The 121,106-nt window shown below is 42.0% G+C and overlaps 1 protein-coding gene and 1 pseudogene across 4 annotated transcripts; one reads left to right on the top strand and one right to left on the bottom strand.

The window, feature by feature from the left end:
* Positions 1-35,210: 35,210 nt before the first annotated feature.
* CACUL1 (CDK2 associated cullin domain 1) lies at positions 35,211-100,690 on the bottom strand. Of its 3 annotated transcripts, XM_082424806.1 has the most exons (9): positions 98,348-99,171; positions 77,287-77,413; positions 76,295-76,397; positions 56,046-56,141; positions 53,574-53,676; positions 51,482-51,571; positions 47,656-47,794; positions 40,608-40,651; positions 35,211-40,195 (listed from the first exon to the last, which is right to left on the bottom strand). In XM_082424806.1, the coding sequence occupies exons 1-9, from the start codon at positions 98,712-98,714 to the stop codon at positions 40,155-40,157; spliced, it is 1,110 nt and encodes a 369-aa protein (XP_082280932.1). In that variant the 5' UTR covers positions 98,715-99,171; the 3' UTR covers positions 35,211-40,154. The 3 variants fall into 3 exon arrangements, with proteins under 3 accessions (XP_082280932.1, XP_082280933.1, XP_082280934.1); XM_082424807.1 differs by lacking the exons at positions 35,211-40,195; positions 40,608-40,651; positions 47,656-47,794 and adding an exon at positions 49,927-50,883 and having other exon boundaries at positions 98,348-100,690; XM_082424808.1 differs by lacking the exons at positions 35,211-40,195; positions 40,608-40,651; positions 47,656-47,794 and adding an exon at positions 49,927-50,792 and having other exon boundaries at positions 98,348-99,332.
* Positions 100,691-107,164: 6,474 nt separating this feature from the next.
* On the top strand, positions 107,165-115,304 carry LOC309642890 (N-alpha-acetyltransferase 50 pseudogene; annotated as a pseudogene). The gene is made up of 2 exons: positions 107,165-107,251; positions 107,460-115,304. The product of its transcript is annotated as an N-alpha-acetyltransferase 50 pseudogene (transcript).
* The last annotated feature ends 5,802 nt before the right edge of the window (positions 115,305-121,106 follow it).

Below are 121,106 nucleotides of genomic sequence, written 5' to 3'. Positions count from 1 at the left end.
AGGGTCAGATGTACAGAAAAGGCAGGCTGGGGAGGCAGGGCCAGATCCGGAAGGAACCTGTAAGCCAGGCTAAGGAGTTGGAGCTTTATTCTCTAGGCACTAGGACCCAATGACAGGTCTTAAGTAGGGGCATGAAGCTCGTTCCAGTGGGAGTACGGAGGGAAAATAGAAGGGGGATAGGTAGGAGCTGGGGTGCCCATTGGGAGGCTGCTGCAGAGGTACAGGTGAGAGGGGAGGAGAACCCAAGCAGGGCGGGAGAGCCACTAACTCCCAGTACCAGCCCTTCAGCCCTTCCCACAACTGAGTGTGGCTGGGGCTGAGGGGAGAGGGGAATCAAAGGGACGGGGACTATGTAGCAGCCTTCTGGATTGTTCCACATGTTACCCCGGGGCATCTAGAGCACACATGCTCACCCTTTGCCCATCTTGGGTTCCTCAAATGCTAGGTTTCCTTCCAAACACACACAAGGTAGCAGGTGGGGCTCCATGACCTGATATTTATTCCATGGCCTCTATCGGGGTCCACAGGGGAAACAGCAGCTCCCAGGAAGGTGCTCCCTCTCTCTCCTGGACACATGGGCTCCTAACCTATTAATCACCTTCATGATTCCCTCTTTTGTCTACTCCACAAACCATTCCAAATTCCTGTGCCCAGGCAGTCCTCCCAAATTGGAGACACTCACCCACGTGGGGCCCTGCCCCTAAATACAGCTCACTTCCCTGACTGTTTATCCTCACTTGATGCCAGGTGATAACATGGGGACCTGTTGCCAGGACGATGGAGCACGGCATCGGGATCCATTAACTCTGGGACTTGCTCTGATTTGTGCCATGTCCTTGGCCACCGGCAGGATGCAAACCACTGCCGCCATCCCACCAGGACCGTCTCCTCTCATTTCACCTCCTCTTCCTCCAGGTTCCCTCTCTCCTTCCCCTCAAGATCTGATGGACCAGTGCATTCCTCCTGAGTTTGCTAACTCACCTCCTGTATCTACTGGCAAACTTGACTCCTCACAAACCAGAGCTGCCCCCTGTCACCCATACGTTGTACACAGCACTCCCTCCCTTTTGACGAAAGGCATTCTAAACTTACCTGTCAAAAAAGGGAGCTCAGAGGTAATTATTTCTCCCATCTGCCCTTCCTGTTTCATTTTTCCCTCATGTTGCTCTGCATGAAAACGTAACACCAATAAAATAATGCCATCCCCATTACTGTAATTCCCCTTATTATGCTATTGGTTATAACCAATTCCTAGGCCCCTTCTTCTGCAGAGGGACACTCCCCTATCCAGCCCGATTGCCGCATCCAGGAGCCCCTTCTCCCCCACTGCAGGTGGAGGGCTTTGACTTGCTTCTTTCTCCCTTTGTTCTGTGTAGCTGGTAACCCACCCACGTGGGGCCACTTTTTGCAATGGTTTTTTAAGTGCTGTGTTGCTCATTGTAAAGGTAAGCTTCTTTCAGGACAAAAACGCAAATTCCCTTTTTGACACAGCAATTCAGGGCCTTCTCCGATGTCAAGAGGTATATCCTTAAAAGCACCTGTCGCTCAGGACGGGAAGAGATACAGCCGATTGTAGGGGCGCTGACTCTGTGTCAGCTCCTCTACAAAGAACTCGTCCTCATCCCTGAAGTCCTTCCACTGGGGCCCCTTCAGGATCCCCCCAGGCGGAGTGTCGGTGGGTGTGGCGCAAAAGAACCACGGCAAACTGACCTTCGGAACAAGGGGCTTCGGTGCAGCATCGAGGAGACTCGACTGTCTGCCCTCCCAAAGGGATCTGAGCTCTCTCTCCAGAGGACGCTGTTTCAGCTCCCCGTCGAAAAGCAAGATGGGCTTCCAGTTCTCCAGCAGGGACGTGGGACACAGCTTTCCCTACAGCACGCTCAGAGCTGGGCAGGACTCGGCCCCACAGCTGCTTCTGGCCCAGCTCCCCAAGAATGGTCCCAGACGATTAGTGGGGACCCTGCAGCACTGCCCGCTTCAGGGCTGGGCACCAGCTCCGCGCAAGAGGCTCACTGCAAGCGCCGGACAGGTTACTCAGCGACCCTCCTCCTTTTCATGTGTCCTTCTACATTTGCACCACCCTGTTAAAAATAATCCACGGGCCTTCCCTGGTGGCACAGTGGTTAGGAATCCGCCTGCCAATGCAGGGGACACGGGTTCGTGCCCCGGTCCGGGAATATCCCACATGCCGCGGGGCGGCTGGGCCCGTGAGTCACAACTACTGAGCCTGCGCGTCTGGAGCCTGTGCTCCGCAACGAGAGGCCGCGACAGTGAGAGGCCCGCGCACCGCGATGAAGAGTGGCCCCCGCTCGCCGCAACTAGAGAAAGCCCTCGCACAGAAACGAAGACCCAACGCAGCCAAAAATACATAAGTAAATAAATAAATTTATTTTTTAAAAAAATCCACCTTCCCCATAAGTACTGTGTTTCTTTGTTTTTGTTTTAATTTATTTATTTAATTTATTTATTTTTGGCTGCATTGGGTCTTTGTTGCTGCTCGCAGGCTTCCTCTAGTGGCGGTGAGCAGGGGCTACTCTTCGTTCCGGTGCGCGGGCTTCTCATTGCGGTGGCTTCTCTTGTTGCGGAGCACGCGCTCTAGGCGCTTGGCCTCCAGTAGTTGTGGCTCGCGGGCTCAGTAGTTTTGGCGCACGGGCTTAGTTGCCCTGCGGCATGTGGGATCTTCGCAGACCAGGGCTCGAACCCGTGGCCGCTACACTGGCAGGAGGATTCCTAACCACTGCGCCACCAGGGAAGCCCCCCATATGTATTGTTAATCTCCTAGCTAAATAAACAGAATTTGTGCTTAAATAACTGTGTTTCCTGCAGGGTTTGCAAATTTCTGTTTTTGACTCTTGGCTGAGCTTCCTGGAATTGACTGCAAAGTGTGTAGGTGTGGCCCTGCCCTGCCCTAGGGCATCACTTGAGATCCAACTGAGAATCTGAATAGAGAAACTCAAGCCTCTCCCCAGGGAAATACCAAACAGCCCTAAGGTACAGAGCACCCAGTGTCATTTTTTTTTAATGTTTTTATACACTTAAAAAAATGATAAAAACGAAAGGGAGAGAACAACAGAAAATATTAGCTCCTGAGTGTTGTTTTTAAAGCCTCCTCTAATTTTCTCCACTGGAGTTTCATATATGAATTTGTTTTTGAATAGGAAAAAAATTCTGTTTCTCCTTTACTCTCATATGCTGCTTCTGCCATGCTCACACTTCCGTGACCAGACGCGTGGGTATTTGCCCACTCCAAGCAATTCTGTGACTCCAGCTACTCGTCCTACAATTTAACTCCATTCTGACACTGTCTACCTGAAGTTAGCCTCAGATCCCACAGGTTAAAGGCTCAGCCCCACAAGACCGTCCCCACGCTTCAGACGCCATTCACAAGTCCACGTTATCACCTGTGCTTCGGACTGACTGGCTATAAGTCAGAGGTTCCCACCATCCCCACCTTGGGTTTGATAATTTGCTAGAGCAGCTCACAGAACTCAGAGAAACAGTTCACTTACTAGATTACAGGTCTGTTATGAAAGGAACATTATACACGTCTATTATAACTCAGGAACAGCCAGATGGGAGACATGAATATGGCAAGGCATGGGGGCGAAGGCTTCGTGCTTCCATGCCCTCTCCAGGGACACCCCCAGCCCACCCCCCAGCACCTCCACATATCCACCAACCGGGGATTTTTACAGAGACTTCATTATCAAGGTGTGGTTGATTAAATCATTGACTACTGGTGATTAAGTTGATCTCCAGCCCCTTTTTCCTCCCAGGAGGTGGGGCTGAAAGTTTCAGCCCTCTAATCACATAGTTGATTCCCCTGGCAACCAGCCCTCATCTTTAGGGCTTTTCCAAAAGTCATCTCATTAATATGAACTTAAGTGTGATTGAAAGAGAATTGTTATGAATAATAAAAGACACCCATTTTACCTTCATTGCCCCGGAGCTATTTCCGGAACTGGGAACAAAAGTGAAACATTGTAACAAAAGATGCCCCTATAGCTCTTATCACTTAGGAAATTACAAGGGTTCTAGGGGTTATGTACCAGGAACCCTGGAGGAGGACCAAAATAAATATACTAAGTGCTGGCCAATGGAATGCGGGAAGATTTGTTGAACACCACTTCCAGGTCTGAGCTCTAAAAATCCTCCTTCATGAGCTTTCATTTCGTTTCTGCCAGCTGAATGTAAAGAGGACAAGACCTTAGAAGATTTAAGATCCACATCATGGAAGAAACCTGGGTCCCTAAATAACAGAATAGAACAGATTAAGCCCAGCTGCCCACTTCCCAGTAACCAGTATGAGACCTCATTGGACTGTGACATGAGCAAGAAGTGAAATTTTACTGTATTAAGCCATTGAGATTGAGGGGGGTTTGGTATCAGTCTACCCCATTTGCCTAGTAAAATAATTTTAAAACTTCCACCCAGAAAGTTTACAAAACAACCTCCATATCTGATATGCCTTCCACCATATTGACTTATACTGTGCAAATCAAGAATCAACCCGTAAAAGGCAAAGACACAATTTGATTATTATGTTTCAGTTTCAAGGCCATAGTGACCTTACATTTAGATATTTCCCAGTATCATTACAAATAATTACCATATTTTTTCTCCCATCCCCAGGAGTTTGGGGAGCCATACTAAAAAATAAAATTAAACAAAATTCAACAAGTCACAACCACAGGAAGTTTTGGTGCAAATACCTAAATTTTAGCATGAATTAATACACGTTATGCACATACTCATAATGTACCTCCATTCAGAGGCCTCCTTATTGGGAGGGGAGGGCTTTCAGCTGACACATTCTCTCCATCCAGCTCCCCTGGTCCTTTTGTTCAAGGCTGCTCAGTGGTAAGACGTCTCCCTCACCCCCCAGTCTGCACTCACCCAGCACCTTTCTGGCTTGTGCTCTCATCACAGTTAGTGAATGAACGTTGATTGGTACTCTCAGTTTGGTTCATTTTTCTAATTGACCATCTTGACACCTGGCAGCTCAACAGTTTGTTCTTAACTGCCGGACTTTGTCTCAGCTCCCACCCAAACATTCCAAGAAACTCAAATGTGTTAGATTCGAATGCATCTTGGGACTGAGGCCCAGCCTGCTTTTTTCTTGCCGACTCCGCCCTCCCCACCCCACTGCCCAACACACACCCTCTCTCTTTTCTTTCTCCTCCAAATCCTACTCTCCTCAAGATCTGGCTGGACCACGGAGTTTCTCCTGAATTTATCAATTGAGCTCCTATTTCTACTCGGTAATGTTGATGCCTTTCGATCATGCTATATAATGGATATCTTCCTGATCAACAGTTATGTCACAATATCACAATCGTGGACTAGATACGTACCCAATACACATCACATACATGATATGTGCTCAATCCTATTGCGAAAATAGATGATGGCCGAGGGGAGGGGAAGGATAGCAGGCAGATTCCAGGGGATCTGGCTTGCGTGATGGAAAGAGAAGTGCACTTAGGGGAAGATGATTGTTTCACTTTGGGACATGCTGTGTTTGAGGTGGTGTCACCCAACCAGGTGAAGATTCGCATGGGTTTATGAATAGGTTTGCTGGGCCCTCTCCTGTGCAGATGCAAGATAAAGCCGTGGGTGTGGACCCTCTGCCAGCCATGCTGTTATAGGGGCTTCTGTACCCTGGGAGCAATTAGAGCATCTGAGTCGTGGGGATCAGCCAATTCTGGGCAAAAGAGGAAAAGAAGAAGCATTTTGCCATCCAGCAAAGCATGAAGGCGGTCAGCACATTTTTACCAGGGAAACAAGCTCTGCATCTCACCCTGCTACTCTTTCAGGGAGGAAATACAAGCAGAAAATCGCAGGCCCCAGCTCCCCCTTGCTGAGTCAGAGTGGCCTCACTCAGGCTCTTTTTTCCCCTCCACGGTAAGGATGGAAACATAATTGCCTTCACACGGCCAGCATGGAAACTCTGTGACAAGCCTCGGATGGGAGGAAACAGGGAGGTCACAACGGAGCCAGCTGCAGGTCAGTGGGGTCTGTGCCTTCTGCCCTCCTATAGCGAGAAGGAAGCTCTGAGCAATAGGGCCATTGCTCAGAGGGGAGCGGGGAGCTCAGAGCTGGCTTACAAATCAGCTGCACTGAATCGGGGAGCAGAAAAGAATCTGCTGTGGCGACAGCAACTCCCAGGACCAGTGCACTCCCTCTCACTCCTGAGAACCCCCAGGCTTGGGCTGGGTGTGGCAGAAAGGGCGGCCCAAAGAGACAGTCATTTCTGAACATGCAGCAGGAGAAGATCAGAAAGGGATGGGGCCCACACAAGGGCTTCGGGAACCTGCACGGCCCCCTCAGCCCTCTGCTTTTCTTTTTTTTTTTTTTTTTTTTAAACATCTTTATTGAAGTATAATTGCCTTACAATGGTGTGTTAGCTTCTGCTTTATAACAAAGTGAATCAGTTATACACATACAATATGTTCCCGTATCTCTTCCCTCTTGCATCTCCCTCCCTCCCACCCTCCCCATCCCACCCCTCTAGGTGGTCACAAAGCACTGAGCTGATCTCCCTGTGCTATGCGGCTGCTTCCCACTAGCTATCTATTTTACATTTGGTAGTGTATATATGTCCATGACACTCTCTCACCCTGTCACCTCTCACCCCACCCCCTCCCCATATCCTCAAGTCCATTCTCTAGTAGGTCTGTGTCTTTATTCCCGTCTTGCCACTAGGTTCTTCATGGCCTTTTTTTTTTTTTCCTTAGATTCCATATATATGTGTTAGCATACTGTATTTGTTTTTCTCTTTCTGACTTACTTCACTCTGTATGACAGACTCTAACTCCATCCACCTCATTACAAATACCTCCATTTCATTTCTTTTTATGGCTGAGTAATATTCCATTGTATATATGTGCCACATCTTCTTTATCCATTCATCTGTCGATGGACATTTAGGTTGCTTCCATGTCCTGGCTATTGTAAATAGAGCTGCAATGAACATTTTGGTACATGACTCTTTTTGAACTATGGTTTTCTCAGGGTATATGCCCAGTTGTGGGATTGCTGGGTCGTATGATAGTTCTATTTGTAGTTTTTTAAGGAACCTCCATACTGTTCTCCATAGTGGCTGTATCAATTTACATTCCCACCAACAGTGCAAGAGTGTTCCCTTTCCTCCACACCCTCTCCAGCATTTACTGTTTCTAGATTTTTTGATGATGGCCATTCTGACCGGTGTGAGATGATATCTTATTGTAGTTTTGATTTGCATTTCTCTAATGATTAATGATGTTGAACATTCTTTCATGTGTCTGTTGGCCATCTGAGCCCTCTGCTTTCTGATGCTCCCCAAAGTTAGGAGACCCTCCAAGATAGTGTAGATAGATTCCCTGCACTAAAGAAACTGGGGAGCTGACACCACATCTACTTCTGACTTGCTGTGTGACCATGGGAAATCACTGCCCTTCTCTGGGACTTACTTTCCTCACAAGACACATAAAAGGCAATTAGCACAGTGAGAGGCTCGTAGCAAATGCTCCATGAATATTAGCTATTTTGATGATGATGATGATGATGATAATGTCAAATGGGGCATTTGGACGAATGACTCATCTCTAAGGCCCCTTCCTGCCTTATAGCCAAACAAGCAAGACATCTGTATTTAGGAAGCTGATGTAATAGTAATCATAGACACTGTTTACTAAACTCCTGTGTGCTGGGCACTGGAGTCACATTATTTCATTTACTTCTCAAAAACACCTTGCAAAGTAGGTAATATTAGCCACTATTTGGAAGATGACAAAATTGAGGGCCAGTGAGGTGAAGTAATTTGCCCAAGGTTACACAGTTAATAAATGGGAGAGCTTGGATTGGAAACCAAATCTTTTCATTATACCACTGAAGCCACCTCTGTAAAAAGAGAGAAGACTTATCAAAACGGTGTGGTACTGGCGAAAGACACATAGACTAATGGAACAGAATAGAAAGCTCAGAAATAAATCGAGGCATCTGTAGTCAACAGATCTTCAACAAGGGTGCCAAGAATACACAATGGGGAAAAGATTACCTCTTCAATAAATGGTGTTGGGAAAACTGGATGTCCACATGCAAAAGAATGAAATTGGACCCTTATCTCACACCATATACAAAAATCAACTCAAAATGGATTAAAGCCTTAAACATAAGACCTGAAATTATAAAATTACTAAAAGAAAGCATAGAGGAAAAGCTTCTTGATACTGGTCTGTGCAATGATTTTTTTGGATATGACACCAAAAGAAGAGGTAACAAAAGCAAAAATAGACCAATGGGATTGTGTCAAGCCAAAAAGTTTCTGCACAACAAAGAAAATATTCGATAGAATAACAGGCATCCTGTGGAATGGGAGGAGATACTAGCAAACCATATATCTAATAAGAGGTTAATATCCAAAATATATACGGAATCCATACAATTCCATAGCAAAACATTTTAAAAAATAATCCAAATAAAAAATAGGCAAAAGATATGAATACACATTTCTCAAAAGAAGTCATACAAACGGCCAAATGGCCAACAGGTATATGAAAAGGTGCTCAGCATAACTAATCATCAAGGAAATGCAAATCAAAATCACAGTGAGATAGGGACTTCCCTGGTGGTCCAGTGGTAAAGAATCTACCTTACAGTGCAGGGGAGGCTGGTTTGATCCCGGGTCAGGGAACTAAGATCCTACATGCCGCAGGTCAGCTAAGCCCGCACACCACAACTACTGAGCTCTCGCGCCTCAACTAGAGAGACTGCATGCGGCAAACTACAGAGCCCACGCGCTCTGGAGCCTGCATGTCACAACTAGAGAGAAGCCTGTGCCGCAAGGAAGAGCCTGCACGCCGCAACGAAAGATCCCGCATGTTTCAACCAAGATCCTGCGTGCCGCAACTAAGACCCGATGCAGCCAAAAATAAAATTTAAAAATAAATAAATCTTAAAAAAAAAATCACAGTGAGATATCACTCTATACCTGTTAGAATGCCTATTATCAAAAAGGCAAAAGATAAGTGTTGGGGAGGATGAGGAGAAAAGGGAATCCTTGTGCACTGTTGGCAGGAATTAAATTGGTACAGCCATTATGTAAAACAGTACGGAGGTTGCTCGAAAAATTGAAAATAGAACTGCCTTATGATCTAGCAATCCCACTTCTGGGTAAATAGCCAAAGGAAATGAAATCAGGATCTCAAAGAGATTCTGCACTCCCATATTCATTGCAGCATTATTCATGATAGCCAAGATATGGAAATAACCTCAATGTTCACCAGCAGATGAATGGATGAAGAAAATGGGAGAGAGATATAGAGTATGGAATATTATATATTATATGGACTATTATTTAGCCTAAAAAAAAGAAGGAAATCTTGCCATTTGTGACAACATGGATAAACCTGGAAGACATTATGCTAATTGAAATAAGCCAGATGCAGAAATGCAAACGCTGTGTGCCTTCACTTATATGTAGAATATAAAAGAGTCAGAGTCATAGAAGCTGAGAGTAGAATGATGGTTGCCAAGGGTTGGGGGTGGGAGTAGAAGAAACGGGCAGATGTTGGTCAAAGAATACCAGCTTTCAGTTATAAGATGAATAAGTCCGGCTATCTAATGTACAGCAATGTGACTATAGGTAACAATACTGTATTGTATACCTAAAATTTGCTGAGAGAGAAATCTTGAATTCTCACCACCCCTCCGAAAGAGGTAACTAGGTAAGGCGATGGGTATGTTAATTAGCTTGATCGTGGTAACTATTTCACACTGTATACATTATCAAAGCATCAACTCATACACCTTAAATATATAAAATTTTTATTTGCCAATTATACCTCAATAATGCTGAGAAAAAAAGACAGAGAGAGAAAAGCCCTGTATCTAAGGTGACACATAACTTATAGTCTGAACCCAAACATTTCAGTGGATGACCAACTGTCTTGGTTTGCCTGGGACTAGGAGTTTCTCAGGACACAGGACAGTTGGTCATTCTACTTTTGAAAATGAAAAGGAATGTGACCATTCATTCAATTTGTGATACTTTCTGGTTTTCCTTATGATTTCTTCTTTGATCAATGGATTTTTTTAAAGATGTGTCGCTTCATTTCCCAGTATTTGGAGATTTTCTAGATACCTTGTTTTTTTATTTCGAGTGTAATTTCATTTTGGTTAGGTAGCATTCTTTATATGATTTTATCCTTTTAAAATTTATTGAGACTTGTTTTGTAGTCCAGTATATGGTCTAACTTGGTGAATGTTCCATTTGCAGGAGAAAAGAATGTATGTTCTGCTTGTTGGGTAGGGAGTTCTACAAATACCGATTAGGTCAAGTTGGTTGATAGGTTTGTTCAGATCTTCCATATCCTTTGTCTATTTGCTCTATCAGTTACTGAGAAGGGGGTAATAAAATTTCCAACTAGAATAGTAGATTCATTTGTTTCTCCTTTTAGTTCTGTCAGGTTTGCTTCTTGTATTTTGAAGCTCTGTTATTGGGTACATTTAGGACTATGTCTTCTCAGAATTGATCTTTGCATCATTATGAAGGGCCCCTCTTTATCTCTGGCAATACTCTTTATCTTGAAGTCTAGGTTAAATAACTCATACGCTCCCTTCCAACCCAGAAAAGGAAAAAGACAAGAAAGCGTGTATGACTCTGCAGCAGCCCTGACTTATTTAAAGTCAAAGGTAGTCTGTGTTTTTTCTGCTCCCTCTCTCGGAGCCTGACAGATCTCAACATTTAGAGCGTCCATTTATACAAAAAGAAATGGTCTGTTTGATTTAAACCTTCCCAGATGTAATTCCAATTCAGCTGCGGGGGAAGCAGCTGTTTATGTCAGATGGGCTGATAAGGCCCTTTGTCTTGGGAAAAAGCAGCAATTTATCATCTCTCTTGGACTTAAATCCCTGGGCTTTGGGGGGGGGCAGATGCTAATTCTGCTCTTTGAAAACCTCAGGAACATAGGTGACCTTCTCAGCTAACAAACTCCTTCTCGGTGGCTTGTCTATCATTTCATCTGCACAGGGATATGCCTGGATGGGGTAGGGCCTCGGGTCATGTGGAATAAAATCAACGGTTTAAGGAAGGGCACCACAAAGCCAGATTTTACAGAGGGACCACAGGGATATGAGGGGAGTAAAAAGAGAAGTCACCGCTATATGCATAGTTTCTAGTTTAAAAGACAGGGGAATGGTGTTCCCAAAGGCTGGAACAGGTGCTGGTTGGTACCGTACTATTTCAGTTTTGTGTCTTCCATGTTCAGCACAGTGATAAGTACCTAGTAGATGCTTAATACATCTTTTTGGGTGATTCAATAAATAAATGAATGAAACTGAAGTCAGAATGTGCTCTCAGGGAAAGTAAAGGATAAGTCAGGGGTCAAACCCCCGCTTCTTTAGGGTTCTATTAGTCAGGGTTCAGTTGCAGATAACAGTAAGCATTATAGCTAGTTGAAGCAGCAATGAATTTAATGCCAGGAATCGAGTGCTTACAGAGTCATCGGAACGGATGAAAGAAACAATGATCTCTAGTCTGAGAAGAGATTCCCCAAAATGCACAGAACTGGTCCACCAAGGGAAGGGAATTGCTACTTCTGCTACAGTCAGGAAGCTGCAGCTGCAAGAAGCAGTTGCTGGCTGGAGGTCTACACCACCAGTGGTCAGGGGCCAGAAGCGGCCCCCAGCACTGCTGGCCGCAGAGCTACACCGTGCCTGCTGGAATCTGCTAAAGCAAACAGATGCTTAATGCAGTTCTGAATCCAAGTGTCAGCAAGTGCATCTGATAGTCAATGGGAATCACTTCTAGAGCCATACCCGCAGGGAGTTTGGGAAATTCAGATCTTAGCTTTCCAGTCTCTGCCGTGGAGGAAGTTATGCTAGATGGAGGTTGGAACAGAAGTCTGGGGGTTCAGATTCTAAACTTTTCAAGAAAATCATGCTGGCCAGACAAGACACATCTCAGCCACACCTGCCTCTCTCTGCAAGCATGAGAGTCCTGGCAGAAACAAAGATTGGAGAGGCTGGGCAGAGCCTGGGACAGGGAGAGGGGGAAGGAGAAGCCAGCCAAGGAAGCAGGAAAAGCAAGAGTGGGCGTGAGGGGGAGAGAAGCCAGGAAGGTGGGCGTGGTCGGTGGTCATCAGAGAAGGGGAGGCTGGTCAGTGGCCCTTGGATTTGACCCCAAGAAGCTCCTGTGAGGTTGGAGGAGGGAGCAGCAAGGGAGAGCTGGGAGGGAGGGAATAAAACAACGGTGGCCATTTGGCAGGATCTCATAAAGCTGGAGAAGCACACCCTGAACGCTTCTGGGGGAAACTCACACACACGCTCAGAGGGACAAGTACAGGCACGGGGACACAGAATTAGGGGAAATCACAGCGTGAGGGCTGCACAAAGCACTCTATCTATACAGTGACTACTTTACAGAAATGAAAAGGAACCATGTGTGTTACCTGTCACACACACCAGTACAGATTTCAAAAACAAAACGTTGGGTGAGAGAAGCAAGAAGACAAACGACATGTACAGAACCATACCACTTATTTCATTTTTTAAAATGCACACACGAAAAGCACTGACCCTGCTTATGGACACACAAGTGTATGCTCACTGCAGTGCAGAAGCGTCCACAGCAATCTCGCTCGACATAACCGGGCCGTGGAGGAGTGAAAAATGGCAGAGTTGGGACCCGACAAGATGGCGTCACTGCTAACGTTCGCTATGTTTTAAAAAAGCGTAGAAGAAAATAGGATAAGATGTTGACAGCTATTAAAGTGGTGACAATATGGTCGTTGGTATATTCTTTTTGTACTTACTTTTCTGTGCAATTTAAACTTCTCACGAAATAGATTTTTTTTTTTTTAAGAAAAGGAGGTGGGTGATGCTGAAGTGGTTTTGCACATTTAATGCAACTCAATGAACATTTGTTTCTCGCTGACATGTCTGGATCCGGTGATTGCTGTCCAGTGGGGCCCAGCAAATCCTGCTTCTCCGAGGTTTAGGCAAATTGATGGGGCTTCAGGCAACTCATCTCCGCATATGAAGATGCAGTTTAAAATCATCACATCTTCCTCTCCTGGCGGTGCGTCTCTCCCCACCCCGCGTAGGCTCAGCAGCCTGGGGGGAGGCGGACGGGAACCCCAGCCCCTGGAGCCCACTGCCCCCTCCAGAGCAGGAGGGAGGGACATCTCAGGATCCGTGGTCCCTCTTCAAACCCTCCCCTGAGCTTTCCCCTCACCTTAAGGAGTCAGAAAAGGATCTAAGGAAAGCAGGAGACTCGAGGCAGGGAAACAGCCTCGCAGCAGACGAAGCCTCACCCGTGGGGTGCCCCCCACCTCACGTCTCAGGCTGTCTCCTCCACTTCCAGAAACTCTGCTCTCCTGGGCAGAGACTGAGTGTCCCCTGGCTGAGTACCCACCAACACCCGGCTCTGAGGCAGGCACTTAGTTATGTGAGAGACCGGCTCTCTCATCTCCCAACAAGCCTGTGGGTGACAAGTTTCTCTGGTTACAAGCAAGAGAAATTAACCCTGAAGAATGAAAGCAAAAAGGAGTCTATTGGAAGGAGATTGGTTAGCTCATGGAAGTGACAAGAAGGCTGGAGACATGGGATCAAAAGAAGACCTGGAACCCAGGCAGATCCAGGGGTCTAGGAAGCAGCTCTCGCAGGGATCTTGTCAGGGCTTGGCTGCCAGGATGAGGAGCACCAGTCATCCTGAGGGTGTCCCCATCTGGAGTCACTTTGGCCCGGTTTGGTCACGTGATCACCGTGGCCGGGGGAGTGCAGGACACCTTGACTTATGTCCCTCGGAGATTTCACATGGTGGGGAGGTAATTCCCCAAAAGTAAATCAAGGGGCTGTTACCAAAGAAGGGGAAAGAGATGTTGAGCAGCCAATAAACAGCTCATTTTTAGGACTGTTTTAACCACATGCATTTCACAGATGAATAGAGGTAATTCCCCAAAAGTAAATCAAGGGGCTGTTACCAAAGAAGGGGAAAGAGATGTTGAGCAGCCAATAAACAGCTCATTTTTAAGACTGTTATAACCACATGCATTTCACAGATGAGTAGACGGAGGCCCAGGGAGGTTAAATCACTTTCCCAGGGGCACGTGCTTAGTGCAGACTATGATTCCAGCTCCATTCTGCGGGCTCCAAAGGCCATGGCTCCCCACACTGTTCCCGTGACTCCAGAGACCACAGCAAGTCGAAGGGAACAAGCATCGCCCCCAAAGTCAAGGCCCTGCCTGTATTTCACCGCCATACACCGGTCGTCTGAAAGCTACAGCTTCTCAGAATGTCCGTGCATTCTCACCCCAGAAGGGAATTAAGGCCATGACCAAGCTCAGGACTTATTGCTGTGATGCAGCACGTTGCTGGAATAATTGTCTTATTATAGCAGGCCCAGGGATGTAATTTCTCAAACCATCTGGCTGGAGTACGTGACTGGGAAGGACAAATTAAGATGCCCTTGGAGAGACTAATCAAATAATAAATGGCAGACACGCTCCAAGAGCTCAGGTTCATGGAGAAGTAGCCCTGGAAGCTGTTAGGGACTCAGAGCCCAAGACAGCTGAGCCAGCCGGGCCTGTGCGCCTGCACTTCTGCCCGCCCCTCTCTCAATGAGGAGGCACCACCCTCCTGGCGGGGAGCGGGGAGGGGAAGGAAACTGGGTTCCGAATGGGAAGCTTCAGGCATAAATGAAATGAGCTTGTTTCTCTCTTGAAGAGCCCAGTTGATCATACCCGGGGTAAAACATTTCAGATACAATCTTGTCAACATGAGAATAACCAGTATTTAGGCTGTGCTCTTCTCCCAGAGACCCTGGGAAAAAGCAGGGATGGCTACACTTATACAAACATCTTCCATCAGAGAACTGCCTTCTGAACACGGAGCGGGCAGCTTGGAACTGGCCTGAATGTGTTTCAGATGAAGAGGTGGCATCAGGCTAAATGTGAAGAGATAGTCCTCTTCTGCCTGGCTCCCTAACTCGTGTGTGCGTGCCTGCGTGCGTGTGTGTGTGTGTGTGTGTGTGTGTGTGTGTGTGTATGTCCTACAACGCACAGGACAGCCCCGAACAAGAATCATCCAGCCCAATACACAACGGGGTTTCTCCACCTTGGCACTATGACATTTGGGACTGGTTAATTCTTTGCTGTGCGTGGCCAGGGGCTGTTCTGTGCGTTGGAGGATGTCTGGCTACATCTTGGGCCTCTACCCACTAGATACAAGTAGCTCCCCACCCCTGCCTCTCTCCAGCTCCCTTATCCTTCCCAAGCCCAGTCCCACCAGCAACTCTGATAACCTAGGTCAGAAATTGCTGAATTGTGGGCCAAATTGGGCCTGTTTTGTTCAGTTTGCTAGTGTTTAATGCTTTTAATCAGCTACCTACTGGCAGAGCAAGTCAAATTTCCATCTCATCCTGAGAATTCAAAAAGCGAGAAAAAAAGCCAACTTTCCAGGCTGGAGCAGGGTGGGGAGCAGGGGCTCCAGGTGCCTTGTCACCATGGCAACCCTCCCTCCTGCCCACACTCACTTCCACTCCCCTGAGTGACGGCACCAGGTCAGCCTACACGCATTTGCGGATGTGCTCCTGGTCGGTGCAGGTGCTGCAGCTGAGACCTGGAGCTCTGGGTATCTCTGGAAATCACCTCCTCCCCACCTGAGGTGGTCCTGAGCGTTAGGGGTTCCCTAATACCACTCCCAGCTCTCCTTACCTCTCATTCCAAGGCACCTCACCATTCCCAAGGCTCTCTCACAGTCTCGAGGTCATCTTCTTCATCTTTGTAACAGTCCCAGAAAGTGAGAGGCAAAGGTACAATCTCCCTCAGAGTACAGGAGGGGAAACTCAGGACCTCAAAGAGCTCACGTCACTACACCCAAGTGACCCCACGTGCCACCAGAGGAGCTGGTTGGGGCCCAGGGTTTGCTCCTTGTTATGCGCTGGATGTTTGGATCTCCCCACCTGCCAAGTTCGCATGCTGCAACCCTAGCCCCCAGTGCGGCTGTGTTTGGAGGTGAAGCCTCTAAAGCCCTAATTAAGGTTAAATGAGGTCATGGAGGGGAGCCTGCTCTGATAGGATTAGTGCCCTTATAGGAAGAGACACCAGAGAGGACCGTCTCTCTCTCTCCCCCCCTCCCCTCAGCCCCAAACTGTGAGGATCATGTGACAAGACAGCCAACTGCAAGCCAGGAAGAGAGTCCTCAAAGCTACCAAATCTGCCAGCACCTTGATCTTGGACTTCCAGCCTCCAGAACTGTGAGAACATAACTATCTGTTGTATAAGCCACCCAGCCTGTGGCTCCTGAGCAGACTAAGATATACCACACACCATTTTATAAACTGCTTCTTTCACTTAATAGTGTAGAGTGGACATCTGGTGGGGTCCTTCCCCGTAAGGGCTACCTTGTCATTTTTTTTTTTTTTTAAATTTTATTTATTTATTTATTTATTTTTGGCTGTGTTGGGTCTTCGTTTGTGTGCGAGGGCTTTCTCTAGTTGCGGCGAGCGGGGGCCACTCTTCATCAAGGTGCGCAGGTCTCTCACTATCGCGGCCTCTCTTGATGAGGAGCACAGGCTCCAGACGCGCAGGCTCAGCAGTTGTGGCTCACGGGCCCAGTTGCTCCGCGGCATGTGGGATCTTCCCAGACCAGGGTTCGATCCCGTGTCCCCTGCATTAGCAGGCAGATTCTCAACCACTGCGCCACCAGGGAAGCCCTACCTTGTCATTATTAATGCCTACGTTCAGCTTCTACTAAGTGTTTCTGAAATTGAGGCTATTGATGTGTCAAAGCAACGCCTTCTTTCTGTCTTGGGGCAGGGGCTCCCTGAGGTCAGGATTCTGAGCCTGGCTGAAGTGAGACCCAGGAAGGGCCAAGACCAGCCTCGGGCAGAGAAGTGAAGGCACCACCTGGATAAGAGCCCCGTCACAGCGCCTCCTTCCAGCGGCCAGGGAGGGGCTCCCTGTCCAGTTGCCCTGCGGGTTCCCTTCTCCCCTCCCTCAACACGCCCGTCACTCTCAAGTTACTGCCTTGGGAACTCGCCAGGCAGAGGTTGGTGCCTGTTCAGCGTGATAGGGATAATGGTGCTGAGTCACACAAGAGGTCTGACTCTTTTTCAGCTCAATTTTTCAAATCAGGGCTGGGAGAGCGTTCTCACCACCACCCAGGCTGGCTGCTTGCAGCACCCACCCCTCCCCTCCTCCTCCAGGCACAAGTCCCCCCTCCAGTCAGAGGGCATGAGAGGCCCAATCTGCCCGATGCCGAGGCAGGTCTGCCGAGCTCCCAGGCCACCTGCTCTCTAAGCCCTGGTGCCTATGCCTGGCCCAGCTGGGAACAGGGACCCTGCAGCCTCCAGAGGGCATGCCCGGTGTGGGGAAGGTGGGGGGAAGAAGAGCAGGCCAGGAAACATGGCATGCAGGCGTCCCTCTAGCTGAGTCCCTCAGTCCTTGGGATGTAGCTGAGCCGGCAGCCTTACTCCCTTCCCTCCCCCGGGGCTGCCTCTAAGATCTCCCCTTCCTCCCGGTTCCCAAAGACGGCGCGAGGACAAAGAACCACTCCCTGCACAGCTGCTGTGCCCACGCATCATCCTGAGCCTTTCTCACTTAATGCTCAGCTTATCTCTGTGCGGCAGGTCCTAACGCTGTCCTCCTCCTCAATGAGGGAAAGGAGATGCAGAGAGCTTGGGGAAATTGCCCAGCGAGGAGGTGGTGGCATTGGTGGCTTTGAGCCCAGCGTACCCGCTCTCAAGCATGGTGCAGTAGAGCCTGGCCGGGTGGGTGCGGTGGAGGAGGTCCTGAGGGTGGGCGAGGGCATCTCCCTGGGGTGGGAATGAGCAGCCACTGTCACCACGCCCCAACGCTGCTCTACGTAACCATGTCTGACACTTTGATCAGGCCGTGGTGGCCTGAGGGGGGTCCCCACGCTCCTTGTCAGCTCTCGGAGGGCACAGGGCATCGGGCAGACTTGCCTGGTGTGGGTCTTTATACACCCCTTTGAGTTCTCGTGCCCAGATGGAGCATCCGCCGGAGAGGTCCCCAGCCTGATCTTCACTCTGCTATCCAGTGGCAACCAGGGAGGGGGAAGGGATGACGAGATGTGAAAGACACCAGGAGACACTAGTCCAGCCCCAGCCCTCCATCCCCGAATCAGAGGGCAGGAGACCAGGTTTGGGTCTGTCTCCCTCCAATCCTGATCAGCTCTGGGGTTCAGCTGCCTCATCTATGCGATGGACATGAAAGTTACTGACCCACCCGGAGGCAGAGGCCTGGACCACAGGAACTCCCGAAGGTATGTCCTGCTCCCCAACTGTCTGATGGGCTGATCCAGGGGCCTGGTACCCTCCCTCCCAGGTCACAAGTAGCACTGGGGATCTTCAGGTGCACAGAGAAGGCTGCAGGATCTAGTCCTTCTCCTGATTTCCAGGGCGGGGCTTGTCTGGCCAGTCTGTGACGCTAGCCCTGGGGTGGAGTTTCAGCAGCCCCTCCCCAGCCAAGGAGGCTCCCGCATGATGAGGTGGGGCAGCCCAGCCCCACGGGAGGGAGTGCTTCTCCTCCAGGTGAGAGGCTCACCCTTGGGCTCCGGGGCGCTGCCTTCACTGCTGCTTTGACGTGCCCTTGCCGCCTTCAGTCCAGCACATGGTCCTTCATCACTGCAGGAGGATCTTCTCCTTTAGGGAACAGGCAGCAGAAGAGCAGCGGACGCAGGCCTCTGTTCTCTGACCTCCAAAGGCCATGATGTGTTCAAGTTTAAGAAAAGCCTTTGATCCCCCTTTCTTGCCACTGCCGCGGAGGGAGATGGAGAAGGAAACCCTCAGAGGCAGACAGTCAATGCCACTAGGGGAGTAGGGGGAGTGAGGGTGCTGCGTCCAAACTCCTCCCAGGCCCCACCCTCGGTCTGGGCAGTCTGCCTGCTTAGCCACGGGCCAGGCTTTGCCCCGGAGTTGATAATGTAGGGCCTGCAGCATCTCTCTGGTCTGATGGCCTGGCTGTGCAACCTTGGGCAAGTTGCTTAACTTCTCTGAGCCTCATGCTTCTCAACTGTCAAATGCAGCATTTAGATTAAAAAGATTCTGTTTTCAAACACTTAGCAGCAGAGCCCTCCAACGTATAAGAAGTGAAGGCAGAGGCTGATAAATCTGGGGGGTTTTAGAGCAATCGGGGGCTCAGCCAAAGACCTATTTTTGTGGTTCCTCTCCCCAAGGCTGGCTGAGAGACTCTTCCATGGACACTAAAAGCAGCCCATTCACCACGAATCATTTTGCCAAATACCAAATCATTCGAAGGAATTGAAAATATCTTACATGAAAAATAAGCATGAATGCTAAAAATCTCAAACGCAATGTTGGTGATAGTCTTTCTGCTGATGAAATATCTTAAGCAAAAGCAAACTCTCCTATAATAAGCTACTAAATATTGCCTTTACCAAATCAAACAGGAAATCTGATGATGTAGACAAATCGGTCATTTGGCAAATTGATTGGTGGGTTTTCTTAGAGTACAGATTCTTGGGCCCCACTCCAGACTCACTGAATCAGGGTCTGCATTTTTAAACAAGGTCTCTGCGATAGTCCGACTTGTCTTCAAGTTTGAGAAATGCTAATTTAGAGCAATGATTTTCAGCCTTGGTTACACATTAGAATCATGAAATCATGATCTTGAAGAGGTATCTGCACCCCCATGTTCACTGCAGCATTAATCACAATAGCCAAGACATGGAAACAACCTAAGTATCCATCAATGACAGATGAATGGATAAAGAAAATGTGAGATATATATGTATATCTATATACTATACTATGCTATATAATATATATAATATATTCAGCCATAAAAAAAGCAGGACATTCTGCCATTTGCGACAACATTGATGGGCCTTGAGGGCATTATGCTAAGTGAAGTAAGTCAGATAAGTCAGCCAGAGAATGAAAAATACTGTATGATACTTATATGTGGAATCTAAAAAACCTGAACTCGTAGAAACTGACTATAGATTGGTGGATGCCAGGGGCCGAGAGATGGGGGAAAGGAGATGTCGGTCAAAGGGTACAAACTTCCAGTTATAAGATGGATACGTTCCGGGAATCTAGTGTACAGCATGGTGGCTATAGTTAACAATACTGTATTGTACACTTGAAGGTTGCTGAGAGAGTAGGTCTTAAATGTTCTCGCCACCACGACAAAAAATAGCATGTGAAGTGATGGACTCGTTAACTACCCTTATTGTGGTACTCACTTTGTAATATGTACATGCATCAGACCATCACACTGCACACCTTAAACTTACACAATGTTGTGTGTCAATTATATCTAGATAAAGCTAAGGGGGAAAAAAAGCAATCATCTGAGGAGGTTTTAAAAACCGTCAGGGCCCAGGTGCCAGCTCCAGAGGGTCTGATTTCATTGGCTGGGGGTGAGGTCTGGGTTCCCTGTTTTCCAGCTCCACAGCTGTCTGGGGCCTATATTTCTCCATCTTCTCCCTCCCCTCTTGTCCTCCTGGGGACCTGGGCGCTCCAAGCCGTGGTAGATGCTCTCACGGGGACCTGATTTCTATCATCTGAAGCTGACAGTCAGTCACAACAAGCCGTCAACCAGGGAGATGCGCCCCTTTCAAAACAACCCACGAGTTGCATGCCTGTCCACACCACTTTCCATGGGACTAATTACTGGCAGGATAACAGTCCAAGAAGCAACCCCTGCAGATTGCAGATCAATGAGACCCAACCAGGAGCTGCGCCAGCAGCAGCGGGGACAGAGGCAGGGCCAGCACTCCCTGACCACTTACTTCCTGGCCTGCTCTCAGGCCCATGAGTAGGTCTGGAAAGGACATAGATCAGGGAGCAGCCAGGGCCAGAGGGAGGCTGCCGGGCTGGGAGAGGGAGTCACGTGGGACCAGGGGAGAGAGCCAGAGCTGCGAGCTCCGGCAGAGTTCAAAGCCGGGGTTTTGAAGGCCCCTCGAGAGTGTCTACTTTTTTCAAGCTCTAGTACCCCAGCCTCACCTGGAGGGCTTCTTAAAATGCCAGTTGCTGGCCACACCCCCAGACGACCCCCAGGTCGTCTGTCTCCTGACACAGGTCCGACTCTGTTGCTCTAGGGTAAAGCCCACGAGTTTGCATTGGAAACACATTCTGAACTGATGCTGCAGCTGCTACTCCAGGGAGCACGCTCAGAGAACCACCGCCCCTGAGGATCTACTTTGAAGCAGCCCCTCCATCACAGACTGCTTGGCGTAACGGTTAGTGGAGCAGTCTCAGGGGTCAACCAAACCCGGGCTGGAAGCCCAGCTCCACCACTTCCCAGCTGTGTGACCTCGGACAAGTTACTTAACCTCTCTGTGCCTATTGTTCTTTGTGCCTATCTGCCAAGTGGAGCCAAAGACAGTAGCTATGCCTTAGGGCTGTGGGGCGGAGTAAGAGGAGGAATACCTGCAAGGTACCTGGAGCACTGAGTGTCCTCTTAGCACTCCTTGCCTGAGCTGTGGCCAGGACGACTCTGGAGAAGTATGTCTACACCTCCTGTGAGCCTGGCCCCTTCCAGTGTTCAAGTGTACTTTTCCAAATTATTTCTTTTAATTTTCAAAACAACACTTAGGAACAGATGCTAGTAATACCTGCCCCCACCCCCATCCTGAATTTACAGATGAGGAAATCTGCTCAGAGAGGCAAAGTAATAAGTCCAAGTTCACACAGCTAGGAAGTAGTGGGGCCTGTGTTTGAACCCTGGCTACTGACTGCCTTGCCCTCCTACCATCTGTTCAAAGGCACTAAACTGATGTGACCTCAGCCTGTGAAGCCTTACTGGGTACAAACAAGTTGTGTCCAACAGGGTCTTAAAATACTGAGAATGGCTCAGAATCTCCTAGAACATGGGGCCATCCAGTTTTCAGTACTTTCCTTGCTTCTAGAGCCGTGCTGCACAATACAGTAGCCACCAGCCACATTTGGCTACTGACGTTTGACTTTCAATTCACTAAAATTCACTAAAATTAAAAATTCAGTTCTTCATTTGCACTAACCGCATTTCAAAGGCTCAATAGCTACACATGACCAGTGGCTACCATACTGGATAGTGCAAACCTAGAATCTTCCCACCTTCACATAAAGTTCTATTGGACAGCACTGCTCTAGAACCTTGATCTAATTATTCTCTGTACTTTCCTGTATTTTTTTTTCTAAATAAAAAGAGAAAAAGGAGGGGTGGGGGGGGAGGAAGGGACAGAGGGAGGGAGGCGCACGAGTTGTGCAGTCTGCTCTGGGGGTCGTCCGTCTCCTGACACAGATCAGGCATTGCTGTGTCTCTTCCTGAGCTAGGCGAGTGGGAGGCTGTTCTGGGCAGGGTTAAGCAAGAGTCAGGCTAAGACAATGAGAGTCCTTAACAGCCCCACAAGCAAGAGCCCAAATACTGCCTGGGGGAGACTTAGAATCTCCACCAGAACAGATGAGAAGCCCATCCACCGGCCTCTGCAGGGACCAGACCTGCCTCTGCTGGTTTTCTGCCTGTCTGGCGGCCTGGCTCAGAGGGCAGCTGGGGGTGGCAATTAGGTCTTCCGTAGCAATTTCCCCGTCTGAGCCTGACAGGAGGCCTTTGAAGACCATTCATCTGCCGTGTTCCATAAACCGCAGTAGGGCCATTTACCTCTCTGTGTGGCACATGAGTGATGCTGGCAGAGGGACACTGCCAACCTCTCCAGGGAATGGGATGAGAGGGGTGGGGTGGGACTGACGCTAGAGTCCCAGACGTACGCTCAGAGGCTCTGGGACTCCCATGGGTTTCGAGGACAGTACCTGGCAAAACATAAGACACTCAACAAAGAATTGCTGAATGAACAGCTACCTTGATGGGTGCAGATTCTGGAGCCAGGCCACCTGAGATTGTACCATGCTTGCTGGCTGTGCCTCCTTGGACCAGTGCCTAACCTCTCTGAGCCTCACAGAGCTACGGCAAGGATGAGCCAAGAACACGCAGGCAAAGAGAGAGCGTGTGTAACATGGTGCTCAAGAAACGGCGGCAGCTGCGATAAGGGTGAAAGTCCACCTGCCCCTGGAAGATGGTTTCCACCTGACGGGCCTTTGACTTCGGCCTGGTCTTATCATCCATGCTGGGTCAGCAGTGTGTCTACAGGGAGAATTCTAGCAGCTGGTGCGGTGGCTTGACACCTACCTGGGCTCTGCTTGCCAAAGGTCCCCTTCCCAGTGCTTCCAGGGTCCTGCCTGGCTGGTGCGTAGATGCCGTCCACACTCCCCAGCTCCTGCTCTACGTGCCTCTCAAGCACGTAGCCTCACTACAGGGAGCCCCCAGGGTGGGGTAGCACAGAGGGAGACTCTGCCCAGGCATCCTGACTCCTGGCCAGGGCCCTTCCCTCTGCCAGGTGGCCTCAAATCCTCTCGGGGTCAGTGCTCCAGAGACAATCCCCCTGTTGTCTTCAAATGTCAGAACAACTGCTACTGGTATTCAAGGGCCCTAGCCCACTGGTCCAGAACTCGGAGGTCATCGAGTCCACACCAGACCTGCCTTATTTCTCCTCATACCAAGAGGCCAATGGACCCCCTTGAATAACAACCCTCCTCTCGCCATCCCAGAATTTATTCACCAAGGCCGCGTGAGTAACATCCAGGGATGAGAGTTTAAACATCTCTTGGTTAATGGCTTTGGGTCTGCCATATGCAAGAGGTAAGTTCTTTGCCTCCGGTGGGGAAGGAAGCAGTCTCCTTGCTGTTTCAGGCATTGCGTAGAGAATGCATTGACCTTAACAAATTTAGTGGTTGCAAGATTCTGTATTACCTCATCCAGGCTGGACTGAATGCTCTGCCCACCCCAGACTCACAGATTGCAAAATACAAGGGCAAGAACAGAGATCCTACCAAGCTCACTCCTTCCCCTGGATAACGAATGCAGCCAGGCCTGGTTGCCAGAGCAACCATTCAAAATCCATTTATTTGAGGAAATCAAGAATCCTGTTTATGCCCATTAATCTATATTAATAAAGTCTTTGACGGCAGAGGGCTCTGGAGGAAGGGGTCCAAACCAAAGCTTCCTCCCGTCCTGTCCCATCCATCCCAGCTATCTGGGGTAATCACTCCACCCTAACTGGGCCAGCAGACAACGGGCCCCCCGGGGCTGAGCAGCAGCAGAGCTCACAGGGCTTGCTGGAGAGGGGCACCCCAATCCGGGGAGGCTGAGAACGCTCAGGGAGAAAACCATCACGAATTCCAGAAAATGTACCCTGCATGCTGAGCCCTCGCTGAAATGCTCAGCTCCTCCCAGCTGCCACCAAGGGCTCTGTGTGTAAACCTACAACACGAGGTGCCCCATCAGTCCCCCACCCCGGGTCCTGGCACCAGCGTGGGTGCCCAGGGCACAGTGACAGAACTGAATAAAAAGATCAACTAAATCTGGGATTCTAATTTTAGCCCTAGATGAGAAACGTTGAAAGATGACTTAAGAATTAGTCTTCAATTAGAAGACTTCACAGAAGTCAGAACCTTAGACTTGGTCTAGCCTGTGTCCCCACGTGGGCTGGGCCCCACGTGCATCCGAGTCACCTGGAGCGTGAGGCTGAAACACAGGTTTCTGGGCCCTGCTCCAGACCTACAGAATCAGAACCTCTGGGGTGGCGGGTAGCGGGTAACAATCCCCCTGGGCGATAGCTCTGCTCGCCGAAGTTCAGCAATGCCCTCTTCTCACCAGTGAGAAGAAGAGGGGCAGCCAGTTGGCCAGGGGCCCCCAGTAAAGTAACGTCAGGAGGAGGCCTGGGGAACAGCTCTGAGAAACGCTGCCATTGCTGAGTGGGGAGAGGGGTGGTGGCCAGGCCTTGATTCTTCGGGAGGCAGGTAGATGGAAGGTTCTGGACCTCGGGGACTCGAGCTCTGGCAGCTCTTTCAGCCTGGCAGGTGGAGTCTCAGCCCAGGGGGTCTTCGGGAAGGAGCACATCCACTGGCTGGGCTCTGCTGCCGTGGGGCGGCCACCGGGCAGCGGAGTTGACAGTGCAGGGAGTGGCTCAGGTGGGGCTCTGCTTTGGGTCTGGCCACCTTGGCTCTGCCACCCAACAGCTGTGTGACCCTGGGTACTTCTCTGACTCTCAGCTCCTCATCCAAAAATTGGGACTAGCGGGGTTCCTGCTCCCTGGGGAAGCTGAGGGCGGGGGTGGGGAGGGGCGAGAGATAATGCAGCTGTTCAATTGCATTTGCCCTCAGGTCCTTGCTGGTTCCCCGATGCCCACCCTCATCGCTCCCTGTTTCTGAGCAGACAAAGGGGAGGAGGGGCAGACGGGAGCTCCAACTCTGCTCCCAGCCCTAAGCCTCCCAAACCTCCCGCCTGGGGGCAGAGCCCCATCGCTTCCTTCCCGGTTCCTGGCCCCCACCAGACTCCTTGCTTGGGAAGAGGCTCCCCACCCTGCAGTTAAGTGCTAACTCATGCGCTGTTTTATTAATCACATCTTTAACTGCCCATCAGGATCAGTTAGACCACAGTGAGACTGCCAAGATGGCCACTGCAGTTAATAGCGTCCCAGCTGACAAATGAGCCAATCTGGGCAGCATTTTGGGGGTAAATCATTGGTTTCTAGTGAGGGTCCTAAAATGCTGAGGTGGCTCAGAGCCTCGTTCCTAAACTGGGGTCTGCAGTGTGGCCCAGGACGGGGAGCACAGCCTTTGGGGACAGGTTGGACCATAGCTCTGTCCCCTAGTAGCTGAATTTCTCTGAACCCCATTTACCCCATCTGTAAAATGGGGCTGAAAATGTTCGTAGCTCCCTCCTGGACCGCCTTGGGGATTAAATGCCGCAGTGTATGTAATGTGCTTCACCCACTGCCTGACGACAATCAAGCTCAATAACTGAAAGCTACTGTTTCTACCCAAGGCCTTCCTTCCGGCTCCCGAAGCCTTCGATGCCTAGGTATGTAGGTACTAAGATGGAGCCACTTCGGATTACCATGGAGATCGTCTAATCTAATCTGTAGAGGCTGCTCAGTGGCTGTTTACTGAGTTAAAAGAGTTTACTGAGTTAAAAGAAAACAGGGATCTAATTTTAGCCCAAAGAAGAGAAAGTTAAATGGCAACTTGAGTAATGGGCTCTGGCCAGACAGCATGATAGTAACTGTGGCCATTTCCAGCACTCACTATGTAATAACTGCTTTCCCTTAAAGAAAAAAAGTCACTTACATTCACTATAATTGTAGCTACTTCCATTTTCCCCAGGACAATTACTAGCCCCACTTCTAGTACAAGCCCAGTGTATCTACAGGTGGGGAAACGCGGAGCAGGGTCACAGCTCTAAGTGGCAGAGCTGAAATGTATCTGCCTTCCTGGAACCATGCTCCTTCCTAACAAGCACTGTGCACTGAACGTCAGGAGGAAAACCCAACGGCAGCACCAGTTCTCACACCTCTGTGTCTCCCCTGGGGAAGGGGACAGAGGGATGCAGCCCAAAGCAGCCCTCCAACATCACTTGCTAAGTGAGCGGACACCATGATACCACCACAGCAGGCGCCGGCAGTGTCCAGGTGCGTGGATGCGGCAGCGTCGGCAGGTGATGGCCCTGTGGAAAAGTGCGGGCACTTGGGTTTATCGCCAGCTGGCTCCCCAGGGCCACCACCTGATGGAAGCCACTGCGGAGCCAGACAGCCCTGATCGGGACCCAGGTCTGAGCCTCAGGTGGACAACAGGGGTAGTAATGGTAGCAGAGTGAGGACAGGTGACACAAAGTGTGCAAAGCGCCTGGCACAGTGCTTGGCACAAGGCAAGGGCTCGCTAAAGGGGGCTTTATTCCTCAGTTGGCCTCATTTTGAGAACAGACACCGAGGCCTTCAATTCAGCGTCCTGCTCAGGACACACTGAGGCCCGGGGCCAGTGGGGTCTCCTTCCAGATCTTGCCTGGCAGAGAATGAGAGCGCCATTAGAGCCCGCTGTGTATGGGGACAACGGTCAACAAACGGTGCCTGTCACCAGCCCTCTCCATCCCCCGCCGACCTGGCTCCCACTCTCCCAGAACATCACCTGTACTCTGAAGCCCAGGGGACCCAGTGCCCAGGACCCAGCCCAGGATGTCAGGTAGTCCCTGTGAGCTCAGAAATGCTGTCATAGAAATACATGCACTAATATGTATAAAATAGATAACTAATAAGAACCTGCTATATAAAAATAAATAAATAAAATAGAATTCAGAAAAAAAAAAGAAAAAGAAAAAGAAATACACCTACCGCTGCCTGGAGATTGAAAATGCATTTTTCACTGTCAGGCACCAGGGCAAAAGCAATTTACAAACGGTCAGCCGGAGGAGAGCGCGGGCTGGAAGTGTTTTGCAGTTTATTAAACAGTGCTGACCAGGGCTATGAGACATGCAGTGAGTGTCTGGGCGAGCCTACACCGGGGTTTCTCTGCGGGTGGGTGACCAAGGATGAGGTCTCTTAGGGACTGTGTGCCTGGTTACTCCACCCCGGGAACCTTGGATTTGGGATCAACTGAGACATCTCCCATTTCCCTCCAGAGAGGAAATGCAGAGGAGGAAGAAATCATCTCCATCTTTTAAATGTATTAATTTATTTGTTCTCCACTTTGTTTCAGAAAAACTCCTAAGTGGGTAACAAAGACCCCATTTACAGGAAAGTGATCACACAGAAGCAAGAGCTCCCGAGAGATCTTCTGGAGGCCTTAGGGCACTTGGGCTGCAAGCAGCAAACACTGACCTTCACCGCTTACGGTGAAGGAAGGGTGGTTACCCAGTGGAAGGCAGGGCCAGCCTTCGGGAGGACAAGAGCCCAGCAGCTCCAGGAACTCACCAGCCGGACGCCAGCCTGGTCCCTGGGGTCTCCCTTGGGAAGGGCCAGTTCCTGCCCCTTCAGGCCTCAAATGGCTCTATTCACAATTCCATCTTCAGGGGAGAAAGCTGATTGGCTCAGGCAACATGCCCATCCAAAGGCCGAGGAAGGCGGGACACCTTCAAGTGCCCTGTCCAAACACTGCTGAATGGGGAGGAGCAATTCTCTGAAGTAAATTACACCAGAAGGGGAATGGAGGCCGAGCAAACCCAAACAACGGTGGCCCACTGTGAGCCAATTGCTTTGTTTTACAGATGAGCCTGGAGGTCAGAGTGGTTCAGTGACTTGCCTGGTGAATGAATGGTGGAGCCAAACTTCCCAGCTGGATCCAGATTCTGGGAAGAGGTTTCCCTACACCAGGGTTCAGCCTCCCTGAGTACCTTTGACCTTGGCCTACATCTCTCTCCCTCCAAACAGCAATGATTAGCCACTCAATCGTGTTTTCTGGTTGTGCTGGCAGGACAGTCGTTTTAGCTAGGGGAGTGTCTCTGGCCCTGCTGAGAGCGCCCACTCTTGACACACCTGTCGGGCATCTTTCACTCCATGTGCCCCAAATGTCCCCCCTTCCCAAATGCTGGGGCACTAGGCCGGGGCTCTGTCTGCAGGCCCAGAGGCCACTCGGAGCTTAGGGGCAGAGAATGCTGCTGACACGGAGACGGGCTGCAGGCTGAGGTCTCAGCACCCATGACGACGATGCTGTCCGGTCTCGAGGTGGCTGAGTTCACACCCCTTGGACACCCCTGCCATCTAGGCAGCTCCCACAGGAGGAGAGGAGCACCTGCCGGGCGCCCACTCTGTACCAGGCCCTGTGTTAGGGTTCCCTCTTGAAGCCCTTACATCAACTCCTGCCGGTGTGTGATCATTAAGGACCAGCTGCTTTGTGACAGCTAGCTGGCCTTGGACAGGTCACTTCACGCCTGTGAGGTCCAGCTTTCTCACTGGAAAACGGAGCTGTCACAGGTGTCAATTGAGACAGAGGAATAGAGTGCTTTCCACAGTGCCAGGCATGTAGTGATGACTGGGTCAGTGTAACAGTGGAAGCAGTAACAGTAGTGGAAGTTGTTATTCTGAGACCTGAGGATGAAAAACATCAAAGCCATGGAAAAAGTGAAGGTGAGAGCACTTTGGTTTTACAGTAGAGGAAACTGAGGCTCAGAGAGCTGAAGTGACCTGCATGGGGACACACAACACGAAGGACAGGGAGCTACTGACCCCAAACACATCTGAGTCCAGAGCTTATGTCGTCTCTACTGCACCACAAGGCCTCTCAGAAGTCCTGGTCCATGTCTGCACTCGCCCTGTAGCCAGTCTGTGTCTCCAGGTCCCCCATGTCTCTTGCCCACGAGAGCTCACCCTGGGCCCGGGCCCGAGATGGCCTAATGCGACTGGCAGTCTTGGGCCCTAAAAACGCTTTTACATCAACCCTCCCCAGGGCACCTGCCTTGCACCTGAATTTTCCCATTTCTCTTTCCAAGGCCCCCGCGCACCCCCGATAAGATGGCACCCCATAGTGGAAAGCCCTTTCAACGCCTGCTTTCTTCTTTGATCTCCTTTCCTATATTAGCAGATGGGTCTGGTGCCTTTAACCTTCTTGCTGTACTTGTAGTTCTGAAGCAATTCCCCACTTCACACTTGATTTAGCATGATTTTCGGTAGACTCGAGAACTCCAGGTCTGTGGGAACTTGGGAGGGTCTGACTCTAACCAGGTTACCCCTGGAAAGCCTGAGAGCGGAGAGTGTGAGGAACCCAGAAGAGAGGGGGCCCCTTTAGTGTCCGGGGACGACCTCCAGCTCGGAGACCGGGCGCCCAGGATGCCAACTGCCCCTCCATCAAAACTTCCTCTGATGGGTTGCAATGACATTTTCTCCAAAGTCGAGCCAGTGATACCAATGTCAATCCAATTCTCTAACCCTGATTGGAAGCCAACATTTACCATCAACGACAGCAAGAGGATGCTATGAACAAAACACAAGTGATACACACGACAGCTTGTGAAGCTCAGACCTTTCAATTTGAAGATGAACACTTTAACTCATCTCAGAACAGACTTTTGATGACAGAGCTTAGAAATGAGCCACCAGCCCCAGTAGCCACGTGCTCATTGAAATTACTGTGGCTCCCTGTACAGCTTCTAAAAGAGGAATCAGAAGCTCAGATCCTGCAAGAACTATTATTTCATGCCCCCTTATAATTCTGAGAAACCCATGGGATTAAAAAAAAAAAACCAAAAACAACTCTCCTGGGGAAAGTTTTAGATTTACATATGCAAGAGTTGCAAAGACAGTACAGCGTTTCTATAAATCCTTCCCCCAGCTTCCCCTAGGGTTAAAACCTCACATAACCAAGGTACACTTATCAAAACTGAGAAATCATCGGTCCAATGCCATTAACCAAGCCACAGATTTTATCTGAATTTCTCCAGTTTCTCCACTCACATCCTTCTTTGACCCTAGGATCCCACATGGTGTTTAGTCACTATGACTCTGTAGTTACCTTCACCTGTGACAGCTTTTTGGTCTTCCCTGGTTTTTCATGACCTCGACACCTTTGAAGAGGAGCAGTCAGGTGTCCTGGAGAAAGTCCCCCATTTGGATTTGTCTGACTTTTCTCATGTGTAGACTGAGGTTACGGATTTGGGAGAAAATACCACAGAGGTGAAGTGTCCTTCTCAGGGCATCATATCAGGGGGTAGGATACCAACATGACTCATTGCCGGGATGTGAACCGTGACCACTTGGTTAAGGGGCTGCCCCCAGGTGTCTCTGTGATGATGTTAGTATTTTCTCTTTTCCATACTCAGAAGTCAGTCACTGAGTCCAGCCCACCCCAGGGGAAGGGTAATTAAGCTCCATCTCCTGAAGGCAGGAATATCAAAGAATTTGTATACATGTGTTAAAATGTAACTAATAAATATTTGGGGGATGGGATAACTTTGAACTTATTCAACTATCCTATTTCTCCTTAAAGAACGTCCATCCACTAATTTAGCATCCATCAGCAGATCTTATCTATAGCAATTATTACTGCAGTTCTCTAAAGGATTTTCTATTTCCCCCATTCTGTTCTATTCCCCCATTTCCCCATGGTTGGTTTAAAAAAAAAAAAAAAAAAAAAGCAAGGTATCCTGAAAGGAGCGGTCGGACTCCACAATGCGGAGGACTGACAATGACGTCATTCTCTTCCAGAAAATTGTAGTCTGTGTGCTCCCACAAGGCAACTGGACTTAGATTTTATTATCTCACATAAAAGTGTCTTTACAACATTTTATGAGATGGAGAAATTTAAATCCCAAAAGAGGTTTGTTGGTTATAGCAACATTTTTAAAAGTATTGTCAATATTAAATATGTTATATTTTTTAATTGATAAAAACACAAACGTCTGCAATTTGGCAACCTTTCTTGCGGTGACAAGTCCCTGTCAGTAATATGCAATCAAGAAGGTATTTAAAAAACAAACAAAAGGGCTTCCCTGGTGGCGCAGTCGTTAAGAATCCGCCTGCCAACGCAGGGGACACGGGTTCCATCCCTGGTCTGGGAAGATCCCACATGCCGCGGAGCAACTAAGCCTGTGCGCCACAACTACTGAGCCTGCGCTCTAGAGCCCGCGAGCCACAACTACTAAGCCCGCGCGCCTAGAGCCCGTGCTCTGCAACAAGAGAAGCCACCGCTCCGCAACTAGAGAAAGCCTGTGCACAACAACGAAGACCCAACACGGCCAAAAATAAATAAATAAAATAAATTTATGAAAAAAAAAAACAGACTTTAAAAAACAAACAAAAAAAGACTATCCGACCCTTCAAGGTAAAGATGATATACTAACTATGAGTAAGAAAGCAGCTATTTTTCCTAAAGAAATTCATGTTAAGGGCATCTTGAAAATGGCTAGACATATTTCCAGCTTTATGAAAATGTGTTGCCAAAAACTGTCACCTATAAAAACTCTCGTAAGTGCACACATGAACTTGGGAACTAAAATTCAAAAGTGATGTTTCAGTAGGTTTTGAACCCATTTGTTAACAATAAAAATACCACACACGCAATTATTGAGCCAGAACAAGTTAGTGACAGTGAGAAAGATGGAAATTTATTATAAAGATTTCAACAAACACTTTTTTTAAGACTAGTAGATGGAACTGAAAACTGAGTACTGCTTTTCAGAAAGCAGAGTCATCTGGATCCACAGATCTTAATGAAGTGGCTTTTTCAGCTACAATAGCCATTAAAAACTAGCATTAAAATAAACTTACCTTAGAATCAGACATTAAGTTGTTTTTATCATTAAGGGTTAAAACTAGGAGTTTCAAAAATAATGAAGCATTTTTAATCATATGGCTCTCACTAAACTTTTCAAAAAAAGTAAAAGGTTTTTTTACCACAATACACACAAAAAATATTTTAAAACATTTTCACCTCATCTTTTTTCTTTTCTATTTTTTGTCTTACACGTATTAGTATAGTGCACAGACATTAATTTAAAAATATATATGTATATACAAATACTGGGGGTGGTGCTCTACCTAGTGCAGTCAGGTGACTGGTTTACACAGGGTTCTGTTTTCAGACCATTGCTTACATTCTTAGAACAAACTTCTCCCACCTCAAGAAAATATAAACTGCATCATCTTCTGGTTTTTATAACTTATTTTTCCATTTTTAGTCCATCTGGAATTTCTTTTTGGCAAATGGTGTGACTGAATTTTCTCCAGTTATATCAGCACCTTTTACTGAATAATCCATCATGATCAGAATCATTTCAAAAAGCCACCTTTAATGTACTAAAAATTCTTAAAAGCATTTGAGTCTTTCTATTTTAAACGATCTTCTATTAATTTGTCTATTTTTATACCAGTGTAAAAATTTAATTGTAATTAAAAAAATGTTTTCTTGGTACAGCAAGTTCCTCTTCTTTCCCCCCCCTTTCGATGAAGACTTTATTTTCTCATCAGCTTATACTTCCATATGAATTTTAAATTTATATGTAAAATACTTTTGGCATTTGGATTGGCTTTGTGCTGAATTTAGATATTAACTCAAGAACTGACATGTTTACAATGGTCAAAATGTTCCTATTCTCAAATGTTTATAAGCCCATGTTTCTCTCCATTCTCATTCCCTTCTACCGCACCCCCAAGGAAACCATGATCTTGAATGTTAATAATTCTTTCTTTTCTCTACAGTTTTACTACTTATGAATCCCTAAACAATATAGGCTGACTGGACTCTTCCGACTTGCTTCTTTTTAACTCAACATGATTTCTGAGACTCACCCACGTTGATGCACAAAGCTCTACACTGCACTTAGGGTTCCACAGAATCCCACTGCACACATATACTTCATCTATTCATTTTACTGTAGATGGACAGCTGGCTCTCTCTTTCCCTCCTTTTTGGTTATTGCAAATAATGCTGTTGTGACCATTCCTGGGCATGTTTCCTGGGTATATACACCTGACATGAGTTTCTCTAAAAGCAGAAATCCTGGGCTATAAGATACACCTGTTCAACTTCATTAGCTAATGCTGTTTTCCAAAGTGGTAGTACTGACTGACACCAAGAGTAGCAGATGAAAGCTCCTGTTGTCATAATCTCTCCAATTTTTGGTATTTTCTGACTTTTTCCCCCCGTTTATTTTTTTATTGTAGTTAATTTTCAATGCTGCATTACTTCTGATGTACAGCAAAGTGATTCAGATATATATATATAATATATATATATTATATATATATATATATATATACTTGTTCATGTTCCTTTCCATTATGGTTTATTATAGGATAATGAATATAGTTCCCTGTGCTACACAGCAGGACCTTGCTGTTTATCTATTTTATATATAGTAGTTTGTATCTGCTAATCCCAAACTCCTAGTTTATCCCTCCCTACTTTTCTGACTTTTTAACTGTTGCCAATTTGGTGACTAGGAAATGGTATTATATTTATGGTTTCAATGTGCGTTTCCTGTTCACTAATAAGGTTGGACATCTTTTCATGTTTATGGGCCATTTCTGTTTTTTCTTCTGTGATATGCCTACTTGTTTTTTTTTTTTTGCCTATTTCTCTCCTGAGTTCTTGCTTTGTTACTGATTTGCATTCTGGTGCTTTTTAACAGTTATGTATACATCGTGATTATCTGTATCTTATTCCAGTTTGGGCTTATTTTTTCACTCTGTGGCATGTTTGGTAAACAAAAGTACTTACTATCAATGCAGCTAAATTATTTATCTTTTAACTCATGGTTTGCACTTTCTATCCTCCCTTCCCCAAAGTCATAAAAATATTCTTCTGTATCATCTTCTAAGTTTTATAGTTTTAACTTTAATCCAGTAAATCTTTAATCCACTTGGGACTGACTTCTGTACCTGGTGCAAGGCTGAAGTCCAATTCATTTCTTTCCTTTGTGAAGAATTACTGAAGCCCCATTTATTAAATAATCCATCCTCCTCCCCACTGCTCTGCAATGACTACCTTTAAAAAAATTAGGTTCTTGCACGTGAGTACGTCAGTTTCCGAGCTCTTTATTCCTGTCCATTCATCTACTTATAACCTCTGTGCCAACTGCACAGTGTTTTAATCACTCACAGTGTTTTACAGTAAGTTTTATACTCTGGTAGTGCTAGCTCCCCTCACGCTTCACCTTTTTTAGGAGTATCTTGGATATCCTTGGTCCTTTGCGCTTCCATTTATATGTTAGGATCAACTTGTCAAGTACCATTGGGATTTTTGGCTGGAATTCCTTTCATCTATTAACAAATTTGGAGAAAGAGTTGAGACCTAGATGATCTTCTTACCCATCTCTCCATTTATTTAGGTCAACAAAGGTGCTTTTTTAAAATTATCATTTTCTCATTTAAAGGCTTATATACATTTTATTAAGATTTTTAGGTACTTTTATGACTTTTTCATTCCTACTGTAAATTCTATTTAATAACATTAAAAAAATTTAAAGCCATTACTGCCTGTGGCTGCTGCATGAAAATGTAATTAACATTTGGATATTGATTTTGTTCCAGCAACCTTGATAAACTCATAAGTCTTCTAATTTGCCTTGTAGATATTTTGGATTTTCACAGATAATCTGATCATACAACATCAATCTGTTAGTAGATGAGTCACAATAATTGATTTCCTAACATTAACAAATCTGCATTCCTGAGATAAATCCAATTTGGTCATCATTGATCATCATCATCACACACACACACACACACACACACACACACACACACACACACGAGTTTTCTTTAATTCCTGGTACAGAGGTGAAGACGGACACTCATCCTGAGGGCTAACTGACCGTGGTAGAATACTGAGTGTCGTTATCATTTATGAGGCATCATGAATGTACTGTAAGCAAAACCATATATTCTATATTAAAACAAAGTTCTAATAAACCAGGTATCAACATAACAAGGCCAAGGACATCTGTACAAGATTTATTTAATTAACCACAATGTTTTAGAGTGATGGTATGCACCCTAATACAGAAGGAGTGATTCAAAATCCATCAAGAGTTAAAGGTCAGAGCCAAAGTCAGTGGCTTTGAATCCCCGGTCAATAAGAGTTTCATCCACCATTTTGTTTTTCTTGGATTAATAAAACAGTTGACGTACAGAACACCCTGTTCTAAGCTCCACTATGCTTTCCAACAAACAAGGACCACCAGGGACTAGACTTCATTGCTTCATCCTTGCTCTGGCTACGCTGGTGGGTGGCAGAAGCCTCTTGTCTGCATTTGGCCTCCCGTTTATTCTTAAGCATTCCTGTCTCCAGCCACAGCTCCCCACAACATCACGTCTGAATTGCATGGCTGTGACACTGACAAACAGGACTAATGAGAGCAATTCAATTGCCGTCTGTTTAACAAAACATACCCTTCTAAGAGAATATCCAGTCTTACTGCATTTAGTACATAGTCACAACATTGAAATGACATGGGAGAATCAATACAAAACATTTATTTATTTTTCAAACCACAGAATTCACCCCAGAGCCACACCATAAATTCCCCAGAATTGTAAGCCATTAACATTGCATTTCTAAACAATGCAATCCAACCAGAAATGAAGATAACTTCCAATCAGCAGGGGTACAACATATACTAGGGTCCTAGAAGAATGTACCTCTGATTAGCATTTTCTTTAATTCTCCCACAACCACTCCACCAACATAAGTAGAAACAGTATATGTACTTGTGCCACTTGGCTCTGGAAAGAGGTTCAAAATAGGGTCTTGGCCAGTGGAGGTGGCAAAGTGTCAATGACTTAGTTAATAAACAGTGGGGACAGAAGAGGAATCATTTCCTTTGGAAAGAACAAGGGTCCTTTCATATATCTTGGTGGCCAGAAACTGGGGCAAATTTCAACAAGGTAATGAAAATAATAGGAAAGCCATTTCTCCACAAACTCCTATGACCTCTATTTTAACTTCTGATAAACATGAACTTCAACTTATGCAATCTTATTGAAAACAGTAATCACAACCAAAAAGGTCCTTATAAACCTCTTCTAGGTGTCAGTCAAGGGATTCATACTCCGATCTTAAATTTTCAAGTCCCCTTAAGAGGCCTAAACCTGGTTTAAAGTAAACATAATACTCTGAAGCTCAAAGAGACACCATAAAAAAAAAAGAAAAAGAAAAAGAAACCCAAAACATCGAAACAATGACTGGATAGCTCATGTAGGGGTTCTGTTTTGCTTTTTAATTGTAAAGTTTTTTTAATATCTCAGATTAGTGTATATTCATAAAACAATGTTATCTAATAATAGCTGCTTTATTAGACAATTGAATTTTAGCTCAAGGGCAATGCCTCTTGCATAATAATCATGGAAATAATAAACTGCAATAAAACAGAAGAAACATAGAAGAAAATAGAGCTAGTCTCAATGAGAAGATGACAAAATCTGGAAGGGTTACCTTGGGAGATTAAACAGGCTTATTTAAATACTATGATACAAGTGCTCCTGTTCACTTTTTAACTCCAGAAACCAATCGTGTTTGTCAGATCACCGTTACCTTTGCTAGTACATGGGCACAGACCACCACTCTGAAGTTCTCCTTTTGTGCTGAAAAACTTTCAAATCCCTTGTTCGGTCAGTACAGAATATTGCGAGGTGATGCATGTGCAAACTCTTCCTGAGGAATTCTTTATGTGTGCAAATTTGCAACCTGACAGAAAGCATGGCATGTAGCACGGGGAGTGACAGCTTTACGGGGCTGTAGTGCTGGAGACGCACGTGCGGTGTTCACAACCACTGGGCATCCAGTCTTCCGCAATCTCACTTACTCACAAATTGCCTTTCATCCCATGCCCCCAAAGAAAGGGAGGGGAACCTCCTCAAACTTGCAAAAGGGACAGGAAAAAAAGTAACTTTTCCACAAAATTTAATAATGCACAACTCATGCACCCAGGTTGTTGTTTCTTCTCACTAACTCTACCTAAGAACTAGCAGATTAAGAATCACAACACCAAGTTTTGCTCTCTGCCCCACAGAAAACAAAGCAGTCGGGTTAGGGTACAGCTGTGACAACAGAGGCTATGAGATGACACTGTTACTGAAGCTTAAGGCCAACCTTGAAAATAAGCACCGTCTCTCAAAACGACAATCATCTACTGACGTTACGTGTCATCATTCCAAGGTGAGTGAACTGGCTTTCTTTGGAGGGTCTGGTTTCAGGCTGCACACACACACCGGTCAGTATGGCCAAACCAACTGCATGTGCTGACTCATGAGACAATCAATCTGCTTTACAGTGTTCTGCCTTCGATGATTTGGACCCCACAAAAAGCCAGTGTTTAACTGGAGTGCAGAAACTATATACTGTACTGGCAGGAAGAATACAAGTAAACACGAGAAGAAAATACTTTTAGGCAAACAGTGCTTAGTCAATACAAAATGGAGGCAAATCTTATTCCCCTCATGTTGCAAACCAAGAATTTTGTTAAGAATCCCAATTTAATAAGCAAGGTCAACAATGACTTAAAGGAATAGTTTCTTCATACTGCAATGTACCTCAAGGGGCCAAAATGAGTAAGAAGCAGGTCGAATGCACTGGGAGGACGTGTATATTCTTTCTACAGTGCCTTCCAATCACAGCTTTGTGCCACTAAGCCCTCACCCACAGCAAGCTGCAGCCACTGTGCAAAAATGTACAGAGAAACTAACTTCTGCAAACTTTACTCTGCCCACTTTGTTAACACATACATAATAATAAAAAGAAGACAATATAAAATATCTCTCCATTAACTTAATAATGCAAAAAGCATCCAAAGATTTTAATGCCTATCCACATCCTAATACAATGCTTTTAGAGGGAAAGTTCCGTTGTTGGCCAAAGAATACTCCCTTCCCAGAAAAAGCATTTGGGTATATTACTAGGATACTGAAGAATTCACCCACATTTAAAGAAACATTCCAATTTCATTCCTTTCAGAAACATTATTAAAACTGCTCAAGAGTTCAGTTGCAGGTGTTATTTATAAGACTGCAGCAAGCATTCCATTAAGTAAAATTGAACTTCTTGATAAAATTGAATTCTTCCTTGATATCAGAATGTTACTGGTGTAGCAAGTCAAACTGTACAGGGCACAGTGAGAGCCTGTATTTATTCTTACAGTAATTCAGTGTTTCTCAATATAACCCAAGATGCTCACAGAGTGAAATGAGCCCAATTCAAAGTCCTCCTCAAAATCCACCAACCCTGGTTGATAAGTACTTAAAAAAATAAATCTGATGACCTTACTTTTACTTCTCTGAATACTCATGTTACAAAGGACTTCTTCTATAATATGACTGACTTGCTCCTAACACTTCAAACTCGCCCCCCAGCCTGCTCCCCCAAAAAAGGACCAAGTGAATTGGCAGAGACAACTCTATGAACAACCTGCAGATCAGAAGCGTGATGGTCGGCACCCCTGATGTGTCTTCTTTTTTTGCCCCTAGTCCTCTGAAGAGGTAAATATTAGTCTAACATAGCTGACACAGCCAAAGAGGGTCAAGCACATGCTCAATTTAGATTTACGCAAAACTGAGAAGAAAAACGTTTTTCCCTTGCCACATCTTTCTATTTTACTCTGCCTTTCAAAAACAACTTAGAATAAGCTTCAGAGTCTTTTACAAGGAACTAAGTAGCACTGTGGGTGTATGGAAACAGAAAATATAGCTTGGCCACAGGGGAAGGGGGCCTTAAAACAGCAGTGCTACTTTTTCTCTATTATACTCGAATATGATGTTTTAAAAGATGCAGACTGCAAACTTTAAGTACTTATCTCACCCATAAAAATGAAATCAATCAGGAATCCCACACCATTGACTATGTTTGAATTTAATTACCATATCTGCTTCCTAGAGCATCACAGGAATCAGCTTTTACCACTGGGTAATTCTCAACAATATTAAAAAGGGAGCGTTAGTGCTAAAGTACCGGCCAGCCCTAAACTAGCGTAATGCCAACACTCCAGCAGCCGCTGAGAGCGTGTTAAGTGACGGAGGGAATGGAAATGGTCTACGAGAGTTGGTCCCCAACATGAACATGAACAAGCCACGGTGAGGCAGGAGGAAATCTGACCAACGTGCAACATGTTTCTATTTTCCCACTTATTGAGCATCCTGCTATGAAGTCACACCTGACATCTTGGCAAGTTAGTCTGTGATACCATCAACTTTTTCAGGAAGCATTTGTGAGTTTGACAACATGGTCACAGAGCTGCAAAGTGCACAAAGCTCAAGGCACAGAGTAGAAAAGGATTGTGAACTGATGGTGCGGGCGGGGATGGGGGGAGAAGTTACACTGGAAGCAGAGTTAGCGTCTTCCTGTAAGAAGACTTTCTAATGCGAAACAAAGACCAACTCTTTTAAAGGGGTTTGTTTTGGTTAGGGGTGAAAAATACTGTATTGTAATGATCTGCTTGATTTTAAAGCAAAAGATATCTTGCTGTGTGAAACCAATATGCCAAAGTGCCAAGTCCGCAAATGAACAAAACAAGTGCTTTAAAAAAAAAATAAAAAAGATTCTTCTGCTCTTATATTTTTGGAGGAAGCTGCTGACTTTGGCTGCTGGATCTCACTTAGCAAGGGTCACTCTTCATGACGCTTGTTCCTCACGGAATCTGTAGATAAAGTCATTAGAAGATTGTCCCATTTCAAAATCATCCCCAAGTCTAGCAGCAACTGTTTTGTTTTTGTTTGTTAGTTTTTTGTTTTTTAAAATTACAAACCAAAGTAAGAACTCCAACATCCTCTTCCAAGAACAGCTTGGTGACAGAGCTCCTGAGTGTCTGCAGGACCCCGCTGTGCTCTGAATACAGTCTCTGCAGCTCCAGTGTGTCCTCTTTTCAGGAAGGAAAGTACATTCAATACATTCACTATCTGTACCCTCTGGAACTTGCACATGCTGATGAGCTGTCTGAAAAAAACATCGTTAAAGTATCAACAGCAGACAGCATTTGATAATGGTAGGAATCTGTTTATTTGACACATATTTCTCACCCCTCTCCCAATCCCCCAAAAGGAGATCAGAGAAAACCTCAAAACCATGTGGTTTTGAATGAAGTGAAAGGGGACCAAATCATCAGGAGCTGAGTCTGGGCCCTTATCTCATTCTAGTGGAGACTAAAGAACTGGCAGCCTCTTGACAACTGCCTGAAAATTGCCACCAGCAACTGGGCTTCAGAGCTGCCACAGCTTACAGAACAGTCTGACCCTGACCGCACACGGTGCCCTTGGAGACCACAACCAAGAACACTGGATATCATTACAGCCAGTGGCTGCCTTACATCACAAACCCATCAAGGATGGTAAGGAACATCATTACTTACTATAAGCCAACTCATCCCCAGCTCTCTTCCGGGACTGGTCACCTCTGGGGATTAAAAAAAAGAAGAGGGAGTCAACAGAACTGACTGACTGACAGCTTCACACAACAAAGTAGGAGAAATGAATTGGCATAATTGACAATGGAAGTAGAGCAGGTATTTCAATTCTAACAACTTATTTTAAAACAGACATTAAACTTAAGCAGTAGCTGAGTCATTTATAATGACTGTTATTAGCTAAAAGGTGCTATCTTTTAAATATAGAAAGCTATTAAATGAAGGAAAGACTATCTATAAAGATGGTTTACCCTGGGTCCTAGAAATCGATTGACTAAAACATCTTTGAAGACACATCTGGCTCTACTATCGACATCCCTGGTGACCTGCATATAACAGGGCAAATTTCAAATATGGAATAGAAAAATTCAAAATCTTCCGCTAAAAGCCGTATTACGGGACCAAAAGCTGCTTAAAGCTTTTGAAAAATCTCAGAATCTTAATGGACATGAATACCCTTCTTGCAGACAGAAGAACGTGAACCTTTACAGAGAATAACCAGTTCTTCTTAAACACCCACAGAAGTTCTAGTTCTACTTTAGAGATAATAAAATAGAGGTCTGATTAAGTCCTATGCTGTCTGTAAATCCTATTTTTGTCTCTCCAGGTTCTCAGACAAATGACTAAAATGCTTAAGTAATGAGTAATAATAACCAATCCACTAGCTTTTTCTTCCCTGGTCTCTTAGCAACATTTACACAGTTGACCTCTTCCTTCCTGAAACACGCCAAGCTCTGCCCAACACTCTGTCCTTGGCCACTTTTTCTTCTCCATGTAAAATTCTCCTTCATCTAGGACAGCAGTCATACCAGTCCTGTGACTTGAAATACGATCCATATGCCAATGGCTCCCAGATTTCTATCTCCAGCTCTGACTTCCTCCTGACACTTCGGACCTGTAGGTCCAACTGCCTCACAGCCACTGTCACTTGGATGACTTGCATGTACTGCAAGTTTACCATGGCCAGAATGCACTCCATCCCCACTCCTTCCTCAGACTTCCTCAATAAATCACACCACCACCCGTCCAATTACTCAGGCCAAAATCCTAGCTCATCCTTGATTCCTCTCTTTCCCTCACTCTGGAGCATTCTGTCCCAGCACATAATCCAAAACCAACCACTCCTCAGCCCCACGGCTACAATCCCAATCCAAACCACTATCATCTCACCCCTACACCACTGCAAGAGTCTTAGTATTAGTCCAGACAAGAGCCAGAGCAATCTTATGTAAAAGCATACATAAGATTATTTCATGCCTCTGATTAAAGCCCTTCAGTGGCTTTCCATCATAGTTAAAAAAATCAATTCAAATTCATTTTCCCAGGGCTTCCCTGGTGGTGCAGTGGTTTAGAATCCGCCTGCCAATGCAGGGGACATGAGTTCGAGCCCTGGTCCGGGAAGATCCCACGTGCCGCGGAGCAACTAAGCCTGTGTGCCACAACTACTGAAGCCTGCGTACCTAGAGCCCATGCTCCGCAACAAGAGAAGCCACTGCAATGAGAAGCCCGCGCACCTCAGCGAAGAGTAGCCCCCGCTCGCCGGAACTAGAGAAAGCCCACGTGCAGCAACGAAGACCCAATGCAGACAAAAATAAATAAATAAAATAAATAAATTTATATATATACAAAAAATTCCTTTTCCCAGTCCTGTGAGATATGGCTCCTGCCTACCTCTCCAAGTTCATTTTCTACCCCTGTTCATTATACTTCTGCCACTCTGGCTCTCTTTCTGTCCCTTGGACATGTTAGCACTTCTGCACTTACTACTTTCTCTGCCTGCAACACTCTTCCCCCGAGTTAGCCACATGGCTATCGCCTTACTGTTTAGCTGGAATTCTCCTCCTCAGGGGCATTACATCACCAAGTTAGCTGGGACAGCCCCTCGTGCATGCCTTGGTCACTCACTCTCTATCCCATACTCTGTTTCATTTTCTGCCTAGAATTTACTATTACTTGAAATAATCTGTTTACATGTTTGTTACTTATCTCCCAACAGCAGAGCATAAGCTCCATAAAAACAGGAACTCTGCCTGTCTTGTTCACCCAGTACCTAGAGCAGCGTCTAGCACATAGTAGAAAATACAAAATATTTGCTGAATTGACAAATAAGTAAATAATTCATAAATAGCCTCTACAGATGGATTAAAATGCAGCCCAAGTAATTATTTCATGCTTTTGTGTAATCCTCCAGATTATCAAAGTTTCCCACTTTCTTTCTCTGGTTACACTCAAGACCAGGACAGAAACCTCTTGCTGAGCTGGGTGAGGAGTCTTAAGGACCGGCAGGAAGAGAACACACCAAAGGGTCTCTGCAGGGTTCTTCTCTAGGCTGAGCATTTAGAGAAAAACTTAGCACAAACTAGCTTTAGACAGCCTAAAGAGCCCTAAACAGATCCACCTTAATACCGCTTTTAAACACCTCTATTGTTAACACAGTATCTGGCCAAAGCCCGCTGAGAGTCTTACACTAGTATCATCACAGTAGCATTCACCAAATATCCTGAAACAAGTAAGTTAATGCTGAGCGAAAAAGGAAGATACAGGATGGATCTTGTATCTGGAACCTCAACTTCTACAGACAGCCTTCATTCCCACCCCCCAAAAATTTTTTTAAAATGGAACATGCAAAATTAACAGGAGAAAAATGCAGATGTGAAAACAACAGGAGGCACAAAGAATGTAAATGTGGTGTATGCATGCGAGAGACTGCCAGAGATATTACCTAATAATGCCACAAGTCTAGAAAGCTATAAGCTGCTCTCAAAACCAGACCCCTGCTACCAAATGAAAAAGCCCCAATCCTGGAGTGACCCTCTCAGCTAAAAGACCAATAACACTCCTAACAACGTTCTATTTTGTTCCAGAAATCCAGGCAACAATCACTCAGCAAGAACATCTTACTTGCCTTTAAAAGCTATTTGGCATATCCTCTGAAGAGGCCCATAGGCTGGTTTGAATGAGGATGCTGCATCTGAGGGCCTGCACACTAGAAGTTCCCAAATGAGCTCATCGTCCACAATGCAATCTCTGACAACAAACACCGACCTGCCCTTCCCCCAATAAGCAATTCAATTATGCAGGTAACACATAAAAAGAAAATATTGCTCTTAGCTTGTATGTTACTTTTAGCTTTGAAATAACCCCACACTATATTTCCATGAACCTAAAGATGTTTCACATAAACTCCAGCCCAAACAAGAATCTGTCCATTAACTGCAAAAGAGGATATATTTGACAATATTCACATATTATTTCAAAACATTACAAAGACTTTCTCTGTGCCATCCACATTAAAGCTGTGTGCTGCCTACTCCCTACATCACATAAACAGAACACAGCCTTAAATAAAAAAATAGTTCGCAAAGCTGAACAGGAATCACGTGATAGGCTAGACACAAACCATAAAATGACTGCTCGTATCAGGACAGCCAGTGACAGAATTTTGGTTAGATAGCTTAGACTATATTTTTGCATCAGTGGACATCATTTCTTCCAAAACAATCCTAGCCAAATAATGATCAAAGGCAGCATCAAGTTTGGCAGGGCAGAATATGGAAGGTCCATACACAAGTGCTGGAAGCACAGGCAAAATGTCTTCAGCTGCTAAGTATATGGTGCGGGCACACCCTTTCTGACCCGTCTGAGCTAGTCCAGCATGAGTCCAGAATGTCAGGTAAAGCGGGGCCTACTCTCTGCAAAGCACCCATCAGAATAAGTCATGAGGCAGCCTTTAATCCTCACAGTAAATGTATAATAATTTGTTAGCTTAATTCTAGAAATGGTTCAATTCAGTTTGTAAAATAAAACATTTTAATTTTACCAAGTTTTGGAATACTAGCATTTAAATTTCATATGAAAGAATTCCACTAAGAGAAACAAAAATTCACATTTACACCAAAAATCCAAGGCATTTCCCTGAATATGACCAACTTGGCCTTGTCAGAACAGTGCTAGGCTAGTCCTTCAAAGGCAATGTTAAATGAGACTATTTATGGAGTCAGTCATCCCAAGCAACTACACACCAAACAGTCCTGCACCCTGTTCTCTTATTCCAGTTCCAAAATTAGGATTACAAAAATATCTCTGGATATGTTTAAATAGTTCCACACACTCTTCTGGAAGGTGAATTCAAGGTGTTCAGAGAAGTCTACAGGAGCTATCTTCCTACACTGCTTCACAGAAATAAGTTTTCAGAAGGCTGTTTATTTGTTAAAGGCATCAGTAAGCTCATCTCTAAAATTAAAAGCAAACATTCAAATAAAACATGAAAAAAAGCATAAAAGACTTCAAAATTATGGTGAGCCTAGGAAAAAACATAAGAGGTATCCTCAGTTTATTCTGCATTTATTTAAAAACATTTAAGGAAAAACTTTTAACTATAATTCAAAATACATAAGCCATACAGAAAAAAACCTGATAAAGTTAGCTACATAAAGTAAAAAACTTCTGCATGACTTCAAATAAAACAAAAAACCACCATAAGCGAAGTCAAAAGAAACTGAGAAGAATAACTCTTATCTTGGGCAAACAATCAATCTCCTCACTATAGAAAGAGCTCCTAGAAACCAAGAAAAGAAGACTAACAATCAAATAGAAAAATGAGAAAACCAGAACAGTTTACAGGAAAAGAAATACAAACATATGAAAATATGCTCAGCCTCACTCATATAAATAAGAGAAATGCAAACGAAACCAACTCTGACTAATTATTTTTCACCTGCCAGATTGGCAAAAATTCAAAGTGTAACAACATACTCCATAGGCAAGGCCATGAAGAACAGGCACTTTTAAACTTTGCTAGTGGATATGCAAAATGGCACAATCCCCTATGGAGGGCAATTTGGCAATTTAATCAAAATTACCGCTGCATTTACTCTTGACCCAGCAATCTAACTTAAGGGAGTTACTCTCCAACCATGCTGACAACAGGTACAAAGTTACGCACGCAGCGCTCTCTGTAACAGCAGAAGACTGGAAATAATTCAGGTTGCCGTCTACGGGGGACGGGTTAAATAAGTTATAGTACATCTACACAATGGAATGTGTAAGAAAGGAATACAAATAAGAATATATACTGCATTCGCTTATATCTGTATATAAAATAAGCACTGGAGGGAATCATAAGACACTAATAAAAACAGTTGCCTAAAGGCTGGGAGCAGACAAGGAGACAGGTGGGAATAAAACTACTCAGTATGTACTTTTTATACCTTTTTAAAAAAAACCTATAAATAAATATATCAGCTCTTCAAAAATGAACGAGTAAAATTACTATAACATTAAATGGCCTCATTCGGTGTATGAAAATAATTGTTAGAAATACTACAATTGATGTCAGGAGACCCCTGACCACCGGACATTGGGGAGAGAAGTCAGCTGTTTACATGCAGAATCTCCCACTGGCCTTTCCTTGCCATAGGAAAGGCACGGTTAGCAGGCCTGTCTACACAGCTTCCCTGTGATGGCTGACTGAGCCTTTCCAGTGTGAGCTGCCAGTGAGGGGGGTAATGAACCATGGATTACTCAGTGCCCCCTCTACCACATGAATAAAGATGCCACCAGGACAAAAGGGGAATAAATGCCAATCCATGGGCCAACAGAGAACAAATTATCTGCTTTCTTTCCTAACCTGTGCTGAAATTAGAAACTTAGGAACAGTGATCTTGATCAAGGCTGGTATTCTGAGATTGAGCATGGCCTCAGAGTCTACTATGAAAGAGAGTGTCCATCCTCTGCCCCAGCCAGATAAGTGAATCAATACCCAACCCACTCCTTGTGGTCACAACTATGCCTCAGTGAGGAACCCAGGTGTCTTCCTTTCCACAACTTTCTTCCTTTAATGCGAGGGATTCAAATAAGAGAAGATAAGTAAAAGTGCTAAGTAGAGGGCCAGGATTATGAAAATATAAAGTACTAGTTATTCCAATAAAGATATTAAAAAAACAAAAACAAACAAAAAAAGTACTACTGTACCCTTTAATGATCTGGTGACAGAACAGGGTGCTTTCCCATAGGGAATCACAAAATTTTTACATAATTTTGGTTGAAAATATGCACTTTGAAAGATTTTCTAGGATAAAGCCATGATAATGAATTGCAAATTTTAGAAAAATCAGCGAAGTGTTTATATCAAAATCAAGGGAGGGTGGACTTCCCTGGTGGCAAAGTGGTTAAGAATCCGCCTGCCAATGCAGGGGACATGGGTTCGATCCCTGGTCCGGGAAGATCCCACATGCCGCGGAGCAACTAAGTCCGTGCGCCACAACTACTGAGCACACGTGCTGCAACTACTGAAGCCTGCGTGCCTAGAGCCCGTGCTCCACAACAAGAGAAGCCACTGCAATGAGAAGCCTGCACTCTGCAACAAAGAGTAGTCCCCGCTTGCTAAAACTAGAGAAAGCCCGCACGCAGCAACGAAGACCCAACGCAGCCAAAAATAAAAAATGAACAGGAGAAAACAAACAAACAAACAAAAAAATCAAGGGAGGCAAATTCTGTGGACACATGTAAGTGATAACCTACTTTTTAAGAAGAAACAGCTAGAATTTAGGGGAAAAATGGAAATATGAAAAACAGAATCTGAAGGCTCTTTACCAGTTTAGTTACAATATCATTTGTTAGTTTAGTCAAAAATCATTTGCTAGTTTAGTCATAAATGTACATCATAACCGATCATAAAATTTCTACAAGGTTTTTCCAAATATTCAAAACTACTATAAGCGGATCAAAGTTGGACGAGCTCTTTGGAGGCTGCCCAGCCTAACTGCCCACCCAATGAGAAATCCCTTCTTCAAACTCCACTTAAGTGAAGAGCAGCTCCCATAAAGTCAAAACCCAGCTTCAGCACTTCCACAGAAGGGAGCTCACCACCTCTCCCAGCAGCACCACCTTGACTCTCACACAGCTGTCTCCCATTCTAAGAATGCTGGCATCCCTCCCCTGCCAAGTCAAAGGAAATGGACATATTTTGTCACAAAAGGAAAAGAAAACTTGCCTTGCAAAACCATTCTGTATAAGTTCTCTTTGAAGTTTCTGATCTTGAGCAGCATATTCAGAAAGTTCAGACTCCACCGCACGAGGGAGAATGTTTGGAATAAATTTAGAAAATAGAGTCGGAGCCATCTGAACCCACTCTGTGAGGGAAGGAAAAGATTCATTAAGGAGACCGTATAGACAAATTAAATTAAATAGGAAAGGGAAAGTTTTCTTCCCAAAGAACAAGATTATGTATTAAACCAAACTTAAAATGGGGATAAAAACTAGTACAACCCCTTCTGATAAAGAGGTTAAGTTTCCTTTCTAAATAGAATTTACAGAAAGTGGATATTTTTATATTTTTTATGATTTAACAACATTAACAAAAATCCCTAGAGAATTTTTGAAGGAACCTTATCGAAAATTCTAAATATGGAAGAAAACATGAATGAAATAACCAAAGAATTCTGAGCAGGAGGGGGCTTGGAGGGAAGGGATTTGGTGGAAATACTTAGCCCTATAAAGCATTAATTAAAACAATACACTAGCCTAAGAATAGAATAGTACATGTGGTAGTAAGCAGACATATAAAAAAAGTACCACAAAAATGCGGAGGGAGATGGGAGAGATAACTGGTAAGTACCTTAAAAATATAAACCTACTTTGACTCATATTAAATTATAGCAAATTAAACATATATAACAGTGAAAGAAAACAGAATTAAATGGTTATCAAATTATTAAGGAAAAGATAAAAGATCAACAGAATAATCTACAGAAAAATAAACATTCATTCATCAAAATAAAAAGACAAAGAGAAGTCTAAGGAAAATATCTGCATCAGACATGACAAAGATAAATTAGTATCTTTATTATAAAGCGTTTTAACAGATCAGATACTCTTCCCCTAGTCAGTGAACACTAAATATAAATACTGCCCATCTCTATGCCCTCTGGATTCTTTTAATCGAGCCCTTTCAAGTTTTCCCTTTTGGAAAACATCTTGGCTGTGTGTGTGTGTGTGTGTGTGTGTATATATATATATATACGTGTATATATATATATATATACATATATATATATATATATATATATATGTATATATATATATATCTCAAAACCCATAAAATGTCAATGCTCTATGTAATCCAGCATGCTCATTTTAAAAACTGTAATCTAAGTAAATAATTCTAAATCTGAAAAAAACACATTTAATGCTATGCAATGCTGGGTCACTGGCAAGTTAAAAAAAAAAAAAAATGCCCAAAAGAATAGCTAAATTAAAGATGGGGAAAGAAAAAAACAAAAAAAACCCCAATACCACAAACACCACCAAGGCCAATCCACTCACCCTCTGTACAAACTCATGTCAAAATGTTCTCAATAGTGTCCCTCCTTCAAGCTCAGTTCAAATATGGCTTTAGAAAGAGTCTCAATTCAGCGCCCTGGGGAACCACTAACCCAGCAGTCAGAGTTGGCAAGGAGTCAAACCAGTCTGACATTTTGTGGAACTCCAGGCAATCATTAAAATAAAGATAAAGAAACAATGAAAAGTGTGTGTATTAAATGAAGAAGTGCAGGATGGGATGATGGGAACTATTCCTAGACTGAGCTTCTAAAGACTAGGCAGAAACACATCTAAATAGGAGATGTTATCAGAATCTCCAAGGATTAGGGCCCAGGAATCTACAGTTTAACAAACTTTTTTGGGTGATTCAGATGCATTCATTATATAAAAATCAGCACTTAAGAACTATTGCAATGAAAGATACTTTTACATTTAAAATTCAACTTTTAAAATATTTTAACCTTAATCCGTCAGGTGAATAAATCTGCTTTAACAAACTAGGAACACAATGGGTACGGGCAAGGCAAGTAAACGTCAAAATATGTTTAATAGTATCTCAGAAAATAGCTAGCACAGCAAAAGGTTAGTCTGTGATAAAATTCACCTTTTCAAAAGGACAGTTCTCAAATACAGATTTCTCCTCACAAGTAGTATGAAACCTATTACAAGAGCTAAAACCTGGATAAAAATAGCATTTAGATAAAGAAGTATCTACAAGTTTTTCTACCCTTAGTGACTGGTTTTATTCTGCAATTTTGTTACTTATGATAAAAGCCAGAGCTGATAAAGCTGCCCACTTGGGAGGGAGAATTTAGAAATCTGTCATATTGTATTTGGATGTCTTCCAAAAGAAAAAGAAAAAAATCATTCATAACCCAGCACTAAAAGAAATACTCATGAGCTATTTTCATCACATTTAGTAAAATGAAGTTCAAAATTCTAAGAAACTGGAAAAAGAAATATATCAGTTTATTGGACACATGCAATATTTTTGCTACTTTATATAATTACTTTATAGGAATAATTTCTCTAAAAATTATGAAGAATAGAGCAAGAACTGATCCAAATTTAAGCAACATTACATTTGACTCCTCTAGAAGTCACTAACTGCTGAAAGTAGCCTGAGAAAGATGGTACTTCTGGGCATCACAGACTACCCCTAGTATCAGTTTTTAATTGGTTTCCATTTTAGCAAGCTAAATTCTGATATATCTTTTAAATTAAGTAAGTAAACTATCCAGACATCAATTAATTAAAATAAAATAACCACTGGACCCAAATGAATAGCAGTAACAACAGTTAATATTAGCATGCTCATTACATTATCAGGTACTATGTTAAGCTCTTTAGATCACGTTTTATTTCATTCAATCCCCAAATGACAAAAGAATTTCATAAAAAGATAATTGCTGTCAAAAAAGCAAACCTTAAGTTTCTACACTGAAAAATGATTTTCTACCCTGAACTTCTGCAATCTCTCTCCTATGGACATTTTTTAATTGGCTAGACAACTGTATGATAAGTTTGAGGGTCTGGGTTAAAAACAGAAAGAAACATACAAAAGCATCTTGAGAGTCCTTTAAATTCACAATGTTTTTAAAAAATTTATTTATTTATTTATTTTTGGTTGTGTTGGGTCTTCACTGCTGTGCGCGGGCTTTTCTCTAGTTGCGTTGAGCGGGGGCTACTCTTCATTGCGGTGCGCGGGCTTCTCATTGTGGTGGCCTCTCTTGTTGCGGAGCACAGGCTCTAGGCGCGTGGGCTTCAGTAGTTGTGGCATGAGGGCTCAGCAGTTGTGGCTCGCGGGCTCTAGAACACAGGCTCAGTAGTTGTGGCACAAGGGCCCAGTTGCTCTGCAGCATGTGGAATCTTCCCGGACCAGGGCTTGAACCCGTGTCCCCTGCGTTGGCAGGCGGATTCCCAACCATTGCGTCACCAGGGAAGTCCCACAATGTTTTTATTATAAGACAGATACATTAAGATAATTTACAAACCATGCCTTTGAACACAGTGATCTTTGATTTTTGGTTCTGCTATTCTGACTATCTTTCTCCTCAAACTATCGTTATGAAATGACTGTAACTTTACCAACACTTCTAGATTCCTTGTAAGTTATATAATAGGCCTAACAAGATGGAGTTGTGAATGTGTATGCCCGTGCATATTTGCAATATGGGGTAGAAGTGAATAAGAACCTCACAACAAAAAAAGAGATTAAAGCCAGACATAAGATTCTACTTTATCTAAAGTGTCTCCTACAAACTATTTCTTGTATTCCCCAAACTAGTTGGTTTTCACTAGCATAGAAAGATTTCCAAGTGAGGTCCTGAGTTTACATTTCACAATGATGAGTATCTACTCAATTTTTTTGCTATAACAAATCCAAATACCATTAGGCCTCAGAAAACACAAAGAAACACTATCCTCTCGCAGATAGGGCTGGAAGTGCCATAAACAAACAAACAAGTCCAACCCCTAAAGAAATGATGAATGTTTACCTGGTCTGAGAGTGTACAGGCCTTTCACAATATTTGCCATAGTTGAAGGTGTGACCTGAAATGGTGTTGACTGGGCTTCTAAAAGTAAAGCTGAAATAGAGAGAAAATGGGTTATAAAAATGATACAACACTTTATTGATTGTCAAGGTTTCACTTTCTATCACTATTTCTCCCAAAGACTGAAGGGTAAACAAGGGCAAGAAAAGAACAACCCAAGAGGGCAAACCAAGTATTCGTACAGTAAAGATTTTTTTTTTTAATCCAGTGCAGTAGAGCTCAATCTAACAAGTAGATATGTGCGTATCTGTTGAAACACTAACGGAAATGATTCAATTGATGGAGGTTCTGAAAATAAGTAAAGCTTTCTAAAAGCAACAGTATTCATGGTACTTAGTGAGTGAGCTATAAATACTTCCCATTAAGTTCACGATTCAAAAGATTTACATTTGGGGAATGAAACATTCTCTAACTCCCTCCATCATTTATTTCCCTTTCCCCCAAATCACCCATATATGAGGCTCTTGGAATTTTTCTGAAAGACATGTTATTAGTAATTCTAGTAACTGAGATCAGAGTCAGAAACTCACTTTCCCAAATGCTACAACTGCAGGTACTTTTCCTTACTAAAGGTAAAGGCAAGACATCACACTGTCTAACCATGTGACCCTGACTAAACATGACAACAGAGTCAGTTTTCTTTTAGGTTATCTATGGTCACACAAAAAATCTTATTAAAATATGTTAAATGGATACAAATACTTCCTCTAGACAAAACATATACAAACGAACTCCATCATTTAGTGAATAGGACAGATACTACTGACTCAAAACGGCTCATTTTTAATTCATCTCTCACAGACCTGTAATTTACTAACCAAATACCCATGAAACTTGGCATAATTTTCATCTAAGCCAGCTTGTAAAATTATATAAGTTGTTTTCTTCTATCCCCACCTTTTTAAAAATGGAAACACCATCTCACTTGGCCAACAATGATTTCTGCACTTTCAAACATGCAATGTGAGTTACATTTGCAATGCTAGGCATTGCAGAAAAATTTTAAATGTCATGTTTAAAAATTGAAATTCTAAATTTTAGGTTCTTAGAGGCTCTTCTACTCAAGGTTCTCTCTAATTTCAACATGTACCCCAAACCCAGGGTCTATCTCTATTAATCCATCTTCCTCCTACTTTTTGACCGATCGTTTGGTTTTCAGTAAGTGTTGTTTCCACCAACTCTTCATGTTCAATCACACATTCATTATGTGGTCAAATATATACATTTGCAAACAACTTCTACATAAGTATAACCACCTATGTCAAATTTGATAGCTATAAGGAAATGATAAATTCACAGGTTAAGTTATACATAAAATGTATATAAATTAATTTGGGATGAATTAACTGAAAAATAATCACATTCAGCAACAAAAGGTAAGGTTAAGAAGGTATAACATTTCACTAAAATCCTCTCCACTTAAAATTCGTTGTAGGAAAAGTCTTTTAAAAGTAAAATTTTCTAGATGAACTCCCCTTTTACGGAAAAGAAAATGAGAATTTGAGGGAGAAGTAGCTTGAGAGAGGGAAGAAAATACTTATTGAGCATTTAACAGGTGCTAGGTACTTTACATATGTTTAATTCTCATACGCTTTATTTAATTTAGGATTTACTTTCTCACAAGCTTAATGGTCATCTATCTTTTTTTAGTACAAATAAGGAATCTGAGAGGATACTGTGCTACCATTTCAAAGATATTAACATTACACTCCTAGAATTACCAGTAACTAAGTTATGGGTGAACTTCTTAATATTTCCCCCAATGTCAGAGAAAAAAAAAAAAGGCAGCAAGTATCATGCCAGATACGAAGGCACTGTCCAATGACCTGGCTGCTCCCAGCTCACTGGGTGATCTTCAAGTCACATTTTCAATTCCTCAGTGTCTCTCTCTATAGAATTGGGCTTTATGATCGCTGTAAGATTCAGAAGACATCAACATTGGGGTTTAGATGCCAATGCTCTTTGATTCAAAAAAAAAAAAAACACCCCAAAACACCGCTAGTGTTATGCCATCCCTGTAAGTTTAATTACTTACGCATTAGGCTGTAAATGTGCTTTTCTGCAACATGTTCCGTAAACAGCTTAATAAGGTCATCTTTTAAGTCTCTGTTAAGCTTGGTTTCGATGTAAAACTTATTCTGAAAAAGAAAATGTTATTTTTCAGTGCATCAATTAGAGAGAAATGATTAGTCTAATGAACTGAAGCACTAAAAAATAAATAATTTTAGGAAACAATTCATAAAGGCATCAATTAAAACATAAAAACCCAACACCAGAAAACAAAAGCCCTGCCACTATTAGTTATAGTCTTCCTAGCATGGGGTTAAAAGCACATCAAGATAAAATGCTATAAATCATACAAAAGAACATGGGAAGATACTCAACATTAACTAGACAGGGATGCAATGGACCATATTGTATGACAGGCACTTAATATGCCCTTTTAAATGATTACATCATCATCTAAAGGCAACACCAGGAAACACTAGTGAAAGGTACCCTATTTATCAATGATCTAGGCTGAAAGCATGCAGTGGGCATGCACTGGTTGACTCCCCTACATTTCACTTTAATGATTAGTCTAAGTCATTCAGCTTATGGCATTCCTTAGGGATGGATGGTCTTTGGTTCAAAGGTAGACAAGTGATCCAAGGTAACCCAATCAGACTAAGGGAAACCTAGGCTTGAGTAAAAATCATCTCACAACCATGAGGAGAACAAGATGAAACAGATGTATAAAGCAAAGAGACAAAAAAAACCTGAGACTTTGGTAACATTGTTGAACCACGGATTCAACCAACCCGGAAACTGCCGTATTTCTGGAGTTTTATTACAAGAGATAATACCTTTCTCATTTACAAATCACTTTGAATCAGGTTTTCTGTTTCTTGCAGCCAAAAGCATCCTAATTAGAATGATTGGCAAATCAAAAAGATTGAATTTGTTCATGTTTAAATGTTAACTCAATGTACAGGAGTGGAAAATACAAAGAGGAATGAATGTCAATAAGTTGCTCACTGATTCTCTCAATTCTTAACATGTTTTTTTCTCTCTAAAACAAATCATAAGGGACTTCCCTGGTGGTGCAGTGGTTAAGAATCCGCCTGCCAATGCAGGGGACACAGGTTCATTTCCTGGTCTGCGAAGATCCCACATGCCGTAGAGCAACTAAGCCCGTGAACCACAACTACTGAGCTCACGTGCTGCAAATACTGAAGCCCGCGCGCCTAGAGCCCATGCTCCACAACAAGAGAAGCCACTGCAATGAGAAGCCCACGCACCACAATGAAGAGTAGCCCCCTCTCGCCGCAACTAGAGAAAGCCCACGCGCAGCAATGAAGACCCAATGCAGCCAAAAAAAAAAAAAATTATAAAACTAACATGCACATAATTACAAAATAAAACCATGCAAAAGGGTATGCAATAAAAAGGAGTCTCCCACAGAAGACTTTCTGTCCCATTCCCAAAGGTCCCATTCTACACTGCAAAAACTTTTGTATACTCTTTCTAAAATGTTCTTACATTTTTTTGGATATGCTTTTTTTCCCTCTAAAATGAAGAAGAAAACACTTGCTAATGAAGAAATATAACACACACCACTTTACATCTTGCTTTTTCACCTAACATTGTATGTTGAAAAGATTCTCTCCAAAATAACATACAGATATGTCATTATTTTTAACTGTGTATTTTTCTACCGTAAATATCCTCCATAAATTATTTAAATAGTAGTCTCCCACTGATAACACAGATTCCTCCCAATGTTCTGTTTTTTTCAGTAAAGCATATCTTATGGAGAATAAATCATTTTGAAGATTGGTATTATACACATAGTTTATCTCTAGGCTACAGAATGTAGGATCAACCTAAACAACCCATTCCCTAATCTAATCAACAAAGAGAAAGTGGGACACTGGTTTCTAAGGGCTCTTCTGTTCAATAGGAACACTAACATTAAGATCCTATAGCTTTATATATTTAAAAGGCGGGGGTGGGGGACAGGGCGGGGACACCTCAACAAAGTCAACAGACTACAAGATGTACTCATGGCATAATTCTCCAAGTGAAAAAGATTATCACAATGAAAGCAAACTTTACTGTTCTACTTTTTATGGAGTTACTTCCTTGGCATTTATTATACATCATGTTTTTAGATACATGTCTTAACTCTCTACTTTCTGAAGGTAAGAAATCTTTCTGATATATCTTTATTTTCCAAGCACAGCATCTTCCATATGGCAGAAACAAAATAAATGTTAATTGGGTGACTGCTGATTATTAATGCCTAATTGTCTGTTTCAGCAATGGTATTTATGAAATTTTAAAACAGTGAAAGGCTAAATAAGTCTTCTATGCCAACACTATCAACACTGCTGAAATAGATTAATTTCCATTTCTAACATAAAACATAGTAAAAGAAAAATAGAATATGCTTAACTTTCTGCATCTATCTGCACTTAGACCAATAAACCGAGGTATTTGGAAAGGGGAAACAGCTCTAACTTACCATATATATGAAAAGAGGCACAATGCTCTGCAATGCTCCCATATACTGTCCAAGAGCTATATTAAATCTTTCAATATAGAGATCTGGAGGGCTGGCCTGTGAAAAAGAACATAAATGTGATCATTCCAGGAAACCAGAAGATCTTCCGGCACAATCTAAAATGCAGACTTAGAACTCAATCAAAGTTCACACTGAAATTCACAATAAAGAAAAAGAGGAGGCTTATATCCTGAAGTTTAGTTAAGATTTCTAGCTCTATTCCAATATCTGCTATGCAAAACTGAGGTTTGATTTAGCTGCCTTTAAAATGTGTGTAACCTTACCATGTCAGTTAAAAGGCTTGCTCTGTTAACAAGTAAAAAGGTAAATTTACACTTAAGATAAATGATATGATTTTTTAAATCACCACTAAACTACAGACATTTACTATGGGAATCAAACTATATTTGGGCTTGCAATAGGGGGGGAAATTCAAGGAAGTGATATAGGCTTAATATACTATGAGAATGGCTGTTGATATGTTAGAATTACCTTAGGCACAGTAATATTCTAAGTTGATACTAACTTGGTTGTCCCACTCCTGTAGCTAACCAGTTATAAACCTATTGGCTAGCAGGCAGGACTCAAATGGCCCATATACATCTGCAGCTCTGGAGAGCAGTTAGAATAAATACAATACATGACTGGCATTTAACTCATTGTTACCAAATACCATGTCATAAAGCCATCAAAAGAGAACACTTCCAATTTAACTGCACATCGTGGAATGAATGTGAATGTGTGTATCCCCACACACAAATCCATATGTTAAAACCCTAACCAGTGCAGCTCTATTTAGGGTAAGGAAGTAATTAAGGCTAAATGAGGTCATAGGAGTAGAGCCCTTATCCTACAGGATTAGTGTCTTATGAGAAAAGACACCAAGGGGCTCATTCTTTTCCCCTTCCTCTCCCTCCCCTCCCCCAAAGCACACTCAGAGGAAAGGCCATGTGAGCACACTGCAAGAGGATGGCTGTCGACAAGCCAGGAAGAGAGCTCTCATCAGGAACCAAATCAGCTGGCACCTTAATCTTGGACTTCCCAGCCTCCAGAATGGTGAGAAATAAATTTCCGTTGTTTAAACCACTCAGTCTGTAGTATTTTGTTATGGCAGCCCAAGCAGACTAAGACACTGTGGTTTACAAAAACGTATCATGTACTATTTCATTTTATTCTCTAAAGCTAAATTAATTAAGTACCATTTTAATGTTGAAGAAACACACAAATGGGCAAGGATTTGCCTAAAATTAGAATGACAGATCCAAGTCTTCCAGCTATGAACTCATTCCTGGGCCAGGGAGTTGGGGGAATGGCATGGCACAAAACATCACACAAACTAAACTGATTCCACACGAGGGCTAACGCAGGAACAGTCTCCTCATCTGACAACCACATCATATACACAAAGTCCGGCTTTCAAACAAGTATACAAAGAAACACCACGTTGAAAGACTCCTAAATATTAAATTTAAACATTGAAATTATAAAACCATTTCAGCTAAGCTGTTTTAGAAATGTCCAAATAGTCCAATAATATTTTAAAATAAAATTTAATTCATTTTTTTCGGGTCTACTTAGAAGCTTAGGTATGTGCAGCAAGCTGTCCTTACTTCTAATTCATCTTTCATTACTGAGTTCTTACATACAGGTTTGGTGCACATTTGGTGCTTTTTTTTTTTAACATTTATTTTTCTTAGTCCTCCTACTGCAATAAATTGAATGTTATTTCCATTTAACATCTGAGGCAACTGGGGCTCAGAAATATTTAGTCAACTGATTACAGTCCTACAGCTAATAAGCCCAAGAATTAAGATTCTAACCTTGTTCAAACTCAGTCCTTCCAACTATTTATAATCAATTTTTAGCACCCTGAAACTTTCAGAAAAAAGTTCAGACTTCCAATTTAGGCCACTATCTACCTCTCTGCTATCACATCCTGCTCCTTCTCCCATGTAGCCCAGCACAGTCATCACATGGAACTACTAACAGTTCCCAAACAATGTCCGTGTGCTGCTTAGGCCTCCTTGACTGTATCTTCCACCTGATGCCTTTTATCACCACCCCCAACCAGACTCACCCTGGCTAACTTCTACTCATCCTTCAAGATCTGTGTCACTTCCTCGAAACTGAGATATATGGCCCTTCAACAGGGCACCACCACACTTATTCACTTCTCCACTGGGTAGTCTCTGTCACTAAACTTTCAGCCCCTAGAGGGCAAGATCTGTGTCTTATCTTTATATCTCTAGTGCAGACCACAGAACCCGAACATAGTAGGTATAGATAAATGCTTTTTTTTTTTTTGCACTTAGGACAGTTTTGCTTAAATCTAAACTTGTTTAAATCTAAATCTAATCTAGCCTTGCTTAAATCTAAATTGCTATTTGATCATTTAACAAGGCTATACGACAATTCATTTAGCCCTCTGAATTTCAATTTCCATACATATAAAAAATAAGAAAAACACTAATTGTGCCATTTCCAAGATGTGCTGAGAATCAAAGAAAATAATGTGTGCTTAGAAAAATGTCAACTATTACACATGCACATGCAAGTAGCAAGAGTAAACTCCTTTATGAATTAACTACCTATTTGTTTAATACTTCAGAAAAACCTATTAACATTATTAAAGGCATTCTTTGTTAACTAAAAAAATTGGGGAAAATAGTTCCACATTATGGGCAAACTTTTCACTATAACTAATGAACAGAATCATATGTAATATCTTTCTCTAAACTGCTTCGAAGAACTCTGGAAATGATATTTCAATATTCAAAGAAATAAATTTTATAAGTATGATATGAAAAAAGAAAATCTGAAGAGTTTTTGCATTAAAATAATTTTCCTTTTTCATAAAAGGATACTGTATCTATCCAAAAGTTAAAAGTATGAACATTGATCAAAAGCCACACTTAAATTTAATAGCAGACAGAATAAATAAAATTGAAGTCCTTAGTTATTCTTTTCAAGACTTCCCAAAGCCGCAAAGGTTATGAGTATTAAAAAGTACTTTTTGTACTGAATCAAATGTCAGAACATTTACTTAGCTTTTTTACTTCCACATTACATGTAGCACTTATTCAAAACCTCTTAAATGACAGACTACAAATTATAATAGTCTTCTAAAATAAATCCATTCTCTTTACTAGAAACCTAGAAATACCTGTTAGTAAAAAAGCTAATCGAATTGTTCCTCCTTAAAACTTAAGTTCAGTATACTTTGGGTCCCATTGGGGAAATTGCTACCTATTTGATTTACATAATTTCACCATGAATGTATTTGGATTGGACATTAAATGAAATTTTTTACCCCTAAAATAAGCTTCATTTTCTTCTCAAATAAAGTAAGAAAAAGCAATTGGCCAGAAAAATAACCATTACTCCAAACATGCTCCAACTTCTCATAACAGACTTAGATTCCCTGAAATTTGTAATATAGCTGGTAGGAATGTTTTAATTTCTTCTTCTTCTTCTTTTTTAAATCAGTAATTCATTCATCTGGTTTAAAATTCAAATTAGTTCAAAAGGGTTTAGAGTAAAGAATTTACCTTTCATTCCTTCCGCACTGAACAAACCAACACTTAATTCCTTTATAACCTTCCAGAAGAATTTTACATATATACAAAAAAATAAGAATCCCATTTATATCCTTTTTCACACAAATGCTAACTTACAATCATACTAATCTGCACTTTTCCCAACAATGTATCTTGGAGACTGTTTTATTCTAGTGTTTCTCAAACATTTTGATATCAGCAACCCTTTATACTCTTAAAAATAATTGGAAATTCCAAAAAGCTTTTATTTATAATGTAGGTTGTATCTATTAATATCTATCATATTAGAAACTAAAACTGGGTTTTAAAAATATGTATTAATATATTCTAAATTGACAATAATAAGCTCATTTAACAATTTGAATGTTAAAATACAGTTAAATATTTTATATTATAAACTAAGTTATATGTAAATAACTATATTTCCCCCCAAAAAAATTAGTAAGAAGAGTGGTATTGTTTTTACAGTTTTGTAAGTCTCTTGAGAGTGGCTTAATAGAAGACAGCTGGATTCTCATATCTGCTTCTGTAATGAATCAGTTGTGATGTGATGTTTTGGTTAAAGTAAATGAAGAAAATCCACCTTCACACAGATATGTAGTCAGAAAAGGAAGGCATATTTTAATAGCCTTTTCAAATAATTGTAGATATTCTTCTCTGAAACTTGACAAGTGGTAGTTTCTTAAAGGTTAGCTGGGATATGAAATCTGAAACTATCAATGAATTCTTGATACTCTATTACATTAAAACCCATTGTTCTATCTTCTACTTTGAATGGGTCTTTTACAGATACATTTTATAGCATTACAAACCGGTCATTTGAAAAATACTGACTCACTGAGTTATGTAGATCTAAATGATGACACATTTCACTATACAACATCAAAAAAAAATTATCACCATCTATCTCATCAGAAAAGTCTTTTTAAGTATTGGGATGTTATCAAGATCATCGTTGTAGATACAGGTTTTCCAAAATTCTAATTTTCACTTCAAAGCTCAAATTTTATCATTGGCAACAAATACCATCAGTTGTTTTCCTTGAAGTGACACACTTCTTTCATTTTTCAGAAAATGTCTATTAAACACCAGTCTAAATAACCATAGTTTGTCAGTCATTCTTTCAAATAAAAGGAGTGTTTCATAGGGGAAAACACTAGCTTAATAGCTAGTTTAGCTCAAAACTCATATAACCACAGAAGTGCTATTTCTCAAAACAATCATTGTTACTTTAGTATACAGCTTCCCATTTCTTCACAAAGAATATTTTTCTAAGTATACGCAAAGTCACAATTCAATAAAATTAATATTTTTCACTGCTTCATCTAGGACATTCTTAAGTGAAATGCTTTTGTTTTCTGCTGTGAGTTTGTAGAAGTGAAGATTCGTGCTAAGGCACCAAGCAGTTTTACCCACCATTGCTTTTGCACCATCAGACCAAATATCCACATAGTGAAAAGGGAAAATAAGATCTTAGTAGTATTAGAAAAACAGTTTTGATTTTACAGACCCCCTGAAAAGATTTCAGGGACCCTTAGAGGTCCTCAAACCACTTTTTAAAGAAATCTATTCTTTTAAGTACAATGTTTGAATGTACTATTTATTTAACCAGTCCCCCATTTGATAGCTTGTTGCTAATCTTTTATTACCACAAGATGTTGCAATGGATTACTTCATACAGGTGCTATTTTGTAGAGAGTAATTTTAAAGAAAAATTAAGTTTAAAAAAAGTAGAATTAGATGATAATCATGTATCATCATATAAAAACAAAATAATTCTGGTACTTAAGAGTTTTATAGAACCAACCTGCTAAATATCCCTTAAAAATATATATACATATACACATATATATATATTTGCTTACTAAGTATATTCCTTAATTATCTCTAATTTTGAAAGCTAGATAAGGAAGCTTGGTCAGTTACTCTAATTAGACATATATTAATTTTTAGAACAGCATGACTTGTTTAAATAATTTTACTAGCCAACAGACAAATATACTATGGTCTAGGTCAGTACTGCCCAACAGAACTTCCTGTGATGATGGAAATGTCCTATATCTGCACTGTCTGATAAGGCAGCCGCTAGTCATGTGTGACTACTGAGCACTTGAAATGTATCTAATAAAACTAAGAAAGTGAATTTTTATGTCATTTTAATTTTAAAGTCACATGTGACTAGTGGTAACCAAACTGGACACTGCAGATGTAAAATACAAATAAGTTCCACAATTTCATAATTATATCCCTCCTCTTCTATCTACGCCCTATCCCCATCCCACCAAAATGAAACATGAAAAAAATTTAAGAATACATGCTTTTATGTTCACAAAAACGTTGTAGTTGTCTTTAAATAAAGAGATGACTTTCATATGTTATAATGAAATAGGGAGGAAGAAAAGACGGGAAGGAAGGATCTAATAAACATAACAAGGCCACTAACATATATCTTTGTGGAAGTAATACATGTTCACTGAAATTTTTAAAATTAACAATGCAATTATAGGAAAACAACCACTACCAAGAATGGTAGATAACTACCATCAACATTTTCTTCTGTTCTTCTGTGTGTATGTTTTATAACAAATATGGAATTATTTTGTAATCTGCTATTATCACTCAGCTATATAGATCATCGACACCTCACAGACCAAATGTATTTCAACAACGTGATTATAATGACTGTCGGGCCCCACCACTGTCTACTTCATCAGTCCCTCTTCATTAGATACTTAAAACCAAGCTCTGCTGTCTGCATTATCCAGGTTTGCGTGGTACTTCTACTCCAGATTAGCACTTCAGTGGTGCAAATGTGTTGCGTGTCTTCAGCAACAATACAATCTTATGTTTAAACAAAAAATGACACCACTCGTTGCTTGAGAGAGACCAGGTTCGGGAACTATGGTACATTTGCCTAGGCCAGTGAATTTCAAAGAATGCTGCTCTCCAAGTCACCTGAAGGGCTTGTTAATGATGCAGATTCCTTTGCCACAAAGTCCAGACTCAGAAACTTTCCAGAAGTGTATATTTTTAAAGAGAACTTCAGGGGATTTTTTTAAACAGCTGGCCCAGCAGCTGTTAAGCATTTAGAAGCCTGTACCTTAGACCACTTCAAAGGAAAGAGAGGTGCTCTATGGGAAGGAAGTCTAGAGGATCCAAGAGAGGGCAGAGCAGTAATTACCCACCCTATACAAGGCATTTATTGCATGACAACAGTGACACTGCAGCTGCAAACTATACTGAAATCAATAAAAATATGATACACTAACATTTTAATATTAGTGTTAAGACTATAGGTGAATTGTTCTTTTTAATTTAACAGCTTCTTGATTATTATCAACTTCAGTGATTATGAAGTTATTAAAGTGCAACGGTGAAGTTCTAACTCCATTTAGAATGCAGAAAGCCACCAGAGAACATCAGTCCTGCCCCGATGATAAGAAAAAGCTAGTTAACCTACATAATCAATTTTCTGAGCTCATCAGAGACCTGAGGTCACTACATTTTACAACTGCCATGTCCAACCAAGTGAACTGAATTCCAAAGAGTGACAAGCTCTTCTAAGGAAAGAAAGGACACGTGAACTATTTCTCTCTGGTGATGGCAGCCATAAAAGCTGGCACAAGAACAACAGAAGCTGAAATAAACCATTAAAGGCCAAGTGTGAACTAGCAGTATAGAATCCCTGGGAGCCTCGACACAAGGGCAGTCCACACCTACTCCCCAGCTCTTTTCCATGGGTTTCCACTGGGCCTTTGAGACGAATAATTGAGGGCAGTGAAAGAGATCAGAAAGCCACCTTCTATGGCACAGATGTGCTAGGCCTGTCAAGGTTTGAGGGTGGGGCAGGAGTCCCTAAGGAAACCCATGCACACTGCGGGCCGTCAAGAGTAAACAGCTGCTGATTAGCTGCCAATGGAAGACATGAATGAAAACTGCCTGTGCGCTGGACCCTACTCGCCTACAAAGCAAAAGCCATTTGTTGAAGGGAAGGAGTAAGAGATCCACCTGCACCCTGGTGACCCTTCTTTTACCTGAGGCAAAAACTGTCTACTATGGGGGGATGGACAGGGAATCCTCTAGCCCTCCTGTCACAGGCAAAGGTCAGCAATCAGCGGGGAGGGAGCAGAAAATCCATTCACGCCCAGGTTTCTGCACTACTACAAAACAGAAGCATCCTGCTGCTGAGGGAAGTGCAGGAAACCTGCTCACTCCCAAAGCCCCCCACGGATGCAAGGCGAAATTTGGCTGCCACAGGGTGTGGGGGACAAGAGGTGCAGGGGTAGGGAGAAAGCAAGAAGCCCTCCGGAGCTCTAGACCAGGGGTCAGCAAACCAGAGCCTGTAGGCCAAATCCGGCCCACCACCTGCTTTTATAAATAAAGTCTGACCGGAACCCAGTCATGTCCATTCACGTACGGATGGTCCACAGCTGCTTCCACGCTGCAACAGCAGAGTTAAAGATGCTGCGATAGAGACCACAAGGCCCGTGAGGGTAACTACTACCTGGCCCTTGGCAGCAAAAGTTTACCAACCCCAGTTCTAGACCTTGAACTGAGAAGGACAAGGCTATCTGCAAATGGGGTGAGGAAGAGGGAGACGAGACCACTGAGAAAGCCCCACTTCCGAGGGTTCAGGTGCACGGGGACTACCTATGACTGAGGCAGGAGCAAGAGACCCAGGAAAAAAACCCAAACGCCAAATCCTGCTCCCCACCCCGAAGCCCTGCACCAAGTAACAGGCAACGGCCATCCACTCACTGCTGGGAGAGGGCAATAGTGCAAAGAAAGGCCCCCGCCACAAAGGAGGGCCTGCTAAGGGCTGAGGCTAGAGCAGGAGCACTGGAAAAAACCCTCCTGATTCACACTAAGAACAGAGCAGTCACCGTCCACTGCTAGAGAATCTAGGCCTTACTGTTTACTGAAACGATAAAACGCAAACCCACGTCAACCGCTAATACGACTGACTCAACTCCTCACACCAACAGCCCGACAGAAGAGGGGCAGGCCCATTACTAAGCATAATTATTTATGTCAGTCTCTACTGATGTTTTTATACAATGTCCAGCATTCAATTAAAAACGCCAAAACGTAAGAAAACACACCCACTGTCAAGAGTTAAACAGTCAACAGGCCCAGACACAGAGATGCCCACAAGCTGGAACTATCATACAGAGACTTTAAAATAACTATGACTAATGTATGTTATGACCCAGTAGAAGAGGTGGGCAACATGCATAAAAAGATGTGGAATTACAGCAGACAAATGAAAAGGTTTTTTTTAAAGTCAAACGGAAATGCTAAAAGTTTTCAAATAGTTCCTTCATAATCTTTTAACATTTTAACATTTATTCCTATATTACCAAGTATGACTTCCGCATTTTGGATACGATACAAATGGACCTGAATGCTCTCTTAATATTATTTTCTATATCAAACTGGAAATTACTTTTTTAAAAAAATTTGCCTCTACATGACTAACGTTAGCAAAAATGAATAGCATGTAATATACTTTTAGTCTAACCAACTTATTCCATGACTTTCCAGAGCAATACCACTCTGCCAACAGACAGATTTATCAAGGCTCCAGAAGCAATACTAATTACACCTAAGGCTGACGGAGATGCTACATAAAACTGGAATTTCTTTCCAAACAGACACATATATCTGGCATTATATTCTTATCCATTCCCATTCCTGCTGTGCAGATATTGTTTCCACAGTAAAGTATCCAAAAAACGTAAGTTACGTAGAAGGTAAATGAATCTCGGGAGCTGGTAAGAACTATAATGTACACATTAGATGCTCCTAATATAAGTTGTAAGGATGATTTTCTAATTAAAAGCAACAATAAAAAAGTCAAAGTGAGTCTAAAAGACAGCAGAAGACATTTCTCTCTTAGGTCTCTTAACTTTCAAAGTTAACTGCTACTATCATTACTATTACGCTTATTTCTAAGATAAGACTTGCCTCCTTTTCCAAATACTATTTGGACTTGAACACTAAACATAATTAAAGCCAAGCCTCAGTGATCCTGGATTCCTTTAGCTTATCCACATAACAATGAGATAAACCTAGGTTCTAATCTCAGCTTTTTAACAGACAAGCTAGGTAACAAAGAACAGTTACAGAAGGTTCAAGATTACTTCATAAGAGAAAATATCCAAAGTCAGATGAACTAGGATGACTTCTCAATTTCCTATACGCCTCATCTCTTTTACCACTGAGCAAAACTTCCAATTTAAGTACATAACTCTGTCTCAAAATAAAAAGTTTATTTTAAAAAGAATACAACTCCTAAATGTACTCTTTACACTCTGATTAATAAACAACTGCAAATAATTATTCATTATTTGAGTGATTTGACTCTCCTGCTCATCATAAATTCCATTTCCTGAGTTAAGGATGCTGTTTTAACTGGAATAAGTAGATGGTTCTAATAATCTCAGCTGTAAGGCAAGCATATGGTTTTTATTTTTGTCAACTAGTAAGTACTTTTACAGGATCTCTTTGGGGCCTGGCACTATGTTAAGTTCTATAAGGACACATGAAAAGAAAACACAGACACTGCCTTCAAAGGATGGTAGTAAACTTATTAGAATTATGGTCTGAATGGAAGCCTATAGACTGATAGAGGGTTAAGGTGTCTCACTGGCAAATTCTCTAAGAACAACTCTGCTATAACAACTACTTTAAGTTCTAGTTTGGACTTAAAAATAGATCTCCAAATAACTTATTCAGAAGGACTTTCTGGGGACTTCCCTGGTGGCACAGTGGTTAAGAACCCACCTGCCAATGCAGGGGACACGGGTTTGAGCCCTGGTCCAGGAAGATCCCACATGCCGCGGAGCAACTAAGCCCATGCGCCCCAACTACTGAGCCTGCGCTCTAGAGCCCGCGAGCCACAACTACTGAGCCCGCGTGACACAACTACTGAAGCCCGCGCACCTAGAGCCCGTGCTCCGCAACAAGAGAAGTCACCGCAGTGACAAGCCCACGCACTGCAATGAAGAGTAGCCCCTGCTCGCCGCAACTAGAGAAAGACCGCACGCAGCAACAAAGATCCAACGCAGCCAAAAATAAGTAAATAAAATAAATAAATTTATTAAAAAAAAAAAAAAAGAAAGACTTTCTGTGAAGAGATAGTTACCAGTTGGCAATGATATTTACCTTACTTGAAATCTATGTAAAAAGGATAACAGACAATCTTCTCACTATCTAAAAATCTTCCTCACTATAGCACGAAGTAAACAGCATTATTTTGGGAGAATGAAAGATTTTTAAACACACTTTGTAGCTCAACAGACATAGAAATTGTAGCCTTTAAAAAATATACAAGCTTTCAAATGACTGCATACAACTAGTTGAATTATGCTGCCACCCACTGGACAAAACACAAATAGCAAAGCAATCCATGGCTCATTTTAAACACCAAGATAACCTGGTTTCATTTGTTGGCAGTTTGGCAATAAAGCTTTTACAGGTAATCTGGGGTCTACGAAGACTGAATCAAAATTAAGTCATGTTGTCTGATTATGATTTAGTTTCTATTAATTTCCATTATTAATTGGTTTGAGAGTCAAATTATATTTAACTCAACCAAGATACATTTAGCTTAAAAGACATTAAAATTACTCTAAATTCATTTAAATGAATGGTTTAAATGCAATTAGTTAACTTCCTTTAAAAGAGTTGACAAATACTCATTTAAACTATTCTAAATTCTGCCTTATTTGAGAATAAAAATCGCACCATTTTCCTTTTCTGCTTCTGTCTTTGTGGTCTCTCCTCCTTAGGACCCTGCACTCAGGTTAGTATTATCAGTGCTGTTCCGAATAACATTTCAATGTTATTGTCCTGGCCTGGGAGCCAAAATCTCTGTTTAAACACTGTTTCTTGGTGGTAACGTACAGTGTAAGTTCCAAACCACTGACAAAGAAACTGTTGGAAGAAACACACTTGCTAGTGGGTTCCCGACTATAAAGCTACTAGATCAAAATATCAGAATATTTTATTTGGCCAAAGTGAAAATATACTCTCAATTTAATAAAGTATATTAACATATACAATAAATGTATCAACATTATGTGGGGAGAAAATGCCTCCCAACTGCTCTAGTGGATTCCAGATTCAGATGTACACAAAAATAATCAAATTGTCTAAGTGTCATTTAAAACAGTTTTAGGGCTTCCCTGGTGGCGCAGTGGTTGAGAGTCTGCCTGCCAATGCAGGGGACACGGGTTCGAGCCCTGGTCTGGGAGGATCCCACGTGCCGCGGAGCAGCTGGGCCCGTGAGCCACAATTACTGAGCCTGCGCGTCTGGAGCCTGTGCTCCTAAGCAAGAGAGGCCGCGATAGTGAGAGGCCCGTGCACCGCGATGAAGAGTGGTCCCCACTTGCCACAACTGGAGAAAGCCCTCGCACAGAAACGAAGACCCAACACAGCCAAAAGTAAATAAATAAATACTTAAAAAAAAAAAAGAAAGAAAAAAGAAAAACAGTTTTAAGAGTAAAGGATGTTATATCCATGAAGTTCAATTATCCAAATGGTAGTGGGATAAAACAGAATCTTCTAAGTATTATCAAGTCAAATACTGATTTTAACAGTCAACGTCCCCCCAAAATCTCAGTGACTTAACAAAACTGAGCTTACATAAACAAAATGTGGTATAACCAAACAATGGAATGTTTTTCAGCCAAAAAGAAGACTAAAGTATCATACTATAAACATGAATGAACCTTGAAAACATGCTAATAAGTTAATTAAGCCAGATACAAAAGGTCATATATTGACTAATTCCATTTCTATGAAGTGTCCAGAATAGGCAAATCCACAAAGTAGATTCGTTACTGCCAGTGGCTGAGAGGAGGGGAGATTAGTGAGTGGCTGCTAATAAGTGCTGGCTTCTTTCTGGGGTGACTGAAATGTTCTGAAATTAGTGATGATGGCTGCACAACTTCATGACTGTACTAAAAACCACTGAGTTGTACACTTTAAAAAGGTGAATGTTAGGGTATGTGAATTGTATCGCAATAAAAAAATAACAAAATTTTTTAATGTGTTTAAAAAGAAAAAAATATATAGCAAAGTTTTCTTTCTCCCATGTTACATGCCCATCTTGAGGGTCTGCTTCATGTTATAAGCACTCAGGGACGCAGGTTAAGGGAGCCTCTACCACCTAGAACACTTGGCAGAGAAAGGGAAACATGGAAAATTGCACTGCCGATCTTAAAGGCTTCAGATCTTTGGGTATATACCTCACCAAACACACTTCACTTTCTCTTAAAATTCACAGGCCAAAGCACTTGACCAAGTCTAACTTCAATGGGATAGAGAAGTACACTCCTGACTGGAAACATTTGGTTAATAGCATTAAGACCAGCATATTTACCTAACGAGCACTTAGTTCAATACCACACAGGCCAAGAGAAACAAGTAAGTCAGGATTCATGCCCTTAAGAAGCTCCCATGGGCTTCCCTGGTGGGGCAGTGGTTAGGAATCCACCTGCCAATGCAGGGGACACGGGTTCGAGCCCTGGTCCGGGAAGATCTCACATGCCGCAGAGCAACTAAGCCCGTGCGCCACAACTACTGAGCCTGCGCTTTAGAGCCCGTGAGCCACAACTACCGAGGCTGTGTGCTACAATTACTGAAGCCTGCGTGCCTAGAGCCCCTGCTCCGCAACAAGAGACCCGCGCACCGCAACGATGAGTAGCCCCCGCTCACCGCAACTAGAGAAAGCCCGTGCACAGCAACAAAGACCCAACGCAGCCAAAAATAAATAATGTGTTATTTGTGTCAGTTTATAATAAATAATTAGTGTCAGTTTATTATAAATAATGTGTCAGTTTATAATAAAATAATAAAATAAAATAAAATAATAAAATAAAATAAAATAATGTGTTTATTATAAATCATGTGTCAGTTTATTATAAATAATGTGTCAGTTTATTATCTTACTATTTTTCTATTTGTCCCATCTGTTCTCTGTACCTTTCTCTATCCTTTCTTGACTCCTTTATTTTCAAATTATTCCATTTTCTCTACTATCTTGTTAATTACACTTTTTACTATTTTTTTTAGTGATTACCCTAAGGTTATAGACTGCATCCTTGTCTTACCATAGTCTGAAATAAATGAGTACTTTTACCTCTTCCTCAACAATGCAAGGGCCTTAGAACATTTTAAATCCTTTTACCTTCTTCCATCTTCCATGCAACTGTCATGTGTTTGAGTTATTTATATTATACCCTATAAGATATTATCACTATTATTATTCTACACTTGCATATTTATGTTTGTTTTCCTTCATTCCTACTGATTCTCCAAATTTTCCTCTAGGGACATATTCTTTCTATCTGAAGAACATTCCAGTATTTCTTTAAAGTTAGAGACTACTGGTGATGAATTCTCCCAATTCTTGTCTAAAAAATGTATTTCTCCATTTCTCTTGGTTTTATGATCACCTCACCTCCTAATATAACTACATATTTCTGACTGAAAGTCAGACACTGTTTATGAAAAATTATGGAAACAATTTGATGTCTAGGATAATGTTCTTTCTCCAGGAAGAATTTACTTTCGCTTCTGGTAAGCAACTAGAGGAGCTAGCAAATCCAGACCATCTTAATCCAATCAGGAATCAAGTGCCAGCTACAACAAGCTAGTCTGTAACTTATTATTCTTACTACACCTGGGATGTGATCCTTTAGGTTTGGTGGGACCCGAACTCCAATTTTTATTACCCTATCCCCATAAACCCATCAAAGCTCTATTAAATTTCTCAGCCTATTAGCCTCCTCTTCCAGAATAAATAGGTGCCTCTAGTAGAGAAATGGGTCAAGTGCTAGTCTCCCGTCTCTGGATTTCCTCCTTTTCCCAGGTCTTGGTCCTACAATTCTTCATTTTTTTATTAGCTCCCTGGCCCATTTAAAAAATTGTTCTCAGCAGGAGGGTTGGTCTAAAATTATCTAGCCTTATCAATCATATGTCTATGGCTGTACCTAACAGAGTACCTTGCATAGTTATATAGGAAAGAGCTAGCTATATTAGGTTCCCCACTAGGAAGCCCTGTAACCAATCAACCAGCTCAGTTGTTTTTATACTGTCCAAGAAATCAACTGTGATTGAGAAAAGCAACAGGGAGTCCTTAAGATTTTGGAACAAGAAAGTATGCCCATCAAAAATTAGCATTTTTAGAGGATTAGTCAGTCAAAAGAACAGACTGCAGAAAGGCAGACCAGTAAGGAGAGTACTGCTCTAGTGCAGGCATGAGCCAATAATAAGGAAAAAGGTGACAGCAATGGGAATGAAAGGGGACAGAAGCAAATGAAGTTACCGTATTCTATCAACCTTGACTATCACCTGGAAATAACAGGTAAGGGAGAAAAAAGGAGTCAAAGGTGAATATAAAAATCTCAAGTCTGAGAGTAAAACTGATTTGAGAGAAGAGGAATTTAGATTCAGACATGAATATGAAGTATCTGTAAGAAGAAATCCAAGTTGAAATGTCCAATAGGCATTTGGAAAAGCTGGTTTGAGCCCTCACCAAAAGTATAGTGATTGCTAAAAGTTTCAACAGAATTTGCCAAAACTAACCAGAATATTGTTCACTGAACTAATAAACCAATGTTGGTATATCAAAAAATCAGAACTGGAAATTCACATTTTGAGGCTTTGGAGACATGGAAAAAGGAAAATAAAATAGAGATGTTCATTACCACATTTAAAGAACAGAGGAGTGAAGCACAAGCGGAGAGAACGGTTTAAAAAAAAAACTAAGGCAAAACATATGTCACAGTTCAAACAATCTAGTAGTAAGTAAAAAGTATAGATATACACGTAATAAAATACAAGAGTAAGCAGAATACTAAGTAGGTTTAGCTATATAAGTAGTTTAATAAATTTAACAAAAAAAATTTTAAAGTTACCGAAGTGGTTGAAAAGTCATTGTTTCCAAAATGAAAACAATATTTATTTTTTTAAAAGAGGAAGCAAGTTAGATTACGTTGTTATATTAAAGCATTTAGGTTCAACAAATTAAAATAATCTTTTACAATCTCTAAAAACCAGTATTCTCTAGCTTTTAAATCAATAACTGGGGAATAGGAAACATTATTTCATACACTCTTCAGTCCCTCCAACACTGATATGGCTTTTGATAGAGATAAGTAAGTCACTCTGGGCCATGTAAACTATACACACACCAGTAGCTATTTTAAGATGCCCTTGAGAGATAAGAGGCTGATGCCCTAAAGGTTCAACTCATTGATTTTATCAACCCCAACACTAAATTTCTGATTATCTGCCAAATTCAACTAATCCCACACTCCTGTTTTAGCTCATAATAACAATATTTCATTACTAAAATCAGAGCTGCAACTGCAAACAAAACACTCCACCCAAATAAAACTTTTCTGGCTCATGGGGCCTGGCATACACTCTTGTTCTGTCCCCAGTGAAAACTGCCCTTAAGGTCTCTATAAGGTAGAGATTACACCAAGATTATGCCACATACTTGCAACACTGAATAAATTAATGTACTGGATTAACTGAACAATGAATAAATTCATTGCCTAAGCATCTAGAGACACAAAGATTAGTGGTCATACGAGGCTAATTATGCTACTCTGCCCACTGGTCAAATTTGATGCTGAGCATTCATTCAACTTCTGCTGAGCTGTAACTGTGCCAGGCACTAAGGATAAAAACACAAACAAGCCCTCAAAGGAGGACAGGGCTGTGAGGTGGCCACACGTGGACGCAAAAACAATACAGAGTTGTTACTGCCAAGACGCTACGAACGCACACAAGAAAAAGTTCCAATGGCCTTTTTGTTTGTTTGTTTGTTTGAGGGGAGTGCGAGGGTTCTAGGAAGATTTTACACAGGTGGACACAAATGAGTTTAAGCCTGAGAAAAGAATGAAGAAGCATTTGCCAAGCAGGAAGCAAAGAAAAAATATCTTAGAACTGAGCTTAAAGCAACCAGATGTTTCAGTAAAGCCACTTCATTTCAACGTTGAGATAATTCACAAGATGGTATTAGCATGTTTAATCAAGAGGCACACAGTTGCTGAGTGGCAGAGTTGAGACCAGAGCCCAGGTCCCCATGTTTTTATCCACTTTACCCTGCTATTTAATAATGGTTCGAGTTTACACTCTTTCACAAAAAAGATCATTTCAAAGTAAGATTTTTTTATAGTCCCATATTGCTGAACTCAAAGTAGGACATCTATTGAGTCTAAAAACAAGCTAAATTCCCTGGTTTTACATCGTATATTACCTTCACATTTATCAATATGGTTTTTTAAATACTAGCATCAAAAGAGCTATCACCCTTGTCTATGTTATTTTTATAAAAATTATTCCTATTATTAGTATAAAGCAAAAATTCTTTGGTTACCTAATACGCTGTATTAGTAATGGTAGAGAAAACAGGCACTCTGAAACATACAGAACCAGTGGGAGCATATAACTTGGTACAACTTTTGTGAACCACAAAATATGGACATAGTAAATGACATGACAGGCAGACCTCGGAGATACTGCAGGTTCAACTGCAGACCACTGCAATAAAGCAAATATCAATAAATCGAGTCACATGAATTTTTTGTTTCCCAGTGCATACAGACGTTATATTTACACTATAGTCTATTAAGTGTGCAATAGCATTATGTCTAAAAAAAACAATGTACATACCTTAATTTTAAAATACTTTATTGCTAAAAAATGCTAACCGTCATCTGAACCTTCAGCAAGTCACAGCAGTAATACCAAAGATCACTGATCACAAATCACAATAACAAATACAGAAATAATGAAAAAGTTTGAAATATTGCGAGAATTACCAAAATGTGACACAGAGACAAGAAGCAAGCAAATGCCATTGGAAAAATGATGCCGAAAGACTTGCTCAGCACATGGTTGCCTCAAACCTTCAATTTGTAAAAAATGCAGTATCTGTGAAGTACAATAAAGCGAAGCACAATAAAACTTACAAGATTGATTATTCACTGTAGCACTGTTAGCAACAGCAAAAGACTGGAAGCAACCTAAATATTCATTGATTAAAATGTGGTTAAATAAATTGAGGTACATCAATAAAGCAAGGTACAATGAACTATTATGCATTCCTGATAAAGAATAAAGGAGCTCTACACACGCTGACAGGGATCACTCTCTAAAACCTCAGAAACTTACTCTCTGAACCTCAGTGACTCTCAAGTGTTAGTACCCTGTGCAGCCCATCTTGGCCAAGTAACAGGTTACCTTTGTATTACTGACAATTGATCAAGCAAATTTATGCCAGAGAATGTAGCCAAGTGGCCTTCCAAAACTGCCAATTAGATTGAGCTTGATAACACAGTACTATAGTCCCCTCTAACTTTAAAAAATATCTTACAGTAATATCCTAATTGTAAGAATGAGATGTAGTCGCATAGTGCTTACAAAATTAAGTACAAGAAAAAATTCTACTCAAGCAGAAACTGCAATATAAAAAATAACTAGCAAATCACAATTCTATCAGTCAAATTAATGACTCAAGTGTGACGGCAAAGCATACGTGTAAAACATATTATAAAATTTCCAATTCACATTGCATAGATAACTTTTATAAGCAGGACAAGTAATTATTTTATCCTTATAACTTGAATTGAAATGGTTCCCTTTCTGTTTTAGAATATTTAATATTATTTCAATAATAGCAAAACAGTATTCATAAAACAATCCTTTTTGAGATGAGTTCTTTGTTGATCTAATGAAATCTCTGGTACACTCTGCACCCCAAAGACCACCTAGACTTCAGGTTAAAAAACGAGATCAAACTCGGATTTCTACTAGAAAAGCTTTCACTATCCAACAGAGAGTAAATATTTATAAACATTCATTTGCTATACATTTCATTCAGCAAGTGATGCTTAGTATGTATGAGATACTGGGCAAGTTACTAACAGCACAATAATGAAAACAGACATGCTCCTCTGCCCTCTGAGGACACAATACTGGGGTGGGGAATGTGGGGAAGGGGAAGAGCTAAACCAGAAATTACACAATAAACTACCATGATGTACTGGGTGTTACAGAAGCACAGATGAGGGGCTCCCAAACCTGACTTGGGGAACAAGGTATCAGAGAATGTTTCCCAAAACAAATGATGTCTAAGCGGCAGCCTAAATGGTAAGTTCACACTGACTGCAAAAAATAAGAGGGCAGAGGAAAAGGAAGAATGTTTCAGGCAGTAAAGTTAACATGGCAAAAGCCAAGATGTGAGATAGTACCCAAAATGTTCAAGGAACTGAAATAAGTTCAGTATGCAGGAGCAGAAAGATAAGACATCAGGCGCAGAAATAAGCAGGAGTCAGAAAGTGAAAGGCTTCCTAAATCATATTAAGAAATTTAGACTTTATTCTAATAGGAATATGATAATCAGAGCTGTACTTCAGAAACAGTCACTCTGATTGAAATGCAAGATTCTAGTTAGACGTGTTAAGACTAGAGGCAGAGCACCAACTAAGATGAGCATTTTAGTAAAACACTTGAGATGATGTAGCCTGGGCTGGGTGGTGGCCAAGTGGACAGGAGCCAAGAGAGAAACAGAACATAAATAGGATTCAGCAGTACATGGAACGTGGGGATTCAGAGAGAGGGTAGAGTCAAGAATTAGTAAGCAAATCATTCAAAGCTACAATGCGCAGATCTCAGGTTTCATCTACGGTTTACATACAATGCCTAGCACTAAATATATTTGTTAAATGAATAAAGATTTTGTATTTAATGGCAAAAAGATGAATAAACAATTTACACTAACAACAGGAAAAAGATATATTTGGCTATGATAAACACAGCTCTGGCTATACTTAAAAAAAAAAAAAAACAACACAAGGTAAGTGAGGAGAATATCCAAATATTCTCCAAAATAGCAACCCAGCACTTGCTAGAAACTGTGGATATTTTAGAATTGCTGGAGCACTTCCTAACTGTGGTGTGGACCCTGGTGATCTACTGCTGAGTGACTTTTCTGCACATCTTGTAACTTCTACACCACAACTAAAATGTGATCTGGTCCTGGAATAAAGATAGTACCTGACCTTCAAGCACTGGAAACTTTACTGAGGCAGGGAGGGGCAGAGCAGGATCAAGAAGCCAAGTGCTTCCTTAAATAAAATATTTCCTGCAACTTGCCCCAGATTTTACAGCTGGGATGATGTTCATCTGTAGAGGGTTTATCAACAAAATGCTGACTTCAGTTGTTTATATTAGCAAGTATTAGAAACTGGTAGGCAAATAACACTTTAAAGATAATAATTTTTTAAAAAGTTCCAGAAAAAAATTAAATTATACACGTTTATAATATAAAAGCCACTAAATACTGAAGTTAACAGAACAAATAAGGTTTTACATAAAAGAAATATTGCATGGTAATAAACAGAATTAAAATCAGAAATACATTTAATCCAAAAATGTCCACAGTTTATGTCAAAGTTTCAAATTAATCTATTCCAAAGATAAGACAATTTGATCAATATTCATCTATAAAATATTTATAAATTTATATCATAATCAAATGAACAAGCCTCCAAAGGTATACTATACAAGCTAATTCCAACCAGTCAGAAAATCCCAAAGAAGCTAAAATCAATACCATAAGTTCTTTACCTGCAGCTCCTTTGAGACTCTTTCTAAGTGATTAGTTATCTTTTTAATCAGATCACTATACATCTGTTCCGAGTGCTGCTGGCATACACATTTATACACACAACTGTGGGGAGGAGGGGAGACAGAAAAACCAAGTTAATGATTTTAAGGTTGAAGCACTTAATTCAACTTAAGGTTAAGGCATCCCCTCAATATGTAACCACTGGTCAAACAATTAATTCAGGCCTCAAAAAGTGACCAATTGCAACTCTTAAAACAAAAATTTATCCTGCCCCAATCAGTGTTCATATGGCAGAGACATTATCACCAGCTACAAATAATCTTTTTGAGTATTCTATTAAATTTTTTATCAGTATTAGATAATCTAATATTGGGTGATAATCTGAGAGTCTGACTATGATAACTACTTATAAGCCAGTTTCTCTCTCGTTTTAATGAATGTCAAAATAAGGAAGAGAGAGTGACAATCAGCAGAAGGTTTCTAACTAACAAAAACGTTTGCCGTGTAACCTCTTTGTGCATCACTTGTGTAGAACAGCACAGTTGTCACTTCCTCCTCTCGTGACTGGGCTGATCTCACAACCCACCCCAGTCCTCACTAATTTGCTACTTCCATTTACCAGGAGCTGGGAAACAAAATAACCAAAGATAGTTAAACTTGTGTGCCACAAACATCAGCAGATTAAGCTAACATCTCCCTGTGATACTAAAACTGCATATTTTTTGCCTTTTTCATTGACCTCTATAATTTCTGCATTATGTATGGCAGGTGTGGCAGGCTGAGGTAGGATTAACACTATCTTCATTTGAAAACCAACTCTGAAGCAAAAAGTATAAATCAAACCCCCAATCCACAAGTATGGAACATATAAATAACTTACAGAGCCTTAATGTAGGTATCATATATTATATGCATACATACTGTCATAATTCAAGTTGCTATGAACTTCAATATACCCCCTAAAACCCAAGCAAATTAAATCTTGACTTACCTGTATATCTGTTCATAGGATATGGGGATATAGTCACCAGGACTCTGAGTTAAAAGCTGATCTATGGCACCATCCAATTTTGGCCAGTATGTGCTCTTATAATCTTCAATAGTTATAACATTCATTACTAAAAGTAAAAAGTAAAATTAATATTACTATGTGCCACATTTAAAATAAACACAAATCAATTTTGCATTCTCAAATTCCTCTCACTTACTCTCTGATTTTACATTGACACTCTGTCACCTAAATACAACTCAATTATTATCCCATTTCCAATTTCAAAAAACCCAACCTGCCAAGGGATTTTAAGCAGCCATTAATTATGATTTAAAAAAGAATTACTATGAATCTGTTCATCTTTAAAAATAAAAACAAAACAAGCAATTATCTCTGGTTCCCTTTCCCGGTTTCCATTATCAGTGGAGAGTTCTTAACATGCACTGACCCTCAAATACACATTGCCAATGATGTGACAAGACGGCCTATTCATGAACCATGATAAAGTGCTGGGAAACTATGACCTCCAATCAATCTTTACAGACAGCTCTGGGGAATCAACCTAGGGAAAGGACTATGGAAATTAAATTCCAAACGCTACGGTGCTAAAAACTCACAGAGATTTATGGCACCACCAGTACCTCCTGGACATGACTACAGCTCTTGACTCAGGCTCTCCCTAGCCTACCCTTTAGATAAGCCCAACAGAAAAAAAACGTGGATGAACTGGAGCCTTACATTGAAAAGCGTACCTCATTCCTAATGGCTGGCTCTTATTCCTCCATGATAGGTTTAATAAAGCATTTGTAACAGGTTGTCCTAACAACTGTGAAATCCAGGGGTGATGGGTGCTTCAGAACAATGAAATGCTAATGTTAAAAAGAGCTACCCAAAGCACCTAAGATACCCTGTGTCTTTTTTTTTTTAAAGTCAGTATTTTTTTTTTCTTCTTAAATAATTTTTTTTATATTTATTTATTTAATTTTGGCTGTGTTGGGTCTTCGTTTCTGTGCGAGGGCTTTCTCTAGTTGCGGCGAGCGGGGGCCACTCCTCATCGCGGTGTGCGGGCCTCTCACTATCGCGGCCTCTCTTGTTGAGGAGCACAGGCTCCAGACGCGCAGGCTCAGTAGTTGTGGCTCACGGGCCCAGTTGCTCCGCGGCATGTGGGATCTTCCCAGACCAGGGCTCGAACCCGTGTCCCCTGCATTGGCAGGCAGACTCTCAACCACTGTGCCACCAGGGAAGCCCGATACCCTGTGTCTTATGAACCATGGTAGGAGCTAACAACTACTAGATCAGCCATTTTACTGTTTATTTTTATCAGAAACTCAAGAGCAGAAGGTTGGCTTCCCCGAGAGCACACGCTAACCACTGGCAGGGGTACCAGGCAAAGCAGAGCCTTGACTTCGCATCTTTCTATCACACTACTCATTTCCAAATTTTAGTCATTCAGGTTCAAGACATTTCTCATATCTATGTGCCACCTATATCATGTTTGTTCAATATTTTCTTTAAATCAGTTCACTTGTTTTTTTTTTTTTTTTGCTTAAATATACTTAAAGGACACTTGAGGAGTGAACTATTGATTTACACAACACAGAATAATCTTAAATGTATTCTGCTAAATCAAAGAATCAGACCAAAAAGGCTACATATGGTAAGACTCTCACTTATTTATAAAGGCATAACTATAGGGAGGAAGACAGATCAGTGGTTGCCAGGGACTGGAAGGTGGAAAGAAGGACTGTCTGCAAAGGGGAAGCAGGAAGGAATTTTTAAGACAATGGACTCTTTTGTATGGAACCGCGGTAGCGGATACACCACTCCATGCTTTTGTCAAAACCAACAGAACTATACACTATAAAAAGTACATTCACTGTATGAAAAAAAAAAGTTTTTTCACCCAGGATGTCGTGGTAAAGATAGAATGGCAAACTGTGGCAAATGAATCTAATTTACAAATGAATCACATAAACCACACTTAAAAAAAAAAAAATAGAGAAGTGGAGAAAAAAGGAATGTTTTGACTACATATAAGGCTAAAAACAAAAAGAACTGTACATGCATGTGCACACACAGGCACATACACAAAAAGTAGAAGGAGGCCAGATGCTGGAGGGCCTTGTGGGCAATGGAAAGCCTTCGCCTTTCACTCTAAGATGAGGACATGTGGAAGGTTTTGAGCAGACAGCGATGTAATCTGACTTTGATTTTCTATGGATCATTCCAGCTTCTGTACTAGCAATAAACTAAGTTAGAAGGCTGTGAGATGATGGGGGATTGGAGCAGGTGGTAGCAGTGAGGGCAAGACGAGAGGTCAGATTTTAAATATATTTTAAGGTAGAGCCAACAAGATTTGCTGATGGTTTGGATGTGAGATGTGAGAGAAGAGTCAAGGATGACTCCGAAGTTTTTAGCCTTCAGCACCGAAGGATGAGGTTGCCGTTGACTAAGATGAGGAGGATGTAGGAGAAGCTTAGCACGTCTGGGAGTGAAGCTGAAACTGTTGGTACCCCACCCATTTACAGTGATCCACAAAGGCCACTGTCAATACCTACCATTATTTGCCAGTGTTCTCTCTGGCTGCCAGGGTTGCTCTGCCTGAAGGAGAGGCAGGTTGGAAGTTCTAGAGAATTAACACCCCCAGGAGCCACCATCAAGTAATGACTAATGAGAACTCAGTGTAAATACCCAGCGTCTCCCTTTACTCTGGGTGAGTATGCACTGACTCCCAAGTCCCCACTGGGATTCCACTCCAGTCGCCGCAGTGCTGCCTTCTTTACGGCATCCTTACCATCCCTGTCTCTGTCTCCACACTCCTGCACGTGTTTCCTAGAATCACCCCCTTGTGCATAAAACTACTCGCACTTAAAACAAAATAAGAATTGATCAAAAACAGAAAAGTAGTGTCATTTGCAATATAGCAATAAACACAGTGTTATTAAATTCTAGCTAGGTCCTACTGCCTTTAAAGGTTCTGAGTGAAGCTTGCTTTCCCTGTGAATAAAGGAGATCGGCAGATGCTGAGAAGTGTTACACACTAGCTCCAAAATATCACCTTTCTGCTTTCAGAAGGATTTTTTTTTTCTTTTTTTTTCAGAAGGATTTTAAAAAAATAAAATAAAAATTTTTTTTAAATAACTGAAAAACAAAGAACTTTCTCACTATGTGATTCTAGGTTATTGAACCTCCTATCAAGTGTTTATCACCTAAACCACATCATACACCTGCTCTACACCAAACGCTGGGAATTAAGGAAGGTAAGTGACAAGCTCAGAAAGAAAACTTCAAGTACTGAAAGCCAAGAATGAACACACCAACCCCATGGGCTCCTGGACCGCTCAGTTCAATTAACTCCACCCTGCGCTGAAGGTGGGGAGACACCTTCTTTCCAAGCACACGTTTCACACTTCGGCAAATCTCCAAGTCAAAGATATGACAGAGGAAAAAGAACCTAAGGTGTGAAGTCCCGCATGTGTAAGGACAGAATGAAGTTCCACAGAAGCAATGATTTCTGATACCTCTCAGGTGTCTTTCATGTGGCATTAAAAAAAAAAAAAAACAAAACCAAAAACTGCTCTGGTTTTAAATATCTTTGAAAACATACTTTCAAACCAAAACGAAAAAGGCACAAGTCACAGTAGAAAATCTTAAATCCTATTTTCACATCTAAAAAGAAGCTACATCTATTTCCACATATATTTTGCTTGAAAAACAACAGAAAACCAATTCGCTTACATGCTAGCTATTACGGAGTGAATGTTTGTGTCCCCCCAAGACTCCTGTGTTGAAATCCTAACCCCCAATGTGATGGCATTAGGAGGTGGAGCCTTTGGGAGGTGTTTAGGTCATGGGGGTGGAGCCCTCACTTGAATGGATTTAGAGTCTCTAGAGAACTCCCTCGCCCTTCTGCCATGTGAGGACCCAGTGAGAAGATGGCCTTCTATGAACCAGGAAGCAGGCTCTCTCACCAGACTCTGAATCTGCCAGCGCCTTGATCTTAGACTTCTCATCCTCCAAAAGTGTGAGAGATAAATAAGCCACCCAGTCTGTGACAGTCTGGTACAGCAGCATGAACAGACTTAAGACACTGGCTAACATGACTTTCTTCTCAGGAGCCACCCAATCTTCACCATAGTAGCAAAGGAAAGCAGAATACAGAGAAGCATCTGCAGAGCTACAGGGAGTTTGAAGAATGAGCACTAGTTGGTATTCATACACTTAGCCAAAGATTAGGAAGGTTTTTCATACCCATCTGTGGTCAACACTTAAAATGACAATCCAGAAAATTTTAAGATATTGAATTCCTTGCTAACCTCAACCCAATCTCTGACTTAAAACAAACAAAATATATTAGCTGTTTGGTTTATCTAACATTTGACACGCACAGCCTCAAAGTGTGTGTGTATGTGTGTGTGCGTGCGTGCGTGCAGTCCTGAATTCTAAAACTAGATCCTCTAGCTAGAGAAATGTAATCAAGCGCTTTCAACTTTGCCCACAGAAACGTTCAGACTAACCAAAAAAAATATGAAACATGGAACCTAAACAGAAATGAAATTACCATTAAATAACTAAATTTTATCTAGGTTAGATTTTCCAGCCTGAAAAAAACGCACTATTTTTTAAACTGTTTAAAGAAGGTATTCTAAACTCAAATGCCTACAAGGCCCAGGCCATTAACATAAATGAGTAAAACAGGCCTGGTATAAGAATAAAAAAGAGCAGTGAGCATTTCAATGAGCTGGAGAATGCATATGCCCTCTAGAGACATTCAAGTTCACAAAATGTAAAAACCCTCAGGTTGCCCTCAAAACATCACGCCACAAGGCTTAAACCTTGAAACTCATAAAATAACAAGCTCACATAGCCTCAGTTCTATTGAGAAAGTACTACAACTGACCTTTACTAAAATAAAGTGAAATAAAATCTAAAACACATGGAATAGCTGGAATCTAAGGTTCAGGAAATACTATCAGGTTGCTAATAAATGAGAAACTATTAGGGATATGTAATTCATACCAGGCAGGAATAAATATGTTCAACTCTCATACTTTGTTATCCAAGTAACTTATTAACACTTGACATATTATGTGTTTATTATCAATCTTCCTCAAACTAGACATAAGCCCCTTGGAGAAGGAATTCAGCGCTAGAGCCCCAACTCCAAACTATCATATGATTTGGTATTCAATAATGTATGTGAAGTAAATTAATTTAATGGAAGTCAAAATAAATGTTTAATATAAAAACAGTCCAAGGCATACTACTTATTAGTAGCTCTGGAATTAAAAATTGAAGTGCATTTGGTTTCACACGGGCTAAAGCAAACCAGGTAAGCCCTACCAGATATTCCTTTTGAGTTTCTTTCTTGTTACTTGTTTGTAAGGGGAGGATATATTCAGAAACTACAGCAGGTATTATTAATTCATCCTTGGTCTACTGCGAAGACTGGCCACTACCTTCTATCAGTGGCTCTCAAAATCTGATCCCAGAGCAGCATCAGCATCACCTGGAAACTTGTTAACTTAATGTAAATGCAACCTGCCAGGCCCCAACCCAGACTCACGGAGTCAGAAAAGTGGGGAGCGTGTAACACATGATACAGAAATCCATTTGAACCCTCCCCCCTGACTCTTATGCCTGCTACTTTGAGAACCACTGCCTAATGCTCCTATTCAAGCTCAGGACAGCCAAGGGTCACAATGCTCCTCTGTTCTCAATTGCTAGCACATGGTTGTTGGTTCTGAACAACTCGAACTGGAGAGTCAAATAAAGGTGTAAACGTAGCACAGAAAAAAATTTAAAGGGCAGCTAGGAACTGTTTTATGTCAAAAAAGCATTAAAGTTCTACTCTTCCATGTCCCTTCTCCCCACCAAAAAGGCCACTTTCATTAAAAATTGGCTCCTTAAGAAGAATACAGCATTGGCAATTATGAAATAAATGATTAAGCCAAATTAAACAGGCTAAATTGTGTCTCAAACATAGTGACCTTTTAGATTAATTGTAACTAATTACAATTAGATAATCTGACAAATGGACTAGGAGAAAAAAGCTCTGGGCTTTTAACTCTGGCTAGGGTATGTGATCTAAGAGAAAAATTACGACTTCTTGTTGTCACAGCAAGCCCATCTATCAATAACAGTCTTGTAAATCTGTGTGGTCCAAAACATTACCACCTGGTAGAATATTATTCTCCCTCCAGCACAAGGGGATGTCTGAAATCTTTCAAGTAATGGACAGAGAGAAGTTGAAGGCCAAGAACAAAGCCTGCAGAATGGGGAGAAGCCTTTGGGAATAAAGAAAAAGATCAGTCAGAGTGGAAGAGAATCAGAATCAGAACAAGGTTGTGTAGTCTAATAAATGGAGTTTTACTCTTTATTAAAAAAAAAACAAAATCCCAGTTACTTATTTCTCTCAAAAGGAAAATAATTTGATCCTGGCAAAGGAAAGAGTAATACTTAGCTGCTCCTAAGAGAACTGCCAGGTTGGGAAAAAACGTAACAGAAGTGACCAAATCCTTTAAAGATCCTTTTCCATATCAGGAGGAAAAAAACAAAAGCTGTGCCAGCTACTCGGGTATATTTTGATTCGCCAGTAAAAGATGATAGCTAATGTTAAGTCCTAATGAAGCAATTGTTTCTGAAGTAAGCTAAAAACTTTAAAAAGTTATATGCTCTATGGGGAGTTTCTAAGTTTTAAGCTCTAAATTGCATGTGTTTGGGAAGTTTCTAAGTTATAGGGTTTGGGGTTTAGGGTTACATTTATATAAACAAATAACTAGATAACATTTTGGTCCAGATAAGGCTTATAACATACTAACTATATGAAACCATATAACCTGCTTTGCCTTGTTTCAAATGACATGTTTCTTTCCCCCAAACACTGAAAAACTTGTATAGAAAACACACTCCATTGTTGTTTTACTGCTTAGAAATAGACACATTTCTCAAATTGAGGAAAAAACAGAACAGTAGAAACTTCCTTCATCACTACTATCTTAAAAACAGAAAGTAGCTGCAGTGGCCTACCAGCAAGATTGAAACCTATCAACACATTACTTTAGAATAGTTACTGCACATTATTCTACAATTACAACATCACACTTGAGCCCGTGACACAGTTCTCACTATGAACATGTTATGAAAGTACATATATGAAAAGGTCAAGTGCTATCAAAACATCCATTATGGCTCCAACTCCAACTAATCCAAAATCTCATGATATTCAAATAGAAAGTATCTGCTCAACTGTGATTACATATGTGCAAACCATGCTAACTGCACATCTGCCATAGTTTTAAAATTCTGTTTTTCCTGCAAGATTTAAACAAGTCAAACTCTCCATGGCATTAAGACCAGGAAAGTAACTGAAGTAGTAGCATAAGGCAGTGTGTGCTGAGGTGGAAACACCAATAGGTGAGCTAATCTTGCCCTGCAGGACCCTGAGAAGTTCAGGACCTAAGGACAGGATACAATGAGCGAGGTTTAGAGGCAGAGATTTGGTGGCTGGAGTGGGAAGGGTGAAGATTGGTTGCAAGTCTGTAGACTAAACAGTAAAAAAGAAAAGAGTTATTCTGCACAGAAACTGAAAGGTAAAAGCTTGGGACTCCAGGACAGATACATGGTGGGTGGGTGGGAAGCACAGGGCTGGCAGATTTAAGTAAAGTCAAAAGTCAAAATAAGAAACGTTCAAACATCTAACCCTGCTCCTTTTCTTTAATTCTAGAATGCCATCGGCCAGGAGAAGTGTCTTTACTTCCTGCCCCACCTACCCAACCCTACCATTCTCCCAGAAAGGAAGAAGATCCTTCCCTAGAGAAACGGAACAATCCCAAAGAAAAGACATTCACATACTATGTGGCAGTTCCCCAAGAAACAGCAGCTTTGCATCCAATTAACCCCAAGCGAAGCCCAACACTTAAACTTGGCAAGGTCCCTTGTAAACACAGAACTACCAATTAGCCTTTTTCACTTTTAAATACGAATAGACAGCTAAGGATCACCAAAATTTGCAAAGTCTCAGACATCAGAGATCAAAACAAACAAAAATTGCAAAGATAAATGCAAACATAACTAAAAGAACAAAAGAAAACGTTTTAAAAAACCCAATAATTACTATGCTGAGAAGATAAAAATTAGTAACAGTAATGAAAAAGGAGAATTCCAAATGCTCTTCAAATTAAAAATATAGCCATTGTTAAAAATCCAAAAGAAGGGCTTCCCTGGTGGCGCAGTGGTTGGGAATCTGCCTGCCAATGCAGGAGACACGGGTTCGAGCCCTGGTCCAGGAAGATCCCACATGCCACAGAGCAGCTAAACCCATGCGCTACAACTACTGAAGTCCGCGCATCCTAAAGCCTGTGCTCTGAAGCGGGAGAAGCCAGCGCAATGAGAAGCCTGCGCACCATAACAAAGAGTAGCCCCTGCTCGCTGCAACTAGAGAAAGCCCGCATGCAGCGACGAAGACCCAACACAGCCATAAATAAATGAATGAATGAATAAATAAATAAATAAATAAAAGCATTTATCTCATCATAAATGTCTTTATCATAAAAAAAAATCCAAAAGAAAAAAGTAAACATCTAGAAACTCTCCCAGAAATTAAGAGAAATAGAATATACTAAAAAACAGTTAACAAACTTAGAAGATCAAAACAGGAAATTCAACATTTGACTACCAATAATTCCAGAGAAAAGGGAGAAGAGAGAAAATGTAAAGGGAGAAAAACACTGACTCATGAACCTAAGAAAACATCCCAATAATTTTCCAAAGGGAAAAAAAGATCACCTGCAAAATAACAAGAATAAAAATGGCACCTGAATTCTCCACTGTAACACTGCAAGCTTAAAGTCAATGAAGCAACACTTTGAAAATTATTTAGGGGGCTTCCCTGGTGGCGCAGCAATTGAGAATCCGCCTGCCAATGCAGAGGACACAGGTTCGAGCCCTGGTCCAGGAGGATTCCACATGCTGCAGAGCAACTAAGCCCGTGCACTGCAAATAGTGAGCCTGCGCTCTGGAGCCCGCGAGCCACAACTACTGAGCCCATGTCCCACAACTACTGAAGCCTGTGTGCCTAGAGCCAGCGCTCCACAACAAGAGAAGCCAACGCAGTGAGAGGCCCACGCACCGCAGTGAAGAGTGGTCCCCACTCGCTGCAACGTGCAGCAACGAAGACCCAATGCAGCCAAAAATAAATAAAATTTAAAAAAAAATTATTTAGGTAAGAATTCTATACCCAAACAGTCAATCAAGTGAGTATTTTTATATAGTCAAGACCTGATATTATTATCCATACACATTTTCCCAACAGACTGCCAGCAGATATGTTCTGTACATACACACACATACATGGGAACACACCAGTAAAAAGAAAGACATGAAGTGAAGTGGCCAAGACGGCAGAGTAGGAAAACCCTGAACTCACTCCTCCTCCCATGGATACACCAAAATTACAGCTACTTACAGAGCAACTATCTATGACAATGGCCTAAAAACTAGCAGAAAAGATATTCCACAACTGCATACCTAAACAAGGAACCACAACAAGCTGAGTAAGAGGGGTTGAGATGCGGTATTGTCAGGACTCACAATTCCAGGTCAGTGATCCACAAATGGGAGGAATATCACAATCAAAGAGGTTCTCCCCAAGGAGTGAGGATTCTTTCTGAGCCCCACATCAGGCTCCCCTGCCCAGGGTTCCTGCATCAGAAAGATGAGCCCCCAGAACATCTGACTTTGAAAACCAGCAGGGCTTATGTCCAGGAGAGCCAGAGAGCTGTAGGAAACAGACTCTGCTCTTAAAGGGCATACGTTAAATCTCACACACTTCAAATCTCAGCACAGAGGCAGTAAATTGAAAGGAGCCTGGATGAGACCCATTTGCTGATCTTGGATAGCCTCCTGGGGAGGCAGGAGGCAACTGGAACTCCCCCTGAGGATGGAGATGCTGGCAGTAGCCATTTTGGGGAGCTCGTTCTACCAAGATAACACAGCACTGGCAAGTGACATTTTGGAATCCTCCCCCTAGATTATTAGCACTGGGGGCTTACCCGCCCACCAGCAGGCCAGCCCCAGCCCCAGGGCCAGGCAGACAGCTGGGAAGCCTACCCCGCCCTCCAGCAGCCCTGCAGCCACTACATGAGGCAGGGCCTCACAGCCAGGCTGGGGGCCAGCCCCGCCTACCAGCACACCCACCATAGCAGCCCTGCCATAAAAGAAGGGCACAGGCAGCCCTATGGGGGCACCCCTTGAGCATATAGCTCTGGTGACCAGAAGGGAGTGTGCTACTGGGACCCAATGGATGTCTCCTACATGAGGCCATTTCTCTAAAATTGGGAAATGTAACCAACCTAACACAGAAAACTGGGCAAAATGAGCAGACAGAGGAACACGTCCCAAACAAAGAAACAAGACAAAACCTCAGAAAAAGAACTAAACGAAGTGGAGACAGGCAATCTACTCAACAAAGAGTTCAAGGTAATGATCACAAAGATGCTCCCTAGCTCAGAAGAATGGATGAACATGGTGAGAATTTCAACAAATAGTTGGAAAATACTGAGAACCAAACAGAGCTGAAGAATACAATTAACTAAAATTAAAATTACACTAGAAGGAATCAACAGTAGGTTAGATAACACAGAGTAACAGATTGTGATCTGGAAGACAGTAGTAGAAATCACCCAAGTTGAACAGAAAAAGAGAAAAAATAATTTTTAAAAATGAGGATAGTTTAAGAGACCTCTGGTACAACATCAAGCATACTAACTTTACAGGGGTCTCAGAAGGAGAAGAAAGGGGCAAAGAACTTATTTGAAGAAATAATAGCTAAAAACTTCCCTATCCTGGGGAAGGAAACAGACATCCAATTCCAAGAAGCACAGAGACTCCCAAACAAGTTGAACTCAAAGAAGTCCACGCTAAGACACATAATAATTAAAATTGCAAAATTAAAGATAAAGAGAGAATCTTAAAAGCAGAAGAGAAAAGCAACTAGTTACATACAAGGGAACTCCCATAAAGACTCAAAGCTGACTTCTCAGCAGAAACTTTGCAGGCCAGAAGCGAATGGCATGATATTTGCAAAGTGATGAAAGAAAAAACTTACAACCAGAAATACTCTACCTGACAAGGTATCATTCAGATTTGAAGGCGAGATAAAGAGTTTTACAGACAAGCAAAAGCTAAGAGTTCAGTGCCACTAAACCAGCTTTACAAGAAATGATAAAGGGCTTCTCTAAGCAGAAAAGGCCACAACTCAAAATATGAAAATTGTGAAAGGAAAAATTTCACTAGTAAAGACGAACATATAGTAAAGGTAGTAGATCAGCCACTTATAAAGTTAGTAGGAAGGTTAAAAGACAAAAGTAGTAAAATCATCTAAAATCACAATAAATAGTTAAGGGATATACAAAACAAAAAGATGGAAAATACATCAAAAACATTCAACATGATGGGGGGAATAAAAATGTATCGTTGTTAGAAGGCATTCAAACTTAAGAGATCACCAACTGAAAACAATCACATATGTATATATGTTGTACCATATATACAGCTTAAGATATGTGGTCAATAATATTGTAATAACTTTGTATGGGGAGAGACGGTTACTAGATTTATTGTGGTGAACATTTCATGATGTATGCAAACGTCAAATCACTATGCAGTACACCTGAAGCTAACATAATATTGTACATCAACTATATTTCAACTTTTAAAAAAACTTTTAATAAATAAATAAATAAAAAGGAAGGCATCAAGTAACAATCATTCCACCTGTTGGGGAGTCCATGAGTGGCAACTGTGGGCCCTAAGAAATAAACAGGAACAAGAAGATTAACAGCTCCACAAGCAGACAAAAAGAAAATACTGATTAACTGAGCATTTCAAAGTGACAGGTATATGGTGGATGTGATAAAGATGCTGAAAAACTTTAAGAATCAGTTTTTCAAAAACTATGCAAGTATAAACAAGGCAACTTAATAGCAGAGTTCTATGTGAAAGAAAATGTAATCTGAGTACACTCCTGGCCCTTCAGTGACTATTTAGTTGTAATGTAAATATGGTTTATTTTGAACCAAAAATTGTGGTATTTAAAGAATTAAAGAGGTAAGGTGTGTAGAAGTATAAGAGAACTAAAACGTCGTGGAAATAACAGGTCAACAGGTAATATAAAACTAACTAATTAATCAATAACAACATTAACACATTGATATGTGTGGATAAATACCAGAAGAGACAACTAAATGAATTAAAAATAATTGACTCTGGCTCACAGGTCCAGGAATGGGAAGGAACAAGGGAAGGAATCACTGATTTTCATTATATATCTTTTCATACAGTTGAAGTTTTTAAAGTATAAGCCTATATAAAAGCAAAGTTCTGTGTTGTTTTGTTCTAAGGCCAAAGAGTTTGGTGAAACTCAAATCCTCAGAAAGGGAAAAACAAATCTGGTGAAACTAGATTTTTGTTTCAGTACTTCCAATATTCTAAGGCACATGAAATGAGAAAGCCCAGTTTACCCACTGCCTACTGGACCTCTCCACCCAAATGTTCCACAGATAACTTTAAAAAGACACACACACACCCCTACCTATACGCCTACCAAATCCTCATCCTCCCTTCTTCCCACCCAAATTTTACAGACTGTAGTCCCCAAATGTTTCCAAAGTCGGAAACCACCTCTCTTCCAATGCTTTATTTGTTCAGGCTGTCATCTCTTGCCTAGACTACAATAATTAAACCCCCTAACCAGTCTCTATGCCTCCATTCTCTCTCCTTTCTAATCTATATTAACATGCTAAGACAAATTTTACCAAGTTGACTCCCTTAATTTACTTCAGTGGCCCCTATTCCTGCAGAAGAAAATCCCACCTCTAACCTGGCATGCCCCTCGCACCTAGACCTTTCTATCGATCTAGGTTTAATTTGTGCCACTCCCTCCTCACACCCTATGTTCCTACAATAATTTCAACTCCGGGTCTTCCACACAGGCTTCTCCCTCTGCAAAGGAAGTCTCTTCAAGTCCAACCCTGCCACCTCAGTCCTCCTAACAAACTTTTATTCATTTTCAAAGATTCTTTTTCCCTCTATGCTACCATGTACATACATAACTTTACCACAGCATTTAATTATAATGTATCACAATCATCTGTCCATCAACCACCACACTAAACTCTGTCTCATTCATCACCAGAGGCTAAAATATTACCTCGGCATACAGAAGACAATACATAAGTATCTGTTTGGATAAAATGCCATTGTAGTCAGCACACCTGCAACTACAAATTACTTATCTATACTCTTAACTACAGAGGTTAATAGCCAAACAACTACAAAAGTAGAAAGAAAAATGGAAGGCCAGTTTGCTCTGCCAAGGCATATTATAAAAGAATATCCACAATCATTTTTTATATAGCATTTAACAGTTCACAACGTGATTATATATAGTCTGCGGCTTACAGAGTTACGGTTTAAAGAGAAAGTAAACAGCATTCATTTTCTTTAGGGATTTGGGACTGGGCCTTACATAAACATTACAATGGCTTTCTCTTACAGTTTCATCACCGTCACTTTGTGCAATTCATGTCAAAAAATGGCAAGACAAGATCCCCAATGAGATCCTGAAATTTGGACAATCGATCGATACCATAGCGATGCTTGCTGCAGCACAACCCCACTAAGCTGGAAGGCAAGATACCAAATAACCACCGCGGATGCTGCGAACAGTGCACGTTTTAAGGCCTGAATACATTAACTGATCCACTTGGAAAAGAATCAACCAACCTGGAAACCGGCAGATAGGACCTGATCAAGTAGAGCAACTTTATTTAGGATTTACTAAAATCAGTTAACACTTTCACTAAATTCAAAAGTCAATTTTAACATACTTCTGAGTCATTAATTTAAAAAAAAGAATAATTTCATTGAGTTCAATTAAAAAATACTGTGAAGCTTTTATTCATCTGGAGAAGCTTTTGGTGCACTGGATTCATAATTATCCTGAGATCATGATGGCACAGTACCATCAGTCAAGGCAAGATCCCACCCACCCCCCTCCCTCCTTCCATCCAGCCATTCAGTGCCTTTTATCCTCACGCTCCAGTCCCACCTGCCCCAACACATTCAGACAGGGAACCATTCTAGCTTGTTTAATATATCTGGAATGTAAACAGATGTGACATATGCTACATCTGAGCAGAGGCTTTAAAAGCCATTGTGTGTTGCTGTCCACTCTCTTCTCTTTGTCTCTGCCAAGAGTGACAGGACCCAGAAAAGAGCTGCGCTTCAGAATGAGATGACATGTGAAAAGCCACAACCAACTGTCAGCCACTAACATAACATGAGCAAGAAATAAGACTTCGTTGGTCCATAAGCTCCTGAAATTTGGGGGTAATTATCAAGCTGACTAATGTGCAATGAAAAACTAAACTAAATAATTACTTCCCAAATTACATTCCATCAATGAGATACATTTGAATGCGATTTGCAAGGCCAAAGGGAGGCAAAGGACAGATCATTGCTGCTGGTGGTTCTGGCAAGTAAGGTTAGAGACGTCAGAATTCGTGGCAGCCGAACTCCAAGTTCCAGTGTCTGGTCACCAACTTCAAGGATGAGGGAGGCAAGTGTGACGATGTAAGAACGGCGGTAGTGGCAGCAGCAGCCTGCCCTCTGGAATGCAGCTTTAGTCGGGCAGCCCCGCTGACTTCATACCTCTGACCTTTCCAACAATTTACAATGGACCCAATTTCTGCTATTAAATCTCCTGTTGCTTTAGATACCTAGAGTGTTTTCTTGCGCTGAACTGTGACTGATAAAGTATTTGGTACCAGAGTGGTTACAGGACACAGACTCTTGAAAGCTAGGAACCTGGCTTTGGTTTTCCAATCTAGTTGGATTTAAAGGCAATGATGACGTTGCCACCATTAGATAACATAATACTAATAGTACATGGCGTGTAGCAGCAAAGAATTACTTATCACCTGTAGATACCTGGAATAAAGTTCTTCTCGAAGAAAACAACATGGCAGACTGCTAAGTGCATTATGATGGAAACAAGAAAGACAAGGACTGTGGAGTGGGCTGATTCTGAGGACAGGTGAAAGCTTTAAGAAAATGATTAACTCAATAAACAAAGGACCAAAGAGCATCCATGAATGCATAAAAGAACCTCTTTAATTCTTACAGGCACAGGGTTGATACAGCCAAAAATCAAACAGTGATTCTGCAAGTTACAGAATTACCATATAAAAATAATTCAAAGCCTAGACAGATCTCTTAAGTAAAAGTTTGGGCACTGATTGTGAAATGATAAGACCCTGAGGCCTGAAATGGGGTCAGTTTGGTGGAGTTTGATCAATCTGAGAAACCTGACCTCACAAAACTCACTGAGCCTTCCATACCTGAGAAGCACCCTTCCCACCCAATATGAGGCTAATCTCTCCTTGACTGAAGCCCCTGCTTCCCTGCTGTAATATTACCTGCAGCCTTGCAAGGGAATGCAGATTCTCCTCATGCCTTACCTCCAAGCAGCTCTCACCGCCTCTAAACCTCCAACTATTATAAATCAAATTTCCCAGGGGAAGAAGCACCAAATCTAAACAAACAGGAGCCAGGCTTCATTCCAAAAGAACTACAGGCATACCTCGTTTTATTGTTCTTTGCAGATACTGCGCTTTTTACAAATTGAAGTTTTGTGGCAACTCTGAGTCTAGCAAGTCTATCGGTGCCAGTTTTCCAACAGCATTTGCTCACTTTGCATCTCTGTCACATTTTGGTAATTCTCGCAATATTTCAAACCCTCTACCAGCGAAAAGATAATGATTTGCTAAAGGCTCAGATGATATTTAGCATTTTTTAGCAATAAAGTATTTTTCAATTAAGATATGTTCAATTTTTTTTTTAGGCATAATGCTATTGCACACTTAACAGACTACACTATACTGTAAACATAACTTTTATACGCACTGGGAAATGAAAAAATTTGTGTGATTCACTTTATTGTGATATTCACTTTACTGTGGTGGTCTAGAACAGAACCCATAATATCTCTGAGGTACACCACTGTGGACTTTCGGAAGACTTTAAGAATTCTAAAGACTGAAACATAACTTTAGGTAAGACTTAAGTTATCAAAAGGAATACACTTACTGAAGATTCTTTATTCACTGCAGTATCTCAAGAAACTAGGTATGGTTATAACAATTTGCTCAGTTAACTGACTGAAACCCGGACTCAATGACAGTCTATGTTAAAAACAGTTGGAACTCTTGCTGATTAAGAGTGAATTAACAACAGATTAGACACCAGAGACAACACAGCGATAGAAACTATCTGAACTGAAGCAGAGGGGGGTGAAAAAGCTGAAAAAGATAATGAACAGAGCCTCAGTGATTTAGTGTACAATAACAAGTGGCGTAACATATATGCAACTGAGGGGCATGGGGCAGTAATTCTGAAAAAATATAAAATGAATGATAATGTTCCAGATTTGACAAATTCTAGAACCCCACAGATCCAAGAAGCTCAAAGAACACTAACAAGAATAAACCTAAAGAAAACTCTACCACAAGGAATATCACAATCAAATTAAATTTGATTTAGTGAAAGATAAAGTGAAAATCTTAAAAGCAGCCAGAAAAAAAGGACACATTACTAGAGAGGAACAAAGATAAGAATATTCAGACATTTATTAAAAGAAATAATGCAGGTCAGAAGACAATGGAAAGACATCTTTAAAGTATTGAAAGGAAAAACAAAAACAAAACAAGATTATCAATCTAGAATTCTATATCCAGCAAAAATATCCTTAGAAAATGAAGGTAAAATGCTTTTGAGGACAAACAAAAGCTGAATAAATTCAAGGCTAAATCCCTTGGCAATTTTGGGCACTGCAAATATCTTCCCTAATTCTATCATCTGTCTGTCACTGAATGAAAACCTTTAATTTTTATATAATCAAAGTCATTACTTTTTCACCTTTATAAGTTTTAGGAGATAAAGCTTTCCCTAGGGAGAGAGCTTCTTCAACATTGTCTTCTATTAATTTTATAACTTTTCCTTTCACATTTAGATCTTTAATTATCCATAGTTCATCCCATCTGTGGTGTTAGGTTTTTCTCCATAAAGTGAGCCACTCTTCCTAGCAACATGACTCCTTTCTCTGATGATTTATGATACTACCTTTATCTTAACTTCCTGAACATACAGGTAAGTCTCTGCTCTCCAATTTGTTCCCCCAGTGTATTTTTTATGTTCTTGCACTTATACTAGTTTTTATTACTATAGTTTTGAAACAGTATCTTAACCTCTGGTAAGGCAAGCCCCCATGAAAGCAAATCTTTAAGACTGATTTAGCTATGCACAGACTTTATCCCACCTGCCATATAAATTTTAGATCAGGTTATTGAGTTTGTCAGACAAACCAACTGGAATTTTGATGGCAGTTTAATCAAATTTATAGATTAAAATGGAGAAAAGTGACTTCCTTACAACAATAAGTAATCTAATCCCAAGAGCATGGAAAGTTTTCCCATTTATTTAGGTCCTCTTCTAGCTCCTTATTAAAGTTCTCTCCTTAAAGATCTTATGTACTTAGGGTAATTCCTAGAGACTATAGTTTTCTTGCTATTATTGTATACAATATTTACTTTAAAAAAAATTTATTTATTTTATTTATTTATTTTTGGCTGTGTTGGGTCTTTGTTGCAGCGCGCAGGCTTTCTCTAGTTGCAGCGAGCGGGGGCTACTCTTCCTTGCGGTGCGTGGGCTTCTCATTGCGGTGGCTTCTCTTGTTGTGGAGCACAGGCTCTAGGTGTGCGGGCTTCAGTAGTTGCAGCACGTGGGCTCAGTAGTTGTGGCTCGCGGGCTCTAGAGCACAGGCTCAGTAGTTGTGGTGCATGGGCTTAGTTGCTCCACAGCATGTGGGATCTCCCCAGACCAGGGCTCGAACCAGTGTCCCCTGCATTGGCAGGCGGATTCTTAACCACTGTGCCACCAGGGAAGCCCTACAATATTTACTTTTGATTACCTTTACTAATTGGTTATTGCTAGTGTAGTAAATGCTGCTAACTTTTGTAGGGTGATCTTAAGTCCAGTAACCCTGCTAAACTCTTACTAGTTCTAATAGCTTCTCTTGGTTCTAACGGTTCTTCTAGATAAGTGATATTATCTGCAAATAATGAGTTTTATTGCTTCCCTTCTTATCCTTAATCCTTTTAATTTTCCCCCCCCCGTAGTGTTCGTCAGGACCTTTCTTACCATGTTAAACAGTAACAATGACAGAGGGCATCCTTATCTTGTTACTGATCTTTTTATGTATTTTTTTTGCTGTGCCACATGCAGAATTAGTTCCCCAACCGGGGTTTGAACCCGTGCCCACTGCAGTGGAAGCGCTGAGTCTTAACCACTGGACCACCAGGGAAGTCCCTTGTTACTGATCTTAAAGTAAATGTATCTAAAATTTCTCTAAGTATTATTATTTGCTGTAGGTTTTTGGTAATGACCATCATTTAGTTATCCTGCGCTCCAAGCTTGCCAAGAGTTTTTATCATATATGGGTGCTGGATCTTATCAAATAATTTTATGGTATCGAAATAATGATGACTTCTCTCCTTTAGTCTATTTTTTTTTAACTTTTTAATATGGGAATTTTCAAGTACATATACAAAAGTAGAGAGAATGATGAACCCACATACTCTCCTTTAGTCTATTAATAAGATAAATTCCATTAACAGATAAATAGATGTTGAACCGCACTTACATTCCTAAAACAAACTCTACGGATCAAGATTCTTTTAACACATTGTTGGGTTTGAAGAGCTAGTATTTTGTGTAGGATTTTTACATTTATGCTAATAACTGAAAACAGATGTATAACTTTCTCATATTAACTTTACCTAGTTTTGGAATCAAGATTTCACTAACTTCATAAAATGAGCTTGGCATCTCTCTCTCTCTCTTTTTCCTATTTCCCAGAACAACTTTTAAAAAGGAATTGTTATTTAAAAGCTCATTGCACCTCAATTATAAGATTATCTTCATACAGAGTTTTTGAAAGGGGACGTTTTACTATTTCAGTTTTTAAATATTTATTAGTCAGCTCGGGCTTCCCTGGTGGTGCAGTGGCTAAGAATCCGCCTGCCAATGCAGGGGACACAGGTTCGAACCCTGGTCCGGGAAGATCCCACATGCCGCGGAGCAACTAAGCCCATGCGCCACAACAACTGAGCCTGAGCTCTAGAGCCCGCGAGGCACAACTACTGAGCCCGTGTGCCACAAGTACTGAAGCCCGCACGCCTAGAGCCTGAGCTCCCCAACAAGAGAATCCACCGCAGTGAGAGGCCCACGCACCGCATCGAAGAGTAGCCCCCGCTCGCCGCAAATAGAGAAAAGCCCACACGCAGCAACAAAGACCCAACGCAGCCAAAAATAAAAATAAATAAAATAAAATAAATTTAAAAAAGTATTTATTAGTCAGCTCAAGCTATCTACTTCTTCTGTTACCAACTTTCATAGTTTGTAGTTTTCTAAGAATTTACACATTTCCTCTAGGCTTTCAAATTTATAAACCCATAGTAATTCATAAAACTCTTCTTTTAAACACCTTATGTTTGTACCTTTTTCCCATTTATCACTTATTGTATTTGCATTTAAAAAATCGGAGGTCCGTTTAGCTTATTAATTTCAAAAAACAATCTTTTGGTTTGGCAAATCTTTCTTTTGTTCCTAATTTCACTAATTTTTGCTCTTAGCTGTATGCTGTTTTTTGAACTCTTAAAATGAACTTGGTTGAAACACTAAAGCAAGCTTCCTTCAGCATTTAGATAAGTCACCCTGCCACTGTGTTCCAGGTCTGGTTTCACTGTATAGACTTCAACACACAAACTATACAATATAAACATTATTTTCACACATAATATGGAAAAAATCGGAGACAAATCTTACCAACCATACCTACATATGAACGTCTCTGACTAAAGCAGTATCTTGAAGGCAAATATGCGCTTGTTCCAAAAAAAAAAAAAAAATGTGTAAAGCTATGACTATACATCTGAACCAAGGCAGATATTTTCTCTGCACAGCTAATTGCACAATTACTGGTATAGCTTGATAAAATTAGCAACTAGAAATGAAATCTCCAGTTGCTTTACCAGATGCCATTCAAAACTTGCAGTTATTAATAGGAGAGAAAACTCTGGCTGTGACGGTCAATTTCCACCATCACCAGCCCCCCAAAACACCACTTAAAGCAAACGCACTTTTCTTCCTAGCTGTGGAAGCATACATCCTTGGTTGGAGATAGTTTTGGTAACAAAACAGATTTTGGTCTTAAATCTTTCTGCCTGCAGTTGAGCGTTAAGGCAGATCACTAACATAAAAGTTCAACATTGAACAGAATCTTAGAATTGGACACATACCGAATGGCTTATTCTTATGAGTGTAGGCTTTGAAAAAGTAATTTTATACATTATTAGCTTCAAAACGGATGTCGCAGCTCCCACTGCGCTGCTGTTACTCAAGAAGCAACATTTCCCTACCGGGATGCAGAAGGCGTGCACTGGAGAAGGGAAAGAACGAAGTGTAGATATAGGTCAACTTTCTAATTCCTGACTTGTTTAACGCAGACTGGCTAAAAGCACAGAAACACAAGTGGCCAGATTTCTTTTTCCCCTGGTTGCAAAAAAAAAAACACTGAAGGCCTCTCCCTAACGAAACTCGGACAGCCTTATTTTCCCTTCACGTTTGAGGGTGAAACTTAAGGGGGAACGGAGAAGAAAAGAGCTTCCTGATGCTGAGAGATAGCCAGTCGTGATACGAATCGCGTTTGTAGGAGAACTTGGGGCTGTGTGCGTAACCAGGCTGCTCTTTCAGGCCAGGTAATACAAGAAGCCAGGGCCGCTCCGGCGCCAGCCGCGGACACCGAACGCGGGGGGGAGGGAGGCGGGGAGGGGAGGAGAGACCCAGGCCTGAAACAAAGGAAGCGGGACGGCCGAGAGGGAAGGATTCGGCGTCCGGGTGGGGAGGAGAAAAGCCAAGGCTTCTGACGAAAGGCTGCACTCACAGAACTTGGAGGTGGAGGTGTTGATGTTGATGCTGGAGGTGGGGGTGGCGGCGGGGGCCGCCTTGGCCACGGCGGCAGCCGCGTCGCAGCTCTTCAACATCATGATCACCCCATTCGGCTCCGGCGGTGGCGGCGGCCCCATCGGGAGCCCCTCCTTGGGGCCCTTCCTGTCCACGGAGACCGCAGGCATCGCCAGCAGCTGACCCCCCGGAGGCTCTCGGGCAGGGGCTGGGATCGAAGAGGGGGGCGGAGGGGGTGGGGGGGGCTGCCGGAAGCCGTCCACGGCGGCCTCCCAGTTGTTGTGGTTCTGGTCGTCCATCATCGCCTCGTAGCTGCTCCCCTCCTCCTCTTCCATGCTTTCCTCCATCCTGCAGGCCCCCAGCACCCGCCCGCCTCACAGGCACCTGCCGCCCGTCTCAACCCCGGGCCGGGGGGCACCGCAGCCTCCTCGAGCTCACATCGCCGAGGGCCGGAACGGGCGCGGCGGAGAGGGCAGCGGCGCGCCGGGTCTCTCAATCTCCGCCGGGCCGACTTCTAGAGACAGGGCTGACGGCGGTGGGCGCTCCCGGGCTCCAGTCTGGGAGAGGCAGCCGTAAAGCAGCAGCGCCCCTCACGACATTTTACAGCAGCTTCCAACAGGCAGTTGGAAAGGGCAGCTGGGGGAGCGGCCAGGAGGGCACGTGGTGCGAGGAACCAGCCGCGAGAAAGCTAAGCGAAAAGGGGCGGGAGCTGTGAACCACCCCAACGCAGTACAGTGGAGGTTCGCCCCGCCTCGGCTGGTCCCATGCAGAGAGGAACTGGGCAACTAGTCCTGAGGAGCATTCGTCGGCTCCGCCCCCGGCCCGGCCTCACGTGATAAGGGAGTTTGGCTGCGCACGCGCATTCAGAGTTTGGTTACCAGGACAACGGGGAGATGAGCCGGGGAATGAAGAAGCGCTCAAAGCCTGGCCCTCGGTCGGTGTGCTCCAGGCTCCCCGTCTCGGCGGCGTTTTTCTTCCGCTCGCCCGATTTACAGGGTTTCGCACTGCAGAGGGCCTTGCAGCCCCAGCTTTTGCTTGACCACGGAGTTAGGGGGCCAGTTGAAGCTCCGCGTCGCACATTATAAACGGGTGGGACTGCCCAGGGCGGCCCTTGGCAGGATTGCTCTTGAGCCTCAGCCCACACGACCCAAACCCTCAAAATCGAGGAAAACAACCGAGACAGCAGAGTGGCTTAAAAAATAAATGTGTTTGAGCTATTCAAGAACTTTTTAAAAGTTCCTTAACTCCTCCGGACACTGAGGCCAGAAATTTTAAACTTAAAAATGCCTGTCTGCTACATGTAAAAGTATGAAATTAGAACACTCCCTGACACCATACACAAAAATAAACTCAAAATGGATTAAAGACCTAAGTGTAAGGCCAGACACTATCAAACTCTTAGAGGAAAACATAGGCAGAACACTCTATGACATAAATCACAGCAAGATCCTTTTTGACCCAGCCCCTAGATAAATGGAAATAAAAACACAAATAAACAAATGGGACCTAATGAAACTTAAAAGCTTTTGCACAGCAAAGGAAACCATAAACAAGACCAAAAGACAACCCTCAGAATGGGACAAAATATTTGCAAATGAAGCAACTGACAAAGGATTAATCTCCAAGATTTACAAGCAGCTCATGCAGCTCAATAACAAAAAAACAAACAACCCAATCCAAAAATGGGCAGAAGATCTAAACAGACATTTCTCCAAAGAAGATATACAGATGGCCAACAGACACATGAAAGAATGCTCAACATCATTAATCATTAGAGAAATGCAAATCAAAACTACATTGAGGTATCATCTCACACCGGTCAGAATGGCCATCATCAAAAAATCTAGAAACAATAAATGCTGGAGAGGGTGTGGAGAAAAGGGAACCCTCTTGCACTGTTGGTGGGAATGTAAATTGATACAGCCACTATGGAGAACAGTATGGAGGTTCCTTAAAAAACTACAAATAGAACTACCATACGACCCAGCAATCCCACTACTGGGCATATACCCTGAGAAAACCATAATTCAAAAAGAGTCATGTACCAAAATGTTCATTGCAGCTCTATTTACAATAGCCAGGACATGGAAGCAACCTAAGTGTCCATCATCGGATGAATGGATAAAGAAGATGTGGCACATATATACAATGGAATATTACTCATCCATAAAAAGAAATGAAATGGAGGTATTTGTAATGAGGTGGATGGAGTTAGAGTCTGTCATACAGAGTGAAGTAAGTCAGAAAGAGAAAAACAAATACAGTATGCTAACACATATATATGGAATCTAAGGGGAAAAAAAAAGGTCATGAAGAACCTAGTGGCAAGACGGGAATAAAGACACAGACCTCCTAGAGAATGGACTTGAGGATATGGGGAAGGGGAGGGGTGAGATGTGACAGGGTGAGAGAGTGTCATGGACATATATACACTACCAAATGTAAAATAGATAGCTAGTGGGAAGCAGCCGCATAGCACAGGGAGATAAGCTCGGTGCTTTGTGACCACCTAGAGGGGTGGGATAGGGAGGGTGGGAGGGAGGGAGATGCAAGAGGGAAGAGATATGGGAACATATGTATATGTATAACTGATTCACTTTGTTTTAAAGCAGAAACTAACACACCATTGTAAAGCAATTATACTCCAATAAAGATGTTTAAAAAAAAAAAAATGCCTGTCTCCGTATGCTGTTTCACAAATCTAACTACAAATTTGAGATTATGTATGAGAGTCTTGAGGGGCAAGGAAGAAAGATTATGTAACTCTATTATAATTTATTTGATTCCTCTGCAATAGCAGTATATTATATGAGAATAATGAATCTTTATTTCCACAGATATGCAATTAGTGTGAAGTGAAGAATCACTTCAGTCACTGAGAAATTGTCTCTGATATACTTCAGTGTCCACATTTGTTTCATCTTCTCTACACATTTTTTCCCAATATATTCTGCACTAAATGAAATGTTTTGACCAATCACTTAGAATGATTTAATTTCAGACAACGCTCCCTCATATTAATTAATGGCATATATTTTTTGAATCAGCACACGGTTTTGATTCTCTGGGCCTGGAACCGTACTAATTTTCTGGCCCTGGGACATTTTAGGAATATGTAAATAAATTTTTTTCAAGTAAAAGACACCTGAGTGAAATGCTGAGGAGGAAAAAAAGGTAACCTTAGAAGTCTATGCCCTGCAAGTAAAGAATGTAAGAGGAAAGACAAATTATAGTCTTTTTCAGACAAACAACTGCTGATAGTTTGTCATCAATAGACTTCTGAGGTGGGTGGGTGGGTGTGACTAGATAACACTCAATACACAAGATATGAGAGTCATAAAATGTGTCTCTAATAATATGGTCACAAAATATATGAAGCAAAAGTTGACGGAAGTAGAAGAAGAAAGAGAAATCTATCATCAGAGTAGGTGATTTTTACATATCTCTGTATCAGATTGCAGTGGGTTGAATAGTAGCTCCCAAAAAAGATATCTCCAGTGTCTTAATCCCTGGAACCTATGTGTTACTTTATTTGAAAATAAGGTCTTTGTAGATGTAATTAAAGATCTTGCGATGAGGATAGCTTCCTGGATTATCCAGGCGGAACATAAAACCAATGACAAGTGTCCTCTTTAGAGAAAGGAGGAGGAGATCTGAGACAGAAACAGAAGAGAAGAAGGCAGTGTGACCACAGAGGCAGAGGTTGGAGTGATGCAGCTACACTCACACCACATGCTTACAGCCACCCAAAGCCAGAGGAGGCAAAGAATGAATTCTCCCCTAGAGCCTTCAGAGGGAAGGCAGCCCTGCCAGTGCCTTGATTTCAGACTTCTAGCTTCTGGAACTGGGAGAGAATACCTTTCTGTTGTTTAAACCCACCCATTTGTGCTAATTTGTTAACAGCAGCCACAGGAAACTAACACACAGATCAAAGGGACCAGAAGATCTTTAAGGGACTAGAGGATTTGAACAACACAATTACCAAGCTTGATTTAATGAGTACTCAACAACTGCAAAATATACTTTCCTTTCAAGAATATGTGAAACATTACAAAAATTGAACATACTGGGTCATAAAGCAAGTTTCTCAACATGTCTAAGGACTGGTATCATAGCAACCACATTCTCTGCCCACTGTGTAGTTAAGTTAGAAATCAATAACCAACAGACAGCTAGTATTTCTAGTCTTCCAGTCAACATATGGGTCAGAAAATCATGATGGAAACTAGAAGACATTTAGAACTGAAGGGATTGGTACTATCACAGCAATATAACTTCCATCTAGTAAGGCCCTACTCCAGGGGGTTTTACCCAGCATACTGGTGAACACTGAACCCTTTACATGTATACTGCCAAAATAATCTATATAAGACATTTATTTAAACTGTAATTGGTTAAACACACCATTATAAAAAAATCTATATTTAGCAGAATACATATATATGTAAAATATATATGTAAGTTTGTTTATGTAAAGAGAAGACTAATTCAAAACATCAATAGCAATTATCTAGGGCTAATAGGCTTATAGATGGTTTGTATCCTCTTCGTATCTTTTGATCTTTTCTATATTCTCTACAGTGAGCACATATTTTTATAATCAGAAAAACATTCTTAACCTTAAAGTTTAAAAAATAAAAACAATATTAAGAATGTATAAATTGGGCTTCCCTGGTGGCGCAGTGGTTGAGAATCTGCCTGCCAATGCAGGGGACACGGGTTCGAGCCCTGGTCTGGGAAGATCCCACATCCCGCGGAGCAGCTGGGCCCGTGAGCCACAATTACTGAGCTTGCGCGTCTGGAGCCTGTGCTCCGCAACAAGAGAGGCCGCGATAGTGAGAGGCCAGCGCACCACGATGAAGAGTGGTCCCCGCTTGCCACAACTAGAGAAAGCCCTCACACAGAAACGAAGACACAACACAGCCATAAATAAATAAAATTAAAAAAAATAAAAAAGAATTTATAAATTGGGATTCTGTACATTAAAATATTTATTTTGGCTTCCAGAAACAGAAATCTCAACTAAAATATTGCTTAAAAGTCAAGGCTATTCATTGGCTAACATACTGACAGGGTCTAGGAAGGGCAAAGGTGAGGCGTGGTTCAGTCAGGTCTCCAGCTCTGTTCTCTGCCTTGTTATTTGACCTGATCTCCTCTTTTGCAAACTTCATCCTTAGGCTGCCAACAAAATGGCTGCCACAGCCCCAGACCTCATATATTTGGACAACAATGTCCAGAAGAAGAGGACCCGTGACTTCTGGTAGACATCTATTGTGAGCAAGCAAGTTCTTTCACAGAAGTCCTCAGCATACTTCTTTTCCAATGTCACATTGACTCATTCCTGAACCAATCTACATGGCATTTACGCCTGAATTCCAAAGCCATTTACTGGAAAGGGTATGGATTTATTCCTGGAAAATGAGGCCCACTCCTGGTACTCAGAGTGGGACGCAAGAATAAAATCTGGGGTCAAGTAGGGAGGTTGAAATGGGTGCAATGCCCATTATAGGCCCAAGTACCTAAGCCCCAAAGCCTATCCATTACATTACCTCATCCCAACCACTCGACTCCCTCCCCCTCACAAATATCTCCCTAATAAATATATGTATGCAAAATTGTGTATGTTCTGATTAGAATCAAGAAAGACAATTACAAAATAAATATGTAGCTAATTATCTAAAATAGTTAAAATGGGGGTGGAGGTCGTGGCACAGAGATTTTGTCACTAAGAATTAGTCTTTGTTTATTACGGCTTTAAATACCTTTATGTCGCCTTTCCCACAGAATATGTCATTACAGTTGTTCAACATTTTTGAATGAATAAATGCATGACTACCTTAAATCTACTTGAAATCTTATTTTATATCAATAGTCCTTTTTTCTTTAGTCAACTCTTAAAACATCATCTGTATGATGAGAGATACATTTTTCCTAAGAGAAAGCAAACTTATTATTGCCATTTTTACATCTTTTCATCCTAATTCTTGCATTGTTAGAAAGAAATGAAATTGCTCAGAGGTGAGCAGGAAGAGGAAAGAAGAGATGAAAAATTATATGAAAAAATCCACAGACCATACATGCTTCTTCTAAGTAGTCAAGTCTGAACTCATTGAATCAGACAAGCTGTGGTAGACAACATACCTATAGATGATGTTTTAATTTTAATTATTTTAATTTCTATTTCATTTTAAATTTACTATTAATTTCATGAAGGTATTAGCACAGAAAAATTTAAAACACAACTTTGATGGAGATAGATAAACTATATTAGGATAAAGAAGAATGAATACTTTTTTTATAATCTCCCTGGGAGATTACAATACAGCATTTGACAAAGAAATGACTTGTGAATGCATAAGGCAATTGGAAGTCTAAAGGCAAAGCTATTGGAATGATCTCAGTTAGAAGGTAAGAGGATTAGAGATACGTAAATAACTGAAGCAAGCCTCAGTAGCTGCACACTGAGATTACCGCTTACAGTGAGGATGTGTAGCCACTCGGGGGAGTATTCTCTATTCGATATTTCTTTCCATGTTGGATTTTGTTCCTTCCTTTTATATCTTAGCATCTGAATCCAAATTCCATCCTAGCAGGGGAACAAAGATAATGATGCAGATTCTTTCTGTAAACCTGATGAATCTAGGAGTTGAAGGAAAGGACGTCAGGCTGAAGGAGGCTGTAGGATAAAAGCTTTCCCTACCAGCACCCTGTTGCTGGCCTATTCCTTTCATTCAGTCATTCACAAATATTTCTGTGTTCAGGCACTGTGCTGGGGCTACAAGAGTAAACAGACAAAAAGGGTTTCTGCCCCTCATGGAGTTTCCAGTCCTCTGAAGTGTCCAGGTTTAACAATTAACCACAGGAACCAAAGCCTGACAAGCACAATAAAGGAAAATATTGATACCAGGTTCTATGAGAGGGCATAACAGAGAAAGTTATTTTACTTTGGGTGATCAAGGAGAATCGTCCTGAAAAAAGTGTATTTCTGCCAAGATAAAAGGATGGGTAGAAGTTAGTCAACAAGTTAGGGAGAGAACTTTCCAGGCAGAAAGCGTTTGACATCATCTAGGAACTGAAAGAAAGGTAATGAGACTCTAGTGGCGTGAAGGAGAGAGAAAGGGATCTGGCATATGGAGGAAAGGTAGGAAATAGCCACGTTATGGGTACTCTTGTAAGTCCTGTTGAGGATTCTGTGTTTCTGTTTGAATGGAAAAGAGGTAAGGAAGTGCTGTAAGATGTAACTTACATTTTATAGGAGCATCTCACTGCCCTGAGGGGAGTGGCCTATAGGGAAGGTAAGAGTGGAAAGAGAGACCAATTAGGGGGTTAAAGCAATACTTCAGGAAAGAGATGATGGTGGCTTGGACTATGGGGACGGTAATGGTCATAGAAAGATGTGGTAGACTGCAGGTTTCTTTGGGCATTTTAAAAAAATATTTATTTATTTGTTTTTGGCTGCGTCGGGTCTTAGTTGAGGCATGTGGGACCTTTCGTTGCGGCGGGACCTTTCGTTGCGGCGGGACCTTTCCTTGTGGCGCGCAGGATTCTCTCTTGTGGTGAGCGGGCTTACCTGCCCCGTGGCATGTGGGATGTGGGATCTTAGTTCCCCGATAAGGGATCAATCCCATGTCCCCTGCATTGGAAGGCAGATTCTTAACCACTGGACCACCAGGGAAATCCCTCTTTTGGCATTTGAATGGACAGGACTTGATGGGTTAAAGTTTGAAGGTGAGGGAAAGAAAAGTTTCAAGGATGACGCAGCTGCTCTGATATAGATGATCATGTTTCTCTAAAGCTGGGGTTTTGTCAGAGGCGTGCAGTGGAAGGGGAGTTGGATTAGTTATGAAAAAGATGAATCAGCCATGGATTTCAAGCTGGATAAGAAAATAAAGACAGATGGGGCAGATGGCTAGAGAGGAGGGAGAGTTGTTTAGGGATGAGAGGTCTCCATGATGTTGAAGAGCTGCTGCAAGGATGTCTGTCCTTAAGAAACCAGCAGGAGAGATGATAACCGAAGGGTGGAATGTTTGAATTAGCAAGTCAGTATTGCTTCTCCCCACCCCACATCCTCAAAACAACAAGCAACAGCTTCCGGATGCCATGAAGGTTTCTGGGTGGGGTCTATCACCTACACACAAGACAGTGACATATTAGAGTGCAAGGAGGATCTGAGCAACGGAAGTGCTTAACTGAAAGAGAAGACAAGTTATAACTCCTGAAATCCTTTCCGCTTGGCATTAACGTGATGGATTCTTGCATAACAAAGTATCATCCCCCAGTTGTGACAAGTGTCCATTTTCGTGTTCTAATTCATAGTCTTGGAGCTACTCCCTATGTTAAAGCCATTTGATTTAGTTGAGACAAGATAGATGAGATACCCTTGAAAAGTTAAGTGAAACAATAGAAGATCCTCAAGTATGAGTGAACTGTAGTTTTTAGTGGAAAATAAAATTACTTTTTTGTGTATTTGTATTTGCACCGTCTGCAGGTGTTTGGTGTGAACTGCTGCTTACGAAAGAAAACCATACACAGTTGTTTGTGTATTTCACTTTTTAAAGCATTAATATTTTTATTTTTAAAGAAAAATTTAAGGGAAACAGAAATGTTTGCACGTCTGCAGAAAGCCTTGGACGAAATTTCCCCAAACTAGTTTTTTGGAGACTATTTTTGGCTATTATAGATCAAAATGCAATCTGAAGAAAGATTTTAACAAATTGAATAACACGCTGCCATCGTCAATTTTCTTATTCTATCTCATCACTGGGGAATTTGAAAGGAAGATACTTTAAGATAATGTATGGACAGCGCGGCGGCGTGGCCGGCGGGAGGCGAGTGCCCCGTGCGCACGTGTGGAGAAGAGGCTGCACCAGCGCGGCAGCGGGAGGTACCTCCGCCCCCTCCGGAGACGCAGGGCCGCGCTCCACTCTCGCGGCCTCGGTCACCCGGCTCAGCTCCCTCCCTGCTCTAGGCGAGGAGGCCGGCTTGCCGGGTTGAGTGGCCCGAGCTAAGGGCGCGGAGAGCTCAGGGCGGCGACGACAATGGGCGTTGATATCGGAGGTAACAACGTCCTCAGCAGGCGGGGAAGATGAAAGGCCGGATCAATCGAGCTGGGAGATGTGACACCACACAATGTTAAACGGCTGAAGAGGTTAAACCAGGTCATCTTTCCAGTCAGCTACAATGACAAGTTCTATAAGGATGCGCTGGAGGTTGGTGAACTAGCAAAACTTGCCTATTTCAATGATGTTGCAGTAGGTGCAGTATGCTGTAGGGTGGATCATTCACAGAATCAGAAGAGACTTTACATCATGACACTAGGATGTTTGGCACCATACGGAAGGCTAGGAGTAGGAACTAAAATGTTAAATCATGTCTTAAACATCTGTGAAAAAGATGGCACTTTTGACAACAACTATCTGCATGTCCAGATCAGCAGTGAGTCTGCAGTTGACTTCTACAGAAAGCTTGGCTTGGAGATTGAGACAAAGAAGAACTACTATAAGAGGATAGAGCCCGCTGACACTCATGTGCTGCAGAAAAACCTCCAAGTCCCTTCTGGCCAGAATGCAGATGTGCAAAAGACAGGCAACTGAACAAATTACAGATGAACTTTCTTGCACTTGCTGGTCACCAAATAAAAGAGAGGCCCACTGATTCCCCCCCCTCCCTTTTTTTCTTTTAAAGCTTTCCCTCTTCCTTGTTCTTGTGTTTCTTCCTTTCAAAACTTCCTTCCCTTTCCTCTAAAAGTTTTAAACTTTTAAGGACTTATTAATCGTGTTTGGATTGTTTTAGTTTTCTTATTTTTGTGAGGTGGTTTGATTGTAGGAAGGAGAAGGTATAGATCTGTTTAGTTTCACAGTTAAGATATATGGTCCCCAAAACTTGAGCGTCAATTTCAATTTTTTTTTTTTAATGTCCTGCTTTCACACTGAAGGGCAGAGCCTACAAAATATTGTATATTTCAAAGGCCAAGAAGCAGCAGCAGCAATATCCTGTTCTCTAACTCATAGACAAGTTTAGTGTGTTTGTGGTACTAAGGGTTTTTCAAGATTTTGTGGGCTACTAATCCCTATACATTGCCTTCACTCCACCTTTTGTCCTTCTGAGTATTAGCTCAGGAGTTGGACCATTGTTATCCTTGTAAGAAATCCTAAGCTTATTTTGTTCTGTTAAGCAGTTATTTCTTCCTTCCTCGCTGGTGGCTGAGGGTAGGTGGGACAGTCTGAGTAGGTAGTATTATACTTTGGTCTCAGCATTTGAGTTGAGCTGCTTTTTGCTAATGAGTGGTCTAGTTGTTAGCAGGTTTATTTTTCCTATTGTTGATTGTTAGAAGTGGCATTAACTTTTAGAGTGTGGGCTGGTGAGATTAATTTTTTTTAATATCCTAGCTAGAGATATGGCCTTTAACTGACCTAAAGAGGTTTGTTGTGATTTGCTATTTTCTCTCCTGTCCTTTTTCTTCAGTAAACCCACAATAGTTAGTCAAACCTTAAAAATGGAGTTGATGTCCTTATAGGTCAGTGCCCCTAAATAAACGTGAAGCAGGTGCTGTCTCTTGGACATATTAAAAGATACCTAAAAGGAAGCTTAGATGGACTTGTGGCACAACAAATGCATTTAATGTCAGCTAATGCAGACTGTTAGAAGTGTGGCCACTGAGCATTTGATTTTAGAGGAAGGAATATCTAGACAGTATTTTTGAGAATAACATAGCTGTGCTATTGCTTATCTGTTGAAGAACATCCCAGATTTGGTTACACTCTGTGCTTGTGATATTGAGTTTAAGGATTTGGAGGTGGGGGAATTATTAAACATATTTCTTCTATTCTTGGAAAAAGTAGAAGTCTAGAAATGTTAATAACGCAAATGTCACTGTGACCTCCTCTAGTGACAGGACTGGTTTATGCCAGATCGTTTTCTGGCACATAGGGAGTGGCTTTGACGGGTCGATAACTTTTTGTAAGATAGAAGACATCTGAAATTTTCATATTTTCCTCCATAATCCCATCTCCAATATTTAAACTTTTCTACATTGCCAATATTGCTGGACCAAGAAATGTTTTCATTAGACTTTAAAACAATGCACAGGGCTTGAATTTTCTGTCATTTGACTTTAAAAGGAAGGTTGCTTCATAATATTTATCCTCTTATGTAAATTCTGGCATAAAAGTTTCATCTCTTCAAATATGTGGAATGGCAAAATTATTTTACACAATGTTTATGCACATTTTATAATCTTAAGTTCTTATTTGAGAATGTAAAAATACAAGGTACAATAGACTTCAACAGTCTTAGTTGAGTGCCAAGAATAATATAGAAAAGGAAGATAGCTGATAAATGAGTTTATAGGGTTATAATCTTAAGGTGGTAAAAATGTAGAAAGACCATGCTGGTTTCTTGGGTATCAGTTTCTTAAGCAGTCCAAATCTAAGCTTAGAAGAAAAGTTTAGCATTAAGCACCTTTACCTTCATGCATAAGCTTCAGCTTGCTCTTGCCAAGAGAAGAGTGCTTGAGTTACAGAAGGCATAATTAGTTTGAAAATTCAGCCTTTTTGTAAACTTCACATATCAAAATAGATTTTGATATATAAATGACTTTTGTGAGATGACACTGCCTCTATTTCTATAACCATTTCACCTGGACTATCTAATCAGTCCTATGAATATATCCCTAAATGTGGTTAATGAAAACCGAATAGCTGCCTCATGACAATTAAGTACATATTATTTATGGAGGAAAAAATATCAAATTTTGAATTGAGTGTGTAGGCTCCCTGTCATTTTAGTGTTTCTTTTTCCACATTAGTCACTGACTTTAACCTAACGTGTAAGTGTTTGTAAAGGGTGAATTGTCCTATATCAAACTTACATGAAATAATTCCATCCACTTACGGAGGAGGAGGATGTAGAAGATGTACAAGCTGGGCGCTAGTTCATGTGCCTGTGAGTCAGTAAAGATTGAAATAATGTCCCATGTTGAGTCGGTTATTTTGAAATATGATAAAAATTATCACTGAGGTAAAACAATTCTATTAACTGGAAGATCACAGGATATATCCACCATATTTTTCAGGGCAGATAGTTTTTTCTGCAGGGCAAATAGGTAAAAATGATATTGTATGGTAATTGCATTTAGGTTCTAAAGAAAAGAATCTGCAGAGAAATCTATGCAATATATAATTTGTCCAGGTTAGTTTTCATTTGCAGAAAGAATTCTGAAATATCCCCAAAGTAGTTTACTCATCAACTGAAAGTCCTCCAAAAAAAGAACTATTGGGAAACCATGACATATGGGGTGGAAAAGAAAAGCTCCCTCAGTTTTTCGGAGGGAATAACTTTAAAAACACTTAAATAGCTGAGTTTACTTAGTGCAGTTAAGATTTAAACTTGTTGATTTTAACATGGCCGTTATATCTCAAATAAACTTACATGATGTTCTGGTAAAAAAAAAAAAAAAGAATGTATGAATCTTGATCTTGCTTTTAAGAGAGAGTGAAACTCATGATATTGGTGAAAGAAACTTTCATAATGAAATTAAAATATTTTGTGCTATTTTCTGTAACAATAATTAATCATATACAACCTAACCCCATCAAAATGTTCTATATTAAACATGATGTATTAAACTCATGATAAATCATGATCATATGAACATGATATGTTAGACTCACAGTTCATTTCCAATCTAAGTATTGCTTTAAGAATTTAATTGACAATTCCAGTTGTTCCAACCTCAGCCAAACATAGTTTCTTCATTTTGAAATTAATGAAGAACACCCTAAGAACCACAACGTCCCCAGAAGTTTGCCTAAGTCATCATTACTGTCAATAGAACACAAATTATGTGAAAGTCTTGATTATAACAGCATAATTAATAATTTACTTAAATGAAGGCAAGAAGATTAACTTTCATGGAGTAAATATAATTTAAGAATTTTGTATGAGTTCATTTTATTACTTATCCAAATAATAAGGTCATAGAAAGAACACCCAGACATACACAAAAAATAGTTAGGGCTTCCCTGGTGGCGCAGTGGTTGAGAATCTGCCTGCCAGTGCAGGGGACACGGGTTCGAGCCCTGGTCTGGGAGGATCCCACATGCCACGGAGCAGCTAGGCCCGTGAGCCACAACTACTGAGCCTGCGCGTCTGGAGCCTGTGCTCCGCAACAAGAGAGGCCACGACAGTGAGAGGCCCGCGCACCGCGATGAAGAGTGGACCCCACTTGCCGCAACTAGAGAAAGCCCTCGCACAGAAACGAAGACCCAACACGGCCAAAAATAAATGAATAAATAAATAAATTTTTAAAAAAAAGTTAAATTCGGTCATCTTTGAAATTTTACCATCACTTTATACATTTTTTAATCTTGTCATCATATAAAGGTATATTTGTCAAGAAAAGGGGATATGTGTTATTTAATATTCTGTTAGCTGGATGGATAACATGTCAATATTTGGACACAGAGATCTGTACTCTTGCAGCGAATATTAGAAATGGGCCTGGTGAGGAGGTCAGCGACATACAAAGCTAGAGGGCTGGAAGGGCCGTTCGCACAGAAGCTGGTGTTTCCCTCATGGGAATGATGGCAGGGGCTGACGTGGAGATAACGGGAATCTGGAAACGAAAGTGACGGGAGTGCTAATGACCAGGAGGTGGTCACTATGAGGAGGTGAGGTAGAAAACTCCAATGGTGTGAGCCTCAGTGGAGCTCAGGCACGGGAAGGAATGGAATGGAACAAGGAGGACACCAAGGCCACCTCCCCGTCAGAGGAACACAGGCAACAAGAAATGTGTCCCTTTGGGAGGTCACAGGGAAGCTGAGCTCAGGGGAGAGCTAAGTCTGGGTTAAGACAATGACGTGGAGGGAATATTTGAAGGAAAAATACATGAAAGAATGTGCTGATCATGGAACAAGTATTCTAGAAGGCACAGTGAAAGGGATTATGAAGGAGGAAAGGGGTGAAGGATTGTGTCAGGGGAGAAGATTACAGAGAAGTTTGGAGATGAGAATTAGAAGTTTATTAAAAGTTACCGCTTGCACCTAGAGTGATAAAATGACATTGAAAGGTCCAGTGCATCCAAGCCCGATGGAGTCTTAGGGGAAGGGAACATCTGGTCCGAACATAGTTCAGCTGTGGCCTGGAAGTAAGGGCCTTCCTGAGACTGAAATTCAGGACTGGCCCTCCGCCATCAGCCAGCACCAGCAGGTGCCATGGACATAAACATGGTTGGCAGCGGTGAGCACAGAACACCTGGTTCTTCATGGCCAATCAATCCAAGCAATTCTCATCAGCATTCCGGGTGGTTGGACCAAGATGCGTCATGATCTTGGGGCCAATACTCAATGGATTAGCCCTGGGCAGGGCCCAGAGCCTTTTAAAGGCCACACTGATCATCTGGTAGCAGCCGACATCCATCTTGTCATGTTTAAGAAGGGACAGACATAAATGGGCCTCAACTCCATCTGTTTTGCACACAATTGGCACTTTCATACATTATACCCCAAATTGCCTTTCATATTCTAAACCCAAATATTTCCAGGTTTGGCACAGTTGTGCCTCCTGTCTGCCAACTGGTCAGTTTGGGCAGCTCCCTTTCATTATCTGGTCAACAGTATATGTTTATGAGAATTGCATGTTTTTGCCATACTGTTCTGTAAAAATGAGTGGAAAATGGAAAACTGGATGAACTGATACTAGTGATTTTTAGAAAGCTGTAAAGTTAATCCCGTTTAGACACAGATGGAAACGATTAGGAGTGCCGCAAGAAGTCTAATCTCTACTGGTCAGTCACTGGACTTCAGCCAGTTACTCACGTGTTTAATTGCAAAATAAAAGAACAAAATGAAATTCAAAAGGCAACAGAATATCATCAAGGAGTGTTAAAAAGGACAATCGTGATTGAGGATTTTATGGTATTTTTAGCTTTCTGAGAATGGAACAGCCTTTTATAACTTTGTGGGTCCAATGTTCAACTTCATGCATACAGTTGTCCCAGCATCTTGAAGAACATGTTTTGTAGGGAAGCGGAGGCTGCCTGGGCTGTCAGCAGAGATTCAAAATGGAAACCTCTCTCCTGGAGCCCAGTGTCTCCAAGGTGATCGCTTAAGCATCATTCTGGAGGCTTGACAGGAGAGACAGGCAGCCTGGTATGGCAGAACAGCAGAGTTTGGGTCAGAAAGATAATACCACCTTAGAGGGAGCATTTCCTGAGGTGCTGAGGGCCAGTCCCATTCTCTCTGATACCCTCTTCCCAAGGCAGAGCTCTCGATATTCCCCAGAGGCAACGGGGTCAGCTTGGCCACCCTCAGAGCCATACGCACGTCTCTCATCCTCCAGTCAGCTTGCCTCCTCCGTCATCTTCTAAACAGTCCTCTCTTTAACCACTCTTTTTTTTAAAATTTATTTTTGGCTGCGTTGGGTCTTCGTTGGTACACGCAGGCTTTCTCTAGTTGCATCAAGCGGGGGCTGCTCTTTGTCCCGGTGTGCGGGCTTCTCACTGCGGTGGCTTCTCTTGTTGCGGAGCACGGGCTCTAGGCACGCGGGCTTCAGTAGTTGCAGCACATGGGCTCAGTAGTTGTGGCCCGAGGGTTCTAGAGCGCAGGCTCAGTAGTTGTGGCACACAGGCTTAGTTGCTCCGCGGCATGTGGGATCTTCCCAGACCAGGGCTCGAACCCATGTCCCCTGCATTGGCAGGCAGATTCTTAACCACTGTGCCACCAGGGAAGTTCCTCTTTAACCGCTCTTTTCCATCCTTTTTCCCTACCTTGCTGTGCCTTATATTGCCAACACCACCTACAAGCAAAACTAAAGCTTAGCCCTGAGGGATACAGAGATAGCAGACAACGGATGGAAAGTCAAGAAGCAATGATTTGCAGCTGGATTCCCTTGATCACAATATTGCAGACCCAGGCTGGGTCCAGCCAGATCTTCCGTGGGCACACTGGCTCCAGGCAAGGACAGTTGGTAGCCTAACCGACAGCTACTCCCTCTCCCCACAGGTCTACTAAGTGGCTGGCAGGTATCAGGCAACCATGGGCTCTACAAAATGGGTCTTGACTTGCCCAAGCCAATCATGGTGATTCCTTAGGAACAGTGGTTGACTTAGGAATGGGCCTGGGTGGCAGTCCTGCCAAGGAGTCATGATTAATCTACTGGAGACTCAAGGGATGCAAGGAAGGCATGTCCTCTTCTAGGGACATGGGAAAGCTTGGAGATGCAGCAACGGTCACACAACCACAAACTTGAGGTTAGAAGCCAACATGCTGAAGTTAGTAGAGCAGGAAGATGGAATGAGCCTGGGTGTTTCGAAGGTAAATTAACTAACCCTGGAACTGCCTTACCTCCATACTTCTTATCACGTGAGACTTTAAGTCCCCTTGAGGTTCGAGCCTTTTTTGGTTGGATCCTCTATTACATGCAGCTGAAATCACCCTGCTACAACAGCTCAGTAACATCTGGTGGCCCTTGTCATCGATGGGGTACCACGTCCAAATCTGCACCAGGCTGGGGGTGCCCTGGGAATTTAGTCCCATTACCACCACCCTAGACCTGTGGGTAAAATGCAAGTGAACAAGTGGGAAATTATATAATGAACTTTCCTTGAGGCCGGGAAAAGTGTCAAAGCACTTTACAATCAAATCTAATTGAAAACAGCAGCTCTTTAATCTAAATTTACAACATAATCAGCCTTCTGGTTAACTAATTATAATTAAATTAGATTGGCAGTGTATTTCATATTTGCTAATTAAAAGCACCAAAAGAAAAAGCTCCATTTGGAAACTGCTGTGTCTCTTCATTCCCTATGAGGACCAAGTGTGAAAGGAAGCTCCCTGAGCTGTAAATTTGGAAACCTGGGTTCTAATCCTGCCTCTGCTCAAACTGGCTGTGTGACTTTAGGTGAGCCCCTTAGCCCCTCTGCGTCTTCTTGTTTGTAGGATTCATTTTACCTGTTCTTGAGCATCATGTAACTAAGATCAGAGGCGATGCACTTTTTTGTGTGTCTAGTTAGAAACCTACTACAATTTTTTAGGGTATTTTATTGCTGAAGAAATTGATGAGCCCAAACTAGCAAAGATTTTGACTGTTCAAGCATTAAACCACCCTCAGGCCTCCGAGATTGCACAGGCAGGAAATTGGCTTGTGCAAGCTGTACAGCCTCTAAGTAGGACAAACTCCCCCAACATTCACTTTATTTCTTTTTTAAATTTATTTATTTAATTTATTTATTTTTGGCTGCGTTGGGTCTTTGTTGCTGCCCGCAGGCTTTCTCTGGTTGCGGCGAGTAGGGGCTACTCTTCGTTGCGATGTGCAGGCTTCTCATTGCGGTGGCTTCTCTTATTGTGGAGCACGGGCTCTGGGAGTGTGGGCTTCAGTAGTTGCGGTGCTTGGGCTTGTGGCTCGCGGGCTCTCGAGCGCAGGCTCAGTAGTTGTGGCGCATGGGCTTAGTTGCTCCGTGGCATGTGGGATCTTCCTGGACCAGGGCTCGAACCTGTGTCCCCTGCATTGGCAGGCGGATTCTTAACCACTGCGCCACCAGGGAGGCCCAACATTCACTTTAGATGTGGCCCAGGAGATAATAATCAAGGAGAAATCTCCCAGAGGGTGGAGTCAGCCATAAAGAACAACAGACCAGGGAGCTCCTCCCAGAAATCAGAATAGGGCTTAACGAAGTAACTTCTCCACCCATGGGCCCACCTTCTCAGTGCCTGCCCGGCAGGAGCTCATAATTGCCAGGGGCCAGGAGCTGCTCCGTAAGCCAGCCTTCCCCTTTCTGAATACAAGTTGGTACTGCAGTCATGCTGTTTCTGCTCTACCTCTGTGTATTGGGTATGGAGGTGGGGGGATTCAGATAACTTGCCCTTTTAGTTTATATGTCACTAAAGCAAGAGAAGCCACATCCAAACTCAAGGGAGGACCGCACATCCTCAGCTCTGAGCTGGGTGCAGTGACCTGAGAGGTCTTCGGATTATCTCCTTTGGGGAGGAGACGAGTGTGCTCTGGGGGAAGGAGGAAGAAAAGTGCGCACAGATGTTAACTGGTCACCAGTGACACGTGATCCCCCCCTGGACTGTGGAGTTGTCACTGGGGAGCAGCAGCTGCCCTGATGAGTTTCCCAGCCCCTTGCACTTTTTGTTTAATTGACACGAAATTCACATAACATACAATTAACTGTTTTAAAATGTACCATTCAATGGCATTTAGTCCATTCACAATGTCGTGCAGCCACCCTCTATATCAAGTTCCAAAATATTTTCATCATCCCCAAAGAAAACTCTGTACCTGTTAAACAATTACACCCCATTCCTTCGTCTTTCCAGCTCCTGGCAACCACCAATCTGCTTTTTGTCTCTATGGATTTACCTATTCTGGATATTTCTTATAAGAGGAATCATTCAATATGTGGCCTTTTGTGTTTGGCTTCTTTCACTTTGCATAATGTTTTCCGTGTTCATCTGTGTTGTAGGCTGTCAGTACTTCATTCCTTTTTATGACTGAATAGTATTCTATTGTATGGATTTACCACAAGTTGCTTTTTGTTGTTGTTGTTGTTTTTGTTCTGTTTTTAATTTTTATTGAAGTGTAGTTGATTTAACAGTGTTGTGTTAGTTTCAGGTGTACATCAAAGTGAATCAGTTACATATATACATATATCCACTCTTTTTTTTTTTTTTTTTAGATTCTTTTCCCATATAGGCCATTACAGAATATTGAGTAGAGTTCCCTGTGCTATACAGCAGGTTCTTATTAGTTATCTATTTTACATATAGTAGTGTGTATATGTCAGTCCCAGTCTCCCAATTTATCCCTCCCCCACTTATCCCCTGGTAACCATAAGTTTGCTTTCTACATCTGTGACTATTTCTACCACAAGTTGTTTATCCATTCATCGGTTGATGGGCATTTGGGCTGTTTCCACCTTTTGGCTATTGTGAATAATGCTGCAATGAACATTTGTGTACAAGAATTTGTTTGAACATCTACTGTCAATTCTTTTGGGTATACACCTTGGAGTGAAATTGCTGGGTCAGGTGGTAACTCTGTTACTTTTTGAGGAACCGCCATATTGTTTTCCACAACGTCAGCCCTCTTGCATTTTGGTGGGATTGTGTGACTGACAACTTAGTCTCTACAATGGCAAGTGGGTGGGAGGATCTTCGTCACGTCTGGGCAGGAGTACTTCCCCCCAGTCTCAGCCTACTCAGTGGACTCCAAAGTTGTACAGGAGGGAGGAACCAGAAGGTGGAGGAATCTGGGTCCCTCGATGAAGGCTGCCTGACCAGGAACACCCACACACCATGGTGTAAACAAGAAATAAACATCTATTGTGTTAAACCACTACGGTTTCTAGGTTTACCTGTCCCAGCAGCTGGCATTATCTTAACTAATTCCTGAATATCCAGACCTCACTGGCTTCTTCGTTGCCTCTGAAATCTTAAGTGCCACAGGGCCCACTCCATCTGTCACCTAGAATTATCGCCTTGTGTGGCTGGTTCCCTTTCTAGTGAGTGTTTATCTCATCTCTGCAGGGAGAATATGGTGCCAGAGTTTCATGCCTGGGCCAGAACCTGGCACCCCCACATGTTATTTTGTGATCGCAGGCAAATTATATAGTATTTCAGGGCCTCAATTTTTTCATCTACAAAATGGGTAGAATAATTGTACCTACCTCAGAGTTCTTGCAAATATTATATATATATACATATTTTAAAAGGTAATGCAGGCAAAGTGCTTTTTAGTGTTCCTGATACACAGTGAGAGCTCTCAGTTCCTACGGTTCCATCTCCCTCCTCAGCCTTGCAGTGCTTGGGGAGTAGCAGATGTGATCATTGAATCAGTCTGGTCCTCAGATTTTCAGACGAGCAGAATCAGATGAGGAGCTTTGGGAAAGGTTCCTGCCCTCTCCCCCATGCACCTGGATCAGAATCCCAGGGTTGGGCTTAGGAATCTAAGATTCTAATAATCAGCCAGGTTCGGCACCCTAGGGGAGACCCCACCGGGCTGGCGAGGAAGTAGGGAGAAAAGGCCAATCTCGGCCTAACGTAGTCATACCCCTGCAGCCGTAAGACTTCCTCCTCCCTCATTCAAGCCCTTGCTCAAGATCCCTTCCTTGGAGGGGTAGCTGTCTCCCTCCATCCCCTTCCTTGTCCTTTGTAGCACTTTTCACTACCCGACCTGGAGTGTGTGTTTATTGTTCATCATCTGTCTCCCCGACCTCTTGAGGCATGTGGCGGTGACTAGCACATATGGTGAAGAAGAGAATGAACCAGCCTCTATTGAATCTCCCGTTCCCATCCCTTAACAAGGTGTGGGGCAGATCTCAGAGCTTTCAGGTCCCTTTCCTTATTAAAACCCAGCCCAGTCTGGTTTAGAGCTCTAATCTCTTATCTGATTCCAAGGTCACCCCTTCCCCATCATGATTGGACTTCGGGCTCTGGGGACTTGAAAGGGGACAGGCAGTCTGCTTTACACCTCCTCCCCCCCCACACCTGAGAGTGAAGGGGAGCCTGGTGTGACTTGGAGATAACCCTCCCCTCCCTCAGGTTGTCAGGGGTTGGGGGCTGGGAGTCAGCGATCAAGGGAAAGGGGTGGGGGGCACATCTCCTAGTGTAGCTGGTGCTTTGCAGTCCTCTCTGGGTTAGCAGGTGTCGCTGGTCTGGCTGACCCTCGCTGGGAGCAGCTTCTAGATGCCAGTGCCTTGGGTTGCTGCAGGCATGGGTTCCCCTGGATGTTCCCGAGTGAGCAATCCAGTTCTACTCCACCACACCTAAGCTGCCCCCACTGGCAGTTATACTCACAGCCTCTTGCTACTGGGGTCCTTTTGTCTGGAAGCAGCCACCTCCCACTGTGTCCCCTGGATGCCTGAGAAACTCACACACGTGGGTGTTCCGGGCACACATGGGTAGACAGGCACCTGCCCTAGCCCTGCCATTTCTCTCCAGCCCTCTTCTCCCCTGCTCAGTGGGGCTTATCTGGAGATCGGCACATCCAGGGACTGAGCACTATCTGATCGGGATGGAGTGGCCCCCCCAGTCCCCATAAGGGATTCTTCTGCAACCCTTGATTGCGCAATGAGGGTAGAAACACAAAGGAGCAACCGCCCTCCCCCCACCACACCTTGGGGAGGAAAGGAAGCTGCCCCTTGTGACCCTCCCTCACACAGCCCAATATGGTGACTCTGTGTCCTCATCAGTCTTGGGCCCAGAGCCACAGGACAAGTCCCAATTTACAGGCTGTCCAACAACCAAGCACTTCTTGATCTTCTGATCAAAGCTTCCAGGTTTGGAGGCCCTGCCAAGTGCAATGAGTTCATGAACCTTGTAAAAGCCAGGCTCCTAACAGAGCCATAGGAATAAAGTTATTGGTTCCTACCTCCCCTCCATCTTTCTTCACTTCTCCAGGGGCTGAAGGAATATAAACTGACTTTTAAGAAGTGACCCTTAAAGAAAGGAGCAGGATCTTCCCTACTTCCTAATGGCTAGAAGGTGGACCTGATGGACATGATGGCTGGAGCTACAGCAACTATCTTGGGCTACAAAGTAGACTCTACATGATAAAGATGCCAGAGCTACAGAGTAGAAGGAGTATGGCTTCTTCACAATCATGGAACTGCCTTTCCAACCCTGGGCTATTTGGGTCTACTTACATAAGAGAGAAATATACCTTATTATATTCAACCAATCTTTTCAAATTTTCTTTCTCTTACAGCCAAAACTCATGCAGATAGTCTGGCTCTAAGCTTGAAGTCTCTCTTTATTGGAAAAATTATTTTCTTGAGATAACCAGGATTAAAAGATAAATGCAAAGGAAATGACTTTTGCATTATGATTTGATATTCTTTAAACATGTTTGTGTGCTACTTAACGTTATCTCTCCTGCCATGGGTGGTACCTGCCTCATGCTTTAGAATAACCTCACAGATTCCAAAGTCAGCCAAACCCAGGTTAGAATTTGGTTTCTAAGATTTCCCCAGCTGTGTAACCTTGAGCAGGTTACCCAACATTTCTGAACTTTAGTTCCCTGTTCTATTCAATAAGAATAATAAAGTCTGTCTTGAAGAGTTCACCTAACAAATTTTTATTGAACATCCACTTTCTGCATGACATTAAGCTGGAGATACCATGGAGAAAAAAACAAGGGGCTTGAAGTCCAGTGAGGGAGAGATGATAAAGGAAGCAAATAAATAAGCAAACAAAATAATCACAGTAACCAGTTTACCATAACGGAGAATAACCGAGTGCGGAGCCCTGGGAACTGGGAAATCCTCCCCTTTGGGGGCTAAAAGATAAACCTCAGGTAAAGCTCTGAGCACACGCACTAGTTACTATTATAGCCCTTACCTGGAATCTTCCACACCTGCTCCCCTCAGGGGGAGAATTAACAAAGCCAAAGGCCAGCCCCATACCCCATGTAGCTTGTGCACAGTTCCTACCAGGGTAATCCAATCTGTGCTTTTTCTGTCCATCTGAGGATGGAGAGACGGACGCTGGATAGAGGGCTCACACAGACTGCCAGCAGGGAAAGCTATTGGCTGCAGACCCTACGTGGCACAGACCCGCCACCAAGCTGGCTTTGTCCCTGTGCCTAATGGGCACCACCTGGGTCCCAGGGAAGGCAACTGGCATCAATTAGTTCTCATTGAGCCCAAGCTGGAGCAGCACCCTGGATCCCCTCCCGGTTAGTGGCATCGGGAACCGCCAGCTCCTGGGCTGTGTGTCGTTTACTCCTAACAGCCTCCA

This window comes from Balaenoptera physalus (genome assembly GCF_965194825.1).
Source record: "Balaenoptera physalus genome assembly, chromosome: 14".
Classification (NCBI taxonomy): domain Eukaryota; kingdom Metazoa; phylum Chordata; class Mammalia; order Artiodactyla; family Balaenopteridae; genus Balaenoptera; species Balaenoptera physalus.
The sequence above is the reverse complement of the archived record's forward strand: the minus strand, read 5'-3'. Positions and strand labels throughout refer to the sequence as shown.

Excerpts from the sequence above, each read along its gene's own strand:
- CACUL1 (XM_082424806.1), bottom strand. The coding sequence starts at position 98,714 with ATGGAGGAAAGCATGGAAGAGGAGGAGGGGAGCAGCTACGAGGCGATG. Across the intron at positions 77,414-98,347 it reads CACCTCCACCTCCAAGTTCT|TAATGAATGTTATAACTATT; the intron begins GTGAGTGCAGCC and ends TTTTACTTTTAG. Across the intron at positions 47,795-51,481 it reads CCTGTACACTCTCAGACCAG|AGTGGGTTCAGATGGCTCCG; the intron begins GTAAACATTCAT and ends CTTCCCTCACAG.